The sequence below is a fragment of the Geotrypetes seraphini genome, chromosome 5, assembly GCF_902459505.1.
Source record: "Geotrypetes seraphini chromosome 5, aGeoSer1.1, whole genome shotgun sequence".
Lineage (NCBI taxonomy): Eukaryota > Metazoa > Chordata > Amphibia > Gymnophiona > Dermophiidae > Geotrypetes > Geotrypetes seraphini.
The window spans coordinates 14,509,316-14,653,494 of NC_047088.1; the positions used below are offsets into that span (position 1 = coordinate 14,509,316).

Below are 144,179 nucleotides of genomic sequence, written 5' to 3' on the forward strand. Positions count from 1 at the left end.
CGTGTGCTCCCTCTGAGCTTCCAAGCCCCGTCTTATGAGATGCAGCTTCTGGTGCCAATAGTCATTAAGTGAGATGTTGTGGCCCAACAGCTTTTGAGCCAGGCAGAGCAGGTGTCTGCGTTGATGATTGGGTCCCCTCCTCTGGGCAGGCTGGCCTCCCTCATTGCCCGCAGCCGCATCAGCAAACTCATTGAGGGGGGAGAATAGGCTTCAAAGCATCAGCATCCTCACCCTCCCTCACAACAGCTGCAGCCTCCTGAGCTTGTGTGCTGGCACACCTTTCTTGCTCTCTTGTGCATCCTGCAGGACGATGGATGGCACAGCTATATCCCCTTAGGCTTCCCAGTGGCACCGGAACACCACTGGGCTCTGTGTCTTTCCCAGAGATGAGATCTGCATAGGGAAAAAGAGCATATGTGGGCCAAAGCATACCAATGTTTGTCTTTGCCCCTCCAGGTGCCCTTCCAGTGTCTAGTTGAGGAGAGGTGCCAGTATCATGCATACCAAAGGTGTGTGTCACTACATATCCTCCTACCAGAGCAAAATGTGCAGGGAAAGTGTCTAACCCAACCACCTGGGGTGAGCAGTCATACAGAGGAAAAGTGAGAGGAAAACAGATTTGTGGTTTGGGGGAGTTATGGGGACATTGCTATTTGAATGGGGATTGAGGGAACAATTTACCTAAGAAGTGTGTTCCTGCAGAGGTGTCCTGCGTGCCCACACCATATGTGGCAGTCTGTGACACAAAGCTGAGCACCACCTGTTCAGACATATTTGCATCAGCAGCCCTGTTGCCAGCCCCGAACCTCTCTTGAGGCCCTCCACTTTTTCTTGCAGTTTTCAACATCTGTGTTATGATGATGAACTGCATTCAGGCAGCTGGCTATGGCAGCCCACACCTTGCTTTCAGAATACGCCCCTAGCTGTTCTCCTTTAGGAGAAAAGAGCCTGGATCTCCCTGATCAGCATCTCTGTTTCTGATGAAATTAGACTTGTGGGACAAAGGCTGGTCTAGTTTCTGCTGCTTTATTTGGAGCCATGGTGACAAAGATTTGAGAATATTAGTTTGCAGAAAGAGAAAGACAAGCAAAAATATCTGGAAAAGTTAAGAGAGGCTGGTTGTGTAGTCAGGAAAGCAAAGATGTAAATGGAAGAAAAAATAGCTGACACGGTAAAATGGGGAGACAAGACACTTTTTAGATATATTAGTGATAGGAAGAAGTGCAAAATGGCATTGTGAGACTCAAGGGTGAAGGGCAGGAATATGTAGAAGCTGATAAAGAAAAGGCCGAATTGCTTAACAAATATTTCTGTTATGTGTTCATGGCTGAAGCGCCGGGAATGGGACCGCAGATGACAAATGTGAATAGGGATAGAGAAGTAATAGACCCTGATCGATTTTCAGAGGGTTGTGTTCATGAGGAGCTAGCTAAAATAAAGGTAGACAAAGCAATGGGGCCGGATGTTGTACATCAGAGGGTGCTGAAGGAACTTAGGACCATGTTGGACTAGCACAAAGTGGACTTCTTTTGGGATCTGTAATTCAAGACGCTAGAACTTTTAACCCGAGTCGATGGCACCTCACACACACACATATATTCAAATGCTTTGAATGTGTAACCACAAAAAGGTAGCATACAAGTCCCATCTAATTTTATCTGCTAAAGGCCAGGGAAGCACATTTCAAGAGTTGAGGTGTATCATTCACAGAAAATATGATATTTATAGTAGAAGGGGGGTGGGAGGGTATTGGAGAGTTATTTGGAAATTAATATCAGGGAGGGAGGGAAGGGGGAGGAGGGATTATTATTTATATAAAGACATTGCTGATAAGATTTTCAAGTGATTTGTTAATTGTTGATATGTGTATTGTACACTTGTTGAAAAATGAAAAAATGAATAAAGAATTGTAAAAAAAAATAAAAATAAAAAAAAAAAGAGTTGAGGATTAGATAAATTAAGGGCATCCCTTGTTACCACAAATTTGACTGGAGTACTAGAAAGAAATACATTTACATGGATATTAAGTCTCCCAATATATATGGTTAGGGATGTCATTTATAGAACTGACCCATTCCTGAGGACATCTATAAATTAAAATGCAGTGCTTCATCATCCCTGGATCTTAGAAACAGGGTATTTGATACCCTCTACCTGGTAAGGCTACATTGTTCTGAAGGAGATGTGTCTTTATAAAATGACTGCGATGCCACCTTGTCCACCCTCCAGAGTTGGATGGTACCACATAGAACAGACAGATGGGACTGTGATACTGCAAAACACATTTGCTGAAGCCTTCTCTTTACCCACCCATCCCACTGATCCCATGTGCTGTTTCAAAAAGAGAACTTCTGCAACCCTATTACTACATGGTACATGCTTTTTGTCACCCTTCATTAAATCTCTGAACATTATCATCCACTCCATCAGCCTGTCAGGACAGCTGCTCCTTCTCTTAAAGGGAAGCTCTTATCCTGCTTTATTAAACAAGCGGCTGACAGAATCCTTGAATAACTGAATACTGCCTCTTGTCTACAATTCTGAGGAGGCTTAATCCTTCAGCATGTGAGGAGGTCAAAAACTGCACACATCAACAGGCATGCTAAGTTATTCTATCTAAACACAGCAGCCATGAAGAAGATTTAAGGACATGTTTACATTTATCCTAGGAGAGGCTTTAAAATACTTCAGTGGTAGAAATAATACACAAGTACACTATTTCAATGGAGAAGTTCCAGAACAAGATTATAGAAGGTGTAAAGGCTATAGATTTAGGAATTAACATGAGAAAATATTTATTCACGGAATGGACTCAAGGTAAATGGTGGAGGCAAACAGTAAGAGAACTCAAACAATCCTGAGAAGTGCAAAAATGCAGAAATCCCCAAACCTGCAGAATTTGCACTAAAGCTACATGTTCTCTACAAACATTTCTATAACTTGAGAATAAAGCACTGGGACTATTTTTGGGGCTTTCAAAATGACAATAGAAAGGATAAAAATTGAAAATGACGTGCAAAATAAATATTTGCCTATTTTGGCCTACTCTGGTGGTTCCCCCCCCCCCCCACCAATACACTGCCATGAGGCACCAGTGTTCTCCCTTTTCATGCTGCTGGGATAATGTCTGTCATCCTGGCTATGCTTCAAAGGAAAATGAGAAAGCAGCAGGGTTCAGAAAAGTACAGAGAAAGTCTTGGATCTAACTTTTGTTCTTAATCTTTCCTTTTCTATTTTTAATGGAGTTCTTTTCTTGATAAATGTGATTTATTTAGGCCATTATGCGGTACATAAAGTTTTTAATAAACATAAACGAACAGTTCCTAGAGTCATTCCTCAAGACCCCAAACAAGTCTGCTATGCAAAAGATCCAGGTTGTTGGCACAACTGGTTGCCTCTCTCTATTCCAAACACCTCACTTATCTTGAGATGGAGTGAGGTGGGTTTCCTTGAGGATCAGACTTTACAACTGCTGCTTTAGGGAGGGAACTACTAGAGCTAAGATGAACCAAGTTAGTGCAACAGTGCTAACACACAAAAAGCCAGCAAACAAGAGACACAATGAGGCTGTTAAAATTAAAAAGTGGAAATATTTTTCAGAGGTAATAAATGCAGCTTTACCCATCTATATCATTTTTGAACCAATAAATACATATGCACTGCATATAATAAATTTTATGTTATGGCTGATGTCATATTTAAAGCATTCTAATCAATAAATATAGATCATAAATAGCAAGAGGTGGTTATTGGCTCTATCTACCACCTTTTGGTCAGCTTTTTCTCACATATATTTGCAAAGCACAAATAAGATGCCCTGTCATCAATCTGAGTCAATAAGATTCTATCAGTAGCAAACATGTAGCAATTTTAAAAGTAGGACCTAATATCTGGGTGAAGTTAGCATCTTCCATGGCTCTGTCAATGTGGATTTGTCTGTGCAACATGCTTTATTGATGCCTCACGATCAGATATGCTCTTGCTTACTCAAATATTCTAAAATTCCACAGTAATCTCAAATTTTTAAAATATTTTTTTGTAGCATTAGTACCTGAAAATTAAACATATGACCTGAAAATACAGCAAAGTTGTAAATAAAATCACATCTGCTTTCAGTCTTGTATGACTTCACTGTATGATCATTTTGCTTTCCATCCTAGCTAGAAAAATTCTAACTTTTATCTTGGCATGATGGAACTAGGGACTCTCTCAATGCAAAAGCTAACTAAGAAGCCAACATACTGACCTTTCTCTAAGCTGCTGGTCTTCCAATTATGGTTAAAGTGTAACCTTGTTTTTTAAAACCCAAGTCATCCTCCAACCATCGAAACAACTCATGTCAAGTTATATTCAGATGCTTCGTCCTTAGAAAAATTGCTTTCTGGCAAGCAGAGGATTTTCCTCTTGTAATATATGGTTTCAACTTGTCAAAACCAAATCAAAAACCTAAAAGGAGTAAAAACCATTTGCAGAGCTGTTATTATTAGCACACTGCTCAAGAGTATCACAGCCTCCCGAGGTTGGTTGAACCTAGCAGCCATCACATTAAAGGTGAAATGTTACATTCATAGCCTGGAATATTGTGACCAAGATAAATAAAATCACTTTTTAAACACAATATGTTCCAATATTACATACAGTATTTCCAAGGATGCAATATATTTAACAGTGCAAATCCTCACGCATGAGTACAGCAGGGTAAGAATGGATAAGATCTCAGAGGAAAAACACCCGGCCATGCACACCTGCTGCAGAGATATGGAACAGGGGTGTAACGCTATTTCTGGAATTTATTCTTAATCAGACCACTCATTTTCATCAAGTTCTGAGTCATCATCTGATTCGCTATACTCTACCGCAATCCTGCGGGACAGAATAGTGGCCACATCATTGCCAACTGGTTCCTTCTTGGCTTCCTGTTCCCGCTGCTCCTGAACTTTTCGGAGCTGGATGCCTAAATTAGAACACACACAGCATATACCTTTAAGGTCAGCTATTTAGGAACTGCACTGGGCATGCTCAAAGTAGTTAAAACTATATTGATAGCATCTCAAAACGTGATCTGCTCAGAACATTTAGGGCTCCTTTTACAAAGGCGTGCTAGGGCCTTAATGTGCGGAATAGCCACGTGCGCTAGCCGCTACCACCTCCTTTTGAGTGGGCGGTAGATTTTTGGCTAGCGCACACTAATCCGGTGCGTGCGGTAAAACCTGTAGCGCACCTTTGTAAACGGAGCCCTTAGTCTCCTCTTAGAAACATAGAAATTGACGGCAGAAAAGGGCCATTGCCCATCGAGTCTGCCCATACCAATGACCCACTCCCTGACTTTTACTCCCCTATAGATCCCACTTGAATATCCCATTTTCTCTTAAAATCTGACACGCTGTTGGCCTCAATCACCTGCTGAGGCAGCTCGTTCTGATCAGGTTACAAGTACAAACTCCTGTGGTATACTAAAGTTGTGCTGCTCAACCCTTTTCTGAAGTCACATCTAGTCAGTCAGTTTTCAGGATTACCACAAATGGTGCATATAAGAAAGCATAGTAAAAAGTGTTATCCAGGGGTTCCCTGGGGGGGAGGATCCGGCAGGAGGGTTTGGGCCCCCTCCTGCTGATGTTCCTCAGGGAGCGATTGGCGTTTCATGAGGGGGGTCTGGCAGGAGGGTTTGGGCCCCCTTTTGCCGGTGATCTTCGGGGAGGGGGGGGGTTTCCAGCAGGAGGGATTGGGCATCCTCCTGCTGGCAATCTTCGGGGTGGGGGATAGGCAGTCTTCAGGCAGGAGGGGTTGGGCTCCCTCCTGCCGCAATTGTTCGGGGGGTGGGGGACTGGCTGCTGCTATACTTATCGCAGCAGGGAGATCCCTTGCCATAATAAGTATAGCGGCCGCATCTACAGTAACCCAGTTCTGTAACCGGCATCTGTAATATTGATGTCTGTTACCGAATCGGGTTTATTTTGGCTATGCGTAGGCCCGATTCTGTATAGGACCGTCCCGGGCATCCTACACAGAATCCGGGCCTGAATGTCCAATAGACAATATTTTCAATAATTGTTTTAACTCTCCACTTTATGCATTCATATCAACTGTCTTTATAAAGAGAGATTCACCTAAGATGGTGTAACATAACATTTAAGTTTAAAAACAAACAAAATGCTCATGATATCTTACCATCAAATCACAATTCAGTTTAGTTTTAACATACCTGCATACACCTCTTCCAGTGCTTCAAACGTTATTTCTGCACCAGTGTGAGGCCTTCCTGTACAGGCTCAAGAGTGCTGCCACATCCTGCCTTCTGCCTGACAGAAAATGCATCATAGGAGCTCTTGTGATGCATTCTCTGTCAGACAAGAGGGTGGAACTTTGGAGTGCACTTGACTATGGGCCTGACAACTGCATCAATACATTTGAACAATATATGACAAGTCACTCAGCCTCCAGTAATATAAGCTCTACCATAACTTAATGATATTGTAAGAAAGGCTTTCAACTTACCCCTTCGAATAGCAGCAAGCAGATCACTCCGTGCATCACTCATGGGTATAAGTGGGATCTGAGGTTTCCGTGGTTCCACAGTCATAGCTGGAGGGGAGGCAGAGTGAGCTGGGGAGGCACTAACAGTTGGGGGACCAGGCGGAGGTGGGGGAGGGGCAACAGGAGGGCCCAAGGGTCCAGTCTGAGGAGAAGCAGAATATGGACAAGGAGGGGCAGGAGGTGGGATGGGTGGATATACTGAGTGGGCCATTGAAGCTACCACACTTGGTGCCAGAGGTGGAGGTGCAGAGATTGGGCTGTCAAATGCAGTCTGAGCAGATGGTATCATTGGGGGTGGGGGTGGAGGTGCAGGTGGCACAAAATACTCTACCATGGGCATCTGCTGGGGGCTAAAAATGAAAAAGAAAAAGGAAATCAGTGAAATACATTATAGTAGAATTATGGTTTGATACTTACCCAAAGGTTTTTTTTTTGTGTTTAAATCTTTATTAATTTTCCAAAGTTAACAAAAATGCAGTACAGTATCTACACAAACAACATTATTCATATACTAGTCTTTAAGCCCGTTACATTAACGGGTGCTAGAGTAGATGTCTGTCTGTCTGGGTTTTTTGTTTTCTTTGTCTCTCTCTCCTTGTACGCTGCCTGTCTGTCATTTTTTCTGTCTATGTCTCTATGTCCTTAGTGCCCTCAGCGCCTCCTTCCTATGTCCTTAGTGCCCCTTCCTATGTCCATAGTGTCCCTAGTGCCTCCTTCCCATGTCCTTAGTACCCCTTCCTACATCCTTAGTGCCATTACCTCCTTCCTGTGTCCATAATGCCCCCAATGCCTTCTTCCCATGTCCTTAGTGCCCCCAGGGCCTCTGTACTGTGTCCTTAGTGCCCCCAGTGCCTCTGTCCTGCTTAGTGCTTTCAGTGCATCTTTCTATGTCCTTAGTGCCCCCAGTGCCTCCTTCTTATGTCCCCATCATTATCTTCCAGACTTTGTCCCATCCCCACCCCCGATGCCAACCTGCCTGCCTCCCATCTCCCTGAGCAACATGTTTCCAATTAACCCCCCTGATGCCAGTCTGCCTGCCTGTCTCCCCTGAGCAGCATGTTTCCATTAAAAAACCCCACCTCCCCCAATGCCAGCCTGCCTCCCATCCCCCTGAGCAGCATGTTTCCATTGAACCCCCCCCCCGATGCCAGCCTGCCTCCCATCCCCCTGAGCAGCATGTTTCTATTGAACACCTCCCCCACACCCCCTCCGATGCCTGCCTGCCTCCCATCCCCTTGAGCAGCATGTTTCCATGGAAAGCACCCCACCCCCCGATGCCAGCCTGCCTGCCTTCCATTGAAACCCCCCCACCCCCTCTCCAATGCCAGCCTGCCTTCCTGCCTGCCTCCCATCCTCCTTCCATTGAAACCCCCCCACCCGATGCCAGTCTGCCTGCCTGCCTCCCATCCCCCTGAGCAGCATGTTTTTAACCCCCCTGCGCTGACCCTATCCGGCACACCAGAAACCCCTATTGACCCACCCAGCCGACCCTCCCACCGCTAAACGGTCGACAAACTCGCAGCTCCAGCAGCGTCTCAGGCACAGTAAACATGCTGCTTCGGGTCTTCTACTGGCCTAATTTCCTCTGGGAAGCGGCAGAGGAAATTAGGCCAGTAGAAGAGCCGAAGCAGCGTGTTTACTGTGCCTGGGACGCTGCTGGAGCTGCGAGGTTTGTCAGCCGTGTAGCGGTGGGAGGGTCGGCTAGGAGGATCAACAGGGGTTTCTGGTGTGCCGGGTAGGGTCGGTAGGGGAGGGGGGGAGTCACGGCGTGTTAGTTGTGTGAGGGGTAGGGTCGGCGGCAGGGAGGGAGGAGGGTAGGGGGGGAGTCGCAGCGTGTTACTTGGCCGGTCCTTAGACGTGCGCATGCGCACTCTTACCGCCACAGCCCGACAGATCAGGACTCAGGGAACACGGGGTAAGAGTGCGCATGCGCGCTTAGAATTTTATTATTATAATCAATCTAAATCTCCACAGCAAAGAAACCCCCCCCACCCAACCAATACCTTGCAAGAGAATAAAACCATGACATAAATATCCCTCTCCCCCTCCCTCCCCCTGGATGTGTGTGCAATATCAACAGGATCAAAGGAAAAAACAATTACAACGCATCCATAAAAGATATCAAAGGGCCCCAGATTAACTTAAATCTCTTAGTATGACCCATTATATCTGCATTCATTTTTTCTAATCTATAAATTAAGCATAAACTTGCCCACCAAAAATTAAAGTTAAGGCAATCACCCCTTTTTTTTTTATTATATAAGGTTATAAGTAGGGTGGGATTGGGATATATGATATTTGTTTTAACTGATTTATTACTAATGGGTGGGATGGGTGGGGAGGGATTCTTTTATGTTTGATGATTATAAGTAAGAATGTCAAGTGATTTGTAAAATTTATTTTTGATTGAATATTATACACTTGTTGTAAGATATGAAAACGAATAAAGATTAAGAAAAAAAATAAAGTTAAGGCAATCCCAGTTCTTCTAGTTGTGCGTAATCATTTGTATGGCTACCCCGGTTAAGATAAGGAAAAGCCGCCTTCTATATATGTCCAATGAGGGCTTCAGATGCAACATCGTCCCACATATGACTACCTCATATGTCAATGGAATCATGTCTCATGGACTCATGTCTGGACTGTAGGGAGCATGAGGTAACAACTCTCAGCTGTATTCGTGTAGTTTTCAATGACAACATTCCCTATGTGCGGGCGAGCTTTGCCGTGAAGAATGAGTGGCCCAGCCAAGAGCAACTGAGGTCGAATTTTGTGCATTTTTTGGAAAAAAATCACAATACACTGTTGTTACATTTCTTCCACAAGGAACTTTGTCTGTGATGATGATGCCTTCATGATCATAAGCAAAAATCATCATTTTTTGACTTGTTTGTGCTTGTCGAAATTTTTTTGGTCATGGGGAAGAAGGAGCTCTCCACTCATCATTGAAAAACTATGCATATACAGCTGGGAGCCATGGACATTGTTTTGCATCTCTGGAAGAGCTTTCTTCCGCCGATACCCGAGCCATTCGTCAACTGAACAAAAAGTGTCTTGGATAGAATAATGAAGCTTCCCAGACGTTAGGACTAGAGAGCTGCATGGGAACGGGGACGACAGGAACCCCGCGGGTTCCCCCCTCGGGTCGCGGGGATCCCGTGGGGACGCCCCCTCGGGTTGCGGGGATCCCGTGGGGACGCCCCTCGCGGTCTCGGGGATCCCACGGGGTTGGAGGCAGCAAGCGAAAGGCTCCTCTTCTTTTCCTATCTGCTCGCACACATAGCTGACCGGAAGTCTAACCCCCGACGTCAGAGCAAGCGTCGGCGAGAAGGCTCCACGTCAGTCACGTGCAGGGTAGCGGGCAGATCTCTTCCTGGCTGAAGAACACGTAGTTGTCGCCTCTGGCTGCCTCGTGGAGGGCCATGCAGTCCTTCTCGTCCAAGAACCAGTAGTTGAGGTAGGTGGGAACCTTGAGCACCAGTGAGCAGTAGAAAGACTGGTCGGAGATGGCGTACTTGGGCGCTCTGTACAGCGGTGGAGCGGTGGTGGAGATGCCTTTAACTAGAAAGACACAAAGCTTATGGCAAACTGCGTTTGGGGATAGGGTGAGTTAGAAGCTCTCCTTAAAAGCTTTTCAAGGATGGGTTCTGAGTTCTTCCTCCAGGCAGATCTCAACAAAAGGACTATCGGTATGGATGGTGAGAAGCAAACAGGCAATAACTCACTCCCCGTTTGGGTATCTCCCCCTCTCTCTCAAATCCAAACCCTCAGCCTCTGTCCCACCAGCAGTTCAACAACCCCCCTGCCCCCCCCAATTCTTCCAACCTGTTCCACACAACTGTCTTTCTCCAGTCTCTCGCTCCCTCTGATGCCGTTTCTGCTGTTTCTCCGGCAGAGCAGAGGGAGAGCCAAGACGAGAAGTTTTGTTGGAGGGGGCGGGGTACTGCAGAAGAAAAACAATGGGTGATTTCAGGCATGAGTAAGAAGGTAGGATTGGAGGGGGAGTGAATGAGATTAAAGTGGCTGTGTTGGATGGCAGACTGGGAAGAGATGGTAAACCACAGGGTGAGATAGTAGACCACAGGGTGAAGAGGGGTGCTTAAAGGGTGAAGGCAGTCAAATGTGTGTGACTTGGTCTCTATGGTTGGCAATTGAAAGTGTGGGTGTCTTTGGTTGAGAGCTTTGGAGAGCAGCGCCTACCTCCCCCCCATCTTCCGAATGGATCTGCCCACTGGAAGCCGAATGCGTTCATCCCTGCCGCACCGGTTCGCAGATGGACCAGCACGGCGGGATGGCCTGCTCCAGCACCATGCACATCATGGAGCAGAGGAAAAACTTGAGCTCTGATGAGCAGTGCACCTTCACCAGCGGGTAGAACTGGTGCACCTCCAGGCCGACATCCTCCTTGTTCTTGTGGCCCAGCTGTTCCAGTTAATTATCAGGTAACAGTAACTGGAAAGTGTCGCACACCCGGTACAAGCTGGTCAGAATGGCTAACGGGACGTGCGCAAGACTCCAAAATCCAGACGTGCCTTTCTCAGGTGAAAAGCCCTGCTGGTGATTCAATGTCAGCTAATATATAAAGAAAACCAGTTAGCTGAATGTTCAATGAAAAATAGAGCTGCTTTATTTGACAGTAGCTTGGAAACCAACACTGTAGCTACTGTTCTCAAAGTCCACATTCAAAGAATAGCAAGTTCAAAACAAAACCAAAATACAGCTCAAAGAAAATGGCTAACAAGTCAGCCAAGGTCTGAGCAGCCCCTTTCTTCAGGGTATATCATTGCTGGTCTTAATTAGCCTTAGTCCCAGACCATGAAAACCATAATTGATAATTGTAAGTCCATTTGCTTCTTCCAGCATAGCCTGGAATTGTACAGGCTTTCCCCTGCCAGTTCAGGTAAGCTGGCGGGGGTGGGGAGTTGCTGAATCCACTTTACAAAAACTTGCCAGAAAAATGGCCCCACAATCCCAACCCAGGATCTTTTGTGGATTCAATCCCCTCAACTCCCATTAACCTCAATCAATAGCACAATCTTATTTTCACATGAGGAAAAACAAAATCCCCACATTCAAAAATACAGTTCACAGTCCTTCCCTAATTGAAGAGATTTCTTCAGGAGTGGAGCCTTTAACAATGCTTCCCACTCACAAGCAGTTAGCACAAGTCCCAAACAAAATGCAGTGCCAAAAACACAAAGAGAAACTTAGCTTTCCTCCATGGGAATTTCCTCAGGCTCCCAGGTAAGGTCCATAGGTTCCTCAGTCTGTAGACCATCAAGCAGAGACTCCAGGTCTCTCATCTCAACTTCATTTTCAGTTTGGAACCTGGAAGCACCTGGCCATGAGTCTCCTTCCAGAGCTGGATCCAGACTGACTTTACTCAGCCTGCTCTGCTCTATTTGGCCAGCCTTCAGAGAGCCACGCCCTACTCTGAATGGGGGTTGGGCAGCCTGGTTCTGAGCTTTCAGCTGTCTTTCTATTAGCCTAAGCAGATGGGGGCTGGGCTGGATAGGAGCTTGTCTCCTATGGGAAGTTTTAACAGGAGCAACTCTAGGTTTAGAGAACCTTATGTTCTCCTCTGGTTTCCCCTCCTCCCAGACCTCTTGTTCTAGGGCACCCTTGTCACTGACAGAGCTCTGGGAACTGTTTGTAGGAGGGCTGCTGTACTGGTCTGCTCTCCTAACAGTCAGGGGTTTTTGTCCCTTCTCTGGCACAAACCTAACTCTGGTGCTGGGTTTGTGACAAAAGGCACCAGAGAATTTTCTAGCCTGAAACCCAACCATACTTGGTTTGTTTGGGCTTTTACTGCTTTATTTTGATGATGCCAGTTATAGAAAAATGCTCAATATATAGGGCCTTGATGGTCTGGTTGTAGGCGATGTCCATGCACAGGGGGATGGAGATGGGCTGGCAGAAGCCGTGGTCCTGGATGTAGATGCCCCTTTCCCCATGGAATTGGCACGCCACCCAACATTTCAGGAAGGGCAGCAGTGGAGAGGCCAGACGGTGCCAGATGCCAGGGACAGGCAAAAAAATCACTTTAAAAAAAAACAACAACTTGGGGGGAGAAATCCTCAGTTCTGTGGCTTGTGGAGACCAAACAGATCCGCCGTGCAAAGAAAGTTTTCAGGACACAAGCTCATGGGCACTCAGTATTTCCAAATAGGCCCTGCACGTGATTGACACAAAGCCTTTCCTCTGACGTCAGCTCTAACGTCGGGAGAAGACTTCCGGTTGGCTACATGTTCATGCTGTAGGCAAGAAAAGAAGACGAGCCTCTCTACCAGAGACTTTAATTCAGTAACATAATTAAATGAAATAACTATTTCTGACGTTTATAGGGACGGGCGGGGATGGAGGGGATTCCTCACGGGGACGGGTGGGGACAGAGGGATTCCTCGCGGGGATGGGTAGGGACGGGTGGGATTCTTCACAGGGACGGGTGGGGAAGGGTGGGATTTCTGTCCCCGCGCAACTCTCTAGTTAGGACTCGGTCATTGCAAAGCAGGGAGACTATATTGAAGGATTGTAAAGGAATACAGTCAAACCTCGGTTTGCGAGTACCGCAGTTTGCGAGTGTTTTGCAAGACGAGCAAAACATTTTCGCAAATCTTGACTCGCAAACTGAGCGTTGACTCGATTTGTGAGTCCCCCTGCCTGTGAACTGCCATCGCCCCCCCACTCGCGAACGCCGCCTCCGGCATCGCCCCCCCTCACGAGCACCCGCCCGCCCAGCACGCAGCACCAACCCACAGGAGGTGCCTGTAGATCGTACATTGGTTCTAAAAATACAGCTAGCTCCTCATCAGGCTGTTCCCCCTGAAGTTCCATGGGAGTTTCTTCCTCTGGTACTGGTAGTTCTGGAGGTGTTCCAGCTTCTTCTACCTCCATGGGTGTACAGCCATTACGCCTGCTTGAGCCAGGGAGGTCCTCGGGGGAGAGAGCTCTCAGCTTCCTCCCTATCCTGCCTAACAGCTGGCTTTTCTAGGGAAAGGACACGCCCTGCTCTGCCTGAGTCATCAGGGATCTGTTCTCTCTGGCTCCCCCGGTGGTGACCTGGATACTGGTTTCTCTGTGTGCTCTTAGTTCTGCCTTTGCCCTCCTGGGTCCTAATTCTACTGTGTTTCCGAGGTGTGCGACAATTTTTCCCAACCCCCGGCCCTGAATGAATAGCAGGCTCAGAGGACTCCAAATAGGACTGCGGCATGGCTCTGAACGCTCCTTTTCCTGGTTTCCTATGTCCTTTCCTCCCAGCACTCACAGGGATCCTGGCAGGCCTGGAGTCTGCTTGGTCACAACGTGAAGTCAGATGGGCAGAGATGAGAAGACGCAGCCGGCACCTTGCGAGACACCGCCGAGTCTCCTATGGATGTCCAACAGCCTGCACTTAAACCTTTGTTTGCCAGAAAGAGAAAGATGGGGATAGCCCTGAGCTCTTGACAGGTACCACAGCTGTCAGCTGCAGTCCAAAGTCTGTGTGATCTCAATGCAGGCAGAGCTGAGTAAATGCTTAGAGCACAAGAAACCCAGAAAAAAGGATGAAAAATCACCAAATAAAATAACAAAATGTGGAGAGCAGAACAAACACACTCCTGCTGGCACACGTGCAAAAGGGAAAAACTATAAGTGGAGCTATGAAGCCCAGTTAAGTACAGCAGAGGCACAGAGAAAAAAAAATCTGGTTTGTTAAATTGTTTATTTAGGAGCTTTGCAAAACCATCAGAACAGTTGGATTAGAGCAGGGGTGTCCAATGTCGGTCCTCGAGGGCCGCAGTCCAGTCGGATTTTCAGGATTTCCCCAATGAATATACATGAGGTCTATTTGCATGCACTGCTTTCATTGTATGCTAATAGATCTCATGCATATTCATTGGGGAAATCCTGAAAACCCGACTGGATTGCGGCCCTCGAGGACCGACATTGGACACCCCTGGATTAGAGAGTAGCTCAAGGACTGCATCCCAGTTACAAAACATATGACATGACCTGTCCATGGTGCTGAACAACTCCTTTTAACAGTGCTTCATCTGTTTGAAATATTTTGACTGCTAGACTACCCTAGTGAGACAGGACATAATGTTAAATTTTAGGTCACTGAACACCACAGAAGTCATTACCTTTCTGTATTATACTTTGCAACATCTTGGCAAAGCACATTACAGTATTATGGTTTACTAATTAATCATCATGAATAATCATGATTAAAACAGTGTGTGTAACCAACACTATAATTGCAATTACTGGAAACTGATTAGGAACCTCTAAATTTTTGTCAGTATTTTATATTTTAAATTATGTATTTTATTTTCTTGTGTTATAGTTCTTACTTAGCATTCTACATATAATGAAATTAAAAACTGTCTTAGAAATCCTTTAAAATCCCCAAGTAAAATGGAAACCTCATAAAAGTCCTTATACACCAAGAAGGGGGGGGGGGGGCATTTTCAACACCCCAACCAAGGTGCAAAGTTCATGGATATCTGCTGACCTCATCATTTTTAAAGAGCAACAATGAGCATACTTTACTTGTTTTTCCCTCATTGGTGAATCTTTAAAGTACAGTTCCCATGGCCTTTCCACTTCTTTTTTTCTCTGGGTGGAAAACCTGGGTGAAAACTCTTATACTCATTTCACACGTTTTATTCATCGAACACATGCTCACAGAAATGTTGCTTATTATTATGGCTCAAGGCATTGTGAACTCAACACATGTGCAGCAGATGCTCTGCTGAAGGGAGAGGGAAATATTTTTCAGTCAGGCCAATTTAGCAGAGTTAAATGACTTTGAAAACGGTTGTTGAAATTTCTAGCCTGTAAAAAGTAGCAGATGCTCTTTGGCGTTTCTATGGGACATGAATTTGTTTGAAGCAAATTATCAGTTCACAGGGAGGACAACAGTGAAAAGAAATAACAGGTCAACAACAAAAATTTATTGGTGCCTTGGGTTTTTGACCTGTTCCTGCATTATCTGGGGCGCTGATTCAGAAAATTGCATTGGGTAGACTGCATCAGCTCTAGTTTCTTAGATATGGTTATGGGATAAATATGCCTTTGGGATAGTAGAGCCAAACATTAACATTCGGCAAAAAAAGATTGGCCTCTGAGGGAGTATATGGTGGTTGGAGGACAAAATGTAATCAATGAAACCTTTGGTAACATGAGATAGAATCATACTGCCACCACTACAAATGATGAAACAATTCGTAAAGTCTCTGAATAAAGACGGTTCATGCATTGAATACATAGCGCATATGTTACCTGGACTTACCATGGAAAATCTGAAGTAAGGCATTTTCGATGGTCCACAGATCAGACAACTTATAAATGACCCACGTTTCATAGCATCAATGAATGAAATCGAATCATGTGCATGGTCTTCATTAGTTTTTCTTGTGAAAAATTTTATTGGCAACAAGGCGGCAGACAACTATACACAATTAGTAGAGGATATGCTCTTTCATTTCAAATGGCTTGGTTGTAACATGAGTATTAAAGTCCATTATCTGTACAGGTAACATGAGTGTTAAAGTCCATTATCTGTACAGTCACTTTGATCGCTTTCCAGAGAACCTTGGTGACTTAAACAAAGAGCAAAGTGAAAGATTTCACCAAGACATAAAAACAATGGAAGACAGATACCAAGGAAGATGGGAGGCACATATGATGGAAGACTATTGGAATCTTATGCGGGACTGCCCTCACAGATCCCACTCTCAGAAGTCTTACAAAAGGAGCTTCTTGTGTGCCGAATGACTGGAAAATTTGTATCATAAACTTGTGCTTTTATTAAGAAATATGTAGATCTTCAATTCTTTTAATTTTTAATATGCTTCCTTCATGCTTAAAAGATATTAAACACTGCATTAAAATATCCTGATTTTTTTAATGGGCAAGCAGAGTAAAGAGTGGTTTATGGCACATGTTCTGTATCTCAGAAACTAGAGCTGATAGGAGAAAACTGGTGCCATTTTTGGAATCAGCAGGTCAAATATACCCAGAAACAGGTCTAACATTTGAGGCACCACAATGAGTGTTGGCCAGTGTAATCTATTGCTCTAATTCATTGGGGAAATGTTTGAGCTCCATAAATGTTTCTGATTTGATATGGTTATTTTGATGATTTGACTGTTCAATTAAAATGTTTAACATGTTTATTATACTTTCAGAGCAGAACAGACCTGTAGTTCAGGGAGTCTCCATGTACCCCCTTCTTCTTATCTGTTCCTATATATAGGGCTATCATCTGCTTTAGTACAAACTGAAGGGGGCAGCAGAGCCCTCTGGAGAAGGAGGTGGAGTTGAAAACCTGGAGTGGATTCCTTCTGCGTGTCTCACAGGCATGGGGAGAATATCCTACTGTCCAGAATGACACACCTATCTACTAGAAAATATATTAGCAATGTAAGAACTTAATTCTTCATGTTTATGTTTATTAAAAGATTTGTTATACTGCCCAATCATACTTCTAGGCACTTTACATCCAATAAAAATGAAAAATAAAATTATACAAATACAATATTACAGACATCAATACTACTGAGGTAGAAATGAAACAATTTAACATAGACTAAGCTCAAACAGTAGGAAAGGGTAAAAAAAAACTACAATAAAATTTTAAAAAAGGACAAGAGGGAGGGGAAAACACAGGGAGTCGCCGGAATGCAAGTTTAAAATGACTGTAAAACGTCCTTAAAAGGATGATCATACACCAAAGGCATCCTTAAACAAGAAATTTTTTAACATTGTTAGGAAGGGGTGTGGGTGGTTATTATTTTATTCATCTCATAATATATATGAATTTCTCAATATTTTTGCTGGATTAGGTTGGTATTTCTGCAATGGGTGGGGAGGGGATGAGAAGGTTTTCTATTTTAATATTAATTGTCTTACATATTTGATATATTACATAATATTCAAGATATTACAGAATATGATTGTAGAATGATATGTTGTATTTTAAATGTTATATTAAGGAAAATCAAGTGTGTATTTATATCATATGTTTTTTTCTGTTACATTTGTTGTAATATGTAAAAATGAATAAAAAATTAAAAAAAAAAAAAAAAAAGAATTTTTTTCATTTGGATTTGAATTTATTTAGAGATGTTTCCTCTCTCAAATGGTTTAGCACCGAATTTCAAAGTGTGGGAGCAGTGAGTGAGAAAATTTGTCCGCATAGTGTTGATATATCTTAAGGAGGGAATCTAAAGTAAATTCTGATTGACAGATCTGAGGGATCATTGAAACACAGGATTAAAAGCAAATAACATACAATTGGAAAAATTATGACAGGTTAAATTACAACTTTTGGTGGAATTCTGTATGTCATATATACAAAATGGAACGTACAATAGCAACACAAAAAGGTTATTTTGGTAAATTTCAGAAGATTTGGGAACCATTAACAGATTTTTGTAATGAATGATAAATTTTTCCCAAAGTAAGATATTTGATTAGAGGGGAATTGGGTGGGTTTTATTTTTTAATATATGAATATATCAATAGTTTCATTGTAATGGTACTTGTATGTAATACTGTAATGGGAGGGGATGGGATGGGAGGATTTTCTATTTAATAAGAAAGATCAATAGCGGTACAGAATGGAAATTATAAAAATTTTATTAAAATATGGGAGCCATTAACATCTTTCTGTCATGATTAGATGCCTTTCTATTAATTATACACCATTTAGTATTGGGTGGGGGGAGGGTTTCAAATATATGATCTTATAACGAATAGAGGGATTTGAGGGAGGGAGGGGTGAGGATTACATTTCTACTTATAAGTTATAATGATAAGATGTTCAAGTGCTCAGACTAATTGTGTTTATTATGAATATTTGTACACTTGATGAAAGTTTTAAAATGAATAAAGAGGAGGTCACGTGATGCCGTCTTGGTGAGCCGACGTGTGTGAAGGGAGCTCCCGAGCCCGCTCGCTTTTGCTGTGCTCTGCCGGCGTTGATATCGGCGCGGTTTGCTTTCCCCGACTTCCGGTTTTGGAGGGGACGTCCCGGCAGCGTTTAGCGCTCTGTTTGGGGAGCTATGGCGGCTAAAGTGACCCGCAAAGATCGGGAGAAGCCTCGGGTTGCTGATTCCAAGATGCCGGAACCGGCCCTCGTGTCTCCTTCTTCGCCACGCTCTGAGTGGGTGGCGGATATTATTACGGAGGTGCGGGCAGCGATTCAAGACACCCTTACCTCCCAGCTCCAAAAGCTCTCTGATAAACTGGATGGATTGGATGATTCTGTAAGCCATCTAAGAGCGGAGTTTGGCTCCTTTCAGCAAAGGGTGTCTGATTTGGAGGATTCGGCTGGGCAGTTTCGAGAGGCACAGACAGCGGCAGACTCAAAAATACGCCAGCTGGAACTTAAGGTGGAGGATCTGGAGAATCGCTCCAGGCGCAGCAATTTGCGACTTGTTGGCGTTCCCTAGTCGGTGTTGGATGGGCAGCTGCATTCCTTTCTGGAATCCTGGTTGGTGCAGTCTCTTCAGCTTCCTTCGACTGCGGGGCCCCTGCGGATTGAAAGAGCGCATCGCCTGGGAGTTTGCCGCCAGGATGCTACCCGTCCTAGGGTGGTAATCTTCAAGGTGTTGAATTATGTCCACAAGGTGGAGATCCTGCGGGCTATTCGGGCAAAGGGCCCCCTCACCTATGAAAATCAGAAGATTTTGTGTTTCCAGGACTTCTCAGTTCAATTGGCTGCCCGGAGAAAGGAGTTTGCCGCTGTTTGCCGTCAACTCCATGAGCTGCACATCCAGTTCGCGCTTCTCTATCCTGCACGTCTCAAAGTTCAACATGAGGGTCGCTCTCACTTTTTTGAATCCGCGGCCGCTGCCTTGGCTTTTGTGCAACGCCTAGCGGGAGCAGCACATAGCCCTTGACCTTTCTCTTCTTCCTAGTTCCTGGTTCCTGGACTGTACTAGGCTGGCTTTCTTGCTGTTTTGCTGATGCTAGCGTGCAGCCTCGGGACTTTGCCATGGGCTTCCAGTGGAGCGGCGTTGCTGGAGTTTTGGGGGATGCTGACATCTTCTCCGCCTGACCCATGAGCGCGGACTCCAGCCCTTTGGTTATGTTTCTGCTGTCGTTGTTTGACTGTGTGTTGGATTTCATGGCACTGATCCTCCGTTGTGGATAGACTGTTTTCCTGCCATGGTGTTCCTTTTGCTTTTGACATAGCTTCTCGTTCTGTTTTCTCTCAGCATAATGCGTGTTATTTTATTTTCTGCTTTGCTGTCTTCTTAGGATTTGTATTGGGAGAGTTTTCCCCCACATAGCTGCCTGTTCCTCCTCAGTAATTATTTTATTCTTATTTTATTTGTTGAGTTATTCTTTTAGTTCTATTTTTCCTGTAATTCCTCTTTGTGGGCTGGTGTTTAGTTGATCTGGAAGTTGGGGGGTGGGCTCGGGAGGGCTTTTCAGCGTGACTTGTATCTGGGTTATCCCAGATCCGTACATGGGACTTTGGGGGTTGGAGATTGGGAGGTTGCTGGGTGGGTGGGGGGGGGTTAAGTGGGCTGGGGTTGGGCTAGGGGGGGGGTTTGTATGTGTGGAGTGTTTGGATGGGTGTACTTGGGTGTGAATGGAGGTGGCTGTGAGACCCGGGGTGCTGGAGTTTGGTTTTGCTTGTTTTTTTGGACTATGGGTGATCTTTTATTCCGGGAAGGAGCCGCTGGCTGGGATGGTTCCCCCGGATGTTTATTCAGCTATCTTTCTTTTTACCTTAGCTTTTCTTACTCATGGTAATTAAGTTTATCTCCTGGAATGTCCATGGTATCACATCTCCTGTTAAACGCCAAAAAATTCTTAGTGCGTTGAATCGACAAAAGGCGGATGTGGCATTTTTGCAGGAGACCCACCTCTCTTCTGCGGAACATGTTAAACTCTGCCGTTGGTGGGTGGGCGAGGTTTTGGAGTCTCCGGGTCTGCACCGGAAGGCAGGAGTGGTCATTTTATGTCGCAAGGGTCTGCATCTGACTACCCATAAGGTATGGTCTGACCCGAAGGGGCGTTATCTGATAGCTAAAGTCACACTTAATAGGCAGGATTTGCTCTTGTGTAATATATATGCTCCTAACACTTGGGATGGGCCCTTCATGCATTCCCTCACCAGACTCCTTCATCAGGATCTCCCAGTGGTGTTGGGGGGGGGATTTTAATCAAGTTTTTGATCCCACTATTGACAAGTCTACTCCCCTTCCTCATGACAGGTATGCCCCGACTAGAGGCCTTCCCTTATTTGCTTCTTCTATGTCTTTGATTGATGTGTGGCAGGTGTTACACCCTAGAGACCGCGACTACACTCATACATCTAGCGCCCATGCAACGCAGTCCCGTATTGATTATTGGTTGCTCACGGACTCCCTGTTTTCGCAGGTGAGCTCGGCGGAGATTGGGGGATATGATGTTTCGGATCATGCTATGATTGTTCCTACTTTGGAGTTTCCTGGAGATGCCCCTGGGGGCTTTCACTGGCGGTTTCCTCTCTCGCTATATTCTGACCAGGAGTTTCATACTTTTTTGGTAGACAAATGGAAGGACTATGCTTTTCATAATGCGTCTCATAGAGGTGACTCACTTTTTTACTGGGAAGCTGCTAAAGTGGTGTTGCGGGGTGAGATCATTGCTTACTCAAGCCGGAAGAAAAAACGGCGCGACCGTCAGGTGCTCCGGTTGGAGCGCCAGGTTCAGGATGACCGTCGCCGCTATGGGGCTCATCCCACCAGAATCAATAGAGCGTTATTGTTGGCCTTGCAGTTGTCATTGCGGGAACTTTTACATGATCGGGCTATGAAATCTTTGGCATATTATAAATTTCAACTGTATTTGCATGCTAATAAGAGCGGTAAGCTTTTGGCCAACTTAATTCGGCGTGCTAAGGGGTTTTCCCCAATTCTACATCTTCGCCGGGAAGACGGTGGTCTGGTCCACAGGGATGAGGATATGGCGGCGGTGTTTCACCATTATTTCCAGGAGTTGTATGCTGCTCCACTGATTCCTTCATTGGCGGGGGATCTTTATTTGGATCAGGTCTCTCACCCGGTGGTGACTGACGCTCAGAATGCGCGACTGCAGGCTCCTTTTACAGTCGAAGAGCTATCGTTGGTTCTTGGTAGTTCTCCGTTGCAAAAGGCGGCGGGGCCCGATGGCTTTCGCAACGAATTTTATAGACTTCTACTTGCGGACGTGGCTCCGGTTCTGGTTGATGTGTTTAACAGTGCGGTCCGCGATGGGGCTCTCCCGCCTTCTCTTCAGATTGCTCAGATTGTGGTTTTGCTTAAGCCTGGGAAGGACCCGTTAAGGGCCTCCTCGTATCGCCCCATTTCCCTGTTGAATGCTGAAGCTAAATTCTTTGCTAAATTGTTGGCCAACCGGTTGGCGGGGATCTTACCCTCACTGGTGGCGGATCCTCAAGTTGGGTTCGTCCAGGGTTGGTCGTCCACTCGCAATTTACGTACTATTCTTGCTTCTCTGGAATGGGTGGAGCGGGAGAAGGTTTCTTCTTTGTTGGTCAGTTTTGATGCCCATAAGGCCTTTGATAGGGTGTTGTGGGACTTTTTGCTTTGTACTCTTCAACATTATGGTATGGGTGGTTTCTTCAGTGATGCGGTGGCTGCGTTGTATCATAATCCGCAGGCCAGAGTGCTGGTTAATGGAGTTTCTTCGGCGGTGTTTCCAATTCAGCGGGGTACTAGACAGGGTTGCCCCTTGTCTCCTCTTCTTTTCGTGCTTACCTTAGATCCTTTAATTCGCGAGATTTCTGCTAATCCGGCGGTTCAGGGTGTTCATCTCGGCAGCCGAGAGTTTAAGATTTCGGCATTTGCGGACGATTTGTTGGTTCATTTGACCTCCCCGTGGGCTTCCTTTCCTGCTCTTATGTCGCTTTTTAAGGAGTATGGTGATTTTTCTGGCTTTCAACTGAATTATGATAAATCGTTGGCATTAGCTACTGCCGACGCGGTGCGATTGGAGTGGCCGGGGCAGTTTCCTTTACGGTGGGCGGATGGTGTGTTCAAATATTTGGGAGTGCAACTCACGAGCTGTGTGGGTCGGATATATCGTGCTAATGTAGATGCTTTGCTGGCCGCTACGGAGGGTTGTTTTCCACAGTGGATGTCTCTGCCTCTTTCTTTTTACGGTAGGGTTCACTTGTATAAGATGGTTATTTTTCCCCGCTGGTTGTATGTACTCCAGCTGCTGCCTCTTTGTCTTCGCCGTCGCGATCTTCAACGGCTTCATAGGCAGCTGACCCGGTTCCTCTGGCAAGGCAAGAAGTCTCAGATATCGATCGCTTATTTGTTCGGCTCAGGGAGGATCGGCGGTTTGGGACTCCCGGATATGAGCCTATATAATCTGGCTTGCTTGCTGCGCTTCTTGGGTGACTGGTGCCTACGGAGTGATGACTATCTTTTTCGGGACTTTGAAACGGCTCTTTTCTCTCCTTGGCACTTGTTTTCGTTGTCTCAGTTGCCTGTTCGTCTCTTGCCCCCCGCGATCCGATCCAGTTTTCTTCTTCGGTCGTGGCGCTTTTGCTGGAAGGCCTTGGTCGGGTTGCTGGGGGGGGACCATCAGGTTTCGGATCAGTTGTCTATACGGGGGAATCCACAGTTCCTGCCTGGCTTCGATAACCCTGTCTTTGTGCGATGGACTGGAGAGGGGTTGCTTCTTCTTGAGCATTTATTGGACGCGGAGGGTGCTATAAGACCTTGGGTAGATTTTCCCATGCTTCATTCCTTGGGTGTGGGAGGTCTGTTTGCGTATCAGCAAATTCATCATTATGTGAGGTCCTTGGCTCGCCCGGGCTTACGGTTTCGATTGGGTGACCAATTTCGTCTCTTTTTTGCCCAATTTTATGCTAGTGGCTTGACGGTGTCTGCGTTGCATGGGGCTTTGCGTAGTCTTACTCCTCCGAAGTCTTATGCGGCTTTGGAGTGCCACTGGGGGAGAGATTTGGGCATACCTGGTACATCCTTGAACTTTCCTTCCCTTATTAGTCATATCTCTTCTATTTCTATTAGTGCAGAACTGAGGGAATGCCAATTTCGAGTGGTATATCGAGCATATTTTTCCCAGGAGCGAGTCTACAAGGTTGGGGGCATTTCTTCTCCAATCTGCCCTAAGTGTACGTTGGGTTGCAACTCCTTTTTTCATGCATTTTGGGGATGCCCTCAAGTGAAAGTTTTTTGGAGAGCCGTACTCCGCTTCTTGGAGCGGCTTGTGGGTCACTCTATTCCGATGTCTCCGGTAGGCTTGCTTTTGGATAAATATGAATCTTTGCAAGTGCCTGCTCGGGGACATCGGTTGCTGATCCGGAAAGGTGCTGTTATAGGAAAGAAGATCATTCTTAGCGTTTGGACGCAAGCCATCGCACCTGCTTACTGGGCTTGGAGGAATCGATTTCATAATTTGATGCTCTTGGAGCAGCGCCATGCTCGTTTATCCGTCAGGCGGACGAAGATTTTCCTGCAGACCTGGGACCCCTATATTTCCTCACTTTCCCCTAGGGCCAGAAGTCTGGTATTAAACTCATTTCGATGATGATACCCTACGCTCTCTGCTGTTTCCCCGGGATGGTTGGTGGGAGTTTGGTTGAGTGTGACTGGAGGGTATGACTGGTTGGATGTCTGTGGAGTTAGTTGGATGGGAGGGGATTTCATTCTGTGGGTGGGTGGATGGGAATTGGTTGTCTGGTTTGCTGTGTGCTGAGCGGCATAAGAAAACAGCTTGCTCAGCATACTCCTTTCTTGCTGGTTTAGGTAATGGGCTGGGTATCATGGTGTGGGTTGGGGTGGGGGTTTGGGCTTAGGAGTGGGGAGGATTGGGGGGATTCATTGGGGGGTGAAAAATTGTTTGGTTGTACGTTTGGTATCTCGACCTTGTTGTACTGTTGTGTTGTATTATGTATTTACTGATAGTGCACCAATAAAACATGATTTATACTAAAATGAATAAAGAATTTATAAAAAAAGAATAGTTTAAATATTAGGTGTATTACATAATATTCAAAATATTATAGAATATGAATTTGTAATGAAATGTTGTATTTAAAGTGTTATATGAGAGTTAATCAAGTGTGTGTTTATCAGTTCATATGATTTTTATCTACTACACTTGTTGTACTATGCAAAAATGAATAAAGAATTCAAAAACAAAACAAAATGCTTATTGATAAACTCAGGTTGACCGGAAGTTTAGGTTTTGAATGTTAACAGTAGGATTTTCTATATGATTCCATGCTCTACTGGTAACCAACGTGCGTTGATCAGCAATGGGGTTACATGATCGTATTTTCTTGTATCTATAATAATAAAACCCTAGAGCGCGCATGCACTCTTGAAACTTCGTGATACCTGGCGCCATGCCTCCGTGCCGAATTCGATTTTCGAACACGGAGGCAGGCCAGAACACGGAGCAACTCCCCCCTCGCCGTCACTCACCTCCAGAGTGCCACCTCACTGCTGCCGCTGATTCGGAGGGAGGGGGCACAGATGCACCTGCCAGCATCTTCTTCTCACCCTCCTCCCTCTTGCCTGCTCACCCGCCCACTGTTGCTCCTCTCTCGAATGGGCCGGGGACCACGGGCAGGCGGCCCGCACACAGGAGGCTGCTGAAACGCACAAACCTTCCCCGGGGTGGGGGGGGGTGGAAGAATGGCAAGCGACGGCGCGGCGGTTTCAGGCGGATGTCGGTGGAGGGCAGAGTTGTCAGTGTCGGCTTCAGGCGGATGTTGGCGGAGGTAAGGGTTGCTGCTGGACATGGGAAGAGGTGCTGATGGACGGGGGGGGGGGGCAAAAAAAAGGAAGGGAGGCCTACTGCTGGATAGTGGGAGTAGAAAAGAGGTGCTGCTGGATAGGGGGAGCAGGAAAAGGAAGGGAGGCCTACTGCTGGACAGGGGGAACAGAAAAGAGGTACTGCTGGACAGGGGAAGAGGTGCTGATGGACGGGGGAGGGGTGGGGGGCAAAAAAAGGAAGGGAGGCCTACTGCTGGACAGGGAGAGTAGAAAAGAGGTGCTGATGGACAGGGGGGGGCAGAAAAAGGAAGGGAGGCCTACTGCTGGACAAGAGGAGCAGGAAAGAGGTGCTGCTGTACAGGGGGGAGTTAAAACAAAGGGAGAAGGGTTGCTGCTGGATAAGGGGAGCAGTGAAGGGGTGGTGGTGGACAGCCGAGGAAAAAGAAAGACAAAAAGAAAGAAATACAGAAATAGGCTAAGGAGAGAGAGAGAAAGAAATAAATACAGACACACACACACACACATATTCTAGCACCCATTAATGTAACGGGCTTAAAGACTAGTTAGTTATAATTTTAATAGAGGTATTCTGTACAATTTGTAAACGTTGTATTTCTTTTTGGGTAATTCCTTTATATAATGCGTTACAGTAATCAAGACATGAGATAACCAGTGAGTAGATTAGAATGTTTAGGGAAGATGAGTTTATTTTTTTTTTTAATTCTTTATTCATTTTAAATCATAAACAAGATGAGTTTAATAGTTTGGCGAGCGAACGAATCATACTTAAATGGTAGAAATACTTTTTTATGAGTGAGCTGATTTGATCATGATAAAGTTTACCGTTAAAGTTAACCCCCAATAGTTTAATAGTTGGTACTGTTTCTATTGGGGTAGAATTGAGTTTGATTGGACTGAACAATAATAACCCATCTTTAATGAGGAAGAGCATAGTTTTAGATTTACTATTATTTAAAGCTAACATATTAGTACTAAGCCAATTGCTAATTTTATCTAACTTCTGATTGATGATAATCTCATTAGGATTATCAAGATCAATGGGATGGATTAATTGTATGTCATCAGCAAAAGTGAACATAGTAAAACCAATGGACTGTCCTAATCTCAGTAATGGTGCCAAGAATATATTGAATAATAAAGGTAAAAGAATAGAACCTTGAGGGATGTCTTATTTGATAGGAAAGGTGTCAGATGTAGTGTTGTTAAATATAACTTTGGATGATCGATCTTTAAAAAAGGAGAAAAACCAGTCCAATACTTGATCTGTAATTCCAATTTCTTGAAGATGATGTAATAGAAGGTTTTGATCAATTGTATCAAATGCGGCTGATAAATCCAAAGAAATGAGAAGAACTGATTGGTAGTGATCGAGGTGATAAATGATATTTGTAGTCAGACCTATCAGTGAAAGCTCCGTTGAGTAGTGTTTAGGAAAGCCAGTTTGGTTAGGGTGGAGCACATTGGTTTTTTCAAAAAATTCTGAGATTTGGGTAAAAAATTACTTTTTCAGTGAGTTTGGCTAGGAATGGAATGTTACATATCGGTCAGTAATTGGATTTTTCTGATGTGCTAATTTTATGATCCTTGACTATGGGGTAAATTACTGCTTCTTTCCAGGATTTTGATTGAGACAGAAGGCATGCCGAGAAATAACTGGCAGGGTGGGATTCCAGAATCCAATCCAATCCTTAAATTTATATAACGAGTCATCCTCAAATTTGGGGTTCGACTCGGTTCACATTATATTATAAAAGGACAATAATAGGACATAGAAGAATCAGATCTATTTGCTCGCCATTATACTAGTTAAGATCAGTTTCATATTCATCTAAGGCTTGTTGGAAGAAATAGGTTTTCACTGATTTCCTGAATAGATGAAGAGAGACAAAAGATCTAATTTCGCAAGGGAATACATTCCAAATAGTCGCAAAGATATATGCAAAGGATCTCGAAATATATCCTATAGTTTTAACACCCTTAACAGAAAGGAAAAAAAGCTTAAGCATTTGGGACTGTCTTGATGTTACAGGTCATGAAGAATTCAGAGAAATAGTTACCAGTGGTGTGAAATCCCATGTATAATTTAAAATTATACTAGTGCGTTTGAATTTAATTCTGAAATGAACCGGCAACCAGTGGAGTGCTTTCAATATAGGGGAAAAGTGTTCAAATTTCTTCTTTCCAAACATCAATCTTGCCGCCGTGTTTTGGATTAATTGTAATCTCTTTAAATTACCCTTACTCAAATAGGCTTATAAAAAGAGTTGCAATAATCCAGTTGTGCCAATATTATCGCCTGCACAAATGTAGCAAAATAATGTTGGTAAAAGAAATGTTGAACCCTTCTCAACATATGAAGATTGAAGAAACATTTTTAAACTAAATTATTAACTTGAGTTTGTAGTGAAAGTGAAGAATCGAACATAAAGCCCAATATTTTAGAAGAAAATTCAATTGTCAATTGATCTCCAGACAACAGGGGTTTATGACCGAGCCACAGTAATTTAGCCTTTGCAGCATTAAGCTTCATCTGAACGGAGGTAGCCCAGTCTTGAAGTCTTAAAATACATGAATTAACATTAGATGTTAAATTAGTCAGTGCTGGGTCTACCTCCAGTAAGATGAAGATATCATCTGCATATGTGTAAATTGTTTCAAAGCTTGTTAACTTAAGTTTTTTTTAAAGTAGTCATATATATGTTAAAAAGAAGAGGGGGGACAAAGGGGATCTCTGCAGCACACCACAAATTGATTTCCATACAAAAGAAAAATTACCCTCAACATGAACCCTATAAGGTCTCATAGTTAGGAAATCTATAAACCAACTCAATACTTCATGGGCTAAGCCATGATAGCAGTTGTATCAAAATATCGTGATGAACTACATCAAAGGCTACTAAAAGGTCAAATTGTAGAAGTATTGCATGATTCTGTGAGAATATGCTTTGGATATTAGAAATTAAGGAAATCAATAAGGTTTCAGTGCTAAAGTTAGAATGAAATCCGTGTTGGTAAGACAATAGAATTAAAAATTTATCTAGATATGTTGAGTTGTTTGGCAACAATAGATTCAACTATCTTTGTATGTTTGCTATAGGTCGACAATGTGATGTAACAGTAGGGCCCAAATCTGGTCCTTTCAACAAAGGGATTAAGACACCTATCTACTGGAAAAGATATTAGCAAGGTAAGGACCTAATCTCTTTTTCTAGCGCAACAGCTGCATCATTCTGGACAGTAAGGATGTACAAAAGCAGTCCCAGAAATCTACGGCGGGACTTCTGAGCCAGCTCATAACATTGAGGACCCAAAGACGGTGTCCTCTTATGATGCCACGTCCACTCTGTAGAACTTGGAGAATGTGTGCAGAGTGGACCAGACCATTGCCTTACAAATCCCTCTGTGTGCAATCGCCCGAGTTTCCACCCACAAAAAGGCTACGATTCTTGTGGAATGCACTTTCAAGGAGACTTGAAAAAGCACAGTTACTTACCGTAACGGGTGTTATCCAGGGACAGCAGGCAGATATTCTTGACTGATGGATGACGGCACCGACGGAGCCCCGGTACGGACAATTTTAGAGTGATTGCACTCTAAGAACTTGGAAAGTTCTAGCAGGCCGCACGCGCGAGTGCCTTCCCGCCCGACGGAGGCGCGCGGTCCCCAGTTAGGATAAGCCAGATAAGAAGCCAATCCGGGGAGGTGGGAGGGACGCAAGAATATCTGCCTGCTGTCCCTGGATAACACCTGTTACGGTAAGTAACTGTGCTTTATCCCAGGACAAGCAGGCAGCATATTCTTGACTGATGGGTGACCTCCAAGCTAACAAAAAGAGGGATGGAGGGAAGGTTGGCCATTAGGAAAATAAATTTTGTAAAACAGATTGGCTGAAGTGTCCATCCCGTCTGGAGAATGCATCCAGACAATAGTGAGATGTAAAAGTATGAACTGAGGACCAAGTAGCAGCCTTGCAGATTTCCTCAATAGGAGTGGAACGGAGGAAAGCTACAGATGCTGCCATAGCTCGAACTCTATGGGCCGTGACAGAACCTTCCAGTGTCAGTCCGGACTGAGCATAACAGAATGAAATGCACGCTGCGAGCCAATTTGACAGCATACGCTTAGAAACAGGACGCCCCAATTTATTCGGATCAAAGGACAGAAGGAGTTGGGGTGATGATCTGTGGGGCTTAGTACGGTCTAAATAGTAAGCTAAAGCCCGCTTACAGTCCAAAGTATGTAGAGCCTGTTCTCCAGAATGAGAGTGAGGTTTCGGAAAGAAGACAGGCAGAACAATAGATTGGTTGAGATGGAATTCAGAGACAACCTTAGGGAGAAACTTTGGATGTGTACGCAGAACTACCTTGTCATGATGAAAGACTGTAAAAGGTGGATCAGCTACTAGTGCATGGAGCTCACTGACCCTCCTGGCAGAGGTGAGAGCAATAAGGAAGAGTATCTTCCAAGTGAGAAACTTGAAAGGAGCCGTAGCCAAAGGTTCAAATGGAGGCTTCATTAAGGCGGAAAGAACCAAATTGAGATCCCAGATCACAGGAGGGGGCTTAAGAGGTGGTTTCACATTGAAAAGACCCCGCATGAATCTGGACACCAAAGGATGAGCTGAGAGAAGTTTCCCATGAACTGGCTCATGAAAAGCAGCAATAGCACTGAGGTGAACTCTGATGGAAGTAGACTTGAGACCAGAGTCAGACAAAGAAAGAAGATAATCTAACAAGGTCTCCACTGCAAGGGAAGTGGGATCATGATGATGCAGAAGACACCAAGAAGAAAATCGTGTCCACTTCTGATGGTAACATTGCAGAGTGGCCGGTTTCCTGGAGGCATCCAGAATGGAACGAACGGGTTGAGACAAAAGAGTATCATGAGATGTCAGCCCGAGAGAAACCAAGCTGTCAGGTGCAGAGACTGAAGGTTGGGATGCAGAAGGGTCTCCTGATGTTGTGTAAGCAGAGAAGGAAACAGTGGAAGAAGAAAAGGCTCCCTGGAACTGAGTTGAAGTAGAAGGGAGAACCAATGTTGCCGGGGCCACCGTGGGGCAATCAGAATCATGGTGGCTTGTTCCCTCTTGAGCTTGAACAAGGTTCGTAACATGAGAGGTAGAGGAGGAAAAGCGTACAGGAACAGATTGGACCAATCAAGGAGAAATGCATCCGCTGCCAGACGGTGAGGAGAGTAGAGTCTGGAGCAGAATAGGGGCAGCTGATGATTGTGAGGAGCTGCAAAGAGGTCTATCTGAGGAGTGCCCCACTGAGCGAAGATGGACTGCAGAGTTAAAGGATCAAGTGTCCACTCGTGAGGCTGGAGAATTCTGCTGAGTTTGTCCGCTAAGGAATTCTGTTCTCCCTGAATGTAGATAGCTTTCAGGAACAATTGGTGAGCTGTGGCCCAATTCCAAATCCTCTGGGCTTCTTGGCATAAGAGGCATGAGCCTGTTCCACCCTGCTTGTTGATGTAGTACATCGCAACTTGATTGTCTGTGCATAGCAGGAGGACTTGAGGAAAGAGAAGATGTTGGAAGGCCTTGAGGGCATAAAACATCGCTCTGAGTTCCAGGAAATTGATGTGATGCTTCATTTCCTGGGCTGTCCAAAGGCCTTGAGTTTGGAACTCATTCAAATGAGCTCCCCATGCATAAGGAGAGGCGTCGGTGGTGATGACTAGTTGATGAGGAGGTTGATGGGTGTGACATAGAGATTGTAGAGTTTGAAGACGGTTGGACGGCAGGAACGCTCTCATGAGGACTGTGTCCAGCACCGCTCCAATGAATTGAAGTCTCTGAGTGGGGATGAGATGAGATTTGGGTAGATTGATCTCGAACCCCAAAAGTTGCAGAAACAGGATGGTCTGATTGGTGGCAAGGAGCACTGTCTGAGGGGAAGTGGCCTTGATTAACCAGTCGTCCAGGTAAGGAAAAACCTGAAGGTGGTGAGAGCGTAGAAAGGCAGCCACCACAATCAGACATTTGGTGAACACTCTTGGAGAGGAGGCAAGCCCGAAGGGCAGCACCTTGTATTGGTAATGACAGTGATTGATCATGAAGCGGAGGTACTGTCTGGAGGCCAGATTGACCGGTATGTGAGTGTATGCCTCTTTGAGATCGAGGGAGCATAGCCAGTCGCCTTGATTGAGAAGAGGGTAAAGAGTGGCCAGAGAAAGCATTCTGAATTTCTCTTTGACCAAGCATTTGTTGAGATCGCGAAGATCCAGAATGGGTCTGAGATCTCCTGTTTTTTTGGGAACTAGAAAGTAATGGGAGTAGAATCCCTGCCCCTTTTGATCTAGAGGAACTTCCTCTATGGCGTTCAGAAGGAGGAGGGATTGAACCTCCTGAAGAAGGAGGGAAGACTGAGGAGTGTTCAAAGCAGACTCTCTTGGCAGACTTTGGGCAGGAAGTGTCTGAAAGTTGAGAGAGTAGCCGTGGTGGATGATGTTGAGGACCCATTGATCCGAGGTGATGATCTCCCAACGGCTGAGGAAAAAAGAAAGACGGCCACCTATAGGTTGAGGTAGGTGGGCAGATGGTAGGTAGCTGGCTATGCCCTGGAGAACTAAGTCAAAAGGGCTGTGTGGATTTTTGCTGTGGAGGTGGCTTCGCAGGTTGCTGCTGTGGTGGCCTAGGGGTCTGTCGTTGTTGCTGACGTTGACGCCTAGGTTGTTGGGGAGCTGATGGCAAGGGACGAGCCACATAACGGCGTTGATAGGCCGACTGTTGTCTGAAAGGCCAAGCCGGTGGAGTCTTCTTCTTTGTTTTTAGCAGAGTATCCCATCGAGTCTCATGGGCGGAGAGCTTTTGGGTGGTAGAGTCCATGGATTCCCCAAAGAGTTCATCCCCCAGGCATGGTGCATTAGCCAACCGATCTTGATGGTTGACATCAAGCTCCGACACTCTGAGCCAAGCAAGGCGACACATAGCCACAGACATGGCCGTTGCTCTGGTGGTAAGTTCAAATGTGTCATAAATTGATCGAACCATAAACTTACGGAGTTGGAAGAGAGAGGACGAGCAGTGGTGAAAAGCCTGTCGTTTTCGTTCAGGAAGGTACTTTTCAAAGGAAGCCATGGTGGTAAGAAGATGCTTGAGATAGAAAGAGAAATGGAAAGCATAATTACCAGATCTGTTAGCTAGCATTGCATTCTGGTATAACCGTTTACCAAACTTGTCCATGGCTTTACCTTCCCTGCCAGGAGGGACAGAAGCGTATACACTAGCTCCGGCAGACTTTTTAAGCGTAGATTCCACAAGAAGAGATTCATGTGGAAGCTGCGGCTTATCAAATCCAGGGATAGGAATCACTTTATACAAAGAATCCAATTTACGAGGAGCTCCTGGGATGGTCAAAGGAGTCTCCAGATTCTTATAAAAGGTTTCCCTCAAGATATCATGGAGGGGAAGTTGGAGAAATTCCTTTGGAGGCTGGTCAAAATCCAGTGCATCAAGGAAGGCTTTGGATTTTTTAGACTCAGCCTCCAAAGGAATAGAAAGAGATTCACACATGTCTTTCAGAAAGGAAGTGAAAGATGTAGAATCTTGTTTGGAGGATGGATCAGGGGCAGCAGGATCATCCTCATCCGAGGAACACTCACCCTCAGAAAGAAAAGGCTCTTCGGAGTCACCCCACAGATCAGGGTCAAGTTTCAAGTTTCAAGTTTCAAGTTTATTATTTATTTGTTTAATCGCCTTTTCAATATTCAAGGTGATTTACACATTAATAAAGTTACAAAATAAAATAAATTTAAAATAATTAAAAACTCACAAGACTAGACGATAACTAAACAAACTGGAAACAAAAGGAAGGTAGGGGAAGAAGTTACAATATAATTGAGTAAAGTGGGGAACCAAATAAGGAAAACACAGAAAGGATGGGATAAGAATAGTTGAATATGTGAAGATAAAAGAAATAGAAACAAATAAAATTGGATGATGTTAAAAAGAAAACTATAAATCAGATAATATATGCATCGTTAAATAAAAAAGTTTTCAGTTTGATTTTAAATTTGTCTAAATTAAGTTCTTCACGTAAATAGATGGGAAGAGAATTCCAAGTTTGGGGAGCCGTTACTGAGAAAATATACTGACGGCGCGTGTTTATTATTTTTAATGATGGAATCATTAATAAGTGCTGTTGGTCTGATCTTAGGGTTCTGTTGGAGGAATAAGGAATTAATAGTTTATGAATGAAGGCCGGAGTTTTAAACAGAAGAGATTTAAATGTGAGCAGACAAAGTTTGTAAGTTATTCTGTGAGCTACTGGAAGCCAGTGAGCTTCCTTAAGAAGAGGAGTTATATGGTCGAATTTTTTAGCTTTTGTGATAAGTCGGATGGCTGTATTCTGAATAATCTGAAGACGTCTGATTTCTTTTTGTGTTATACCAATAAATAAAGCGTTGCAGTAATCTAATTTTGAAATTACAAGAGAGTGGATAAGAATTTTCAAAGAGTCATTATTAAATAGCTGGGAGATAGAGCGTATCTGTCTCAGTCTAAAAAAAGAAGACTTAATAACACTGCTGATATGATCGTGAAAAGTAAGTTTATGGTCCAGAATTACACCAAGAATTTTGATATGGGAGCTACGGTCTCGAGACTCCGGAGTGGAGGGTTCCAGGTGTCGGGATTTGCGTGCCGACTTACCCGACCTCATAGACACAGTACCAGGAGATGTTACAGGCTGCATCGGTGCCGAAGTCTGAACAGCTTGGTGTTGAGCTCTCGGTTCCGGTGCGAGGACTGGCATAGAGACCGATGAAGCGGAGTGGACCGGTACCGACAAAGTGGACGCAGACAATAGAGGCTGCTCCACTGCCGGTACCGGTGGCTCAGACCGGACCGGGACTGGAAGGCTCGGTGCCAAGAGAGCAGGAAGGAGCTGTTGTAACTGCTCCTTGAGCTGCACCTGCAGGACAGCTGCAATGCGCTCGTCCAGGGAAGGCACCGGTACCGCCTTTTTCTTCTGCGGTACCTGCGGTGCCGCTCGACGCCCCGAGAATGAGGAGCCCGAGGTCGAGGGACTCACCTCAATAGGGGCGGAGCGCTTCCGCGGGCGCCTCGCGGTCGGCAGGACTGGGCTCGCTGCTATCGAGACCGGAGGACGCTCCAGCAGGGACGGCTTCTTAGCCGGCTTACCTGGGTGTTGCGACGCCGGCGCGGTGTCGAGGAAGTGGGTGCCGACTGAGGTGGGGCTGATGCCGTTGTCGATGTCGCAGGGTCAGACATATCGGCACCGAAAAGCAACCGTTGTTGAATTTGACGGTTTTTTAATGTACGTTTTTTCAAAGTGGCACAGCGGGTGCAGGTGGAAGCCTGATGCTCTGGACCCAGGCACTGTAAGCACCAGTTGTGCGGGTCTGTAAGAGATATAGGCCGTGCACACCGCTGGCACTTTTTAAACCCTGGCTGGGGGGGCATGAAAGTAAAAACGGCTTCTGCCAAATCGAAGGCCGAGGCCTCGATGGTGGCAGCAGGCCCCGCCGGGGCAAAACCGACGAAGAAAAGAAAAAAGAAAGAAACTCTTTTTTTTTTTTTAATAAGAAAATAATAAAAGAAAAAGAGGAAATACAATTTCCGAAAAGATTTCGCGAGCGGGAAGGCGTCAGGAAAAAATCTTTTCAACAGCCGTTGAAAAGTGCGTCTTCTTAGCTCTGCGGAAACTAAGAAACTGGGGACCGCGCGCCTCCGTCGGGCGGGAAGGCACTCGCGCGTGCGCGGTGCGGCCTGCTAGAACTTTCCAAGTTCTTAGAGTGCAATCACTCTAAAATTGTCCATACCGGGGCTCCGTCGGTGCCGTCACCCATCAGTCAAGAATATGCTGCCTGCTTGTCCTGGGATAAGGTAAATTTAGATATCGGTCTACTGCACTAATAGTAGCATAGTGGTTAGGAGTTACAGCCTCAGCACCCTGAGGTTGTGGGTTCAAATCCTGCGCTACTCCTTGTGACCCTGGGCAAGTCATTCAATCGTCCATTGCCCCAGGTACATTAGAAAGACTGTTAACCCACCGGGAAAGATAGGGAAAATTATTGAGTACCTGATTGTAAACTGTCTAAAAATCTTCTTTTTTTTTTTTTTTAAATAAATCTTTATTCATTTTTATCTCTTACAACAAGTGTATCAATAAATTGACAATTGAAATTTAAATACATCACTTGAACTTGTCTAAAAAATCTTGATAGGCAGTATATAAATACCTAAATCTAGCCTGACTGGTGAGCACAAATATCATGTTTCCCTCAAAATAAGACCTACCTCGAAAATAAGCCCTAGCGTGATTTTCGGGGTAGGTCTTATTATAAGCTCTACCCCCCAAATAAGCCCAAATTATATCGATCCCAGAAGCCTAACCCAAATGTTCCTGGATTCACCGGCAGCAGCACTTTCCCCCGCCGCACAGCTGAACCCCCGCCGATCCTCCCATCTTTCCATCTCTCCCTCCCATCCAAACCCCGCCAACCCTCCCACCGCAGAGACCGTAATACCTCCTAACACCCAAATGTTTCTAGATTCGCCAGCAGCAGCAGCACTTCCCCCCACCCCTGCCGTGCAGCTGAACCCCTGCTGACTCTCCCATCTTTCCATCTCTCCCTCCCATCCGAACCCCGCCGACCCTCCCACCGTAGAGACCGACACACCTCCTAACAGCAGCATCGGCAGCATTTTAAACAGGCTGCATCGCGGTCTTCTCTCACTGGGTCCTACCCTCTGCCGCATCACTGATGATGTCATCAGCGACATGGCACAGGGAAGGCCCCAGTAGAAGAAAGCCGCGAAGCAGCCTGTTTAAAATGTTGTCGATGCTCCTTTATAAATATGCTCCGATCAGATTCCCCTTTTGTGGTTACATTTACGTGCACTGCTATAGAACTGCCCTCATAATGCACAAATCTTGTAAACTAGTGGTTCTTAAATCTGTTCTGAGGGACCCCCAGCAAGTTGAGTTTTCAAGATATCCTTAATGAATATGTATGAGCAAGATTTGCATGCCTACTACTTATTTTATAGGCACATCTCGCTCATGCATATTCATTAGAGATATCTTGAAAACCCAACTGGCTGGAGTCCCCCAGAACAAAACAGGACAGGTTTAAGAACCACTGTTGTAAGTAATTTTCAAAAAGTAGTTATAAGAGACAGTGGGACAGAAAAGTATATACATACAACAGCACAGGCTATGCAGGATAACCTCAATATTTTTGGCTCTCCTCAACCTATCCATTCAGGATAGTTCTTTATTTTAAAACCCTGTCTGGAGACAAAAGTTTCAATCAAGATATGGCACCAGTTGAACTAAAAGAAGTACTTACATAATGAAGCACCTGTAATTGAAGGGATTAAGGCTCTTGTTATTAGGTAATTCTCATTACGCAAAAGCAGTTTGAAATTCTTACCCATATTCCTTCAGGATCTGAGGTCTTGGCCCATTCATGACGGCCTCTGGAGGATGTGGTATATGTTGCTGCTGCATTCTGTTAAGACTATTTTGACGACTTCCTGCACCTGGGAGTCGGTAACCATGTTCCTGCATCTGGGTAGCCATTATTAAGTCCTTGTTTTCTGCTAAATGTGGGACTGGAGCAATCATCTGTTGGGCAGGGTGATTGGGGCTGCCAGGATACGAGTGATCTCCTATATCTGACACATAAGACCTGTCACATAAAGAAAACAAATATTGGCAGATCATACAAAAAATTTACTGAAGATCTGACTAGAGAATGACACAGAGACAAAATTTTCTTCATCCCCACGGGAACTCATTTTCCCGTCACTGCCCCATTCCTGCAGGCTCCATCCTCAACTGCACAAGCCTCAAACACTTTAAAATCATAAGTGTTCAAGGCTTGTGCGGTTAAGAGCTTACAGGAATGGGGCAGAGAAAGGGACAGCGACAAAACTTGCGGGGACAGGACAGGAAAATTGAATTCCTGCGGGGACGGAGACAAATTTGTCCCCGTGTCATTCTTTAGATCTGACTGATAAATTGAGTTATCATATGATCAGTGAAAAATGTTTAATGAAATTCATTCATAAACCAATACCCAGGTTCTTTTTCAAATCTGTAAAAGGTGAGAACCAGAGCACTGGCATGCTTAATGCTTTCTATGTTGCTTGAATGCACTTTGAATATATTTCATTTTGAAAGAACAAATTTACAAACACAAGATATCCCCCCGCCAAATCAGTGCATTTGGTTTTGAATTGGATACATAGCTCAAGGATATGTAGAATCTAAATAAGCCTCCTTGAGCTATAAAAATAAAGTCTGCTGAGAGTATCAGTTCATAGTCTACCTGTTGAACATCACTCTTTCCTCATGTACCTCAATTTAACTCCGGACCTGATCATTCACAAAATGAAATAGAAATGGAACCCTTCCCTCCCCAAATTCATGAAGCCCACAAATCCCGCTGGAGGATGCATGGATTCTCAAGCCCCAGACATCTTCCGTAGAAACAGTTAAAAATGATCTTGATCTATGTTCCTGCTCAGAAACTAAGAACGAGTGGAAGACATGCAAAAGGAACCCTGCATAGTTAGGAAGGGATACTTTTCAGACTTCAGCAGCAGTTGGCAGGCAGATAGACGTATCAAGGAATGGCAACTTGAAAGCCTTCAAAGATAATATAAATAATCTATGCGCTCCTGTGCTGCAGGCCAGCAGTAGAGTACCCTGCAGCAGGAGGTCTTAATTAGTGGTAATGCAGTGAACAGTCATTGTTACTGTTAATTTAGAGAAAGAATACAGTAAAAAGTTACACTGACACTATCCGATTGCAAAAGAACAGTACTCTGCACTATTACCACCATATTTCATGTAACTTTAAAAAGTGTACCTTGCACTTAATATCATAATATGCTAGCTAGGCAAATTACATATTATAAAAACTAACAGTGAATTAGGCCATAAAGATGAAGACTGTACAAAAACCTGCCTATTGTCTGGGGACAGAGATCCCTCGGATGAGGCCCCATGATATGGAGATGGTGAGAACCTGTTATCTGGCCTGAATTCCTTATCATAGGCCATCATGTTCCACTCCAGCCGCCGGTTTCGTGCCTTCCTTACTTTCTTCACTTCACGAGTCGCATCTTCCACCAGTCTCTGCTCCTAAAGATAGACCACCCAAAGGGTATACATCTTTAACACCACATACAAGGACAGCTGACAAACTAGAGCCTTTCCAGAAAATTATGTGCACCATAATATGCTCTTATAGCAGGGTTTCCTCCACAAGGTCTGATAAGGAAGAATGAAGAGGTAACAACTCTGAACTGCTGCTTTTTATGCCACCACCTAACAACCAAACTTTGTTCAGAGCAGCTTTCTGCTCAGGAAAATCTGAAGATCTTCCATTTAAACCACCTCAACCTTTCGTTCCTCTTTCATTGCTCTACCCCATCTTGTGCTTCTTTACCTTTTGCCTCCGTTTTTCCTTTCTCTTATCTTCAGTTGCCTGCAGCATCTTCTCTTTCCATAGACTGAAGAAATATGAAGGATCTGTGTAGAATTTCAGGCCATCTTTCCTGTCATCTCTATAAAGATAGAAACAGTGCAACATATTTTCACAAAAAATATCCACGAAATGAAGTTTACAGCCATCTCATAATCCAAAGGCACAGACCACCCACACAATCAAATATTTAGAAACAGCAACACTGATGACACAAAAAAAAATTGTATAAACTGGAATAACTGGGCATACTTTAAAGACAGGAGTGTCAAATTCAATCACATAAGGGGCTGAAATCTAAAACACAGGCTAAGTCATGGGCCAAATTTTTTATTAAGATACTTAATCTTGGTAGAAGTATAGATCCTTCCTCACCCTTACATTTGCCTTCTGGTTTTATATTTGCGGTATACTAAATAAATTGAACTCGAACCCTGAGACACCATTCCAGCAATCCACCAGGTTATTTTCACCTCATAGATGTTATAATACTTAATCCCAACTTTATTCAAATAGTCATTCAGGGCATAGGCAGAGAACGCTTTTTTATTTGGGGGTGGGAGAGGCGAAAGCTCCGCCCCAGACTCTGCCTCCATAATAGTACTAATTGTAATACCATTTTTTCCATTCATTTTTCATACATACACACAATATAATCTTATTAACAACACATAATAGTTAACCACATAATAGTTAACCACAAAATTAAACTACACAAAGCACACTGTATGCTTCTCAACATTCATGCTTACCAGAACATAGATAACCCCTATGTAAATATGGGACCACAAACAAAAGTACTAATATATACAAACAAATCTCTAAGATGCAAGACTCTGCATGCAGTACAACCCCAGAGAAATAGAAACAAATGCATTTCTTCCTGAACAGTGGAAAATAGCAGATATAAATTCTCAAAACTGAAACAATTCAATCACTAAATTGAAAATAAAATCATTTCCTCTACAAATTCAAGTTAAATTTATTTAATATACCGCAAATATAAAACCAGAAGGCAAATCTATGAGGTTTACAATAAAAAGTTAAAATTAAAAAAAAAAAAAAAAAAAAAAAATTGTCTGGTGATTTTGTTTTTCAAACCATCTTTTCCCAGCCTCTGGCAGTACTTCCTTCTGTCTGTGCTCTTAACTGTGTATCCAAGGCCACCTTATCCATTTGCTGTCTTTCTCTCCTTCACTTTTGCTACTCTCACATATTTCCTGGTTGTGGCGTTTAAGACAGAATGCCAACTGTATCTAGCTTATATTAATAGTGTATCTAATGAACTGGGAAAAAATATATAATTCCATTGAATTACAAGTTAGAATTCATAATATTGTGGTATACCTTGAGTATACCTATGTTTTTATTCTAAACAGTGTGATTTTGTGTTGAATCTGCTAAAGTGGAACTAGGATTCTGTATGTGTAAGTGCTTGAGAATTCTGGGAATTGTAGTGCAGTATTTCTTTAACAAGAAATTGCTTGAAGATATATTTCTCTTTTATTATTTAAGTCTCAATAATAAAATAACTGGAATAGATTTAATGTAGTCATTATGATTTTCTTCTTTCCCAAATAGTAATAATAAATGTTTTGTGAAGGACAATTCAATGTGCCACGTTCCGAAATGAAAGTAACCTGCTTTCACTTCCTCTTTCTTCTGGCGCAGATAAAAATTAATACCCTAGCTGAATATGCTTCCTTGAATGTTTTGAAGAGAGAGCAGTGACATACTACACTGTTAACCCATAGTATGCTGTTAGTTTCTTATCAGAGCTTGTCTGTGCCAGCCTATTTTAATCAACAGGCATTAGTCCGTTTTGCTTTCATTTAAGGGAGTAAAGTGTGTTTTATAAAAAAAATAACAATTAAACAATCCTGAAAGCTCTCTCAACATATCACCTCTACTGACACCCTTGTTTTATGCTATGCTATGATCCCCATGGGACATTAGATAGATTATAAGCCCCTCAGGACAGACAGGGAAAAGATTGAGAAGCCAAATAAATATAATCTGTCCCGAGTCTCCTTAGGAAATCGGTATAGAAAATGAGACAGCTTAGATTAGTAAAGTTATGTTTTAAAAACATTATATTTGTTATCTTTAGTACACTTGTCACTGTAGCACCAACTTGCTTAGGTTTTAGAGAAAAAACAAATTACTCAGCCAATATATTAGAGCGTAGCCTATTTAAATTTCAGCATACAAGATTACCTTTTATGTTCTCTCCTTGCATTTTCAATAATATACATATTCTGTTACCGATGTTACTTAATGTATTTACTGCTGAAACAAATTAAATAACAGTTACAAATGTCCCCTCTTTATTGGTTAAGGATTGCTCCTTAAAGACATCTGTAGCATTAAACAAAACTGTTTGCTAAATGCAACTAATTTCAAAGCTTTAGGTGTTATTTCCAGTTTTATAGCTATATTGCTATTAACAATTTACCTGCACAGTTATGGACTGAAGCTAATTACTAGAAGTCTTATTCGAGGAATCATCTGTTTAATTTTTATTTTTTTTCTAAATTTTCACATTATTTAACAAGCATATCATCTTGTACAGAAAGTGCAATTAAGAAAACATAATACAGTACAACCTTGGATTGCGAGTAACTTGGTTTGCAAGTGTTTTGCAAGACAAGCAAAACATTTGATTAAATTTTAATTTGAAATACAAGCAATGTCTTGCAATATAAGTACATGCAGTATACACGTGCCACATCATCACAACTGAGCCGATGGTTCTTTTCTCTCTGACACTGCTGGAGTGTAGTGACTGTTTTAAATGAGCGAGGTCTTGCAATACAAGTACCTATAGTATTTTGTATTAAAGTTTTGGGGTTGTGGAACGAATCGTCTGAGTTTCCATTATTTCCTAAGGGGAAATTTGCTTTGATGTATGAGTGCTTTGGATTACAAGCATGCTTCTGGAACAAATTATGCTTGCACACCAAGGTTTTACTGTATTACTTTTAATCCTGAAAATAAACCCAAACTTAAAAGAAATATATTCCTCAACTTAATCGCATACTAGTCCTCAAAAATGGATCCAAGGCTTAAGAATTAGGAGCGAATAATAATACAATTTAAAAATTAAATCAAATCACATTATCTGTTGCAAAAGAGAGATTAAATTATTACTTAGATGCAGATATTTCTTCTTTTTCAAGGCGCTTCATAGAAAGGAAAGCTGTCAAGTGAGCCGGTTCAAAAAAAGATATATTTTAATTTAATTTAATTTTATTTTATTTCTTATATACCACTATACCTTTAGGTTCGAAGCAGTTTACAGAAAATATACATTAAGTATACAATAAAAATAAGATAAGTAAAGATAGGTACTTAGAAATTCCCTTACTGTCCCGAAGGCTCACAATCTAGCTAAAGTACCTTGGAAAAACAATTAATGAATAGTAAAGATGTAAAAATAAAGACAGAGATAAAAACAAGATTTGAAACATCCCAACAAGAATACATTGATCTCTCTAAGGCCACACTCTTTTTAAAGCAAAATGTATATCCCAACAATAATATAGTGGATAAACTAAATTAAATTAAAATTTTTTGAATTAGAAATAAAATATGGAAATATAAAAGAAAATATATGGACTTTGGAAGTGTGGAAAAAGGTATAGAGAGGGAATATGAATAGAAGGAGAAACCGTTAAACAATGGAATTCTAAGGAAATTTGAATGAAGAAATAAAACAAATAGGTAAAAAAACAATATGATAAAAGATATGGTAAACATGATGGTATAAGAAACAGGAGGGTCTCAATTTTGCTTCAGTCAGATCATCATTACCACCATCCTTAGCACATTAGCCGTTTCAGCTGAGCAACCGCCATCATCATCCTCTGCACACCAACCACAGGTCACCTCCCCCGATGCAAAAAGAAACATCCTTCGATCTCCAGGTCACCGGCCATTGCGCTGAACAGCTCAGCTTCTTCACAGTTCCTGCCGACTCCATTCCTCCGCTCCTTGGTCCGGATTGTACATCTTTCTGCCAGCCCTCGCTCTTGCTGACACCGCCCCTCACAACACCACTCCCATGATGGTGAGATATTGGACATGGCGAGACTTCAGACATGACGAAATTACTCTGCGGACCTCCCATCCTGCCAATGCCACTCTACCATCAGGAAATCTGGAGCTGTATCCTTGCCGGTATTGGTGTTCACGCTGAGTACCTCAAATATGGCGCCTCCAGGACTCGATAGCCACCGCATCCCGATGTCTCAGCCACCCTCCACCGACATCAGCGCCGCTCCCCTCCTGACTCTTCACCACCAGTTTCACTTGCTATGGCTCAGCCGCCAGGCACAGCTCAGACCTGCCAGAGGTGCAAGGAACATCAGGTAGGAAGGAGGCCTTTCGACTATCTGATTGTTCCAATAAGGCTGTAACATCCAGAGAACTTTCCTGTGGTTTCCCGTCATTATTTTTCTTTTGAGAATCCTGATTCTTTGCAGGTTAATAATACACTCTTGACAATGGTGGTAAAGAGTTCTCAGGTATTTTAAGAATTTCTGGAAAGTAACGATTTATCATGTCTCTTGGAGAAACTGATGAAACCTTTGGGAAATTAATTAAACGCAAATTGTTAATACGACTTATTTTCAAGTGTTTCCAATTTTCTCCTTATAATTAGATTATTTTTTACAAGTAGGTCTTGGTTACTTTTAGTCATTTTTAAATCCTTTCTTCCTGAATTTCAGTCTTCATTAATACAATGTCTTGTTTCAAAATATTAATTTCTTCTTTCTGTATTTTTAATTCCTTCTCTAAGATCTTTATTTGGGGATTAAGGGAATTTCCCAAAGTAGAAACTAGATCCCAAAGCGAATCTAGAGTGACTTCTGGGGGTTTAACAGGAGCAAATGAAATTATTAGTGCAACACTAGATTGCTCAGTTGAACTGTTTACCATCGGCAGATGTTGTTGTGAAGGAAACGGCCTCATGATTTCAACCCAACCACTTTTCTGATCCAGAGGTGGAGGTTTCTGAATTGAAGGATGCTAAGTGGAACATGAGACCATGACATGAGCTGAAAATCTGGAGTTAACCACATCTGCACTGATCCCAGCTTTCTTGGGAGGGCATGGCAACATTCTAGCTTGAAGTGAAGAATTTTGTTAACTTATCCCCTTAGGTACGGTAAGCTCATGATAGTATGAAGCCATAAAGTATTTTCAATGTACAAAAGTATAAGAATAAGGTTCACGAGGATAGGATGTTTTGATTAAATAACTATTTTACCATTCAAATATAATTAGATATTATATCTATTTTTCCCATGCGATTTACGATTGCAGAATTGAGGCCTTGCCCACTTATGATATTTTGCTTTATTAACGTATGCTATAATTTTGATCTAAATTATTTTATGCTTATAATGTGATGTCATTACCAGACTAGGACAATGATAGATAGTAACTATGCAACTATAGCCAATTAATTAATCAATTATGATGTCAAGATACCTGCCAATCATATTAGCTTAGCAACATTTTAATGAATTTGTAAAGGATAAAATTGCTTGTAAAAGAGGAACTTAGTTAGAGCAGACTCAGAGCTCTCAGACAAGAATGCATCTGAGGGTGTTGTTTCAGCTCCCACAATTGCTATGTATTTTTTTATGCATTTCATATAAGCTGCCTTTGTTTTATTATTCATTAAACTTAAATAATTATATGAAACAGCAACTGTGTTGGCATCGAGGTCATTTCGTGAAGGGCTAAGCAGCCGGCCTTTGTTATTATTCATTAAACTTAAATAATTATATGAAACAGCAACTGTGTTGGCGTCGCAGTCATTTCGTAAAGGGCTAAGCAGCCAGCCTTTCACTTCTCCCCTATTCTCATCTATCCATAAGAAAATTTCTTATCTCTTCCCTGCCTCACCCATTTGCTGTGCACCATCTCCTCCCTTTGTTTCCCTTCCCCTCCCCATCTCTGTGCACCATCTCCTCTCTCTCCCATGGTCAAACAACTCTGTCTTCCCCCTTCATATGGTCTGGCATCTTTCTCCTCTCTTTCCCATAGCCTTGAATCTATCTCCTCTCCCATGGTCTGGCATCACTCTTTCCTTCTCTCCCTCTTCCCGAGGTCTAACTTCTCTCTCCTTCTCTCCTCTCTGTGGTCTGGCCTCTCTCTTGCTCCCCTCATTTCCCTTCCATTCCGTGGTCTGACATCTCTCTCTTCCCTCCTTCTAACACCCTTCTCCGGAATCCCAGTGTAACATTTCTCCATCCCTCTTCTCCACCACTATTATGTTCAACAATTCTCCCACTTTCTGCTATTCCAAAAGCAAAAATACCAACCATGTAGATCCTCCTTCACTTATCGGTAATAGGCCTTAACTGGATTTTGCTCCATTAATAATAAGTGTGACTAATGCAGACAAATGATTGGATTCACCCTTAATAAAAACATGCTCTAGAAAAAAGCAATTCTATTCTTAAATAAAGAGGTGCTCCTTGGATGCAGCATCCTCGCAGTCTGCCATTTCCTTCCAGCCCTGAGACTGTGGCCAATAGCAGTTGTTCACCAGGTTATCTTTCCAATGCCTTTGCATGGGAGAATTGCTGTTGGCAACCAGAGCTTCTATGTGACTCACCTGTATGGTGTTAGGATGTTAAGCGGAGGTGGTTTGTCACAGCGCTGGTACATTTCCATCACAGGATTTGGGATAGAATTTCGGGAAACCACCTGCTGATTCTGGATAGTTGAACTCTTGAAGGCTTTCCTCATGTTGATATCCTGCAGGGAAACTATCAGCACAGAAGAGAAACATTGAACAACAATGGATCAGAGTCTGCTGACATTCTAACGGCATATACAAAATTTAATATGGAAATTTATATACTTTACCCACCAAGCAGTTCAAGATGGATTACAAAAAAAATCTCACACACATACACACTTCAAAAATCATCAGTTAAAGCTAAAATTGCTAAATTAATATAAGAGGGTGAATTAAAAATGAAAGGCAATTGTTAAATTACATGAAAACCGGAATAGAGCTAGCGAAATGCAACATATGTACTTATACATTGCCTGTTGGAAAGTTCGTCCACGCTCAGTGAAATGCTCGGCCTCAGTCATGTGGCAGCCACAAGGTCAGAAACATGGACACTCCATTGCAAGATTGTACCATCAAAGAACATCGTGCAGTAGTGCACTCTCTTTGGACAGAGGGAGTGAAGACTGTGGAAATTCACCATCAGATATTGATTCAGTATGGATATAGTACCATGAATCAATAAAAGGTTTATGAGTGAAAAAAAGGTTTAAAGCAGGAAGAACAGGTGTAACTAATGAAGGTCGTTCTGGTTGCCCATTAACCATGCACACAGAGCACATTGGCAGGGCGGATGCCTTGATTAGAGAAGACCGACGGATAACGATGTCTCAAGTGGCTACAAATTGGGATATCAGCTATGGATCTGCATTTGCCATAATGCATGACGACTTGGGACACAGGAAAGTCTGCACATGATGGGTTCCCAAACAGCTTACTGCATACGCAACAGCCTGTAGAGGTTGTGACCCAATTCCTGAGACGGTATGAAGAAGATCCGAGTACTCTGGAGAGAACTGTCACCGGCGGCAAGACATGGGTGCATCATTGCAATTTGGAGAGTAAAAGAGAAAGCATGAAAAAGTAAAGGAAACGGTGCTCACCTGGTTTCAGGAGCAGCCGACAAACTACTTCTCTGCAGGAATGCAGAAGCTAGTTGAACGATACAATAAATGTATCATCTTGCATGGGAACTCTGTGGAAAAGTGATATGTTCAATTGCTCACAGTTACGTCTATTAAAGCCGTTAAATGTATTTTGCCTTTACTTTTTGATTTACTCTCGTAATTAAGACAGGTATTCAATATTAATATAGGAACCTGACTAGTTAATATAAAAAAAATTGTTCTTATGTGCTCAGCCATATAGATATTTCCTAAAAGGATAAAGATGTTGATTTTCATAAGTATTTCAGGGGATTATTCTAAAAAAGGGACAGCATATTAGCAAAGAAGCTTACCTGTAACAGGGGTTCTCTGTATACAGCAGGAGAATGCAGCCACACTTGCTGGTGAAGTCCTCTGACTGAGCCTGAGTTACAGTGCTCTCCCCTAGCTATAGTAAGCTTTTGAGCTTACTGGACAAGTACAGGAATCCTGCCTTCAGAGTTCCTCTCCATGCCTTGTCAGTTTTGTCTGTAGCAAAGAAAGGAGTCTTGTTCTGTGGGGAAGGCAAATGGGCAAGTGTGGTTGCATTCCCCTGCCATCTATGGAGAGCCTCCATTACAGGTAAGCAACTTTGCTTTCTCTGGAGATAGGCAAGGGAGATGCAGGCCCACTTGCCTGTGAGTCTCTCTCTCTCTCTCTTTCATCATTTCTATAGCGCTACTAGACTTTACACATTCTTTGCCGTTACTTCTGACCCTGGTGGGCTCACATTTTAATTTTTATGCCTGGGCCATGGAAAGTATGTGACTTGCCCAAGGTAGCAAAGAGCCGTAGAGGGACTTACTATTACTAATAATCATTTCTATAGCACTACTAGACATATGCAGCGCTGTACATCAAAACACAGAAGAATCCTTGCTCAAAAGAGCTTACAGTCTAGTCAACACAGACAGACTGGACAAGAAGAAAGTGAAGATACTGGAGATGATACTCCAGTTTGAAAGGTATCCTTAAGAAAATGCATTGAAAAAGTGTGCATGGTTTCAACTCTTTTTTAAATTGGGGAGGGGGGGAAGAGTGCAAAAACGAATGTAGCCCAGAAGCTTGCTCCAAATTATTGGTCCAACTATAGAAAATGCACATGCAGATGTTTCAACATTCAGATCTGGGTCAGACACATATTTACTGAGTTATACAAGTAAATAGAGAAATATTAAATTATTCTTTTAAACTATAATCAAGCAGAAATCCAGAAAGTTATACATCCAGGAAACTCATACATGTGATGTGCAAACTGAATGGGCTGAATCAAGATTTTGCTTTCATTTATCCTAACAAAGTCATCTATTTATGTCTGAAAATATGAACTGCATTATAACCTACCCGACCCCATAACATATTCCACATTAATTAACCCATCTCAGGCACAATGTTCACTGTAATGCAGTACTCAATCCATTTGTCTACCCCTTAAATTTCAAGCAGCCGTATAGACGTACTGCCATTGAAAAACACATCAAAACCAGATTACGTACTCGAGCAATATCTACATCTCAACAAGGTAACTGAGAAACTCAAAAGTACTCCAAATAAATGTTTCCTGCACTTCGGAGCACACGCTTCACATGACCTACTTTGAAAATATGATTTCTTTCTAATGTCTGTTTATACAGTATAGTTTCTTGCTGTGCTGATTTATTTTCATTTGTCTGTATCTGAATGTATAATCATGGCAAAGAGCCCGAGAATGGCCACATTAAAAGCTATTCCAGTCAGCTGCTAACTTCTTTAAGTTTCTCAAAGACATCAGAGGTTTTACTGCACACCCACTAGTGGTAACAGGATCTTTTGTATATCAGTGAGGTGCCGCCATCCATACTGAGATAAGAACCTGTGAGTGGCTGAATCTGTGGGGTTTGTGCACAGGTGTATTAATATTGTTTCTATGGGTCAGCCTCTAATACTGTACTAGTCCCTCATGCACAAACAAGTTGGTTTCCTTACCCAGACTCCTTCAGAGGACACTTTCCTTTCTACTTTCTCCAGCTGTGCGTGCTGCTGAAAAGATAGAAGCACTCAAGCACTGAAGTATAGAAGCACTAATGCACTAAAGCACTTTATATAAAACATAACGGTCTGAGGAGGAGACTAGTGCCACATAGTATTTGGCCACTCAAACCAATTGGCTAATACTGGCACTTCTGAAGACCAATGAATGAATATGTTATGAAGTACTGTTTGTGAAGAACACGAGTGATAGCATAACAGTACAAAGGACTGCTATACACATTACTTATTCAGTATACAACTTCAGCGAAAAATTCATAGAAATATACAATAATGACAGAATTTGTGGGCTACACCGATGAGCAGGTCCAGAAATGGTTACAAAAACCTGCTCTTCTGGATGAAGGTGGTGAATCAGGAATAAAAAATCTCTGGGAGGATTGGGAAAATACTCATAAGAGAATGATAAGGGCCGAACTCCATGGGAGCACCCTGATCCAATACTTAAGAAAGGCAATGATACCATGAGGCCTGCGAATGCTCAAGGAACCACGAATGTTCACTACAGATAAAGTAGTCTTAGAAAAATGGACGGCAATCCTCAATCGCTGTAGCCGCGATTTGATGGTTTTAATAGTAGAAACTACCAATGCCGTTGAGGATGAACTGAGAATAAAATTGGCTAGTATGGAAGTTGAACTTAAAAATAACTTTCAATCTGACAAATATGATAAACAGATGAAGGACTTCCAACAGACACTTACATCATTTAAGGACTCTTTGCGACAGACTAAAATTAAAAAATTTAGGAGACGAATATGATTATCAGAATGATAGAGTATATAACTGGGGTAAAAGTAATGTTAAATCAAATAAACAGCAACCTAAAAAAAAACCTAGCCTTTGATAACTCTACAGGAGAATCAGAATACTCTAGTGATGGTGGGAATGAAAATACTAACAACAAGAGTACTACAAAGCCTTTTTAGGCACCTCAAACCGCGGCAAGAATCGGGGCAGCAAACAGGGCCGGAGTGTGAGCATGAGAGGAACAGGGGGCCCGATAACTCGCAATTATAAACTTAACCACACGGACTTTGACTATCCCTCAAGTAGAGGTTTTACAGTTAGGGTTAAATTTTATTCCAACCACATCTTATGATCCTTTTCGGATCAGAGCAGCATTTTTTAAATTCATTCGCAAGCTACAACTGAGAGTGTTTTTCCAACATAACCCTCCCAGTGTTGACATCTCTATAAAAAAACCTGTGAGTAGTTGGCTACCCCCGGGTAATACTCACCCTGCCATTATAGTGCTAGGGGACCTTAAGAGGGATGAAGAGGAGGTCCTTACCAGACACACTCATGGAAATTTAAATAAAGAACAACGGGAGGTTTTGCAACAACTTATTGAATGGAAGGATACTGTAATTCTTAAAGCTGATAAAGGAGGAACCATTGTCCTGCAATCAAGGGAGCAATATAATAAAGAAGCTCTTCGGCAACTAACAGACCAACAAGCCTACCAAAAATTAGAAGGAGACCCAAAAACCCAGCTACAGACTGAAATTAAATCACTGGTTGAGGATACATTGAAAAATTTGATGTTAACAAAAAAAGAAGCTGCTTTCCTAATGGAAAAACACCCCAGTACTCCGAAGATTTATTTTGTACCTAAGGTACATAAGGACATTAAGACCCCTCTGGGGAGACCTATAGTCTCTACTAAACGGTCTGTATTGGAACCCCTTTCCCAGTTTGTTGATTGCTTCCTCCAACCGATAACATCTAAAATTCCTTCTTTTATTAGGGACTCAGCCCATCTTATTACCATTCTACAGGAACTGGAAATACCGTGTGAACCTATCATCCTGGCTACTTTAGATGTTACCTCTCTTTATACCATGATACCCCAACAGGCAGCACTGGACATTATTAAATATCATCTGAATAGTAGAGAAGGTGAGACACGAATAAAAACTGAATTCTTACTTAGCCTAGGAGAACTGGTGATTCGTTCAAACTACTTTTGGTTTTCTGGAACTTACTACATCCAAACACAGGGGGTGGCTATGGGAGCGACCCTGGCACCCTCAGTGGCAATACTTTATTTGGCAAAAATGGAGGAGACTAGATGACATCTTTTTTATATGGAAAGACACTGAGGTTTCTTTGAAGGATTTTGTGCAGGAGTTGAATACCTTGGACCCTCAAATAAAGTTTACTCTTACATATAATAATCATAGTGTACACTTTTTAGACCTCACCATCATTCGGACACATGACTGTTTAAAAACTACACTGTATCGAAAACCAGTTGAGAGGAACACGCTGTTACAATTCCACAGCCATCCTTATAGACTTAAATTCAATCTACCAGTGGGGCAATTCTTGAGACTGAGAAGAATTTGCACAGATGAAGAAGCGTTTGTGAAACAATCAAGAATTTTGGAGACACGCATTCGCCAGAGGGGGTACCCCAGGAAAGCAATACGGAAAGCTTTCCCGAGGGCAAAATATGCCAATCGGGATTTACTGTTAGCCCAAAAGACACAACTCCAAGTAGAACAGCCTCAGATAGAACAACACACCCAAGAGGATAATAGACTGGTCTGTGTGTTACCATTTTATGATGGGTCGTACAACTTGGTGTCTAATATGAGAAAACACAGGCATGTGTTACAAATTATCCCTGAGCTTTTTGTGGATTTCCCCACGACTGCATATAGTAGAGCTAGCAATCTGGGAGAACAACTAGCTAAACACAGGTATGATGGAGGTGATATGATACAAGAGCAAGATCAGGATGTGGTACACGCGAAATGTGGAAACTGCCAGTGGTGCACTAATACAATTGAAGGTGGGGAATGGAACCCTCCGGGAAGGGAGATTATAATCCGTTCAAGAAGTAGGACAACATGTAAATCTTGTAATGTAGTATATAGCATTATATGTCCATGCGGTCTGATATACATTGGAAGAACTAAAAGACCAGTCCATATTAGACTAAATGAGCATAAATCTCACATTATGAACAATGTCCTGGAAGCACTGTTTGTACAACACTGGCAGGATAAACAGCATACTTTACAAGACATCCAATGGCGAGTGATAGATCATGTCAAAGAAGGGTGGGAGGGAGGCAACTATGAACGCAAACTAAATTACTGTGAACAGAACTGGATTTTTAGGTTGAATACGGTATACCCGGGAGGTCTAAACCAGAAAATAGAATGAATGTCTCTTATCTGATTCCTGATTCGCTACTGCTGCCCCTGATATCAGAGAAGAGGGAGGTTAAAAAGAGGAGCAAAAAATGCCGCGGCCATCTTTGTCACAAAATTTCAAATGATCGGGATGGTGTGGAGCTAAAGCAAAAGGGGTAACTATTCAACTACTAAAGGATTTGCTGGATGGGAAGAACCCCTTTCTTTAAAGATGTTTTTAGAGATGTTTGATCAAGAGAAGTTTCGTCAACAGGAAGCCTGAGGTCATGATGCCATTGTATAGAGCCATGGTGAGACCTCATCTAGAATACTGTGTGCAATTTTGGAGGCCACATTACCGTAAAGATGTGCTCAGAATTGAGTCGGTTCAGCGGATGGCCACCAGGATGGTCTCGGGGTTAAAGGGTCTCTCGTACGAAGAAAGACTGAACAAATTGCAGCTCTATACTCTCGAGGAGTGTAGGGAGAGGGGAGACATGATTGAGACATTTAAGTACATCACGGGACGGGTCGAGGTGGAAGATGATATCTTTCTTCTCAAAGGACCCTCGAACACAAGAGGACATCCGCTCAAACTCAGGGGAGGGAAGTTTCGTGGAGACGTCAGGAAGTACTTCTTCACGGAACGAGTGATAGAGCATTGGAACAAGCTTCCAGTACAGGTGATCGAGGCCCGCAGTATCCCAGACTTCAAGAATAAATGGGATACCTATGTGGGATCACTGCGAGGGTCATACCAATGAATAGGGTCGCTAGGATATAGACTTAGCAGGTCAGTAGAGTTAAGGGGGCCAGTAGACTTAAAAGGGGGTCAATGGTATGGGCAGACTTGATGGGCTGTAGCCCTTATCTGCCGTCATCTTTCTATGTTTCTAGCAGAAAGGTCTTTTAATTAAATTGATATCTTATACTGAGTTTAATGAATACATTTTATTGCAGGGGACTTTTTCTTGATACAGCCTTCGGGCAAAACATGTCGGAATGACAGGTCCCTTCCCGATAACTATTGACAAAGGGAAAACTCAGAAAATGCAGAAAAAAAGATAAGTTGAAAGATTATTTATTTATTTACTCAAGCACTGAAGTATAGAAGCACTAATGCACTAAAGCACTTTATATAAAACATAACAGTCTGATGAGGAGGCTAGTGCCACATAGTATTTGGCCACTCAAACCAACTGGCTAATACTGGCACTTCTGAAGACCAATGAATAAGTAAAAATTATAAATGAATATGTTATGAAGTACTGTTTGTGGAGAACACAGCTGAAAAGATAGAAACATAAAAACATGATGGCAGAAAAAGCCCAAATGGCCCATCCAGTCTGCCCATCCACAGTAACCATTATTTCTTCCTCTCTCTAAGAGATTCTAAGGGGCTATTTCCCATGCCTTCTTGAATTCAGACACAGTCTCCATCTCCACCACCTCTTCCAAGAGACTGTTCCACGCATCTACCACCCTTTCTGTAAAGAAGTATTTCCTTAGATTACTCCTGAGCCTATCACCTCTTAACTTCTTCATATGCCCTCTCACTCCAGAGCTTCCTTTCAAATGAAAGACACTTGACTCATGCGCATTTACATCACGTAGGTATTTAAACCTATCATATCTTCCCTCTCCTGCCTTTCCTCCAAAGTATACAGAATGAGATCTTTAAGTCAGCCCCCATATACCTTATGACGAAGACCATGTACCATTCTAGTAGCCTTCCTCTAGACTGACTCCGTTCTTTTTATATCTTTTTGAAGGTGCAGTCCGGTCTCCAGAACTGTACACAATATTTTAAATGAAGTCTCACCAAAGTCTTAAACAGGGGCATCAATACCTCCTTTTTCTTACTGGACATACCCCTCCCTATGCATCCTAGTATCCTTCTAGCTTTTGCCATCACCTTTTCAGCCTGTTTGGCCACCTTAAGATCATCACATACAATCACACCCAAGTCCCGCACTTCTGTCATGCACATAAGTTCTTCACCCCCTAAACCAGGGGCATGCGGCCCCATGAAATATTTTTTGCGGCCCCGGTCGAGGGCGAAGCAGTGTTTTCCTCTGCTTCCCCCGGGTGTTTACCGTCTTGCTGGCTCCCTCCTCTGTCTTGCTGCAGCCCCAGAAACATTTTTTTTTGGCCAATGCGGCCCAGGGAAGCCAAAAGGTTGGACTCCCCTGCCCTAAACTGTACCGTACCCTCAGGTTTTTGCAGCCCAAATGCATGACCTTGCATTTCTTAGCATTAAATTTTAGCTGCCAACTTTCAGACCATTTTTGAAGCTTCGCCAAATCTTTCTTCATGTTATTCACCTCATCCAGGGTGTCTACTCTATTGCAGATTTTGGTATCATCCGCAAAGAGGCAAATCTTACCCAACAGCACTTCAGCAATATCGTTTATAAAAATGTTAAAAAGAGCAAGCCCAAGAACAGAACCTTGAGGCACACCACTGGTAACATCCCTTTCCTCAGAGCGATCTCTATTGATCACTACCCTTTGTCGCCTTCCACTCAACCAGTTCTTGACCCAGCCCGTCACTTTGGGCACCATCCTGAGAGCACTCCATTTATTAGACGTCTGTGTGGAACACTGTCAAATTCTTTGCTAAAATCTAAATACACCACATCTAGCGCACTCCATCCAATTCTCTGGTCACCCACTCAAAGAAATTGATCAGATTTGTCTGACAAGACCTACCTCTAGTGAATCCATGCTGCCTCCGGTTCTGTTATCTACAGGATTCCAGAAACTTCACCATTCTCTGTTTTAAAAGCATTGCCATTAATTTGCTTACCACAGAAGTCAGACTTACCGGCTCCTAAAGCCACTTCATCCCACAGCTTTGGAACCAACTCTCCCCTCAAATTAGATCACAGAACAAATTGATGACCTTCCGAAGAGCAGTGAAGGCCTCTTTCTTCAACTAAAGGGTCAACTGCAACACCTCTGATCTCTCTCCCACTAACAACCACCAGCTGGCGACCCCCTGGTCCAATCTTCTGTAATGCTCCTCCAGGAATTCCCTAAGAATGTCCTCAAGTTACTGTACTACCCAGCCTTACCCTTTTGTGACTGTATTGTATCATCAAATGTACTCTCTAATGTAACTTCTGTGAATGTTGGCTTGTAACCTATTCTGAGTTCCCGGGAGGACAGGATAGAAATAGAATCAAATAAATAAATAAAATATTTCTTCCTTACTTCCACTTTTGTGGAGAGGGACCACATCCGCCCTTCTCCAGTCCTCCGGTACCACTCCTGATTCTAGAGATTCATTAAAAAGGTCAGTCAGCGAAGCCACCAGAACTTCCCTAAGTTCCTTCAGCTTTACTTTTAGCTAGCTCCTCACGAACACAACCCTCTGAAAATTGATCTGAGTCTACCCTCCTCCATCCCTATTCAGGTTTGTCTTCTGTGGTCCTGCTCCCGGCTCTTCAGCCATGACCACAGAACAGAAATATTTGTTAAGCAATTCAGCCTTTTCTTCATCAGCTTCTACATATTTCTCTCCTTCGCCTTTGAGTCTCACAATGCCACTTTTACACTTTACTACTATCACTAATGATCTAAAAAATGTCTTAATTCCCCGTTTTACTGTGTCAGCTATTTTTTCTTCCATTTGCATATTTGCTTTCCTGACTACACGACCAGCCTCTTTTAACTTTTCCAGATATTTTTGCCTGTTTCTCTTTCTGTGATATTTTGTAGTTTATGAAAGCTAACCTCTTATTCCTTACCTTCTCAGATACTTCTTTTGAAAAATCAAAGCGGCCTTCTTTTCCTCTTACTTTTACTTACTTGCCTCACAAAAAGGTTTGTTGCCCTTACACAGTGGGTACTCACTGCCAAACTGCAGGTGATTCTATAGAATTTGATTACGTAAACGGGACACTTGTGTGATAACTTTAAAATGACCAGTTAAGTAGGCTTTCCATAAAAGGCTGACAAAGTCTGAAAGCCTTGCACTGGAAGCCCTGATGACCCCAGACTGGGGAATTAGGCTCTCCTCCGCCACCACACACTTGCGTTTCACCTTCCTAATTACTTGCGGTCTCTGAGTGGGCCCTCTTCCCCACAGACCAGGTTTTTTGGGATTCCAACATCTTGGAGGATTGATTAGAGGCTGAGCCCTAAGCTCCCACGGCATGTGGAAACTTAGCCGATAATTCTGCACAATAAAACACAGGAATTAGGACTAGTCTGACCTAGGGAATCCATAACAGATGAGCCCCAGGCAAAATAAGAGGTTTTAAGGCAGAAAATAAGACTCTAGGAAAAAAAATTGCTAAAAATACAAAATAGTCACTGCCAGAAAATTGCGCCAAAATCAACTTGAAGCCAAACGGAAAAATAAATAGTGAATTATGGATTTTGGAGGTGGGGGAACCTAATCCTAATCTCAGAAATTCTCAAAACCTAATCCCAGAAATCCCCCCCCCCACTCCACCCCCATTTTTCTCCATAGGGAATAATGGGAGTACTTAACTGCGACTTCTGGTGCCTGTCAGCTTAAATCAGCCTGTCTCCAGAGAAAGGATTTCTGCCTTAGAAATTAGCCAGCAAAAATCCGCCGATAGAAATCTTCTGACTGCCAGTCGGATAGACCTCAACCACTGACTCTAACCCTCAAAGTCTTTGCGACGTGCCAGAGGGAAAATCTTTGCAGCCAGCTCCCTGATACCCAGAGGGTTCTTACACAGGGGCCTCATGGCCTGCGCTCAAGCCTCTGATGAACCAGGAAGCGAGCAGCTCCTATGGGAAAGAAAGTAACAGCTATTGTACAAATCCTACGTCTTTGCTACTGAATGTGTTTTTATGTGATTGCGGCATTTATATACTTGTGCGAGTTACTCCTTTGTAAGCTGCTTAGTTGTAGGCAGGTTATAAAGTTTATAAATAAATATATATTGTCGTCTTTATCCCATATTCACATCCTGCATCACATCATCTCACCATACAAGGAACTTGCAGACAGCCTGAGGAAGATACCCTTCCTCATGTCAAATGCATTCATTTTTAAATGCTCATTAGCCTTACAGGCAGCAAGTTTGCTTGCTTATATTGCAAACAATTTGAATTAATGTATGTGTTGCATCATTACAAAGGAAATCACTCACGAAGTATCCTTTCGAAAATCACTACATTCAAAATATTCACTGTAAAAGCTCAACCAAACCTTAACACACCAAGGTTTCGCTTGTTCTATCACAACCTGAACTCAGAGTTTATTCTAACTTTGAACAAACAAGTGATTGCTTGCGTTACCTTCCTCCACAGTGGAGTCCAACTGTGTGACTTTGATGACCAGGAGGTCCACCCTCTCCTGTAGGGAGTTCATCCTTACGTAGAAACTGTTGGCTTCATTGAACAATTCTCCAAATACGTCCTCAGCATGTCTGCCTAAACAGCCAGAAGATCAGGTCATAAAAGACACTCTCTCTCTTAGCATTCATCACATGCAAAAACTAAAAATTCTTCTGCAGATTTGTGACCCCATGCTGAAAACATGTTGGCCTTAGTGTAATTTTGTGGCAATCATTGGCCAGCTCTGTCTTCACTCTGCAGATTCTTGTTCTCTCCACCTACACCCCATTTTTCAAGCAAGCTATCCTTATGACTGACCTTCTCCTCTATAACCAACTCTTGACCTCACATGTTACACTTTGCTACATCTGAAACAGCCTTCTGACTTGGTGCAATATAGTCCCTCCTCTGTCATATTCAAGCCCTGCTTAAAATGTAGTCATACTCACAGGTGATAATTTTTCAGTCTGTCTTTGGATTTCCCCCCAGATTTGGGGACATTTTTTCCTGTTCTCGTCAGATATTCAATTTATGAATGTTACACAGACATCTGTTTAATGCATGCATATCAACTGTGCATGTCTTAATTTGTAGGTAGGTTCATGCACATTAAATCAATTCTGCAAGTACTGAATTTAAGGTGCACCAACCAAATGCCTGTAATTAAATCCTGCCTTTTTGAGATTGCTTCCAGTCTTGAAATCTGGCTCTCCCTGATAATATTCTTACTCATTTTGTCAGTGCCTATTTTTGTTTTATCTGTGTGTTAACAAGATTGCAATCCCCATAGAGTACAGACGTGTATGAGCACAGAGCTATGTATTATCTAGCAGTGCCACAGAAAAAAAAGCAGCAGTTAACCACTTGTTAAGAGAGAAGACAATTTTTAGTGATTATGCACAATTCTTACCAATAACAACAGACACAAAACATACACTGCCTTCTACTTGCATATCTCAGCTCCCTTTCTAGATGAAGAATCAGTTTTCACAATCCCTCTCTAGAGTGCTTTGTTATTACCATTAAAAAGCTGCACTGCCATCATGAGTTCTACTTTTCAACTGAATTAAAAAGAGCTTGTCTAGAGTTGATTTGCTCAAGAACTATCCAGCTAACAGCTATCTCCTGCTTTAACTTCGTCATTGCTGCCTCCATTCTCAATACTGGTTAAAGCTATGCACCAAGTGATGCTGTTTTCAGAGCTATTAAGATATCTGAAAGCTGCTACCACTCTCTATACAGAGGAATTATAAATGTAAAGAGAGAGCAGAAGGATACAGGAGGGCTTCTATAGGGAAAGTAAGTGTGTAATGTTGCAGGGGGGAGGCTGTGTGTCTGGGTGGGGCTATTTGTGAATGTATCAGTGTGTCTATGAGTTTGATTGAATGTGTATCTGTGCAAATGTACATCTGCTGGCAAGAACTGGATTTCTAAAGGATGTGTGAAAGAAGAGAGAAGACACTCAGCAGAAGGGAAAAACTGTAGGCGACAGTAGAGTTCTCATTGAAGTAGGAGGGATGCAGAAAAAAATTCAGAGTGGATTCCTTCTGCAAAGGCTCACAACCATGGGGAGATAACCCACTTGTCCAGAATGACACCTATTGCACTGGAAAAATTTATGACTAGAGTTTTAATTCCACGCTTTCAGATTTTAGTCAAGAGATGCCAGTAGATAAGACTGCTTATTCTACTGAGAACCAGGGAAGCCAATGTTCAGCCTTAACCCTGATGTTCTTTATGGCTTCAAGTAGAGCCCAACTGAACCCAGAATCTTCGGTTTCTATCCAAACCAAATCTGAGATTGAAATTGGCCACTTGGTTTCGATAGAAACTGAATCCACAACCAAAACCAACAAGGACCAGGCCCAGGCCCCACCCTCATCACTATCACACAGAGCCTCCCTTCTAAACTGCTTCTGCCTATATCGGCTCCAGTCCCAAAATGGCCGTCAAGACTTTCAAACAGTGGCCATTTTGGTGGCAGAGATGACTGGGGCAAGAGCAACTGGATCACTTTTGCCCCAGTTAGACCATTAGACCACCAGGATGACTGAGGTAACATAACAAAGTGCTTGTATACCGCATGACCCTTCAGTTCTATGCGGTTCACAGATTGAAAAGACTGAACAAATTCAGGGAATTACAATATTTAGTCCTTCAGGAATTTATCAAATAAATAAGTTTTCAATAGTTTCCTAAAACGATAAGATGAAGTACCAGCAATTAAGTGACTAAACTCCTTATCTGTTATTGCTGCATGGAAGGAAAGTAATCGATTAAAATGATTTTTTGTATTGACAATCCCTAACTGGAGGAAAGGCAAAAAATGCAAGGGACCGAGGAGAGCGTCTAGTATTAACTAATGTAAAATGATCCAACATTTAGTCTGCAGTAAGACCACGTAACACCTTACATCAGAATAATCTGAATTTGATTACTACTCTGGCTTCAAATGGTAGCCAGTGAACCATTCAATAGTAAGATGTAACATGGGCTGATTTCTTTAAATTAAAAATTAGTCTTACAGCAGTATTTTGAATCATTTGTTACAGATTATGAATGATTCAAAATACTGCTGTAAAACTAATCTCTATAGAGATTTTTTTTTTAAAGACCTGCGTAATAAATGATATTGCAGTAGTCCAAAGTACTGAGAATCAGAGATTGCACTAATAATCTGAAGGAAGAAATACTAAAATATGCTCTAACAAAGTAATTTTCACAATATGTGGAAACTTTTCGAACCAGATAGTCAGTGTGAGTTTTCATTGATAAAATCTTGATCTCAAATAATCCCTAGAATCTTGATTGTGGATCTGAGTATAGAATTCCCCCTAGTTCTAAACTCTGTTCCACCTGCTTTTTACCTGGTGTAGCCAAGAAAAATTTTGCTTTATCGGTATTAATTTTCAGTTTGTACTCTTCCATCCATTGTTCTATTATAGAAATTACTATCGATATTAACTATGTTGCTTGTGTTAAAGATGAAATAGGAATTACAACACTTATATCTTCTGCTTAACTATAGAATTTGATGTCCAATTTAGACAGTCTAGTTCCCAATAAGATCAAATAAATGTTGAAAAGCAAAGGGGAGAGAGAAGAACCCTGGGGAACATCACAGGTGTTACTCCTTTCTCCAGAGAGTGTATTATTAAAACAGACCTGTACATACGTGAAGTAAAAAACACTCTGGAAACCATCTATTGCAGCGGTTCCCAAACTCTAAGCCACAGCTCCAGAGGAGGAGCTGTGACTAATGTACAGGGGAGCCGCAGATTATTCTTCTATTAGACATCTTTAACAACCTTAAGAAATGAAAATGAACCGTATTTTTTGCTCTATTAGACAAACCTGACCATAAGACGCACCTACATTAGAGGAAAATCCAAGAAAAAATATTTTTGAACCAAATTGTGTATCCTGCCCCACCACCCTGCCCTGTACCCTGTCCCCCCTCTGGTGGTCTAGTGGTAGGCAGGGACAGGGCAGGCAGGCCTAGTTGCAGGCAGATAGGGCTCCCCCACCCCAAGGCAAGCAAGCAGGCAGGCAGGCCCCCGTATCTTTTTAAAACTTCTGCCATCCAGTGCTTCTGCCCTTCCCTCCGCTGACTCCCGAACTCTCATGGCAGCGTCAGAGGTAAGCACTTTTTAAAATCCTGAGCTTTCAGCGCTCCTGCCCTTCCCTCAGCTGACTCCAAAACTCTAGCGACAGCGTCAGAATGGAGCACGAGGCAGGCGTAAGCTTTTCGCGTTCCTGCCTGGTCCCGCTCCACTCCATGAATGGCTGCTGTCAGTCCTGCGAGAACTGGCAGCAGCCATTCACAGAGCGGAGCAGGACCAGGCAGGAACGCGAAAAGTTCGCGCCTGCCTCGTGCTCTGCTCTGAGGCTAGAGTTTTGGAGTCAGCTGAGGTAAGGCAGGAGCGCTGAAAGCTCCTGCCATACAGCGCTGGACAGCAGGATTTTTTAAAAAGTACGGGGGTACAGGGGGGTATTCGCTCCATAAGACGCACCCTTATTTCCATTCACTTTTTTGGGGGAAAAAAGTGCGTCTTATGGAGCGAAAAATACGGTATATAGAAATAAAAATGCAACAGCTGAATCTTCAGGTTATTTATTAGTTACTGTATTGATATTTATGGATAATAGAACAGTTTGCTTTCTGTTATCATTTGAATGTAATCACCATGGGGGAAAGACTATACATATGACTAGTGCGCATGCCTAGTGGCTTTGTGCGTGGCTAGTGACCTCTATTTGAATGTAAATAATCAGTGGATTGTTGGAGCAAACTCAGCTGTTATACTCGTATTTATCAAACTTTACTGGTAAAATAATAATACTAATGTAAGTAATTTACTCATATAGTATCGCTGAGTAAGCGTCTTTTTGTGTAAGTATCAAGTTCTGATCAACATAACTTTTAAAATTTGTTGTTTCAGAACCCTAAAAATGGACAAATTTTTATTGCATTTTAATAAGCATATGACAGCACAAAATGAAGAGCATGCGCCACAAATGAGTATGAGTAGCAGGTGTGCCAAAAAGAGGAAGTATTGTAAACATGATGATAATTATTTGGACTCTGGCTTCACATCAAGAAATGTTAATGGAGAAGAAAGACCACAATGTGTAGTATGTTTGAAAATTCTATGCTCCAGACTCTATGCTTCAAGTAAACTGAAGCGTCATTTAGAAACTAATCATTCACACTCGATTAATAAACTCATGACTTCTTTACCAGAAAATTTAAAGAATTAAAAGGAAAGCAAGGTACATTTTCTCGGCATTTGTCAATACCAAACAATGCTCTGCTAGCCTCATAAGAAGTTGTATATGGAGTTGTTAAGTGTAAAAGAAACCATACCGTTGCAACAGATATGATGAACATTATGATCGGTGAATCTGCGGGGAAAGTACTTTCAAATGTATCTTTATCTAATGATACTATCAGTCGGAGAATTCAACATATGTCAGAAGACCTCAATGACCAATTGATTGAAAACTGAAAAGAAAGGAAATTTGGCTTGCAGTTGGATGAGACCATAGATAAGAATAAGGATGCACATTTGATTTGTTATGTACGTTTTGTAGATGGAAATGCCATTGTGGAAAAAGAACTTTTTTGTAAAAAAAAAATGGCTGCAAGTGCAAAGGCTCAGGATTTGTTTGAGATCCTAAATATACTTATGACTGAAAATAATTTAGAGTGAACAAAGTGTATTGGGGTCTGTACGGATGGTGGTTGTTTGATGTCGGGCCACTATGAAGGATTACAAGCCCTTATTCAAAAGAAAGCTCCGGCTGCAATGTGGACCCATTGCATAATACATAGAGAAGTACTCGCATCAAAGCATTTGAATTCTACATTGAATTTGGTCCTAGAACACGTGGTGGATGTGATAAACTTTATAAAAATTCACCCAGTAAAAGCAAGATTTTTCAAAAAATTGTGTGAAGATATGGGAGCTGAACACACATCTTTGTTATACTACTGCCACTCATGCCGGCTTTTTTGTGGCAATATATTGGCCCACATATTTCAATTATGACAAGAACTCTACATTTTTCTCGAAGAAGACAGGTTTTTTTATGAAACTGGCTTACTTGTGTGATATTTTTGAAAAGTTAAATAGGCTGAATCTCTCCTTGCAAAGAGACATATGCACATTTTGAAATTGATCAAGATTTCAGCATTAAAAAAAAAAAAATTACAATTATGGTGGAGAAAAATGCATGAAAACAGTGGCAAAGATTGTTTTTCCCCTTTTGCAGCAGGTCAAAATCTCCAATGAAGTTGCTTTGTCTGACAATCTAATCTAATCTTTGGTTTATATACCGGGTCATCTCCCAGTGGAGCTTGACAAGGTTCACATGTAATTAAGACTAGAATACATAGCAGAAAACATAGGAGAAGGAAGAACTAATTAAAAACTAAAGTACATCTATCACAAAGTATCAAATGGTTTGAAAAATATTTTCAAGAAGATAATCCCACAAAATTCACCGGGATTCAGGATCCCTTCAGAGTCAAACGTCCATCTCACTTTACTTCTGAAGAAAAAGAAAATCTCACTGAGCAGTCTTGCAACAATTCGCTCAAGACACGATTTAACAGCATGGATATTACTGAATTTTGGTGTTCAGTAAGAGATGAATATCTGCTGTTAAGCAGCAGAGCACAGAGAATCTTAATTCTGTTTGTGACTTCCTATTTATGCGAGGTTGGGTTTTCGGTGCTCGCTGTGATAAAAAGCAAATACCGAGCGAAAATCAATGTGGAACAAGAAATGAGATTGGCGATATCCAATATGGTTCCCAGATTTGAGAAGATTTGTAATGAACAGCAAGCTCATCCATCTCACTAGTTCTATCAATATTTTTTGTGATTATTATTTTTTATATTCGTTGTTGATTTTTTTTCAAATAAATAATTCAAGATTGTGATAACCTTTATGATAAGTTATTTTAATTTTTTATGATATCCTTTTTCATGGTACTGTGATACATATAAACTGTTATCTTTATCATATCGTAATTTTTTGCCGTATTTTCTAAAACATGCGGCTTATTCCAAACAGGTCCTCTCGGACATTACCTACCAAACTGTATATCTTATACTCTTGCTCAGCAAATTGTATTTCTATATTCTTGCTTTCTTGAAGTCTCTGCTCTCTGTATTTCCTCTGACTATCTGCATATTGTAATTCGCTGAATGTCCAGCTCTCTTGATTGTAAACCACCCAGAAGTCGCAAGATTGTGGCGGTATAGAAGAATAAAGTTATTATTATTATTATTATTTTAGGTATGTTTCTTTTACTAACATTAACTATATGTATGCATATAATTGGCATCCACCCCTGAAGCAGTCATGGGTAGCCGTCGGGCTCTTCTTAAATTAAGTAGTTCACCACATAAGATAAGTTAAAAAGAAATTTTGCCTGTTTTGGATAAATATATTCAAGATAAGACCGATGATGAATATCTAATCCCAGTAAAGGCACGAAAAATTACACTAGTAGTGCCTCGGGTGTTTGAGGTCTTAGGTTGAAATTGAATTATATATGTGATTGTTCATAGTAAGTATGACATGTCATTTAAGACCCATATTAAAGCTGTGATTTCCAGTGAGTTTTTTCAAACTGCAGTTATTGAGGAGGTTGCGTGATTATCTATCGGATGACAACTTTCAAACAGTCATGTTATTGATAACACCGCTGTTTGATTATTGTTATATATTTAGGGCTGCCTAAATGTGTTTTGCGTGCTTTGCAGTTGGCACTGAATGCTGCCACCTGCCATATTTTGAAATTTGATCATATCACTCCGATATTACTCACGCTTCATTGGTTGCCTATTGGGATGCGGGTAGAATTTAAGATTCTGTGTTTGATGTTTAAGGTGCTTCAAAGTAATTGTCCTTCAGTTGTTCGTTCGTTTTTCCAATGCCATTCTCCTTCCCGTGAGTTACAGTCTGCTGACAGCTTGAGATTGGAAATTCCATCTTTGATAACTGTGAAATTTTCTAGCAGTCGTAAATCTATGCTGTCTGTCCAGGGCCCGGTATTGTGGAATGCCCTGTCAGTTTCAGTGCGTCAATTGACCATGCTTTGTCAATTTAGAAAATAAGTAAAAATGTTATTTGAATGCGCTTTTGGTAGCAGCTGTGTGTGTGTACATGAATCTCTGCTTCTTTGTGTTAGTCTGTGGGCTTCTTGCACTGACCTGTCTTTTTGAAGAAATATTTTGTGATTGTGCATAGATGCTTTTATTACATTTTTGATGTGTTTTGCCATTGTTTGTCATTTGCTGATTTTGCATGTTTGTATTGTTCCTCGCCTAGATTTGAAGATAGGCAGGTTACAAATAATTTTAAATAAATAAATGTTGGGCAGCCTTGTTTAGATCTGGGAGTTAAGAGAGGCAAAGACTTTTCCTTATTGTCTTCTATTCTCCATATTGTATATCATGGATCATTTATTTTATTGTTTTCTCAAGTTTCTTACTCTACCATTGCCTTAGGCATAAACTTATATTTTAAGCCTTCTAGAGTCATTAAATACAAAGTGCCTTGAATAACTACTGAAAAAAAATGTGAGCTAAAAAAGATAAGTTTAAAACAAATTAAAATCATATTTTTCCATAAGCAGAGATTGGGAAGAGTTCCTCTCTTGATAAGCCCCCACATCTCCTTAGTTGCTATCATGCATATTAAACATTTACAACTAATTTAGGCTAAAGTATTACATAATTTTTCCAATGTAATAAGTCTAATTATTCACCAGTCCAGAAGGTAAGATCGTGCTTGAGCTATGGACCCTGTCTCTTCCCAACAGGATCCAGAAATTCTACACAAGTTTACAAATGGAGTCTCCTCTGCCCTCCCTCATCAATAGGGTGCAACTTACTAAGACTCCCAAGCTGTTTGATGATGGCGGCCAGGGTACTATTAGTGACACATTCCAACTCACTGGTGACCACATCAGGGACTGTCCCACGGCACAGGTGGCGTGGCTCAATGCTCCTCTTTACCAGCGGCATCTTATTGGCAACACCTTACATCTAAAAAGACACAACAAGAAAAATAAAGTTTAAGAATGGCATATAAAAGGCAAAGAGAGGAATACAGACATCAAGAGATAGAAAAAAAAAGCAATAAAGGAAAATCTAAGATGGAAAACAAAAAGAGACCAGCAGAAAGATAAAGAAAAACAGTCAAAAGTAGAGAGAGAATAGCAAAGAGGAAGAAAAAGGTCAAGAAAGCCCCAGAAACATAGCTAAAAGGAGTAGCCTAGTGATTCAGCAATGCAAGGAAGCCTGGGTTCAAACCCTACTTCTCCCACTGATGCTCCTTGTGACCTTGGGCAAGTCACTTTACCCTCCATTGCTTCAGGTACAGCTTAGCCATGTGGGCAAAAACAAAAGACTCAGTACATCACCTAGGACTCAGATTTGGCAAGACAAGTAATTACATCTCAAAATCCAAATTCAGTAGCAAAAGCAGGCATTTCCAAACTTAAACAACCAGAAAAAAAGCACAAAGGGCCTCAATGAAAAGGAGACAAATCTTTATTGACCCAACACAAGCCATGTTTCAGCACTCAGTGCTTGCAACACAGGTCTTGTGAATGATTCAACCAGAAGATATGATATTATAACATAAAACGATCCACATGCTGAAGTGCTCAGTTGCCAACAGAAAAAAATGCAGTGTTCCAAGATAGACCGTGGTGAGTTGCGCTGATATTTGTGTGTGAAGTAGAGGAGTAATCTAATAGGGCAGTGACCTGAGAATCAGGTGAACCAAATTCAATTCCCAATGAGCTCCTTGTGACTCTGGATAAGTCCTCCATTGCCCCATTGTAAATTGTTTTGATTGAAATCACATAAAGATGGTCATCAAATCCCATCCCTTTTCCTTTATTGGGCTATGGATTTGAGGATTATGACTTCACTACAGAAAACCTGTCACAGGACTATGCTTTGCAATTTGTGATTATACATGTCATAATATGATGTTTATGTTTGTATGTATTTTTTAATTTGTTTTACTGTTAACCATTTTGATGCTACATCAAAAATTGGTATACCACATTTTAATAAAACTAAATTAAATAGAGGTCAAGAAAGAGGGAGAGAAGGGGCAAAGGGGAAAGCAAGATAGCTATTAGACAGAAAACCTGAGGTAAATACAGAAGTAGAGAAGAAAAGAGAGAATGGTGGTTCTGCATGTCAGAAACAAAGGGGAGTGGTTGTTATGCTCGTAATTTCTTTTTCATCCTAGTCTAATCAGTCCAGAAAGTGTAGCAGGCAGAACCATAAGTGCTTGGTTGCCTATAAAGCATGGTACAGCATGGAAGCTGGTCAATATTTGTTTCCATCAAAAAGAGGACATTAAATGGGGCATAAAAAAAAGAGAGTAAAGCTGCAGCAGGAGGGGCCATTTGGACTGTTCTGTCCATTGAATGTCAGGCCCTGACAACATGAGAAGAGAGCAGTCAATAGGGCTTTTCTCCCTCTCAAAGATCCTGGGAAGACAGCTGCAAGTGGTTTCCCTAGAGGCTGTCCCAACTGTCCCACGGAAACAACCCCAAAATATTATACCTTAAGGGCTCTTTGATCCAGCTCCCATAGCAAGGGTCCGCCAAAACCCATGCCAACTCTGTTGCAACTTGGTCCCTTGGATGTTTTTGGTTTCTTGCCTGCATCAAGGCTCCTCCCCCCCCCCCACATGCTTCTAGCAGTAACTCCACCAAAGAAAACCTCAAGAGAAGAGAAGGCAGACATTACAAAAGGAGTGAAGCACTTTGAATCAGAGCAGCTCAGAAAAACTGAGAAAAACCAGGTACAGTATTCTGGATCCATGGAGGGAGAAGTGTGCTGAATAGAATCGATTTTATCTGAATTTGAATTCAATTGAATTACAAGAGATTATTTTATTTATATTTATATACCATTTATAGCTTAAGCGGTTTACATTCAGGTATTCAAGTATTTCTCCCTATTTGACCTGATGGGCTCACAATCTAACGTAACTGGGGCAATGAAGTGTTAAGTAATATAATACTGCGTTAAAATTGAAGTCCATTGAAAAACTAAGGTAAGAAGTACAGAGAGAGAGGACACAGATACTCTTTTTATGGTAAGCAGTGGAAGATTCATTCTGCCTCCAGTGAGTCATCTTCATGCCCACAAATTGTAGATACTTACCAGACAATATTCAAATCAATTAAAGCAGGTAAGAGAGGCTCCTCCTACCCACTTAAATCACTCGTCTGTAGCTAAACTGCTGATATTTAGTAGCTCTTTATCAGTTAAAGCCTGTGCCAAAACCGGCTAAAGTTGGCACTTATTTGGTTAATTGCTGATATTTAGTCCTTGCCCACAAAAAATAACTGCTTAAAAAGCAGTCCTGTCTTTAAGCAGCTCAGCTTATGCAGTCAAGGGCTAAATATTGCACTAAACTGTATAAGCTTTAGTGGTCAACTTAAAACTGGCTATTCAATGCAAGTGTCTGGACATGGCCCAGCAATGAATATCTGGGAATACAGCCAGCAGTGGATATAAAAATGCTGACCACTGCTAGCCATATATCAGCTGGTTAATGTCTGGCACCAGCTCAATTTCAGGGTTTTAAGGGACGGATCCAAGACAGGCAGAGGAAAGCCTTAAAAATGAGCGTGCTGAAGGAGAGGAGGGGGAGCCCTCTCCCACATCAGCGAGATTAATGGAACAAGTGGAAGGAGAAGCATCCTTAAGAATGTACTAGGAGATTCCTCACTATTTCTCTTCCAAGTTTATATAGATGTTTAAACACCAGGAAGGGACAGAACTAGGTGCGACACTAAATAGCAAAAAGACTAGAGGGTCATAAGAACATAAGAATTGCCACTGCTGAGTCAGACCAGTGGACCATCATGCCCAGCAGTCCGCTCATGCGGTGGCCCTCTGGTCCAAGACCAGCAACCTAACTGAGAGTAGCCCCACCAGCGCACGTTCCTGTTCAGCAGAAACTTGTCTAACTTTGTCTTGAATCCTTGGAGGGTGTTTTCCCCTATAACAGCCTCTGGAAGAGCATTCCAGCTTTCTACCACTCTCTGGGTGAAGAATAACTTCCTTACGTTTGTACGGAATCTATTCAACTTTAGAGAGTGCCCTCTCATTCTCCCTACCTTGGAGAGGGTGAACAACCTGTCCTTATCTACTAAGTCTATCCTCTTTAGTACCTTGAATGTTTCGATCATATCCCCTCTCAATCTCCTCTGTTCGAGGATATAAGGAGGCCACTATAGTCCTTTGGGGGTCCAGATCTCAAGTTCAGCTTGGACAGGGCTCCGATGAGCCAATCATCCAGATAGGGGTTACTTGGACTTGGACCCCCATTTTGCAGAGATGAACAGCCACTACCACCATTACTTTGGTGAAAGTGCAGGGAGCCAATGCCAATCTGAAGGGAAGGGCTACAAATTAGAAATGCTGCTGGAGAACATGAACACTCAAATATTTCCTGTGTCCCAGGAAGATAGGCTTCTGTTAAATCCAGAGATGCCAGGAATTCTTCTGGAGTTACCGCCACAACGATTTATCGGGCTGTTTCCATGTGGAAATGTGAAATTTTCAAAAAGGTATTGACCACCTTGAGATCCAGAATGGACCTCCAATCCTCTGTGCCTTTCTTGGGCACAATGAAGAATAATGAATATCTGCAGGAGTCCAATTCAGTACTCCAGTGTGAATGTTTTCGAGCCACTGAAACGTTGCTCAGACCATGGCCTCTTTTTCTGGCCTCGCAACTGGAGAATCTAGAAACAAATCCAGAGGATGACAAAATAATTCTATCTTGTGTCCCTCTTGTATAAAGGAAAACAAGAGAATTGACCAAATGATCTTCACAGACAAATCCAAGAAGAAACAAAAAACAATGTGGAGAAATGATGTTCCTGAGATGGACTTTATTAATATAAAATAATATTAAAACTTAGCAAATCACGTAAAAACCTCTAGGATGCAGTCCGCTGAAAAGCTTTGGACCCTGGATATTTCTGTGTAGCATTCTGTAATAATTTGGCTTGTTTAATTTTCTTGATAGTAGAAGGGATATATGTGAAGGGGAGGGGAGACAGGGGTTTTATTGATCCTTGCTCTGTATTATTTGTATTTATAAAATGACAATTGTACAGAATATTCTTTCTTTTTCTACTTTAATAAAATACATTCAATATAAAATCATAACTGAGGCTTGTATGGATGGGATCAGATGATTTGCGGAGACCGAGCTCGCAGAGATGGGGCGGAAACGGGATTTTAAAATTTTAGTCCTAGTAGTTTGCCGGTCCACAAAATAATTCTTTTATTTCTGCCGGTCCATGGGTGTAAAAAGGTTGAAAAACACTGGTCTAGTCGGCACTTATACGTTTTGACTTAGACCAAGTCAAAGCAGGTATAAGTGCCAAAAAAGGGGCCGCTGAGCTGATCACGGCTGCCCCCCCTCCCCCCGAGACACAGGAAAAAAGGCAACACCAGGATATTAACACCTTCCCTCAGCCGGCCTGTTCCTGATGGGGCAGTGGCAGCCTTTCCCCGGCAGCGGTGGCATGGGGGAGGGCAGGGAGAAAGAAAGAAAGAAGGGAGCAGGGTGAAACAAAGAAAGAAATGGGGCATGAAGAGAGAGAGAGAGAGAAAGACAGATATACAGAAAGAAAGGGGGCATGGAGAGAAAAAGAAAGAAGGGGCAGGTTGAAAGAAAGAAAAAGTTGGGGGAGGGAATGAGGTCTGGAGGAGAGGACGCATACAGGAGGCTGAAAGAAGGGAAGAAATATTGGATGCACAGTCAGAAGAATAAAGTGCAACCAGTGACTGATGAAATTACCAAACAAAGGTAGGAAAAATGATTTTATTTTCAATTTAGTGATTAAAATGTGTCCGTTTTCAGAATTTATATATGCTGTCTAAATTTTGCACTATGGCCCTCTTTTACTAAACCGCAATAGCAGTTTTTAGCACAGGGAGCCTATGAGCGTCGAGAGCAGCATGGGGCATTCAGCGCAGCTCCCTGCACTAAAAAACGCTATCGCGGTTTAGTAAAAAGGGAGAGGTATATTTGTCTATTTTTGTATAGTTGTTACTGAGGTGACATTGCATAAAGTCATCTGCCTTGACATCTTTGAAAACCCGCAGAATATAAATGATAATTAACATTTTCTCTGCGCAGTGTGCTTTGTGTTTTTAAAATTTTATTGTTGGCAGATCATTTTGACTTGGCCACGAAGGTAAGGGGGAGGGAGGGAGGGGAGCTGCTGAAAGACATCTAGTAATCCTTGCAGGCTTGACTGTGCAGGGAATTATTTTTTGTAAAATCATGTTTTGTTATGTGACTGCCATTATTTAAACTTTAATTTCTATGAATGAATAGAATGAAAATGATATAAAATTACTTGCTTGTTTTTTTATGTGTGTGCGCTGAAGGAAAGTGGAGAGAGAGTGGGCTGAGGACGCTGAAAGGAAATGGAGAAGAGAGAGTGGGGAGAAGACGCTGATTTATAAATTGACAACTGTATAGAATATTGTTTCTTTTTATACTTTAAAATAATAAGTTCAATATAAAACAATTCAAGGCTTGTGTGGATGGAAAAAGGTGGTTTGCGGGGATGGGGACCGAGCTTACGGGGATTAGTCCAATAAAATTGTATTTTATTATTTCTCATTATTTGTTTTATTTTTATTTGTTAATTTGTAAAGTGGTGATTGTTATGTATCAGTTTTTTCAAATTTACATCTACTGTCTTTATATTTTGCACAGTATTAGAGGACATGTATTACTGTTTTTGTGGTGCTGTGGTGTTGCATTGTATGCAGAGTCTGGTTTCTTGGTAGTTCACTTTAACTTTTGTCTACATATTTCTATTTTTAGTTTGTGATTATTCCATATTGGGCAAGGGTATATCTGTCTGTGTGTATGAAAGGGACATGACTTTCTGATAGCATCGACTTTACAGCATCAATTGACTGTGCAGGATCTGGCTTGTTCAGTTTTACAATGTATGTGTTGGTGTTCTAGTGCTCACTGCAGTGTTTAAGATGCTGCCTTTTCCTAGGTACACTCTTGTGCGATATGTGGATTGTTACTAAAAATCATATTTTTCATATAGATGGGGGGTGTCAAAAAATGATGGGCCCCGGGTGTCACATATGCTAGGTACGCCACTGCCTGTTCCACCCCACTTGTGATTTTACAAACCTCTACATTTCCTCTCTGCTCAGCTGAGTCCTAATCTATATAGTTTTTCATCATAAGAAACATGATCCATCCCCTTTATTATTTGTCACCCTTCTTTGTATCTTTGTTGAGATGGTGTGACCACAACAGCACATAGTACTCAAAATGTAGTCAAACTATGGACCACAGAAAATTATGATATTTCTAGTTTTATTCTCCATTTCTGTCAGAAAAATTTTACTGCCACCATGCAGAATTGAAGAGTTCAACACACAGCCCACACGATAACTCTAAGACCTTCTTCTGGGCTATAATTCCTAGTAATGATATCAGCATTCTGTACCTGTCAGAAGGATTATTTTTCCCTATGTGCATCACTTTGCAGTTGTTCACATTAAAATTTTATCTGCCATATCAACTAGGGCTGTAACAAATATTCACTTCTGATTCGGCCCCAAATAAATTATTCATATTTGGCTGAATAGTGATTTAAATTTGAATACAAATAATCTGTGTCTGTACTGTGCCAAATCCTATTGAAATAAATACTTTCTCTCTGATTTCATGTTGCTTCTTTTAGTCTTTGTTATGTTAAAGCTCAATGCCTATTATTATTTGATATTTGTACTCAGCTTTAATTTTAACACCCATCTCTCTAGTCTGGCAAGTTCCTACGATTCCTCAGTCTTGTGTTTTAGCTACTCTTAATATTTTTGCATCATCTGAAAATCTGTCATCACTCATCAGGCATTTTGTCACGTATGCTTTCTAACAGCAGACATTCAGACCCGCAGTGGCTGCCTGCACCAGCCTTGCAGTATTAGTATTGACTTAAGTTAATAGGCACACATATTAAACAGACACATTAGGTGGAAAGGGTGATAAAACAGTAAAATTTGTAAATGACAGCAGTGCCATATCATATCAAATGTGCTTCTCGCATACTACTCGACATGGGCAATTTTCTTTTAGTACTGTTTAGGAACCAAAGATCCTTAGCCAACAGATAATCAGGAATGTCATAAAAATTCCAATCAGAAACCAGGGAGAAGATTTCAGTGGATTAATCTTGATAACAAGAGCTAAACAGAACTGTGACTATTTACTTCAATTCTTCGGCAGATACCATGTTGCCCTCCTAACATTTCCTCCTTCATGTCAGAGTCTGGCTGCCTTTAATAAGGTATACGGCAATAATACAGTTCAGCTGTGCAATTCAAGGAACCCCTGGTTGATGCTGAGGTAGAAGTGAACTTAACTGTATCACTGCAGTGACAAGAAGCAAGGAAAGCATGGATTGAAATATAGTGAGAGCTCATTTCCAGATGCCGTCACGGTAATTAAGCTCTGCTGGTGTCTCACATTAATAAAATGTAAAAATGTCCCTCTCTCCACCCCCTCCAAATTCCCAGGACCAAGAACCTCAGGCTGGTTTATTTTGCTGCTGAAGTGCTGATTTAGGGTAAAAAGCAATTTAAATCAGCAGTGGCTACACATTTCTAACACAATATGTCACACTACTATTACTACAACGCTACCAGACGTACACAGTGCTGCACAGTCACGAAGAAGATATTGTGTACTTTGGATTTTCAAAAGGCAAAGGTTAAAAATTGGTTGAAAGACAGAAAACAGAGGAAGCTTAAATGATCAATATTCTCAATAGAAAAGGGTAAATAGTGGGGTTCTCCAAAATATATACAGGAATGAGAGAGAACAAAATATTCACTCTCATATCATTTCATACATATAAATTAGCTTAGAATTGTGAAGAATCCTCTTCTTTTCATTGATTGCTCAAATTACCATATTTTTCGCTCCACAAGACACACTTTTTCCATCCCAAAAAGGGGGTGCGTCTTATGGAGCAAATACACCTCCGCCCCTCTCCTAGTGTTCTGCTGCTGCTGGTGGGCCACCCACCCCCTCCCCCCAGCCGATGCTCACTGCCCTTTTACCCGCTTGCCTCCGCAGGAAAGGAAGAGAAGGGCCGGTGGTGTGCAATCGGGCCCACAAGCGTTCCCCCAAGGTCAATTCTGATGTCAGAGAGGTCGCCCGGATGTCAGAATTGACATCAGGGGAAGGCTTGTGGGCCCGATTGAACACCACTGGCCCTTCCCTTCGTGGAGTCACGGCAACAGTGGGCGAGAGGTGGACCAGGGAGGAAGAATCAGCACGGCAGGGAGGAAAGCAGGCTTCGTGGAGTTGCAGCAGAAGGGCGAGCGGCGGACCTGGGAGGAGGAGGAGGAATTGGCGCGGCAGGGAGGAAAGCAGGCTTCGTGGAGTTGCAGCAGCAGTGGGCAAGTGGCGGACCAGGGAGGAGGAATCGGCACAGCAGGGAGGGAGGAAGGCAGGGAGGCTTCAGTGCGGGAGGGAGGAAGGCAGGCAGGCTTCGGTGCGGGAGGGAGGAAGGACAAAGGCTGGAAGGAAGTGAGGGGGAGGGGGCAAGAACCCGGGACATAGGAAGGAAGGAAGGAGGGAGGGAATAGAAAGAGACAATTGTTGGGCCTGAGGAAGGAAGGAAAGAAAGAACTATCTAGTGCAACCAGAAATCACCAAAGGTAGGATTTCAATTTAGTGATCAAAATCTGTCTGCTGCAGTATATTTGTCTATTTTTCTAGGGGGCTGGGTTCAGAGGCACAATTTGGTTCAGAATACTTTTTTCTTGGTTTTTCCTCCTCTAAATCTAGGGCGCGTTTTATGGTCAGGTGCATCTTATGAAGCGAAAAATATGGTAATTACAGTTTCTTGTTAATGGGGGGAAAAAGTCTCAGATCCCCATGTGCTGCGAGTACAAAACTGAACAGACACACTAGAAAGGGTAACTACCTCATTGATTCAAACAAAACCTGTCCAATGTATGTATAATTCATTATGTCTGCTCCAAAGATTCTCATTTACTCTTTCAAAGCGCTATGAAAAATAAAGTGCAAATACTTAGCTTGGTCAGGGCTCAGATATTAAGCGAAGATGTTATGCTTTCCTGCTGAGTGCTCTCTTTGCCCGTTAGCTAGCTGGTGTTTCACTGTATAGCTGCGTCAGGGCAATGGACCGTTTCCTTGAAAAGAAGCAAAATAAAATCTCAGCACTTAAAGAAATAAAAAAGACATAGAGAAGAAAACTTTTCAACTCTTCTCAAGCTTACTTCCGGTGTTAATTCTCCACGCTCAAAAATGGCAAAGATGGCGTCAGTCTCTGTCAGAAGGGACAGGCAAAGACAGCACTCAGCAGGAAAGCATAACATCTGAGCCCCGACCAAGCTAAGTATTTGTACTTTATTTTGCATAGCACTTTGAAAGAGTAAATGAGAATCTTTGGAGCAGACATATTGAATTATACATAAACTGGACGGGTATTTTTGAGCCAGTGAGGTAGTTATCCTTTCTAGTGTGTCTGTTCAGTTTTGTACTTGCAGCACACAAGAATCTGAGGCTTTTGCCCCATTTAGAAGAAACTGTAATTAATTTGAGACAATCAATGAAGAGAAGAGGATTCTTCACAATTCTAAGCTAATTTATATGTATGAAGTGATACGAGAGGGGTATTTGTAGTAAATAGTGGGGTTCCCCAGGGGTCTGTCCTGGAACTCCCGCTTTTTAACATATTTATTAATGATCTAGAGATGGGAATATCTAATGCGATAATTAAATTTGCTGATGACACAAAGCTGTTCAAAGTTGTTAAATCACAAGAGGTTTGTGAAAAATTGCAAGAGGACCTTGTGAGACGAAGACTGGGCATCAAAATGACAGATGCACTAAAGTCAGCGATCATCGATGATCGTTTTTACTGACCCGATGCACAAAATGGCTCACCACATGTTTTTCCCTTGATCACCCATTTTCCGATCCAGCCATGCAAATTAGCTATCGGAAAAAAACGACTGGTTTATTTTCATTTTTTTTTTTTCAATTGCACTGATATTTTGCATGTGTTAAACACGCAAAAAATCTGTCCCATTAAAAAAAATGTACTCAACCACTATATTAGGCAAAAAAGTCCTCGTATGAAAAACAAATCCAACCAACACATAGGAGGACTAAAACAGAGATCAATCCTTGCTGATTATAATACCGCTCTCAGAAACCTGTGCTGTCCTCACACTACAGTGTTCGGAACCATATTCACAGGTAAATGGTGTCTTTCATTGAGTCGGTAATTTCTTGTGCAAAAACCACAATCATGCAAGCTCGTGTAAAGTGCTGAGTGCAACAAATAAATAACTTTAAAAATAGATATCAAAAAACTTTTTGCACAACTTCTTTTGCACTTATCTTATAAAGAGCTGGCTTGTAGTTCTCAGTTATTCGTTACATGGCTAAACGCCCTACGGGACCCATTTCACCGCAAATAAAGGGCTTCTTCAGCGCCATTTTGTGTTAATGATAATACTGTAGCACATTTCTAATTAAAATATAAGACCCCTGAAGAAGCCCTTTATTTGCGGTGAAACGGGTCCCGTAGGGCGTTTAGCCATGTAACGAATAACTGAGAACTACAAGCCAGCTCTTTATAAGATAAGTGCAAAAAGTTTTTTGATATCTATTTTTAAAGTTATTTATTTGTTGCACTCAGCACTTTACACGAGCTTGCATGATTGTGGTTTTTGCACAAGAAATTACCGACTCAATGAAAGACAAAAACACTGTAGTGTGAGGACAGCACAGGTTTCTGAGAGTGGTATTATAACCAGCAAGGATTGATCTCCATTAAAAAAAATGCAAAAAAGTCCCCCACTGCCAACAACGGACCTCCCCAATGACCCCCAACAAGCCCTAGCTGCTTCAGCCTTTCCTCCTAGGGAAGGTGTCCCAAACCTTTTATCATTTTTGTTGCCCTTTTCTGTACCTTTTAATAAATCTGCTATATCTTTTTTGAGATATGGCGACCAGAACGACACACAGTGTTGAGTTGCAGCTGTACCACAGAGCGTTACAAGGGCATTATAACACTTTCATCTTCGTTTTCCATTCCTTTCCTGATAATTCCTAATGTTCTATTTGCTTTCTTAGCAGTTGCCGCAAATTGATTGATTTATTCCATTTTCTATACCGTTCTCCCAGGAGAGCTCAGAAGAGTTTACATGAGTTTATTCAGGTCCTGAAGCATTTTCCCCTGTCTGTCACGGCGGGCTCACAATCTATCTAATGTGCCTGGGGTAATGGTAGTAGGACTTGCCCAGGGTCACAAGGAGAAGCGTGGGTTTCAACCCTCAACCCCAGAGTGCTGAGGCTGTAGCTTTAACCACTGCGCCACACTCGTATGCTCAACAATGACACCCAGATCCTTTTCCTGAGCAGTGGCTCCTAACATAGAATCCAGCATCATGTAGCTATAGTTCGGGTTCCACTTTCCCACATGCATTACTTTGCACTTGCTCACATTAAGGGCTAGATGCACTAGTCAGCCAGTAATACCAATTGGATTGCTGTTGGACGATTCTCTGTCTGATTGTGGAAGAGCGATCGATGCCTCCACCTGGTCCTGGACCCCCCACGCCACCATCCCCAACCCAACCATCCCCTCCCCTCCCTCCTGAAAAAAAAAAAAAAAAAAAAAAGCAGGCGAGATGCCCACTCCCTCCTGCCACCAGATGCTCCCCCGAACCCCATATACCTTTACTAGACTTTGGGAGCTGGAGGGAAGCATGTCCCTCCAGCTCGAAGCCCCACCTGTGGAAAATGGCAGGCCTTCCCCTCCCCAGTGCACCTTGTGATGCACAGAAAGGAGCCTAAGACCTTGACTGGCTCAGACGCCAAAGGCCCCTCCCCTTGATGCACAGGGAGGAGCCTAAGGTTCAGATTGGCTCAGACACCTTGGGAGGGGGCCTTAGGCTCCTCCCTCTGTAACCCATGTGATGCATAGGAGGGGCCTAAGGTCTGAGCAAATCAGGGCCTTAGGCTCCTCCCTGTGAATTACATCGTGCACCAGGGAGGGGAAGGCCCGTCATTTTCCATGGAAGGGGCTTGGAGCTGGAAGGACATGTTTCCCTCCAGCTCCCAATGTCTAGCAAAGGTATGTGGTGGGGGGTTTCAGGGAGCATCTGATAGCAGGAGGGAGTGGGTATCCATCCTGCCTTTTTTTGGGAGGGAAGAAGGGGAGGGGGTCTCTGTTGGTGGGAAGGAGCATCCCTCCTGCCAATCTTCTCTCATGGGGGGGGTGGAGACGGCATGGCAGGAGGGAGTTGGCATCCTTCATGCCAATTTTCTTTCGTTGGGGGGGGGGGAAGGGGGATTCCTGGTGCTGCATTCATTGGGAATAATTGGGGAGGACCGTCATCAGCAGTGAGGGGACTTTTTTTTCTTATGGGACAGATATTTTTCACGAGTAACAGAACCAACATTTCTCAGCAGAAAGAAATTAAAAGCTAGTCTCTCAACTTTTTCCCTGAGTTGCGAATGCTATACCTAATCAAAACATTCTGCAATTCCAAGAGGCTGCAATTTGAATCCAATCCAGGCCCACTTGATTGGAAGATATAGTCAATATTTGCATAATTGTAACATTTTTAAGCTCATTCAAAAAAAAAAAAAAAAAAAAAGACTTTATAGTGTGGAGGACAGAAACAGCTAGGGATAAGGCTAAGAACTACAAAAGCACCCCAATTACAAGGTTTAGACTACCATAACAGCATAAGCACTAAAAACTTAATAAGGAATTCCATTCATAGCAACCCACTACCACAATAAAACAACCTTCTAAGACTTATTGAAGCCCCCTCACAAGCCTACAAAAGGCCACCACAGCCAGGGCAACCTTTTTGGTGTCACCTGCTGGTCTCATGCGACAAACTGAAAAGTGTCCTGACCCCATAAAGTGATATCAAGTCCTGCCTCCTAGCTTTTTGCTATGAGGAATTTAGACTACAAGGCCTAGATTCTCAAACCAACGCCAACATCAGCGGCCGATCATGTGTCAATCACGCATCGGCACTTGTTTTGTAATTGCACTGATGCGAAACATAGGTGCCAGAAACGTAGGCCCATGTTTTCTGGGCTTATATTTCCGGCACCTATCTTTGCGTGAATCACACCTACGTAGACACTTTAGGCTGCCTAATGTCACTTCCAGTGTTGGCCACGCCTATTTTGGCATTCAGCAGCCTAAAAGGGCCTACATAGGCACGTTTCTAAAATCGATTTGCACCTCAAATCTCAGTTAAAAATGTCATTTGGATGGTGTTTTTAATAATAATAATAATAACAGCTTATATACCGCAATACCGTGAAGTTCTATGCTGTTTACAAAAGATTAAGCAAAGGTACAAATTGACTGACTTCAAGAGGGGAAGAAGAAAGAGAAGTAATTAGACAGGAAATTCATTGTTGAGGAGAAAAGTGATCAAAAGGACAGTAGGTCGCTATTGAGAGGAAAGAGATAAGTGGATCAGTTGTCAAGATGTTTTAAGAACAGGTGTGTTTTCAGACGTTTCCTAAATTCCTCATAAGTAGTGGGCGAAAGCAATTGTTCTAGGTCTTTACCCCATGATGCTGCTTGGTGTGAGAGAAGGAATTCATGGTGTTTTTTCAGTTTGCAACCTCTCACTGGGGGGGAAACGAAGTTGGAATGTGAACTTCTCTTGTCTCTGTTGGTTGAGAAGGAGAAAAGGTCTGTAATGTATTTGGGGGCAAGTCCGTGTAATGCTTTAAAGCAGAAACAGGCAAATTTGAACTTTACGCGTGCCTTCATCGGCAGCCAATGTAGCTGCCAGTAGTAGGGTGTCACGTGGTCACATTTTTTTAGTCCAAAGATTAGTCTGACTGCCGCATTCTGCAACAGTTGTAGGCGTCGCATATTTTTTGGGGAAATTGCCAAATAGGCGATGTTACAGTAGTCAAGCAGGCTTAGTACGAGGGATTGGACTAGGATTCTAAAAACCGATGTAACAAAATAAGCTTTAAGGGATCTGAGTTTCCAGAGAGTGAAAAATCCCTTTCTGATTAAGGAATCTACTTGGTCTTTCATGGTTAGGCATTGATCCAGAGTTACACCTAGTATCTTTATGGAGGGCTGGATAAGGTAACTAAGGTTATTGATACAGAGGGGTGATTTAATGTCAAGTGGATGTGGTGACGCAATGAAAAAAGTCATTTTATCTGAATTAAGTTTGAGCCTAAAATTTGTCATCCATTGTTCCATCATGTTTATAGCTTCTGAAGCTTTGGGAATAGTTTCGGAGACAGAATTGGTGAATGGGATGATAATTGTAAAATCAGAGGTGTGGGTTCCTACCAGCCCTCATTCAAGAATCCAGGCCCCAGTGACTATATGGATGGTGGAAAAGGCAGTAAGATGACCGTCCTTGGGCCCTAGCAGGTGAGTCCTTCATCCAGGCTAGCATTGATCACAGAGGTTAGACTAAAAGTGGCCTAACACAAAAGGGATGTCATATAGATCTAAAACCAGACTATTTTTTGAGTTCTAAAATGCATTTGGCTTTGTATATATAGGAATTTTCTGATAGAATACTACATCCTACTAGAGCTTTATGCTCTTTTGATACATCTTCTGGAAGTACCTTCATTTCAACAAGTTAGACTTGATAAATACTGTGGGGCTCCTTTTACAGAAGCCACAGTGATGTGGAATGCTTTACAACATTTATATTCAGTGACATCCAATCAGGAACGAATAGGTCCATAGCATCGATACCATTTGCTGTTAAGTTAATGGAAGGATTGGTAACCTATCAAGTTGTGGATTTTCTGAATAAGTTTGATATTTTGCACGATTCGCAATCAGGATTTAGGGTGATGTTTAGCAATGAAACTAATGGACTTTGATAAATGATACTTGATCTTTGTTTTGTGTGGGAAAACAGGTACTTTTGCTCCAATTCAACCTTTTGAGTTAGTAGACCATACTCTTTTATTGTCCATTTTTGATGGAATTGGAATTACATGCCAAGTTTATAATTGATTGAAAAGTTTTCTGTCTGGTCGATGAATTTTTCCTCAAGTTGGAGCAACTCTTGTGGAGTATCTCAGGGATCACCACTATCTCCTGTAACATTTAATATATTTTATATTCCTTTGGATTTGTACTACTATTTATTATTCCTATAGTGCTACCAGATGCATGCAGCACTGTACATTAAACATGCAAGACACAGCCCCTTTTCGAAAAAGCTTACAATCTGATTATGATAGACACACAGAACATAGAGTGGATCAATGTATATATATATACTGTTCATGAAGGGAGATACAAAGGAATGAAAAGATAAGAGAGGGCAGGGGCTGCAGAGGGAATGAGAAACAGATATAGTATATTAGAAGTTGGAAGTGATTAAGACCTAAATGCAGCTTCAAAAAAGTAACCTTTGAGCCTGGATCTGAATATCACCAGAGATGGAGCCTGGCGTACTGACTCAGGCAGGTTGTTCTAGAACATAAGAACATAAGCATTGCCGCTGCTGGGATATATATATATATATATATATATACACACAGATGATATTTCTTTTCTACTTCCATTAAATAATTTAGCAGAAGGTTATTGAAAATCCAACAAGGAACACAGTAGAATCTCAAATGTGTGAACAAAATCTGAAATTGAATTCTGGTAAAACAAAATGTATGTATTTTAAGATACCATTTTTGTGATCCCCACTCATTAATCTGTTAATAAGCTGGAATCATCTATTAAGATATTAATTTTTTATTAGAGAATGGCACAGGGACAAATTTTTTCCCATTCCTGTGGGAACTTTATTTTACCATCCCGGCAAGTTCTTTTTCTGTCCCTCCCTGCATGCTCTGTCCTCATCTGCACATGCCTCAAACACTTTAAAATCATAAGTGTTTAAAGCTTATGCAGTTAAGGCAGAGCTTACAGGAATGGGGCAGGGACAGCGATAGTGACAAAACTTGCAGGGTTGGGACAGGGAAATTGAGTTTCTGCAGGGACGGAGCAAAATTTGTCCCCGTGTCATTCTCTAGTTTTTACTTAGATAGCATATTATCCTTGAAGCCTCAGTTGCACTTAAAATACAATGTTTTTTTCTTCTTAGAAATGTAGTATTTGTAAATACTTTGATCTGATCTCAATTTAAAGTCTTGGTGTAATCGATTACTATTATGTTGCATATCTGGGATGCTCTCTTATAATTAACAAAACATTACAGACACTTTTAGTCATCTTTCAGTTTGCAATACCTTATACCAAGGAATTACCCCAAAAGAACTCAGAAGATTACAAATAATTTGGAACATTGCTGAAAAACTTTTATTCAAAGCAAAAAAATTCAATCATGTAACCCCCCTTCTAATCAAAGAGCACTCCTGGAAATGTCCCAGTTCTTTAGATATATTGTGAGCGGTTCTGAACTGTTAAGGGATGGGAGGATTATAAACACAGTTTATTATTATTATTAAAGAGAAATAAAAGGGGAGAGAGAGAGGAGGTGGATAGGTAAGAGGGAGAGGAAGGGGAGAGAAAAAGAGTTTTACTACTTGGGATCTAGCTAGGTACTTACTTAGGACCTGGGTTGGCCACTGTTGGAAACAGGATTCTGGGCTTGATGGACCTTCGGTCTGTCTCAGTATGGCAATGCTTATGTTTTCTCTACAGGCTAATGTTTATTATTTTATTGTAACTAGCACAGCAGTTAGGGCTCCTTTTACTAAGGTGTGCTAGCGTTTTTAGCACGTGCTACATTGCCGTGCGCGCTAACCCCACGCTACGCACCAAAAACTAATGTCAGCTCAATGGTGGCGTTAGCGTCTAGCGTGGGCGCTAAAACCATTAGCACAGCTTAGTAAAAGCAGCCCTTAATTTTAACTATTATTTTAATAATTTTGAATTCTTATGGTTTTATTACATCTGCTTATGCTATATAATTCTGGATTGTGTATGTTATGATGTTAACCGTTTAAATTTGTAGATGAGCAAGATTAAGATATCATAAATAGTGCAAATACATAGGTATATATTCAAATGCACACACACATTTATATTGACCATAACTTTCAAACAGCTGATGAGCAGGCTTCTGAATGTCACAATGTAGCTGATTTCTAGCTGAAGGTCACAAGTGACCTATAAATACACTAAAGGATAGCTTATTGATGGCTTCATGAACAATTAAAATAAAGGAGAGAGAGAGAGCATAAAACTATTATGCTTAACAGTCAAATTCCTTGTGTTTCTCTCCTGCAGGACTACAAAATGATAGTAAGATAATGCAAAACAGCTATGCGACCTATGTTATTACTAGGGCTTTGTAGTTTGTACATAAATAAAGCCTTTGACTCCGACTCCTTTATTTATATATCTATCTAGGTGTACTACAATTCAAGGTTTGGCTTGTTGGGATTTTGGTTTATGTTTTATTATTTTTAGTCAGTTATTATCGATTTGGCATTTCTGTTAGAATGATTTTTCTATATACCATTTTGAAGTAATCTGGCTTGTTCAGTTGTCTCGACAGGGAAGGGGATATTTGTGAGGTGGGTGGGAAGACAGGAGTTTTGTTTATCCTCTATCTGTGTTTGTGATTTATAAAATGACAGCTGTACAGAATATTGTTGCTTTTTATACTTTAATAAAATGATTTCAATTAAAAATCATAACTACTCAAGGCTTGTGAAGATGGGATCAGAGTTCATAGAGACAGAGTTCATATGAACAAACTTTGTCCCTGTGTCATTGTCTAGGGGCTCCTTTTATGAAGGTGTGCTAGGGTTTTTAGCGCATGCACAAAATTACCGTGCGCTAAAAAGGAGGCGGTAGTGGCTAGCGCACTTGGGAATTTAACGCGCGCTATATTCATCAATATAAATATATTACATTTTGTAATCATCACGGAACTTGATCTCAAAATATATTCTAAAAGTAAAACATATCCTACAAAAAATTAGTTAATCTGTGAAAAAAGAAATTATTAATATTTGCATGACATACAAAAATGTAACTGTATTAGGAGTCTGAATTGGAATCGGCACATTTTCACCAACTCTGGTAACCCAGAAATTGCTTCCAACCCCGACTCCACAGCCCTGGTTATTACATCTATAGCAGTGGTCTCCAACTCAAACCCTTTGGAGGGCCATATTTTGGTTTTGTAGATACTTGGAGGGCCTCAGAAAAAATAGTTAATGTCTTATTAAAGAAATGACAATTTTGCATGAGGTAAAACTCTTTACAGTTTATAAATCTTTCCTTTTGGCTAAATCTTAATAATAATATTGTCATTTATAGCTAAAGAGACATATGATCGAGAAACTGTTTTATTTTACTTTTGTGATTATGATAAACATACCGAGGGCCTCAAAATAGACCTGGTGGGCCGCAAGTTTGAGACCACTGATCTATAGCAACAGATGATCATAGTGCCCAAAAAGGGGAAGGGGTAAAACACGGACCTGACGGACCTTGCGGATCTAAACCCGAACCTTAAAAATCTGAGGTCCATGCCACTTGTAGTTAGTTTCTGGCTCCGACAGACCTCGGTGACAATTTAGCTCTGACGGATCCGTCTCAGCATAGGGAGGGAAAAGTATTAGGATCCGTCAGTGCTAAATTGTCACCGAGCTCTGTCAGAGCCAGAGACGAGTGCTGGAGCGGCTCTAAAACGAATCCTTTAAACCGGTTTCCCCAGTAAATTTAAAAATCTGACAGACCTCGATGACATTGTAGCGCTGATGGATCCTAATACTATTCCCTCCCTATGCTGAGATGGATCCGTCAGCGCTAAATTGTCACCGAGGTCCGTCGGAGCCAGAAACTAACTACAAGTGGCATGGACCTCAGATTTTTAAGGATGTGCGGGTTTAGATCTGTGAGGTCCATCAGGTCCGCGTTTTACCCCTTCCCTCCCCAAAAGCACCTTATGCCTGGCCTTGTGTAGACCCCAATTAAACACCATAAGTTTTCTGTGGGATATGATCATTTAATATACTGTCTTCCACCACTGTTTCAAGGTAATTTACAATAAAACAACTGTTGCAAATATATAAGAACAAAAAAAAAAATCAGACCCCCGCTCATCTTTTTTTATTCTCCTCCCTTACGTTTATTTTTATTGTGGTTGAACGGACACGTATCAGAACTTTAGTAAGTGTCCTTAGGCATATGTTGTTTAAAGATGCAAAGGTAGGCCCTGTTTATCTTTCCCTTCTTTGAAGATGGTATAAGGACATCTATGTTTGTCTTTCTTTCTTTGACATGAATGTTTAAACAGAGTTGTAGTGAAGTGAATTCAATTGTTTTGTTAAGCCGTATTTACAGACAGCTTTAGTTAAGAAGCTCTGCTGGTCAAGGCTTTTTCTTACCTTTTGGACTTCAATCTCTAGCTAGGAAAAATGCTGATGTGTTTAAAGTTTCATGTGACCTTCCATATATGGTTTGTATTTACGTCACATGCCATCACATGCTGACAAACCTGATTCGTATAAAAGATGTGAAACTCATAATAAAAGACGGACATATTTGAAAGATGGTTTCTGGTCTTTAAGATGTGTCCCCAGGTACCTGACTTACATATGACAGAGACAGAGAAAGTATGGGGCAGGAATTGGGACCTGAATCCTTTTCAGTTGGGGGCTTGTCCGCGATGGGCAGATGATATCACCGGTATTTTGTGAGTATTTCTGAATTTTTTCTGTTCTTTAATACTCACTGGGTAGTGGTGACCTGTACCCAACCCTTTATTTTAAGTTCAAGCTTTGGGTTCTATTATGGAGTTTTTTTGGGAAAAATCTCGGGGTACTTTCGGTAAGCGCCCCTCATGAATATATACGCAGCTGCCATTCTTTCGGAAAGAATGAAATTATTTATAGAACCCCCCTGCCCACTCTGTCATTTGTAAGGTTAAAAACTTTTATAGAGTTTAAGATTTTATTGTCTCTTATTACTGTACCTCGCTTATAAGGTAAGATAAGCGAATATTTTTGCATTGTTATATTGGGTTTTGTAATGAGTCATAAAGGCACTTACTCTTAGACAAATGAGACTTGTACGGATGTGTGTGTGTATGACATTTTTTCCTTCAGCTCCCATCTTTCTGTGTCACCAATGTTTAATACTGAGGTAGCAACCCACACAAAAGCAGAAGGTCAAAACAGTTTTCACTTCTTTTGTTAGAGCATTAGCTCTTAACTCATGGACCTCAGTAGTGCCATTCCATGCTATTAAACTTTAAGCATGCAAGACCCCTGATCGTCATTGGTCCCATGTAATTATAATCATTTTTTATATATAGTAGTTTTTTTTATATATATACTTTCAATTTATAATATATTTAGAAAGACGTAGACTACGTTTCGCCCTTTCGGGCTGTATCAAGGAATCCCCCTGCAGAATGTTAAGAATAATATCATTATAATGCCATTTTGTTATATTATATTGCACTTAGTAATATTTAACATAGCTCTAAGTTACCTCAAATATTCCAGCTCATGCTCCCCGCGTCTGATTTACAAACAGGAAACATGGCCGCGGCGTTCACAGCTTTAAATCTCCTAACTACTCCCTAAACGTGATGACAACAGACTTAACGTAAAAACGCCCCCCTGTTCTTATTTAGCCTCATATTAAAGTCGCCCATTCTATTTCGGCATTCAAACCAGCGGGAATTACTGAATTTAAAGAAAAAATCCATTTTTGTTCCCTATAGTTTAATTTGCTTTTAGAGTCGCCCCCTTCCCATCCCACATGAACCTGATCTATAACTGATGATGGGTCATAGTAAAAGATAAATGAGGGTTAAGGGAATTAAGCCAACTCAAAAATACTTGCAACTCGAATTCAGATCCGTCCCAAAAAATCAGAATGTCGTCTAGATATCTTTTCCACAGAAGGACGTGTTTAAAATTTTGAGCAGGATATACTTGCTGTTGTTCAAATTTTTCAACATAGAGACTTGCCACAGAGGGTGCCAGAGTCGCTCCCATCGCGACACCCTGTATCTGATTGTAGAATTCTCCCTTATACCAGAAATAATTCTGGTTTATCACCAGGCGAGCAAGTTTCATCAGCCAGTCCTTATTAAAACGGCCCAAGTCTTTCCTTGCAAGAACCTCCTGTATAACTTCCAAAGCGGCATCCTGGGGGATACAGGTATAAAGAGAAGAAACATCTAAAGTCACAAAAAATGTGACCTTCCTAGTATCCCTCATTTCATCCAGGATCCGTAACAAATGAGCTGAATCTCTTATATATGAAGCGATGTTCAAAACTTCAGGTCTCAGGAAGTAGTCTATAAATTTTGACAGGGGCTCCAACACTGAAAATTTAGTGGAAACAATTGGGCGGCCTGGAGGGGACTGGAGCCTTTTGTGCACCTTAGGAAGCATATAGATTTTAGGAGTTACTGGGCAAGTCTCAATGAGAAAAGCAGATTCCTTCTGGGTAATAAATTTATTCTGAAGACCTTCTTTGACAAGTTGTTCAATGTCAGATTTCAAAACTTCCGTCGGATCCTTAGATAGCTTCTGATAGGCTTTCTCGTCTGCTAATTGTCGGCAGACCTCCACATCATAGGATTCTCTGTCCTGTATGGTGATTGCTCCACCCTTATCAGCTCTCATGATCATAATATTGGTATTATCTTGGAGTTCTTTCAGCGCTATCCCCAAATTCTTAGAAAGATTATATTTCCTTCTTTGAGAGTAATGTTGTCGTTCCAAAATTTCGAGATCCTGCAATACAAGATCTCTAAACGTAAGGAGAAAAGGTTTAGGGGCTTCACTCGGACACCATTTAGACGGTCTCTTCAGAATCGACATATCCATATTACAAGGATATTCCTCAAAAAATACCTTCAATTGAAGCTTTCTAAAGAACCTAAAGAAGGCTATTCTCATTTTGAAAGGGTTATAATCAACTGTAGGGACAAATCCCAATCCGAATTGTAGCACCTGCGTTTGAATGTCCGAAAGAGAAACAGATGAAAGATTAATAATTAATAATTAATATATAAGAGATTCAGCTCATTTGTTACGGATCCTGGATGAAATGAGGGATACTAGGAAGGTCACATTTTTTGTGACTTTAGATGTTTCTTCTCTTTATACCTGTATCCCCCAGGATGCCGCTTTGGAAGTTATACAGGAGGTTCTTGCAAGGAAAGACTTGGGCCGTTTTAATAAGGACTGGCTGATGAAACTTGCTCGCCTGGTGATAAACCAGAATTATTTCTGGTATAAGGGAGAATTCTACAATCAGATACAGGGTGTCGCGATGGGAGCGACTCTGGCACCCTCTGTGGCAAGTCTCTATGTTGAAAAATTTGAACAACAGCAAGTATATCCTGCTCAAAATTTTAAACACGTCCTTCTGTGGAAAAGATATCTAGACGACATTCTGATTTTTTGGGACGGATCTGAATTCGAGTTGCAAGTATTTTTGAGTTGGCTTAATTCCCTTAACCCTCATTTATCTTTTACTATGACCCATCATCAGTTATAGATCAGGTTCATGTGGGATGGGAAGGGGGCGACTCTAAAAGCAAATTAAACTATAGGGAACAAAAATGGATTTTTTCTTTAAATTCAGTAATTCCCGCTGGTTTGAATGCCGAAATAGAATGGGCGACTTTAATATGAGGCTAAATAAGAACAGGGGGGCGTTTTTACGTTAAGTCTGTTGTCATCACGTTTAGGGAGTAGTTAGGAGATTTAAAGCTGTGAACGCCGCGGCCATGTTTCCTGTTTGTAAATCAGACGCGGGGAGCATGAGCTGGAATATTTGAGGTAACTTAGAGCTATGTTAAATATTACTAAGTGCAATATAATATAACAAAATGGCATTATAATGATATTATTCTTAACATTCTGCAGGGGGATTCCTTGATACAGCCCGAAAGGGCGAAACGTAGTCTACGTCTTTCTAAATATATTATAAATTGAAAGTATATATATAAAAAAAACTACTATATATAAAAAATGATTATAATTACATGGGACCAATGACGATCAGGGGTCTTGCATGCTTAAAGTTTAATAGCATGGAATGGCACTACTGAGGTCCATGAGTTAAGAGCTAATGCTCTAACAAAAGAAGTGAAAACTGTTTTGACCTTCTGCTTTTGTGTGGGTTGTTATAATTGATTTCGGAAGGCTTTAAGAACACTATAGCCACAGCGAAATTGTTTAATACTGAGGTAGGACATGCTGTTATGTGGAATGAATTGAAAGCGCTGTTTGAATCAGTCTAAGATCTTTCCCTTGTAGTTTGTACACAAGCCCTAATTTTGTGCGTTTTTTCTACCGGCTGCTTTCTTTGTGTTCTGTGCTGGATCATAAAAAAAAAAAAAAAAAAAGAGAAACAAGAAAAAGAAAAAATTCCGTTTTAAAGGTTTTCTTTCTTGTGCAGAGCAAAGCTAATCTGTTCTTTGCTTTCATTATCAGGGTCTGTGCATGAATGTTTTTGTCCCTTCCCCCAGACTTCTCTGTTTGGGCTTCCACTGACCCCCTATAGTGCTTCTTTGAAGTTACTCATTCTTGGTTTTATAAAGCAGTAAGGTGAGATTCCACTGCTTGTCTCTTGACTTTTCTCCGGCATTATCAAAACCACCATCTCTTCTTATAATACGCCCGTCGCTCTTGTTGCCAAAGCTGATGGCATTCCCTGTTTCGTCCTAGATTTAGGGCTGTTAATGTTTTGGTAATTCTCATTGCACTTATGTTTCTTCCACCATTCCATCGGCAGCCAATGATTTTTTTCTGTCATTTTCCTAAAGAATGTTTTATTTTTAGTCCCTTTGGTGAGGCTTTTCAGCTCTTTTTTTGCCTTCACCTTTAAGCAACAGTATACCTAGTGTGGAATGTCCTTCGGGCTATTCTACAAAGTCATGCACTGCCCCTCATGGTCCTATTCTCATTTTGTACAACTTTTTGTGTTCCATAATTCAGGAGACCTGTCAGGCTGATAGTTTGTATCTTTTATAATGGTTGTCTGTGTGTGGTCACAAGGTGTCACGAAATAAACTGCACTGGTGTACATCTGAAGTGAAATACCTGGGTTTTGTCCTGTCTCATGGTCAAAGGAAAATCTGCACTTTCTGCATTGCTGCTGTTCTGCCCCGCCCAGCTAACAAGAAAGACATGCTTACTTTTCTTGCTATGATTGGTCACTGCCGCCAATGGATCTCTGCTTGTTCCTTCTATGACCAGATTTTGAGACAGACCCTGGTTTCTGAAATGACTGCTCTTATCAGATGGACTTATGAAATGTTGGACATTTAAAATGTGCTTTGGTTTCTAGCTCAAGTTTGGGTTTTCCTGCTTATGCCCACATGTTTTATCTCTTTGTTTGGGACTATTGTAACACCATGAAGGGAGAACATGGCGGTAAATTACGCTCTGTTGCCTTTTTTTATAGTCACTCCTGTTCAAGTTCCCTGGCTGCTTGTGCTATGGTGGTAGAGATGGTTACTTTTCTGATCCTAGGTCACCCCATTACCCTTCATACTTTTCACGATGTCCAAGCCCTTCTTTTAAATAGGCTTCTGGGTCTCAAGGGTGAACAGGATTCTCTTCCTCTCTTTTTTCACAGCTTCCTCTGAATTTGTTGCCTGGCGTTTGGCAGGTGCCCAAAGCCGCCCTTTTGGACGGACTTTGGTGCAAAGAGGGGAAACCCTGGATACCAGCTGCTAGCTCTCCCTTATTCATTGCCCAATATCATGGTATTGGTTATCGTAGTGCTCGCTCGACATTTTAACTTCTTGCTAGTGATATTTTCATTCTTGACCTTTTGCTCCTTGATACAGAGATATATAGCTCGATAATTACAACTGGCATGGTTGTGAATTGAAAATAAATTGGAAAATACAATTCCTTTCTATTGTTTTAGCTGAAATTAGGATGTCGCTAATTTAAAATGTTTTTTCCGGATTTATACATAGCCATCCCAGATCCATTTTGGCACAGATATTTCTAATGTTTTCCACGGGTCCTCTTTATCACTGCAGAGATAGAGACGCTCCAAAGAGACATTAGCTTTATGCCTTTTTTCAAATATGAGATGGTTATGATATACATTATTTGTTGTTTTGGTTTTTTTATATCAATGTGTTTATTTGCAGTTAAATTCAGCCCTGCACACTTGACAGATGGAGTAATAGCTCCACGCTTAAAACTTTATGTTTTGTCTGTGTCATGTTTACTTGTTTTAGTTTAGTGGGTACCCCAGGATACATAATATTGGCCATTTTTAGAGCTCTTTTTCCACTTCTTACTAGCCTAACTGCGCAATGTTCTTTTACTTTTAGCTTTTATATTCTGAATATAGTTTAGTTAGGGGTTATAAGAAAAAGTTTTACTTTATGCAGCGTTTATTTCGTGGTGTTCCCTACATATGATCCATTCAATATACATTTCTGAATACATTCAGTACATCAGTATGGTCTCTCTGAAGTGCATAATAGTTATATGAAGCACGAAAAAACATATCCTTTTGGATTGTTCAATTAAGAACCTTAAGTAACTGAGTATTGTCTCTCTTTTGCCATGGCTATGCTAAGTGAATGAATTGGTATTGTGCATGTTGCCACATTCAGTACAGGCAACATGGTTTCTCTTGTTTTCTATCTCTTATTTGGATCACATTGGAGTACAGCTGCTGAATGATATTTGGAATGCTTTTCAAGCATTTCTTTTCAAGTATCTCTTTCTGTATGTACAGACATCTGGCTGCTCTCCCTTTGAGATTCTCACGGGATGACCTTTCCCCGCCCCATGGGTAGATTTTCCCTTGATACAGGAGGAATACGTCCAAAAGCTAATTGAAATATTAGGGCTTGTTCAAAGAAACGTGTCTTGCACTTCTCCTTTCTCTCCACAGATTCCTACCCATTTTTTCCAGCCTGGTGATTATCCAGCAGCTTTCCAAGGTTCGGAAGCAGACGGATTTCCCCTTTGGCCTTCCCACTACTGTGATCGCTGTGACCAGGCCCGCTGCACTCACTGAGGAGTTTCCTGTTTGGATCCACGCAAGTCGCTTGAAGAGGGTTAACCTAAAACCCCAGAAGCAAGTCTTCCCTGCGCAGATTTCACCTCCTCCAGTGGAACAACATAATGATCTCATTGCAGCATTCTACCAACTTTATCATTCTCTTACTGGCACTGCTGCTGCTAGTTTTTCTCCCTGTATGAATCCTTTTCACTGGGTCTACAGGGATGATGTGTTCTGGGTCCACGACACTTTCTGCCCATACCCATCTGTAAATGACATTCCTGCTGTAAACAGCACCCCCGACACCTCTTTGCGAACACGACGTCAAGCTGGACTACTCCCTCGCAAAGGCTGTCCTTCAATTGGAATCCAGAAAAGACCGATAGTATGCTACCCTTTGGTATAATTCCAGCAGTGTGCAAGTTGCCACCTTCTCCTTTGAGTATTGTGACATTGTGGACTGTTCATCAATTGATATCCCAAAGCTGTGCCATTGGTCCTCAGAGATTCCTAAAACTAAGGACATATATGTATATGTTACTGACTTACGTTGGGGGGATAAGTGTGCATTCTGGGGAGTGGTAGGGTGGAATATTGATACTGACTGGGCTTATAAACTAGAAAATACCCTGAAAAACAGTGGACCAAAATGGTAAATCACTGCTTACTTGTATGACCCTTCATAAGGTTGGACACTGTTATAGGAAAAGTGTTCCTGCACAAATTATTAAGCTTTCTCTTACTATTGACAACCCTAGACCTACTGATGAAGGTATGTACATTATGGACATGTGGTTTAAGGGTGGGTCTAGCTATCATCAGTTTTCTTACGGGATCTATCTACCTCCACTCATCCTCTCCCGCCATTTTGTGGGGGCCCCAAAAAATACTAACCCACTGGCCCCTACATTCAATAAACTTACTGACATGATGGCTATTGCTAATCCCACTTTTGAAGATATTGTGGCTGTTGAGGTAGGGTTTTCAGAACGTAACCTTTGGTTAGAATGGATGAAATTCACTGCTGATCAACATAATAAGAGTAATTGTTACATATGTGCTCAAGCTAGACCCCATCTAGGAACCGTACCTCTGGACCTCCCTCCTGGTATCCAACCATGCCTTTTTGGGTTATTTACCTATCCTCTTTGTGCACTGTAGTGTTCTAAATACCCTTTGTTGCCAGGACAGCAAAAGCTTGATATTGCCATTACCATCTATAAGGGCAATTACACATGTCATGTTTCTAATCTGACACAGGGTAGTTTTGTAGGTAATTTACCCCCAGGTTATTGTTCTGTCTTGGCTCATAGGTATGCCCCATTGTTGCTGCATCAGATTTGATATTTACTGGCTTTATGGAGACTTTTGGCTCCCTGTTAAGCTACCCAGCCAGTGGATAGGCCAGTGCACTTTAGTTAAGGTTACCATGCTCCTGCATATTCTTTCTGAAAGGCATCCTTCCTATTCACATGGTTTTTCCTTTTATTTGTCTTGATATAAATCTGATCACATGTATACATAGATGCTATAGGGGTCCCAAGAGGGGTCCCAGATGAATTTAAGGCCCGAGCTCAGGTTAAGGCTGGGTTTGAGTTCCTTATTCCCTTTATTACTATTAATAAGAATGTTGATCGGATTAGTTAAAATTATTATAATCAGCAACGCTTTGTGAACTATTCTAGGAACGCCTTGCAAAGTATTACTGATCAATTAGGCTCCACTTCTCAGATGGTTCTCAAAATCATATGGCCCTAGATATGATTTTAGCTGAGAATTCTGTTAAATTCTCCTCAGTATTTTATGCTGTTGTACTTTTCTTTCTGACAATATAGGTCCTCCTATGGACATTCAGAAATTAGCAGACCTCTTTGCTGAGTTCAAATGTAACTCTGATTTATCTAATTCTTGGGATCAGCACTTTAGTTGAATGCATAATCTCTTATTATTTGCACTCTTGTCTTGACTGCTCATGTACTGTGTTATTCGTATTACAGCTCCTAAAAAACCCCTCCTTGAGAGACATACCTAGAGTATCACTCCCTTCCAGCTCATGCTGTGTATTTGTGACGTCATTTACATGACGTAAGAGGGGAATTGAACGGACACGTATCAGAACTTTAGTAAGTGTCCTTAGGCATATGTTGTTTAAAGATGCAAAGGTAGGCCCTGTTTATCTTTCCCTTCTTTGAAGATGGTATAAGGACATCTATGTTTGTCTTTCTTTCTTTGACATGAATGTTTAAACAGAGTTGTAGTGAAGTGAATTCAATTGTTTTGTTAAGCCGTATTTACAGACAGCTTTAGTTAAGAAGCTCTGCTGGTCAAGGCTTTTTCTTACCTTTTGGACTTCAATCTCTAGCTAGGAAAAATGCTGATGTGTTTAAAGTTTCATGTGACCTTCCATATATGGTTTGTATTTACGTCACATGCCATCACATGCTGACAAACCTGATTCGTATAAAAGATGTGAAACTCATAATAAAAGACGGACATATTTGAAAGATGGTTTCTGGTCTTTAAGATGTGTCCCCAGGTACCTGACTTACATATGACAGAGACAGAGAAAGTATGGGGCAGGAATTGGGACCTGAATCCTTTTCAGTGGTCTGCTGGAAGAACTTGTATTTCATTCATGTATTTTCCTTTTGATCTGATGCATTCTTGGAAAAGTAAGCCCTGCGTTTAACTTATCATTATTGCTAATGTAATAATAATTTTTAAAAAGCCATCGGATCCCCGAGTCCTTGGTAGCCTGAGCCAGAGCCAATGCAGCAACCCAGAAGACATGGCATCCTTGAAAAGTCTCTGGCCCAGCCCGAGGGCTCCACCGTGGATCAGGCATCGAGAGACCATCCCCCCCCCCCCCCTCCCATTCGCGTTCCCGTTACCTGAGCCGCTGCTGGTCCCCTTTCAGCGAAAGCCACGCCGTCCATCACCTCACGCAGCGCGAGCAGAGGGGGTGGGGGGAAGGTCCCTCGCGGCGCTGGGGTGGGCGGGGCTGCGCGCGCGCTGGCCGCGGCGGTTAAAGGCTCGCGCTGACCGCGGCCGTTGCTCGGGGCGCCTGGAATTCCCGCGCGGAACGAAGAGCTTCAGGAGGACGCTGGCTCAAGGGAAACCGTGGGTGAGTGGGAGGCGGCGCTGCCTGCCCCCCCTTGAGGAGGTAAGCCCGGCCATCCCCGCTATCGGGCGCCCGGCACGCTTCACAGTCGCTGCAGAGGTGGTTCCCTTCGCGGGGGCGGGGCGAACGCCGACCAGAGCACGCAACGCGTCGACGGTGGCCTGACGTCACATCTGTAAAAAACCACGGGGCGGGCGGTGATGCCATTGGGCCGTCAAGTGGGCAGGGCTGTGACGTCGTTACGGCCGGCAGGCACGTGCACATTGCTAGTGCTGCGGCCGGGGTTCCGAGGGTTTGTATGAAAGGGGATTAGGGTCCACTGATGAAAGAACTGCTTACTATGCCTTTTTTTTTTGGGGGGGGGAGGGGAGTTTAGTGCACGTGCTTTCCAGGTGTGACTTTCGTTCAGGTATATTGTAACATACATAGTAACATACATAGTAGATGACGGCAGATAAAGACCCGAATGGTCCATCCAGTCTGCCCAACCTGATTCAATTTAAATTTTTTTTTTTTTTTCTTAGCTATTTCTGGGCGAGAATCCAAAGCTTTACCCGGTACTGTGCTTGGGTTCCAACTGCCGAAATCTCTGTTAAGACTTACTCCAGCCCATCTACACCCTCCCAGCCATTGAAGTCCTCCCCTGCCCATCCTCCTCCAAATGGCCATACACAGACCGTACAAGTCTGCCCAGTAACTGGCCTAGTTCAATCTTTAATATTTTTCTGATTCTAAATCTTCTGTGTTCATCCAATGCTTCTTTGAACTCAGTCACAGTTTTACTCTCCACCACCTCTCTCGGGAGCGCATTCCAGGCATCCACCACCCTCTCCGTAAAGTAGAATTTCCTAACATTGCCCCTGAATCTACCACCCCTGGCTCTGGAGTGGAGGTGTGCATTGCTCCTCATCTCTCAGCCCTAACCCATCCCGTGTTCTCCAAAGGCTCTCATATCCCCACCAGACCCCACCCTTTATTTCAGGGGTAAGCAATTCCGGTCCTCCCAGGAGCCAGGTCAGGTTTTCAGGATCTCCACCATGAGATGGATTTGCATGCACTGCCTCCTTGAGATGCAAATCTATCTCGTGCATATTTATTGTGGATTTCCTGAAAACCTGATCTGGCTCCGGCTCTCGAGGACCGGAATTGCCTACCCCTGCTTTATTTGAGCGATCTTGTAAGTCCAAGGCAAACGTTCTTATTAACATTTCATGGTAAGTTAAAAACAAACTTAAGCAAACAAGTAACACTATTAGCTGCTTTCTTAACAGGACAATGAGTCTTCATGGTGCAATATTTAATACACATTATGATAACAACTTCTATTTAAAGACGTCTCAAAAAATTTTAAAACGAGATTTTTTTTAAAAAAAAATTAGAAAATGTAATGTGTTTTGAATTCTGGCTTATTAAGGAATTGTTTTAAAACGTTAACCATGTGGGTTCTGTTTCGTGTTTGCTCCACTCTTCAAATTAACCACTTATTGAAAATTGCTGCCAGCTGCTGAACCAGGTTTTCTATACTAACGTTTATGTGAAAGCTTAAAAATCGTTTGTCCCTACAAAAATTATGACCAATTAAAAAAAAAAAATAAAATCTGGAAAGTATAACTAGAGCAGGTCACTTGATAAAGTAACATGATCAGCACAAGTAATTCGCAAATATTCCAGGATTTTAGTAAACTAAAGCAAATTATTTGTCTTTTAACTTGCAAGTAAAACCTGGATTAAAAATAATTATTTATGCAAGTAAATTACTTCTTATGACTTGGAGATTTTTTTAGAAATAGAGAATAATATTTATATATAACATAAAAGAAAAATAAAGGCATCTTCGTCATCTAGATGATATTCTGTGGAGGGAGGGATAATATTGCTAATACAATTGAATAGATGACATTTAACTGAAACAAAAAAGAATTATGGCATAATTCTGATATTAAAATTCAAGGGGCACTGCTAAGGTCAATTGGGTTGACTCGACTGGCAAGATAAGGTCACTTGAGAAACTGAGTAGGGAATATGGTTTGGATATGTGTCATGTATATTAATATTAGACCCTAGTATGTTTCAAGTTAGGATAAAAACTTCTATTGTAAACTTGTACTGAAATTATATATGTTTAACCTGCAACCCATTCTGAGCTATTTTGAGGCGGACTTGGATATCATTGCTATCACAGTGACATGGTTCACTGATTTCCATGGATGCGACGCCAACATACCAGACTATAATCTTTTTAGGAAGGACAGAGATGGTCAAAGAGGTGGTGGAGAAGCTCTCTATGTAAAGACAGATATCCAAGTGACTGAAATTCAGGAGACCTGGGGAAAGGAAGAAGCAATATGAATTGTCTTGAAAAGAGAAGATGGAACTTTTATCCACTTAAGTGTTGTCTACAGACCTCCCACTCAATCGCAGCAAATTGACAAAGATCTGATTACGGATATACAAAAGTTAGGAAAGTTGCTGGGTGATTTCAACCTGCCAGATGCAGACTGGAAAGTTCCATCTGTGGAATAAGAAAGAAGTAGAGAGATCATGGATGCCTTTCAAGGGGCTCTGCTCAGACAAATAGTGACAGAGCCCACAAAGGAAAAAGCAATACTGGATCTGGTGCTCACAAATGGTGAAAGTGTCTCTAATGTCTGAGTGGGGGCCCACCTGGGAAGTCGTGATCATCATACAGTTTGGTTCAATATAATGGCCAAAGAGGAGGATGGTTGCACAAAATTCAAAAAGTCCTGGATTTCAAACGTACAGATTTTAGTAGCAAGGGAGAGTACCTGAAGAAAGAGCTGACTGGATGAGAAGATGTAAAAGAAGTTGAAAGGTGCAATAAAAAGAGCTACTGACCTTTATGTGAAGAAAATAAATAAAAACAAGAGAAAAAGGAAACCAATGTGGTTCTCCAACCTAGTGGTGGAAAAAATAAAGGCAAAAGATTTGGCGTTCATGAAATATTAAAAACTCAAGAGAAAAGGAATATCGGATGAAAATGAAAGGAGTCAAGAGAGAGATACGTCTGGCGAAAGCGGAAGAGCAAATGGCTATAAATATAAGAAAGGGTGACAAAAAATTTTTTTCAGGTATATTAGTGAAAAGAGGACAAAAAATGGAATTACGAGACTGAAAGAAGGTATGAACTGCTATGTGGAGAGTGATGAGGCAAAAGCAAATATGCTAAACAAATACTTCTGTTCAGTGTTCACAGAAGAAAAACCTGGAGAAGGACCGCAATTGGTCAGCAAAGATACACCTGAGAATAGAAACATAGAAGATGAAGGCAGAAAAGGGCTACAGCCCATCAAGTCTGCCCACTCTGCTTACCCACCCCCTGTCTATGCCTAATGACCCAATTTCCTTATCTTGACCCTCGTAGGGATCCCACATGGGTATCCCATTTATTCTTAAAGTCTGGCACGCTGTCTGCCTCGATCACCTGCACTGGAAGCTTGTTCCAATGATCAACCACTCTCTCTGTGAAGAAATACTTTCTGGTGTCGCCATGAAATTTTCCGCCCCTGAGTTTGAGCGGGTGCCCTCTTGTGGCCGAGGGTCCCTTGAGAAAGAAAATATCATCTTCCACTTCGACACGTCCCGTGAGGTACTTAAATGTTTCGATCATGTCTCCCCTCTCCCTACGTTCCTCAAGAGTGTAGAGCTGCAATTTGTTCAGTCTCTCTTCGTACGAGAGACCCTTGAGCCCCGAGATCATCCTGGTGGCTGTCCGTTGAACCGATTCAATTCTGCGCACATCTTTACTGTAATGTGGCCTCCAGAATTGCACACAGTACTCCAGATGAGGTCTCACCATGGCCCTGTACAACGGCATTATGACTTCAGGCTTTCGGCTGACGAAACTTCTATTGATACAACCCAATATCTGCCTTGCCTTAGATGAAGCCTTCTCCACTTGATTGGCAATTTTCATGTCTGCACTGATGATTACTCCTAAATCTCGTTCTGCTGAAGTCCTAGTTAAAGTTTCTCTGTTCAAGAAGTACGTCCTGCATGGATTTCCGCATGACCTTACATTTCTTAGCATTGAAGCCTAGCTGCCAGGTTGAGGACCAACTTTCCAATGTAAGCAGGCCCTGCGCCATATAATTCTGTAAACTGCATTCACTTACTATATTATATAGTTTGGCGTCATCAGCGAATAGTGTTATTTTACCTTGAAGCCCTTGAGTCAGATCCTGAGTAGTGGCTCGTGGCCAGCAGGGGGTGCTGTTTATGGGACGATATTGAGGTCAGAAGCATGATAGTGCAGTATTTTTGTAGCGCCAGTTTTTCGTATGATTCTGGGTAATTCTAGTTAGACAAACATCTGTGTTAGTTAAGGACCGCGCCCAAATAGAAGCGTACGGAAAAATAGGTGAATAAAACATTTAAATATAATGTAGCTAAGGCCAGAAGGAGAAAAATATACTAAGGATTAATATAAGGGAAAGCATAATAATATCTGTGTATGTACTTTGCTGTTGAGCCAAATCATGGTGGAAATCAGGATTACATGGAATCCATTTTGGGTTCTTTGTGTTTACCAGTGACTAGTTTCTGTCTTCTTTGTCCTCTCTGAATTTTTCCCGCTCCCAGCAGCGTGGTGTTAAGTAATACCACATGTACTGTAGACTGGCTAGGAAGATCACGTGTCCTAAACTAAGATATAAAATGTATGAAGTATGAATGGCCAAGATATGAATGAAATTATGAATGTTTGGGGCCCCTGAATGTAATATGTGGTGATATGATTGTGGATATATAAATGGTTTTATAAGCAGAAACATTAAGAAAAAATCTTGAGCACAACATCTGGAAGTGATTAGAGTCAGTCTCAAGAATAGGGAAAAGGGGGGCATTGGAAGCCCATGCTTCAGGAAGAGGAGAGGGGGATTTAACCCCCCCTTTTTCTCCTAAGATTTCTGTGTAAGGCTGTGCAATTTGAATCTGTCAGCTTAGGAGTTTTTTTCCTTTAAGGCTCAGAACTTGTCAGCATGGAAGGACTGAGAATTTACCATGTTAATAATTGTGAATTCTTTTGAATGTTAATGTTAATTCAGAAATCATCTGAAACTTTGACTAACTTTTAAACATGGAGAAATGTTTCTTTGTCTAAACTTTGAGACCACCCATAGAAATGTTATTGGTCGTCAAACTTGATGATGTCACTAAACCAAAAGTTATATAATAGACTGTAATGAGATAGAAAGACGAGACCATTGTGAGAAGGCCAGTCTTTGGCCACGATGATGATCTCCCATGAGCGCAACGTAAGCAATTATGCTGTTCTTTTGATCTAATAATGGGAAAATAGAACCAATAATTCAATAAATCCTGGTTATAATTTTAAAACCTTGCGCTGGTGTCATTTTGCATGTAGAATTATTTTCAAACCTGAAGCTTTCACAAATGGCGTCAATGCCCCATGCTCAATTGGTGCCGAAACCCGGGAACTAATTTGACGCCTTGAAAAAGCTTATAGGTTATTCATGGAAACTCTAGGAACTTTAGAGATTTCGCATGGTTGTGTAACTAAAGGTAGTCACAGGTTGACTGGCTGCGCAGGAATATGGCGGAAATTAGAGATAAAACGGGACCGGAAAACTGGAAAATTGTGAGTATTACGCCTGTTTAAAGAAAAAAAAAATTAAAAATTATAAAAAAAAAAAAAAAAAATTAATTAAAAATAATAATAAAAAAAAATTATTTGAGCATGCTGCTTGTATATATCTGTACATAATTGTATAAAGTTAGTGGAAATTACTTGTTAATGGAAAAAGAAAAAAAAATTAGAAATAAAAGTAACACAGAAAGAATGTTGTGAAAAGAAAGAAAATCCCTTGCAGTGCTGGCATTTTTCCATCTGGCTTTTAAACTGAGCAGTGCCCGTCTGAAAGAAGAAAAAAGTAAGGCCCAGTAGAGAGCAGGTCTCCTCTGTGAACGTAAGTTTTTGCTTGTCTGATAACAGAAGTTACTGAGTTTGAGAAAAAATATATATTCTCCGGCTGTGTGTCTAAGTTTTGTCTCTGAACTAACTCTTTCTCTCTGTGAAAAAGAAAACTGTCTGTTTTAATCTGACTTTGAAAAGTTTCCCTCACCCGTCTCTTTGTTTGAAAAAACGGGCTGAGGGCACCCCCCCCTTCTTTGTCTCCCTCTGTGCATTTTCAGTGCCTATCTGAAGTAACTACTTTGAAAAGAAAAAAAGAAATTGTGTTTCTCAGCTTTGTCTTTCTAAACTCCAGTTCTGTCTCTCTCTGTCTTTTTTGCTCTGCCCTAACTGTTTCTCTTGTCTCTGGAAAAAGAAAAGAAAAGTTAATGGTATCTTACAAGAAGCCCTATCGTTCTATGCTGTTCTTTTGTTTGAAAGAGCGGGCTGCAAATGGGGGATTTTCACCCCCACCTTTTTCCTCCATGCCTTCCACAGAGCTATCACGTGAGGAAAGAGGGGGAGGGAATAGCAGCAATGGAGTCCTTTGTCTCAGGGCTACAGATTTTCCAACAGGTATTTGCTTATATACTAGTCAGTTAACGAATTTGATTCTTCTTTTTTGAGAAGTCTCGGAGCAAGTCTGTTTTGCATATTAAAAGGGTTTATTGAGAACTGGTAGTTTAGCAAGACATGAGAATCCTATGTATCCGTGGCTTAAATTTGTTTCCGATGTAGTAGAAAAAAGAAAAGCTTATGTAGTGTGAATGTCTGGATTCAATGTGGTCTCTCTCCGATAAAACTTTAACAGGGAAATGCATGTAGGTTGGAGTTCCGATCAGCCGGGTAATTGTTTAGTAAGGCACTTGAAGTTAATTCAAAGTTGTTTTGATGTTCAGGAAAACAAGAAAGTTTTTGGGAGAGCAGAGTTAACATAGCTGAATGATCCCTGCGGTGTTAAGAACAATGGAGGTACTTTGGTAGAGTTTCAGAAGCTGTTTGTAGCCTAAGGGCTCTGTACAAGATGCATTCTAGAAAAAAAAAAAAAGACGTTATGTAGCTTGAATTTTTCCCTTGTTCCTTTATTTTTTAAAAGGGTTATAAGAGTGTTGCAAGAAAAGAAATGTTGGGTCAGAATGTGATATTTAAACAAGGTGGATTTTGCCATAAGTGAAAAGGAAAAGAAAGTTTGAATAGCTAGATCGTTTAAATGTCTGGCGGTTTCAAAGCAGGGAGATAGTCTGTAGAACGAACGTACAAGAATGTGGAAGAAAGTTTTGTGAGACGTGTTAAGGAAGGATGTGCTATGAATTATGACCTGATTGTAAGGGATCTGCTATGGAGAAGTTCGATAGGGAAGATGAGAGAAGAGAAAAGAATTCTGCTGGACTTGGGAATGTATTCAACAGTGAAAGGATAATTTTGTGGAAAAGAAAAAGATTTATTCCAAAACACAGATACCATGCTTAAAAGCAGGCAAGTGTGCATAAGGGAAAAATAAAATCCCTGCCTTTATATTTTTATCTCAGGGTTCAAATTAGTTTTGAATATGAATTTTTGTGCCCCTGCATGGTTTATAAAGTATTTTTAAACTTGTGCATTGTCCAAAATGTATGATTAGGGAGTAATTAAATTTAAATACATTTTAAAATTAAATTGGGAAGTTTAAAATAAAAAGATTAACAAAAGTAGAGGTTAAGTACCTATATATTTTTTTGAAAATCGAAATAAATGTGAAACAAAGGGCTTGCTAACTTGGTTACCGGAAATGAACAATTATAATAAACTTTTATGTAAGTGGATGAATTCGGAATTGAAATTTTGCTTACTTTTTACAAGTAAGCTCTTCAGGATAGGAACCTAATAAAGAATATGGAATTGAGAATAATTCCCTGATGTTAGAAAAAAAGAAAGTCTAATTTTACCATGTAGAGAATGTGTCTGCATGTTTAAATTTTCCTGTGGCCATATTTTGGTACTACAGGACCCTGAAAAAAGTCTATTTAATCTGTATGTTTTGTGTTTCAGTTAAGAACCTTCTTTGAATCCTTTCAACAATTCAACACAGGGAATGTGGCTCTGCAATACAAGAATTAGTACAGTTTGCAGAGGGGATAACGTGATAAAGTACCATGTGTTTCTCTTTTCTTTGTTCTTTTGTTAATGAACATGTGCTTTCCTTCCAGGATTTACACTGATCAGCAGTACCACATTCCACCACTAGAGCTGTGGAGAACACAGAGAAAAATTCCGATGCTGAATTTTCGGCGGGAATTTCAGTGTTCCTTTGTCTTCAACTAATGAGCTGTGCTTACCTTTCAGTTGTACCAGTAAAGAAAAGCAGTTCCATAGTTACAGAAAAGCCAAGCTTGAATTATGAAAATGTTGCAGCATGAACTTTTTAAAGCCATGATTTAAATTTCACTGAAATTAATTTAGAGACTCCGACCTTACAAGTTGCTAAAACTATTTGCAAAAGACATTTCTGAACTCATATAAAAAATTTTGAACGAAAAAACAGACTTTATCTTAAACCACGTTACTTTAAATCATTTCATTTGAATTAGGCTTCTGAACTTTAATTATGCTTTTGCATAATTTCATAGACTTATTCTGATATTGTATTAATAACTGTATTTTCTTTATCATTGTCTTCATGCATTGTTCTCAGAAAATATTTTGTCCTGTATTTTAAATTTTATTTCATATGACTGTATTTCTATACACAGTGGCAGCTTCTAAGCTGTAACACAGTGCCACAATATTGTTTAATTGGGTTTAACAGCTGATATCATCAGTCCTTTTAATGATTTTAATTTAAATTTGAGAAATGAGTTCCTGCAACACACACAGAAAAAGAAAACTTATATCTGATGTGCATGCATTATCTGCACATGAGTACATTTCCATATTAAGCATATATTTGGGTTTTCTTAACACTGTGCATTATTTTACACTTTATTGATATAATTCCAAGATTTTATAACATAACACTTTTGAGCATAGGGACTAATTAAATTAGGTAATACTGAGGTTCTCTTTATCTTAGGGAAATCTAGGGTTCTATTTTTCTTTAGCTATATTTTCTCTAAATTTTCTGACTTTTAAACTTTAAAAGTACTGGAGTTTCATGAATACCTCTATGAATAAAACAACAGACGTTTCTGCTCTAGGACTGTACTTGCACCTAGAACAGACACTGACTGTCTAGCTACCACTGGAATGGTAAGTTTCCTATATGATATGGTTTAGACAGCAACTTACATAAATGTACACTTAGATGGGTTTTATCTAGAATAGTGGATGGGATTTGCTTGCATTCTCACTAGAGAATTCAAGTAAGCTTTGGGTAAGATCTTCTAGGCACCTGCCATTGCAGGCCTAGGTAGTACATTTTTCTGGCTTTTGCTATCTAATTGGCATTTAAAAGAATATACTTGCACAGACACACTGATCCATAAGAAGAACCGTACCCTGAGTAAACCCCAGCGCCACAGATAAGACCACGAGCTCAATTCTGAATATTACTTCATAAATTCAGAAATATTCAAGAGGGGATTGAGTAGTGGCTCGTGGCCAGCAGGGGGTGCTGTTTATGGGACGATATTGAGGTCAGAAGCATGATAGTGCAGTATTTTTGTAGCGCCAGTTTTTCGTATGATTCTGGGTAATTCTAGTTAGACAAACATCTGTGTTAGTTAAGGACCGCGCCCAAATAGAAGCGTACGGAAAAATAGGTGAATAAAACATTTAAATATAATGTAGCTAAGGCCAGAAGGAGAAAAATATACTAAGGATTAATATAAGGGAAAGCATAATAATATCTGTGTATGTACTTTGCTGTTGAGCCAAATCATGGTGGAAATCAGGATTACATGGAATCCATTTTGGGTTCTTTGTGTTTACCAGTGACTAGTTTCTGTCTTCTTTGTCCTCTCTGAATTTTTCCCGCTCCCAGCAGCGTGGTGTTAAGTAATACCACATGTACTGTAGACTGGCTAGGAAGATCACGTGTCCTAAACTAAGATATAAAATGTATGAAGTATGAATGGCCAAGATATGAATGAAATTATGAATGTTTGGGGCCCCTGAATGTAATATGTGGTGATATGATTGTGGATATATAAATGGTTTTATAAGCAGAAACATTAAGAAAAAATCTTGAGCACAACATCTGGAAGTGATTAGAGTCAGTCTCAAGAATAGGGAAAAGGGGGGCATTGGAAGCCCATGCTTCAGGAAGAGGAGAGGGGGATTTAACCCCCCCTTTTTCTCCTAAGATTTCTGTGTAAGGCTGTGCAATTTGAATCTGTCAGCTTAGGAGTTTTTTTCCTTTAAGGCTCAGAACTTGTCAGCATGGAAGGACTGAGAATTTACCATGTTAATAATTGTGAATTCTTTTGAATGTTAATGTTAATTCAGAAATCATCTGAAACTTTGACTAACTTTTAAACATGGAGAAATGTTTCTTTGTCTAAACTTTGAGACCACCCATAGAAATGTTATTGGTCGTCAAACTTGATGATGTCACTAAACCAAAAGTTATATAATAGACTGTAATGAGATAGAAAGACGAGACCATTGTGAGAAGGCCAGTCTTTGGCCACGATGATGATCTCCCATGAGCGCAACGTAAGCAATTATGCTGTTCTTTTGATCTAATAATGGGAAAATAGAACCAATAATTCAATAAATCCTGGTTATAATTTTAAAACCTTGCGCTGGTGTCATTTTGCATGTAGAATTATTTTCAAACCTGAAGCTTTCACAAATGGCGTCAATGCCCCATGCTCAATCCCCTATGAATATGTTGAAAAGGAGTGGACCCAGGACCGAGCCCTGCGGCACTCCACTGGTCACCTCCGATGTTTTAGAGAGGGTACCATTAACCACCACCCTCTGAAGTTTGCCACTCAGCCAATCATTGACCCATGCAGTTAGTGTCTCTCCTAACCCCATCGATTCCATCTTGCTTAGCAGCCTGCGGTGTGGGACACTGTCAAAAGCTTTACTGAAGTCCAGGTGCACGACGTCCAAAGACTCTCTCAAGTCCAACTTTCTTGTTACCTAGTCAAAGAAGCTGATGAGATTGGATTGGCAGGACCTACCCTTGGTGAATCCATGCTGACTGGGATCCCGAAGATTCCCTTCATTCAAGATCGTGTCCAATTTGCTTTTAATTAGTGTTTCCATGAGTTTGCACACTATTGATGTGAGACTCACCGGTCTATAATTCGCAGCCTCTGCCCTGCAACCCTTTTTATGCAGAGGAATGACATTAGCTAATTTCCAGTCCAGGGGAACTTTCCCCTTACTTAGGGAGAGATTGAATAGCTCAGCCAACAGTTTCGCCAGGACATCGCTCAATTCTCTGAGCACTCTTGGGTGCAAATTGTCTGGTCCCATGGCTTTATTCACCTTGAGTCTTGCCAGTTCACTGTAAACTTCACCTGGTGTGAACTCAAAATTCTGAAACGGGTCTTCTGTGCTTTGTGTTGCCTTCAACTGCGGACCGTGTCCCGGTGCCTCACAGGTGAAGACTGAGCAGAAGTATTCATTCAGTAGTTCGGCTTTATCGGAATCTGCTTCCACGTAACTTCCGTCCGGTCTTCTAAGGCGTACTATCCCGCCTGTGTTCCTTTTTCTGTCACTAATATACCTGAAGAAGGATTTGTCCTCCTTTTTAATGTTTTTTGCCAGAATTTCTTCCACTCGAAGTTTTGCCTCCCTAACTGCCATTTTGACCGCTGTAGACCTGGTCCTATATTCTACTTTTGCCTCTCTTTTCTCCGTGCGCTTGTAGGAGAGAAACGCTTTTTTCTTCTCCTTAATGAGGTGTGAGAGCATTGGGGTTTATTGTTTCTTTGTCGTTTATTTACTGATTTTATGAAGCGGCTAGTTGCTTCATGTATGGTTGATTTCAGTGTTAACCACTTAGCTTCTACATCATCGGTCTCCGCTTGGTCCTGCAGCGTCCGATGGACGAAATCTCCCATGCGTGCGAAGTCTGTGCCCCGGAAATTGAGTACCTTTGTTTTCATGTTTGATCTAGGGAAGCCTTTCCTAAGGTTGAACCATACTATGTTGTGGTCGCTGGAGGCTAGCGTATCTCCTACTGAGACCTCTGAGACGCTTTCCCCGTTGCTGAGTACCAGGTCGAGGATCGCCTGGGCCCTAGTGGGCTCCGTTAACATTTGTTTGAGACGTGCTCCCTTTATGGAGGTTAAGAGCCTCCTGCTACCGCTGATTGTCCTGAAAATGAGTTCCAGTCTGCATCAGGCATATTGAAGTCCCCTAGCAGTACAGCTTCTCCTCGTAGAGTGATATTCTCTATGTCTTCAATTAATTCTGCATCCATGTCTTCCAGTTGTCTTGGGGGTCTGTATACCACACCTAGATACAGGCATTTTTCTCTGCCTCTTGCCAGGTTTACCCAGAGGGACTCCCCGGTGTACTTGACATCTGTGATCCTGGTGGTTTTGATGTCCTCTTTAATGTATAGAGCTACCCCCCCTCCTAACCTGCCCTCTCTGTCCTGACGAAGTAGATTGTAGCCCGGTATAGCCATATCCCACCCATGTGAGTCCGTGAACCAAGTTTCAGATATTGCCACCACATCTAGGTCGGCATTCCTTATTTCAGCCTCCAATTCTAGAATTTTGTTACCTAAACTGTGTGCATTGACATACATGGCCCTCCATATCTTGTGTTTGCTAAGTCCCTGTGAGGCGTATCCTACCCGAGTCGGTGTGACTCCCAAAGAACTGTTTGCAATGTGGGTACTTACCTTAGACATGGAAGCGGAGTTTCGACTCACCTCATCAGGATAATTCCTTTCTGCACTAATATGTGAATGGGTACCCTCCCCCGACTTACCTAGTTTAAAGCCCTATGAAGCAGGCGGGCTAGTCGGTGTCCGAAGACGTTCTTACCCCTACTGGTCAGATGGAGTCCGTCTGATCCCTGAAGTCCTTGTAGCGCTTCCCCATGGTTTAGGAATCCGAAGTTCATATCCCGGCACCATCCCTGTAGCCACTCGTTCGTCCTCAGGATACGTTCATCTCTGGCTCTTCCCTTGCCTCTAACTGGGAGGATCGATGAGAAAACCACCTGCGCTCCTGTCCGCTTCAGCCTCTCACCCAGTGCTTCAAAGTCTCTGGTGATGGTCTCCGGTGTGTTCCTAGCAGTGTCGTTGGTTCCTATGTGGACAAGAAGCATAGGAATGTGGTCTCGGGGCGTGAGTAGTCTATCCAGACTGGCGGTGACATCTCGTATCCTGGCTCCAGGCAGACAGCAGACCTCCCTAGATTGCATATCCGGTCTGCAAATTGGTCCCTCGGTGCCCCTCAGCATGGAATCCCCGATGACTATTACTCTGCGCTTCTTTGGGGGGAGCCGGTCAGTTGTTCCTGGAGATGGAGCTGTGTGTTGGGCCTGCTCCTGTTCCTGCTCCTGTTCCTCATCGGCAGTTCCTTCCTGAAGAATCTGGAATCTGTTCCACAGGGCGAGTTGAGGGGTTGATGTATAGCTGCCCTGTTTGTAAGAAGAAGGAGAAGATGAAGAGATTGAAAAAGAGGGGGGGGTCTTCCATGTTTGCCTGTGGAGGAGGTCACCAGCTGCCAGGAGTCAGTGCCGCTAGCCATTTCCTGTATCCCAATTGTTGCTTTCAAAGCTGATGATTTGGGTGTCTCGAGGATGGACTTGTCATGGGCCTGCTCGGTGATTTGGGACAGCTCCTGGACGACTCCGTCGATGTAGGCCTCGTCCTCTCGGATGCTTCTCAGGCGTATCACCTCCTCCCTGAGGCTCCTTAGTTCCTGCATGAATGGATACTGCAATGTTCACGAAAGAAAGTGTTTATGAACAACTTGAAAAATTGAAGGTGGACAAAACTATGGGACCGGACAGGATCCATCCCAGGATATTGAGGGAGTTTCGAGAAACTGGCCATCCTGAATGAGCATGCGCGCGACTTCTCCTCTCCTAAGTCAGCTGCTGCCCCAACAACACGCTCACCACGTACAAGCATGCAGTTTGTTTTTTTTTAAATACCTTCTTACTTCTCATTTATAATCTTAATGTATATTTTCTTCAAACCGCTTAGAACCTAACGGATGTAGCGGTATATAAGAAATAAATTACATTACATTACATTACCCTGGAAATTACTGGGAGCCAATGGAGTTTTAGCAAGAGCAGTGAACATGGTCAAATTTGTTCTTTGCAAAGATCAGCCTAACTGCAGTATTCTGGATCTGCTGAAGTCTTTGAAGACTTTTCTTGGTCAGACTTAAATAGACTAAGTTGCAGTAGTCCAGCCTCGAAAGAATGATTGATTGAACAAGGACAGCAAAATGTTGTTGGTGGAAACAGGATCTCACTTTCCTCAACATAAGGAGGCTAAAAAAGCATTTTTTTACTAGACAGTTAAGATGATCAGTAAATGAAAGTGTTGAGTCTGTAATGACGCCCAAAACTTTGCTTGAAAATTCAATCTGCAGTGAAGGTCCACAAGGCAGTGGAATGAAAAGAGGTAGCTGATCTAACTTTGGGCCAAGCCAAAGTAGTTTTGTTTTGGATTCATTTAGCTTTATTTGTACAGTAAGGGCCCAAGATTGAAGTTTCATTATGCATTCTATAATATTATTGGTGAGGTTAGTAAGATTCAAATCTATCTCAAGAAGGATGAAGATGTCATCTGCATAAGTATACTGTGTTTCAAAGGGGGAGAGATGGAAAAGCTTCAAAGTGGACATATAGAAATTAAAAAGAATAGGGGACACAGGTGATCCCTGCGGGACTCCACATAACGGCTTCCAGGGTGATGATCTGGTGCCATTCATATTAACAATGTATGAGCAAGATCATAAGAATTTTGAGAACCAGTCTAAGACAGTAGAATCAATACCTATCTCAGAAAGTTGGTAGATCAGAATGTCGTGGTGAATGAAGTCAAAGGCCGCAGATAGGTCAAATTGTAATAGAACAGCAAACTTATTACAAGAGTGTAGTTGCTGAACCTTTGAGATTAGTGAGACCAATGGAGATTCGGTACTGAAGTTAGGTCTGAAACCATTTTGGCAAGGTAACAGCATGGAAAATCTCTCTAAATATGATGAAAGTTGAGCAGATATGATAGACTCTAACATTTTGGTCAGGAGGGGAATGTTCACTATGGGTCAGTAGCTAGATGGTGAAGAAAGGTCTAGGTCAACTTTTTTCAGTAGGGGATCAGAGCAATGTGGCCCATCTCTTCAGAAAATAGACCTGACAGTAAGGCTGAATTTATAAATCTGGTGAGCTATCAGATAGCTTGAGTGGGAATTTTCTCATATAGGTATGAGGGAAATAGATCCAAGACACAATTACAAGATCTTAATTTGTGACACAGTTTTGAAACCTGAGCCTCAGATACATACTCGAAGGTAGTCTAGGATCTGTCTACTGGGGTAGAAATGGTGTCGCTGGCACCAGAGAGTTGTAAGAACCCAATGATGGAAAAGAGTTTCTTATAGTAGCAGACCTACCCCAAAAATCATGCTAGGGCTTATTTTCGGCATAGGTCTTATTTGGGGGGAAACACAGGTAGTTGCTTTGCACTGAAGTCTTTTAGGCTCCTTTTTTGACATTTGATGATATAAGGCTCTTTCTGACATAGTAGCAATTATTAAACGAATAGCATGGTTTGTTAATTCTATAATTACTCTTCAAATACATATGCTAATGGGCTAATTTAATTTCCCGATTTCTATCTGTCAACATAGTTTTGTACTTCACTGTTACTTTTCACATTGCAATGAGATGCTAAGTGGATTCACAATGATATTCTTGTACCTGGAACGATATGTGCACATTTTATCAGTGGTAGGTTTAGTGTATAGAGTTGCAGTCTTCAATGCCTAATTTGTCTGCCTTTGTTTCCTTAAATATTTTTGTACGGAGATGCTTCTGCTGTGATTGAAGAAATGGGAGTGTTGAAACCAGGGTCTTTTGGTAGTGTATCAAAATGCAGAATGTTCTCAGAGAGAGAATTATTATGCCCGCAGAGAGGAACATGCTGGAACCTGGAACAGACCATCCTGTAAGACAAATGTGCTATCAGAGGGATTTATGTCCCTGTGCAGGAGAGACCAGGATATTGAGAAGGTGTTCTTAATCGAATGTTCTGCTGTTAGACTATAACTAAGACTACTAGGAAAAGGTTGGAGAGAGTAAATGTTAAGAATTGTTTATTTATACAAAACAGTACAATGATTTGGTACCGTATCTTTAAAGGCAAATCATCATATCATGCTATTCATGGAAACAGGGAGGAATGCATCCATCAACTAATGTAATTTATTTCATTTAAACCATGCTTTTTTCCTGCAGCTAGGAAAAGTTTTGGATGACAGATTTTGTGTTGGCTCTGTTTACGTCTGACCTGGAAGAGAGAGGGACTGGATAGTTTGAATGGAATATTATCCAAATGTGCATTGGCTTGGAAAAGAATAAAAAATGAAACCAAGATATCTTCTTTTTCAAGGGTCCCACAGCAACAAGGGGCATCCGTGGAAAATCAGGGGCGGGAAACTGCACGGGGACACCAGGAAGTTATTTTTCACTGAAAGGGTGGTTGATCGCTGGAATACTCTTCCACTTCAGGTCATTGAGGCCAGCAGCGTGCCTGATTTTAAGGCCAAATGGGATAGACACGTGGGATCTATTCACAGAGAAAGGTAAGAAAAAAAAAAAAACCCATAGAAAAATGACGGTAGATAATGGCCATAGCCCATCAAGTCTGCCCACTTCACAGACCCACCCCCCTGAGTCTGCTCTCCTGGAGATCCCTCTCCTAATGACCCATCCTTAACTCCACCCTCTTAAGGATCCCACATGGGCATCCCATTTACCCTTAAAATCTGGCACGCTGTTGGCCTCAATTACCTGTATTGGAAGCTTGTTCCAATGATCAACCACTCTTTCGGTGAAGAAATACTTTCTGGTGTCCCCATGAAATTTCCCACCCCTGAGTTTAAGGTAGGGGAGGGTCATTGGGTGGGCAGACTAGATGGGCCGTGGCCCTTATCTGCCATCTATTTCTATGTTTCTAAGTGTGATCATATAACTAACCATTAGGGGCCATATTCTGTAAATGGCGCCATAAGTTTGGCACCTTGCTCACGCCTAACTTAATTGCATTAATTGGCGTGGTAATTGACCTCATCATTTAAACCCAATTTTTAAAAAGTAGACACTACATGGCAGTGGTGCAGATGACCTTGCGTGCCACTAGGCCGGGATTCTCAAAAAACTATAGGCGCCGGTAATGTAAAACCCTGGTCCACATTACCAGCACCTAAGTTTTTCCCTAGGCGCCGGGAGCTGCAATTCTGTTAATATTGCCTAAGTATGATTGACACACAATCAGCATAATTTTTTAAGGCACCTGCCAAATTAGGTGTCATTAACAGAATCCGGGCCTAGATGTCACTTTTGACAGATTCAAAGGATGAGTTTTACAGTTTAAATATCAAGGTGCAAATGTCCCATAACAACATGGGTCATGGATATCCTATATAATAAAACCCTAGCCGCGCATGCGCACTTACCTGCGTGCTTCCGTGATCTCTGATCTGTGATCAGTAGGTCCGTGGCAAGCAGGAGTGCGAATACAGCGGCCAGACAACTCGGAGAAATAGCACAGCCGCTGACTCCCCCCTCCCGCCCTCACTCACTGCCCAAACCACCACCGCCAAAGCCTCCTCCTTCTGGCCGGCTCACCCGCCTTTAAATTAAGAGAAAAGCACTGCATTGCGCTAACGCTGGCCTCGCCGTCTTCTGGCCACTGTGGCCCGCCCTCTCTGACTACTTCCTGTTTCCGCTAGGGTTGGCCACTGTGGATAGAAGATGCCGAAGCCAGTGGTAGCGCGGTGAAGCACTTTTCTATTAATTTCAACGTGGCGGCTGGGAAGGGGGCGGCGGAAAATGCCAATGCTGCACAGGGAAGGCCGGGAAATACAGCTGCTTCACAGGCAAGTGTGTGTGTGGAGGGGAAATGCTGATGCTGCACAGGGAAGGCCGGGAAATGCTGCTGCTGCACAGGGTACAGTGTGTGTGTGGGGGGCGGGACTGCGGGAAGGGAAGGGGGTAAGGAAATGCTACTGCTGCACAGGGAAGTGGTGTGGGGGGAGGGAATGCTGCTGCTGTGGCTGCTGCACAGGGAAGTGGGGGGGATCGAAATGCTGCTGTACAGGGAAGTAAGGTGGGGGAAATGCTGCTGCACAGGGACATGGAGGGGGAGGGAATGCTGCTGTGGCTGCTGCACAGGGAAGTGGGGGGGGGAAAGAAAGACAGACAGCTAGCACCCATTAATGTAACGGGCTAACATACTAGTATATATATATATATATATGTGTGTGTGTGTTTTGTTATTTGATATACATACTGCCATTCTAAGGAACAATCAAAGTAGGTTACTTTCTCTGTTCCTGACAGAAATCCAAATAGTAGCAACATTCTTTGCTACCAATCCCAGGGCAAGAAGTGGCACCTACCAGGTCTGTCTCAAAGCAGATTATGAACTCTTCCTCCAGGAACTTGTCCAAACCTTTTTAAAACACTAACCACTGTTACCATATCCTCTGGCAGAGCTTAACTATTCTCTGAGTGAAAAAATATGTCCTCCTATTGGTTTTAAAAGTATTTCACTGTAATTTCATCGAGTGTTCCTTAGTCTATGTAATTTTTGATGGAGTGAAAATTTGATTCACTGGTACCTATTCTACACCAATATCAGGGCCTATATCGCAAGAGAAAGCCCTGGTTTTTCAAAAGGAATTCAAAGGAGGTGATTCTGATTTCATTGCTTGTATCAGGTGACTTGATCTTTGGAAGAAAATATCTGAAATAAAGCAGCTTTACATTGCTGAGGAAAAGCTGAAGGAGTTGCCGTACAGCGAGAGATTAGAGAAACTGGGCCTCTTCTCCCTCGAAAAGAGGAGATTGAGAGGGGACATGATTGAAACACTCAAGGTACTGAAGGGGATAGACTTAGTAGATAAGGACAGGTTGTTCACCCTCTCCAAGGTAGGGAGAACGAGAGGGCACTCTCTAAAGTTGAAAGGGGATAGATTCCGTGCAAACGTAAGGAAGTTCTTCTTAGAAACATAGAAACATAGAAGATGACGGCAGATAAGGGCCAGAGCCCATCAGGTCTGCCCACTCTACTGACCCACCCCCAAGTCTACTATCCTAGGGATCCCACTCCTGGTGACAAGTTCCTTTGGCTTAACCCTCTAAGGGATCCCACATGGGCATCCCATTTGCTCTTAAATTCTTGCACGCTGTTTGCCTCGATCACCTGCACCGGGAGCTCGTTCCAAGGATTAACCACTCTCCTGGTGTCGCCATGAAATTTCCCGCCCCTGAGTTTGAGCAGATGCCCTCTTGTGGCTGAGGGTCCTTTGAGAAAGAGAATCTCTTCTTCCATCTCGATACGGCCGGTAATACACTTAAACGTCTCGATCATGTCTCCTCTATCCCTACGTTCCTCGAGTGAGTACAGCCGCAAATTTTTCAGCCTTTTCTCGTACGATAGAGAGTGGTAGAAAACTGGAACGCTCTTCCGGAGTCTGTCATAGGGGAAAACACCCTCCAGGGATTCAAGACAAAGTTAGACAAGTTCCTGCTGAACCAGAACGTACGCAGGTAGGGCTAGTCTCAGTTAGGGCGCTGGTCTTTGACCTAAGGACTGCCACGGGAGCGGACTGCTGGGCCCGATGGACCACTGGTCTGACCCAGCAGTGGCAATTCTTTTTTTTTTTTTTAATTCTTTATTCATTTTACATCTTACAACAAGTGTATCATAAAATAACATTTAAACTTAAACAATATCACTTGATTCTCTATCAATTTAACTTAAATCATAATATTTAAACCCTCCCTCCCAATCCTACTAATTCATATGTAGTACATATATCATATAATATATATTACTTTAATATCAAATCAGAAATCCCCCCCATACTTTGCAATTATACCTATTAGGGAAAAATGATAGTCCAATAACTACTCATTACAATATTCTATTAACGGCCTCCAAACCTCCTGAAAGTTATTAAAATTGCCTTTCTGCAAGGCTAACATTCTTTCCATCTTGTATATATGACATAGTGAATTCCACCAAAAACTATAATTTAATCTATTCCAATTTTTCCAATTAAATGCAATCTGCTGAATGGCAACTCCTGTCAGCGGCAATTCTTATGTTCTTATTCAAATTGAAATTTCAGTGTCTTATTTAAAAAGGAAGGCAGATCAAGAGACCAGGTTAAATTTTAGAATGTTGTCATGAAGAACTCTCCCAATTTACTTACGAAAGGAGCAGGATTTAGGAAAATTTAAAAGTAATCTAAAAACATTTCTTTTTAATGATGCTTTTAATATTTAATTCAACAATTTTAAGGCCAATGATTTTATTATTTTATGTTTTATTGTTATTTGTTTCCCTATTGTACTTTTCCTTTGTTTTACTCTTCTTTAATCAATTGTATTTCAAACCTCTATCTTACCTTGTGTAATGAGAATAATGTATTAGTCATTTACCCAATGTTATTATTTAAAGTTTGTATTGTTTTGTCTTTTATTGAATGTATTTTAAATTGTTCATCGCTTAGAATTTGATTAAGCGATTAATCAAGAGAAATAATAAACTTAAAACTTGATAGTCGGAGCTGGATAAATTCCTCTTATATCCTCAATACTTGAAGGGACAGCCAATGATGAGGCACCACATAATTCTTTCCGCAGTTACAAGATAATACAGCGGTGGAGTGGTGGGGCTGAGGCTTCCTATAAAATCAAGTAATATTGAGGATATAAGAGGAATTTATCCAGCCCCGACTATATTTGATTATTATACTGAACATACGGTGACTGGAAGAGCATTCACTGTTGCCATAGATTGGTATGCCATGAAGAACTCATGCATCATCATGGTGAAAGCCTTGGCACCATGGGAGATGAAAGAGAAGGGTGGTGTTTTCCAACCTAGTCATGAAGGTTCATCTAGCCAGGTAGCTTTTCAAGATAGCCAGAATGAATATACGTGCGACTGCTTTGCATACAGTGGAACGCCAATATATGCAGATCTTTCTGATACATATTCATTATGGATATCCTGAACAACTCTAGGGCAGGTTGGAAAGCGCTAAGGAGAGCCGTGCTGTCTGCTTATTAGAAAGCATATGGGCTGGAATTCCCATCTATGCTTGCATAGGGAGGCCTTGGAGCCATTTCCATTTGTGCTTGGAAGACCTAGGGGAAAATGGAAGCAGCTTGAAGATTTCAACACTCCATGTTGCCATAGCAACTCATGCCTGTGGTATCTGAAAGATGTACAAAAACACCCTGGCAGCAGTCTTGTCTGGTGAAGCAGTCACTGGGCAGAGCATTGCTAGGGCTGGCTGGATGTAGGCTGCAATTCCAAGCTGTTCTTTGTCACTCCAGGTGTTCTGTCACTCTTGCTGGGATCTGTCAAGAAGAGAGAGATGGGAACAGGAAGAAAGGCTTGGGTGGAGAGATGGGTAAAAGGAAGAGAAAGGGGAGGAAGTGGGAAGGCTGTCGGGTGTAGAGGTAAGTGCTCAGTTTTCACTGACGGCAGATTTACAGTGGCGTAGCCATGGGGGGGGCTTGGGGACCTGTGCCCCCCTTTGAGCTCAGGCTACCTTTAAACTTGTAACACCTCCTTAAATGGCTGGCAGAGATGCTGAAGCCCTGCCAACCAAAGCAATGTAGTGCCCGAGGCGCTTCCCTCCTCCATGCACTGCTTCTGTAATGAAGAAGCCCATAGCATGCACTGAACAAGACCCTTATGGTCCATCCAGTTTGCCCAACAAGGTGACCAGAGCCTTGCCCATCATTCAATGGGTGACCCGTGCCTACAGAGAGTGGTGGACAAGGCTCTGGTCATCCTGTTGGGCAGACTGGACGGACCATAAAGTCTTTTGCTGCCATCATTGACTGGTGCTGCACAGTCTGCTCGGTCTGCGCAAGAAGTAGAACAAGGAAGAGGGGAGCAGGCTTCCCTCCAGCCAGCCATCATAAACAAGGTAAGAGGGGGTGGGGGGGTCATCGGAGGCATGGTGGTATCGGGGGGGTTGTGTGGCAGCAGGAGGGAGTGGGCATCTCTCCTATTGATGGGGAGTTTCGGGGGTGTTGCTTGGTGATGGGTTGAAGTGGGCATCTCTCCTGCTGCTGGGGAGATATTGGGGAGCATTGCTTGATGGTGGAAGGGAGTGGGCATCTCTTCTGCTGCGGAGGGGGGTAGCAGTATCGGGTGATTGGGTGATGAGGCAGGAGAGAGTGGGCATCTCTCCAGCCGATCTTCAATTTGGAGTTTGTTTTTTTATTATACTTTGGGGGGGGCGTCTGAGCTGTCAAACTTTACTTTCCTGCCGAAAACCCTGGCCTAGATCCAAGATGGCGACTGAATAGGTTGTCTGTGTGTTTGCTCCTGACAACCTCCTTAAAGTTTGTGACTTTACTAGTGCTTCTTAAGAATTACCTGTTGAGCATGCCGAAGCGGAGAGGGAGAAGCGTCGCTGGGGCCTCGCGGTGCTCCGGGACTCCCGCCGCGGTTGGTGGCATAGAGGAGCTTATTCGGCGCATGCAGGGCATGTCGGCAGAAATAGGGTGGTTATCCCCACTGGAGACGCTGCAAGGGAACGGCACGCAGCAGATCTCCTTGGGGCTCAAGACAACTTTCAGCCCTGAAGCAAGAGCACCGCCTCCGAATCCTCAAACGACCAGTTCCCCGAGGGAGGGGGAGCTTCCGGGTGTCGGAGTGCTCCCTCCTCCAGAGGCAGCAGAGTTCGACCCGAGGAATGGAGACTCAGGCTCCCAGCCTTTGCTTGGGAACCTGAGCATGGAGTTTGAGGCATTAACATCCGTAGGAGTAGGTTTAGCACAGCAGCTGGAAGACTTGCCAGTGGGTGAGCATAAAACTTTACATTTACAATTTCCTCAACTTGTTAAACCCCAGGTGGTAACGTTGGATGCCCTGTGGGACTTGGTAGCTACTATTCCAAAAACTATAGCTTCTCAATTTAACCAAGTGGAAGAAAAATTTAAAGAACATGATAAGGAAATCATAGGATTGCAGAAAATTACTACTGATATTAAATCACAGATTGAAACCCAACAACAAAATAATAAATCCTTTAAAGCAATACAGGACGCATTGATTAAGGACAATACCAACTTAAGAAGAAAGCTTGAATCACTTGAGAATTTCTCAAAAAGCAATAATCTTAGATTAATTAATTTTCCTAAAATTCCCACAGCAACTCCTAGAGATATGCTCAAACGTTACTTAGTAGAAATACTTGAAATTCCTGAATCTTCTATTCCACCGTCCACACAGGCTTATTATTTGCCTGTTAAAGACACTAATGATCAAAAGAACTCTCAGGAAGCGAACCAAGAAGTGATTCAAGAACCTTTGGATATATCAGCCTTAATAGAGTCCTCAGACAGGGAAGTAGCCATTCCGGCTACTTTACTTCTTTCAGTTGCTCTTACATTGGATAAAACATGGCTATTGAAGTTATATTTTAAAAATAAACATAAGGAATTTTTGGGATTAAAAGTTCAAATGTTTCCTGATCTGGCCAGGGACACACAGAGGCGTAGAAAGGAATTTTTATTGTTAAGACCAGCAATTACTGACCTGGGAGCTACCTTTTTTCTCCGATACCCTTGCAAATGTATCGTTCATTATAAGTCACATAAATTTGTTTTCTTTGAACCCTCACAACTGACAACATTCCTGTCTCTGTCAAGACTGGAGAAAGTTCATGATGTATGATGTATAGATGACTGCCTTACTACAGTTCTACCTATTACTGTTTCTTTCTTCTTCTGTACCTGATTACTTTAAATTCCGTTTGATTTAATCTTGGATCCTATATGAGGACTTAAGCGTGATTTAAGACAGAATTTATTTTTCTTTTGAAATTTAATATGTTGGATGTTCTTTCTTTATTGAATCTTGCTTTCTGTACAAGTTTAAACTTGATTGATTATAATTGAAAATTTATAAATATAAATTTTAAAAAAACACAAAACTTTATTTTCCTGCCAGTGCCTGAGCCAATCAGCGCTCAGGCACTGATCAAAAAGTAAGGCAACGACAGCTCAGACCTGTCAGTAAATTTTGGATGCAAATGTAGCACAACCAGGTTAGGGAATCACTCAGCGATCAATGACCTCGTTGTATTACATTTGCATGGCAATATCAGAGAGTGCTGGAAAACTCAGAAAAGACCACGGTAAGCCGTTTTAATAAGCTTCCACTAAAATACATGCACGCTAAACTAACTGGAACCAGTTTAATGCAAGTATTTTAAAGGCACATTTTAGTTTTGAGAATCTGCCCACCAGTCAATGAAATTAATCAGATTTTGTCTAACAAAACCTTTCTATAAGTCACTTGTTGTTTTCAAGGCTCTGCACAAGTATGCACCCAGGGCAGAGCAGCGCATACAGAGAAGGAAAATATCTGCCCAATTTAAAAAAAAAAAAGGAAAAAAAGCCCCCCTCCCCATAGATGACGACCTTCCCCTACTACCCCAATGAACATGGCACCGGGAATGCCCCTCATCGAAACATATCAGCACAACGAGGACTACAATTTTCTATGTTAGCACCCCCTCTCTTTGGAACAGTATCCCAAATTACTTATGCGAAAAAACAACTGTTGCCAATTTTAAGGTGAAGTTAAAGACATTTCTCTTCCTTGATGCTTTTGCAACTTAAACTGTCCTTTTAAGGACGACCTAGATTCAAGAAAGGTTTTACCTTCTGTTCCCCTCCCTTTGTCATTCTTTCCCTTATGTGTTCTCTTTCTCTCTATCAATTGTAGTTCTAACCCTTCTTTCCTTTTGTTCCCGTTCATCAATGTCTTTAAATATTGTCATTTCCCCGGGTCTGTTTCTGTTTAAATTGTATTTTATTTGGCGCATTATTTTGACATTTTTGTACACCGCCTAGAAGGCTTGATTGGGCGGTATAAGAAATTTTAAATAAACTTGAAACTTGATTTACCCTTACCTGATAATTTTCTTTCCTTCAGTGCTGCTAGACATAGAAATTGTACACAGAGTCAAATTCTGCAACAAACCATCAGTTACAGTAGTATTTGTCAAAAACAAGTTCATCAGACTGACAAACTTGTTATAAATAAATATTGATGAGCCATGTAAAATCCAGAGCTCACATAGCAATAAGGAATTACTTTACTGGAGGCAAGGAAACTAGTTTGCATGCCAACTGAATTCACCTACTGTAATTCTGAATGAGACTGTGTGCAATGTAGTCAGAGTTTCCACAATCAATAATGGATCTATGCTAGCCAGATTGGAGATTTAATGAAATTTGTGTGTATGCTGACAAAGATATCTCATAGTCCCCCTATTTGGATATCCCAACATGATGAAAGGCAAGGGCTTCATGGAAAAAAATAGCCAGAGCTCTACTACTTCTTTGTATACCTATGGTTGACTTGACATTCAACAAAAAGCTAGGAGGCAAGGCAGAGGTTGAAAATTGCAACAACCGTTTCAGTGAACCTCAAGCAGTTATGTAGAAAATGTCCAGCCCCAGCTCGGCAACAGAAAGTTTGTGGTCACCAGGGAGATTGGCAAATAAAATTCTTTCAAGATAATTCCAGAGAGAAGGCAACATCTCACAATATAAAAATGAAGTAGACTTAACCCTTCATTTGGCATTGTTGCTCAGAAGCAACATGTGTCTTCTATGGTTCTTATGGGAGATCTGCATTTCCAAATGCCTGTTGCTCTCTTTCAACATCAACTTACACAAAGCAGCCGTTTCACCATCTGCCAATTAAAGGGTTAAAGATATTATACAATCTTCTGCCAGAAACAAGATTCAAGTTTATTAAGGACTATCTATCCCACCCAATGGACTAACCACCTAGGTGACTTACAATCTAATTGTAGGATTGGGAAAGGTAGAGAGTCGGACAACACAAAACAGTTGAACAAAAAAAATTCACAGTACTCGGATGAATACAGGAAATGGTGTAAAAAAAGGTTTATTATAAAGTCCAAGAAGCACTCCCTCTCTATTTTGACTATTGTATAAGTCCAAACATAACATAAATAAAATATTAAAAAATCCAGTAATAATTGTAAGCAATGTGTAAGAAAATAGGACCCAACATGGTCCATGTTTCAACACTATTAGCCTTCCTCCGGAGTCCACATATCCTAAAAACACATCACCTGGGGCAATGAAGGGTTAAGTGACGTGCCCAGGGTCAGAAGGAGCTGCAGTGAGAATCGCACCTGATTCTCAAGCTGCTGCACTAACCATTAGGCTCCTCCTCCTCTCCTGGCTGTGAATGCCAGTTCTGCCCCCCGCCTGGAGGATGTGATAACTGCTTCTGTAGCAGTCTTCTTGGAGAAGTGGTTTATCCATGCAAGAAATCAATTAATCATTCTCTGGTTGGTTCACAGAGCAGAATCAAGGTCTGTCAATTGAACTCGTAAGCCCCTACACAGCATTATGACGCTACTCAGCTACTGGACTGGCTCCAGCGATTACGGGGCTCATTTTCAAAGCCCTTAGATACACAAAGTATCATAGGTTGCCATGGTAAGTTTGTGCATTTAAGTTATTTGAAAATGAGCCTCTACATGTCATAAGAAAGGACTTTTCTTGTACTCTAAGGCCATTTTTACTGCAGAAGTAAAATGATCGATTTTCTATTTTTTTGTATTAATGGCCACAAGCTAGTGTATGGCCATTACTGTGTGAACACTTAGGCCCATAGCGCTCGTAGACACCCTACCGGCACCTGACTTAAGTGTTAAACGCTAGAGAATGACACGGTGACAAAATTCATCACCGTTCCCGTCCCCACGGATAACCGCGGGAAATAATCCCATGTCATTTTCTAGTGTCTATTTCAACCTCAGTCCTTCTACACCAGCATTCTTCAAAGCAAAGCTTGCGGGTCAGTGGTTGTGGCCATTCATACTCTGATTCTTATGTGAGCCAAGGATAATAAAGCCATTGTGACATCACTGATGTGATTGGCTCTTAGGCACTGGTGGAATGAGGCATTATGACATCACAATATCTGCTCTGGATACCAGAGACTGTCATTCTGTAGTGTCTGTTTCAACCTCAGTCCTTCTACACCAGCATTCTTCAAAGCAAAGCTTGCGGGTCAGTGGTTGTGGCCATTCATACTCTGATTCTTATGTGAGCCAAGGATAATGAAGCCATTGTGACATCACTGATGTGATTGGCTCTTAGGCACTGGTGGAATGAGGCATTATGACATCACAATATCTGCTCTGGATACCAGAGACTGTCATTCTGTAGTGTCTGTTTCATCCTCTGTCCTTCTACACCAGCATTCTTCAAAGCAAAGCTTGAGGGTCAGTGGTTGTGGCCATTCATACTCTGATTCTTATGTGAGCCAAGGATAATGAAGCCATTGTGACATCACTGATGTGATTGGCTCTTAGGCACTGGTGGAATGAGGCATTATGACATCACAATATCTGCTCTGGATACCAGAGACTGTCATTCTGTAGTGTCTGTTTCAACCTCAGTCCTTCTACACCAGCATTCTTCAAAGCAAAGCTTGAGGGTCAGTGATTGTGCCCAATTATACTCTGATTCTTCCCTCTCTCCTTAAAGAATGACATGAAGATGGTTTCCCGCGGTTATCCGCGGGGACGGGAATGGTGATGAATTTTGTCACCGTGTCATTCTCTATTAAACGCCATTTAAAAATGAGCAATAGTGGGTAGGGTTTTTTTTAATGTAGGTTCCTACTTGCGCGTAAAAAACAAGGCACCTGCATCGCAGCTACAGAAGCGCTTTACGCCACCTAGTGCTATTGTAGATGTGGCTAATGCCGGAAGTAGCGTTAAAAAGGCGTCTTAAAAACCCTAGCCTATATTTCCAGTGCCTTCCTTCCCTTCACGAAGTTGTGATTCTATAAACATAGGGTTCCCAGATTTTTGTCCGGAGAAACCCCCAGACACATGGCTCCACCCCTAGCCACACCCCATTCCACCTCTACCCACGCCCTGTCCCGCTTCTAGCCCTACCCCCGCATAGCCTCGTCTCTGCGTTTGAGCTCCGGCCTGCAACTGAAGGCTCTCTGAGCATGTGTGGATTCATGTGATGTCATCTGCGCATGCTCAGAGGCCCTCCAGACGCGACCAGGAGTTCGGAGCTTTCCAAAACCCGGACAAACTACCAGGGCAGGGAAGGATCGGGGAAGGAGCAGGAGGCGGAGGCAACATAAGCACGTCACATCGCTGAGCGCATCTGAACACAGCACAAGCCTCGCAACTGAAAGCAATATAAGCGTGACAAGCACACAGAACATACACGCATGGCTGAGTGCATCTGAACACAGCACAACCATAACAACTGAGAACAGTGTAAGTGCGACACAAGCACACACAATAGTACAGTATTCTGAATGACAGTTTTTGCATTGTTTCCTATGGGGACATTCGCTTTGCTATACGAGTGCTATACAAGCATGCTTCCGGAACGAATTATGCTCGCAAACTAAGGTGTTACTGTATTCTGCTTTAGCATCTCGGTCACTATAATCAAAGTCCTGGAGGAATGGCCATTGTCATTCCACAGCTGTCTTCACTGCTGGTTGTCTGTGGTGAAAATCTGCATTAGCTCAGGTGCTGAAGGATGATAATGCCCTGAGCCGTAAGGCTTGCATTATTGCTTCATAACGGTGGAATGGCAAAGCCTCCACCAATTAGAATTCAGCCATCATCTGTGATGATTAACTGGCACCTGCTAAATTGTTTCTAATGCAGATCTCATTGCTGAATAGAGATTGTTCATTTTCCATTTGACCCTCACTTTACAAATTCTGTGTGTGTGGACCTATAATCGGTAGCTGCAAGCACTAACTGCCACTGCTAAGCACAGAGCAATGGGAGAGGATGTGTTCTTGAGAAGCGCTGTATCCATTTTCGGGCTGCATGTGGATAATCAGGAATTTGTGTGGGAGGGCAGGGAAAGGATTATTTAATTTATCTTGTAACAGGACGGGATATATTTCCTGCATTCTATTCCAAAGAAAGGCGATTGAGAGAAAAAGGAATTCTGGGATCCGTGTAACTATTCACAGGCTCTTTTTTTTTTTTTTTGGTTTTACTAATATCCCTTTCTGAAGTGTGCTGTGATATAAGCAGGGTTTGTAGTCCTGCTTATATCAAATGTAGACTCGTGTACCCCAGAATCACTGAGCCTGGCCTTCTGGTGCAGACCAGGCTCTGCCAGAAGCAGTATACTAGGGAGGGTTATGTGCGTGGACACTCATTTATTATTAGGATTTGATATACCGCCTATCAAGGTTATCTAAGCGGTTTTACAATCGGGTACTCAAGCATTTTTCCCTCTCTGTCCCGGTGGGCTCACAATCTATCTAACGTACCTGGGGCTATTGAGGATTAAGTGACTTGCCCAGGGTCACAAGGAGCAGCGCGGGGTTTGAACCCACAACCCCAGGGTGCTGAGGCTGTAGATCCAACCACTGCGCCACACACTCCTCATAATGGGAGGGAGGGGGCGCTATAAACACTTCCCTTCTAAACCTACAAATTTGAGGTTATTACTACCACAGCCAATCAGATAAATGTCTCTGGTCAGCTGACCTCTGCGGAAAGGAGAAGGTCTAGGTTTAACCTGCTTAGTCTGCAGAGATAATGTTGGATATATTTGGGAGGGTGTGGTGCAGTGGTTAGAGCTACAGCCTCAGCACCCTGAGGTTGTGGGTTCAAATCTCATGCTGCTCCTTGTGTGACCTTGGGCAAGTCACTTAATCCCCCATTGCCCCAGGTACATTGGATAGAGTGTGAGCCCGCCAGGACAGACAGGGAAAAATGCTTGAGCCTAAATGTAACACAACAAAGCGAAAAGGAAGACTCAGTGTTCCACAGTAAAAACTACCCAAAGATAAAAACAAAAGACTGTGAATGTGGATGTTCTGGAAGATGATTTATCATTTGCTCTTCACAATAAAAATACAAATAAAAGTCTGAATTTGTAATACACGTATGATTGTCCTGCCCTACACGGCCCGTGTTTCGGCGAGACCGCCGTCCTCAGGGGTCCAGATGTAGGGCAGTGGTTCCCAACCCTGTCCTGGAGGACCATCAGGCCAGTCGGGTTTTCAAGACAGCCCTAATGAATATGCATGAGAGAGATTTGCATATAATGGAGTTGACAGGCATGCAAATCTGCTCCATGCATATTCATTAGGGCTATCCCGAAAACCCGACTGGCCTGATGGTCCTCCAGGACAGGATTGGGAATCATTGCCCTACATCTGGACCCCTGAGGAAGACGGTCTCGCCGAAACATGGACCGGGTAGGACAGGACAATCGTACGTGTATTACAAATTCAGACTTTTATTTGTATTTTTATTGTGAAGAGCAAATGATAAATCATCTTCCAGAACATCCACATCCACAGTCTTTTGTTTGTAGCTAAATGTAAACCACTTAGACTGCAAGTGGTATATAAATACTACAAATAAAATAAATAAATTATTCTGATAGCAGTGGGTGGGATAGAGACTGTTCATGGAAAGTGGAGGAGGGGTGTCTCTAACCAGTGCAGGGGGAGCAGGAAGGGTTTGTGGGATTGGTGGGATGAGGACATTCAGTAGAAAGCAAATAAAGACCATATGACTTATCTAGTCTGCCTGTCTAATGCCATCTACTATCCCCTCCTCTCCCTTATAGATCCAATGTATTTGGGTCTCGGGGGACAATTTAACTGAATGACAGAAGGCTTGCACCAGCCCTTCCACAGCTAGACGGGGGGAAAGAAGCTGGGGGAGGAGAGAAACTAAGGAAGGAGGTGAGCCTGGAATAGGGTTACCAGATTTGTTCACGGAAAAACGAGCTCTATCACTGATCACCTTAAATTGATAATAATAGAATTACACTATCAAACTGACTTCAAAAAGTGCTATTACGTGAACGCTCAGACCCACAACCTGAACTCTAGTGATTTTTCACAGAGCCAGTTGCAAATGAGACCATCATAGTATGTTCACTGTCTCTGCCACCTGCTTCCCATTGCACCTAAAAACTCTACATAGCTGTCTGTTAGCTGGGTGGAAGAGTCCTGGTACCCGTGTCCCCTCCTGAAGAAGCCAACTGTGAAACCTAGGTTGGGGTGTCAGAAAGAGTATGACAGCAGTTTAGAATTTAAGAATGTACCCGGAGCAGTTGCAGAGCTGAATTTTTGCCATCATGCAATACAGATAAGTATCAACCTTCTTATCTATGTAGAGTTTGTAGGTGGCAGAGACAGTGAACATGCTATGATGGTCTCATTTGCAAGTGGCTCCGTGAAAAATCACTAGAGTTCAGGTTGTGGGTCTGAGGGTTCACTTAATAGCACTTTTTGAAGCCAGTTTGATAGTGTAATTTTACTATATATATATATCTATATATATCATATTTATTATTATCTATTTAAGGTGATCAGTGATAGAGCTGTTAGTTTATCACCATTGGGTAATTTGAATCTCCCTAGTATATACAGTACATAGAAACATAGAAATAGACGGCAGATAAGGGCCACGGCCCATCTAGTCTGCCCACCCCAATGACCCTCCCCTACCTTTCTCTGTGAATAGATCCCACGTGTCTATCCCATTTGGCCTTAAAATCAAGCACGCTGCTGGCCTCAATAACCTGAAGTGGAAGACTATTCCAGCGATCAACCACCCTTTCAGTGAAAAATAATTTCCTGGTGTCCCCATGCAGTTTCCCGCCCCTGATTTTCCACAGAAGCCCCCTTGTTGCCGCGGGACCCTTTAAAAAGAAGATATCTTCTTCCACCTCGATGCGGCCTGTGAGATACTTGAATGTCTCGATCATGTCACCCCTCTCTCTGCGTTCCTCGAGTGAGTACAGCTGCAACTTATCCAGCTGTTCCTCGTACGGGAGATTCTTGAGTTCCGACACCATCCGGGTGGCCATTCTCTGGACCGACTCCAGTCTCAGCACATCCTTACGGTAATGCGGCCTCCAGAACTGCACACAGTATTCCAGGTGGGGCCTCACCATGGATCTATACAATGGCATAATGACTTCAGGCTTACGGCTGACGAAACTCCTGCGTATAGTGTAGTTTACAAGAAAAAAAGAGGACACGTGGTCCCACCATGTTCGGACTCCACCCCAGCCCCACACAAACCTTGTCTCTTCTTCTTTCCCAAGTCCGGGCTATATCTGGAGGGTCTCCAAGCATGTGCGAATGTGATGCGATGAAGTCACACACATCCGCACATGCTTGGGGCCTTCCAAAACCTGGACAAACTGCTGGGTTTTGAAAACCCATCCGGATGCCCGGTAACCCTAGCCTTCAGGAAAGGGATTAAAAGAGAAATGATCAGGAGGAAAAGTGATGGAATAGGGAAAAGAAATAAAGAAGAAAACCTCTGGGGAGAGGGGAGACGAGAAGTTTCTGTGCAGGAAGTGATTGGGCTGAAGGATTAGCGATGCCTTGCACAGAATGAATCCAAGAGCAGAGAGCAAAGGCCATCAATCCCTTTCCTGGACTCGCAGTCAGACAACAGTGAGAGCAGGCAAAATAACAAAACAAAAACATCTGCAATGTCACAAATTTCCACTTGTTGGTCATTCAACTATAAAGCGTGCAGCTTGACTTTGCAGCTGATGCTCCTTGCCCTGTCACGGTCAGCCTGTTTCCCAAAAGCTAGCTCATAAGATAGAGTTAAAAGTTCCCACATGTCTCTTGCCGATTCTTTTCAACCTCCCTGGCCATGCTACAGGTCTACGTTTTTAATAAGGTGCTATCTCCCATGAAAAATCTGGTTTTACATAAATAGAGAACCATAACAGGCAACAGCTGGGCTTGAATAAAAGGCAGATGTGGGGGAATTTTTTTTTTTTTTTTTAAGTATTCAAACTCTCTTGCTCAGAGGAGGCTTGGGAGAGTGCACCCTGAGGTTGTAGGTTCAAACCCACAACCCTGGACAAGTCGATCCCTCTCCGCCCCCCCCCCCCCCCCCATTACCCCAGGGACCACAGTTTGATTGTGAGCCTGCTGGAACAGATAGTCTTTGCATGACATATGTGTGAAAGAGAAACTATAAACATATCTCAGAAGCCAGCTAAAGTTGTTGAGGGAGAGTGTGGCACATTGGTTAAAGCACAACAAAGAAAAATGGGGAGACCCGATGATCCACAGTGAAAACAATCCACTGATGAAAACAAAAACAAAAAACTGTGGATACAGATGTTCTGGAGATAATTTATTAAACACTGGCATATAAAACCATGAAAATACAATGATAAAAAATACAGTGGTAAAAATCCAACCGGACCCTACACGGTCTGTGTTTCGGCGAACACGCCTTCCTCAGGGGTCCAATAGTTTGCAAACTCACATATAAAGAATTGGACTGAAAACAGTCTATTGTCTTTAAACATGTGAGCAAAGAACACCGCAGACAAGCTGAAGGAGCAAAAAAAAATGCCCATCTGCAGTAACCATTATCTCTCTCCTTATTGGCTAGGGCTCTTAACATTTGCATCTCCTCTTCCTATAGGCTAAGGCTCTTTACACCTGCATTGTGAGGTCATAGGGCTTTATGGTTATAGAAACATGATGGCAGATAAAGGCCAAATGGCTCATCTAGTCTGCCCAACAAAGGTAAATGAGGAGACCCGATGATCCACCGATGAAAACAAAAACTGTGGATACAGATGTTCTGGAGATAATTTATTAAACACTGACATGTAAAACCATGAAAATACAAAGATAAAAAATACAGTGGTAAAAATTTAACCGGACCCTACACGGTCCGTGTTTCGGTGAACACACCTTCCTCAGGGGTCACATATAAAGAATTGAACTGAAAACAGTCTATTGTCTTTAAACATGTGAGTAAAGAACACTGCAGACAAGCAGAAGTAGCCCTACTTATATTTGATGCATGCAGTAAAAAAGTAAAAGTGGACTGTAGATGTAAATGACAATTCCTCAGTAAACCAAATGAAACTATTGCAAAGCTCATCGTGTAAAGTAAACAGTGGATCGTTTCATCTGAAATGTTGCTGTCTAAGACCAGTGGTGGTGCCTGTATTTGAACTGCTTAGATGAGTTGGGTCACTTTAAGATCAAATCTGTTTTGTTGTATCTCAAAATACAAAGAAGCAAAAACCAACAATATCAATAGCCATAAACAACAAAGTCTAAAGAACAATATTCCCCCATCGCACCCAACCCCAACACCCCCCCCAATCCCCAGAACCTCATATATCTCCCCACCCCAAGAGAGAAAAAAAAATGGGGGGGAAGAAGTAATAACAGAGACGAAAGCGACCAATAGGTCTCAAACTCCAAGGACCCGTGCTCTTGTGGCCCCTGGGACCTCAAAATTCCCTCCCTCCTAAAACACAACCAAATTCTATAATTCTGAAATACCATATAATGTGCAGTGTCCAATCCCATGCAATGCGCTGTGAGTTGGGTCACTTTAAAGTGGAGATGAAGCTGAAGCTGGTAATAATTCTTGGAGAGTAGACATTGTAGTTGCGGGACTTTTTACTCAAAAAGTATTTTTTTAGGCACTTAGGGCTCCTTTTACTAAACAGCGGAAAGGTAAATCCTCCAACACTCCTATGAATTCTAAAAGTGTTGGAGCATTTAACTCACTGACCCGCAATAGAAACTTCTACCACTGTTTAGTAAAACCCAGTGTTACTTTTTTTTACTTGTATTTGAGTAAATCTTTACTTTGGTTTTCATTATACTTTTACTTAAGTACTTTGACCTAGTACAGGGGTAGGCAATTCCGGTCCTTGAGAGCCAGAGCCAGGTCAGGTTTTCAGGATCTCCATAATGAATATGTATGAGATGGATTTGCATGCACTGCCTCCTTGAGATGTAAATCTATCTCATGCATATTTATTGTGGATAGCCTGAAAACCTGACCTGACTCCGGCTCTTGAGGACCGGAATTGCCTACCCCTGACCTAGTACATTAAACAATACTGACCAGAGATCGTGGATAACATGAACAGATGTACAAGTCCATGCATATTTTTATAAAATATTTGTGTAATTGTAATCGCAAAAATACAATGAAGGGTGTTCAAATAAATAGTTAACATCCATAACACACCCAATAGAATCATGCACCCAAAAGGGTTTTACTTGATAATGAAAGTGGGCCTCAGAGACCTGAATGTCAGGCAATAGACTGCTAGATGAATTTGCAGGTCTGTGTGTCAATCATTGGCCCAAACCAAGTCATTTTTATATTTTTACCATTTTAACTTTTTTATATAGATATATATTTTATAAATATTTGCATATTAAATCATTCATAGATAGTGCCTATATTTTAGAAAAGCACTTATTTTAATGAACGCTGTTGTGAAAAGTTTCAGCTCTGCTTTATGGAACCTGACGGGGCGTCCGTTTCACCTCAATAGGCTTCGTCAGGGGAAAATATTTTAGCAGTACCTAAATATTAGAAATACGGCAGTTTTAGCTTACAATAACATACTTGTTTATCTTAAACTTTTGAAAAGTGGTGCTGAATAGACATAACAATTACTTCCGGAGCACAGCTTGACTCAAAGATTCATTCAAAATGGCGCCGTCGACTGAAAACGCTGACATTTAAATATCCAATCGCATTTGAATTATTTTAACGAACCAATGAGAGTAAATTTCAACTGGATTTTGAGTATAACTAATATTGTGTGAAAGAATTTCATAAAATTTACTCAATAGAAGGCAGACCAATCGATCTTATCATTTAGCCCATATGGAGCTAGTGATTTTAAAGCGAAAATCCAGTGGTATTCCTTGCGCCTTAATGTTAAAGCACGATCACCTCCTCTTCCATGCTTTCCTATCACATCAATAACAAGACTTTTAAGATTGTCAAATGTGTGGGAAGAATCAAGACAATGTTGTACCAGGGGTTCGTTGACCACAGCCCTTTTGATATTAGATTTATATTCTGCAAGATGTGTCTTGAATGGTCTTGTCGTCATTCCAACATAAATTTTTGGATATGGACAAATGATTATGTAAACGACATAATCAGGTTTACATGTACTGAAATTGTTAAGTTTATATGTCATAAGAACATAAGCAATGCCTCCGTTGGGTCAGACCTGGGGGTCCATCGTGCCCAGCAGCCTGCTCACGCAGCGGCCCAACAGGTCCAGGACCTGTGCAGTAATCCGCTATCTATACCCTTCTATCCCCTTTTCCAGCAGGAAATTGTCCAGTCCTTTCTTAAACCCTAATACCGTACTCTGCCCTATTACATCCTCTGGAAGTGCATTCCAGGTGTCCACCATACGTTGGGTAAAGAAGAACTTCCTAACATTCGTTTTGAATCTGTCCCCTTTCAACTTTTCCGAATGCCCTCTTGTTCTTTTATTATTCGAAAGTTTGAAGAATCTGTCCCTCTCTACTCTCTCTATGCCCTTCATGATCTTGTAAGTCTCTATCATATCCCCTCTAAGTCTCCTCTTCTCCAGGGAAAAGAGACCCAGTTTCTCCAATCTCTCAGTTTATGACAGGTTTTCCATCCCTTTAATCAGACGTGTTGCTCTCCTCTGAACTCTCTCGAGTAACGCCATATCGTTCTTAATGTACGGCGACTAGTATTGGACGCAGTACTCAAGATGCGGACGCACCATTGCCTGATACAGCGGCAGGATAACTTCTTTCGTTCTGGTTGTAATACCCCTCTTGATTATGCCTTGGTAACAAAATTGGTAAATTCCTTAGTTTGAAGAGAAAAATCACAGAAAGAACAATTTCCACATTTAAAATGACCTGCTGGAAGAACATTAATTTTAATTTTATCAATGGGCTGTTGTCTAAAAATTCTTTCAAATTTTTCCCCCTAGAAAAAGCAAATCTCAAACCAACTTGGACATCTTGACTTAGGAAGACATCCAAATGCCGTCTTTTGGATGCCTGTCTTCTTTGAAAATGAGCCCCATAGCGTAGAACCAGATTGGTTCCCAAATCATAACTAGTACCAATTAAGTATTGGTGAACTCCAATAATTAAATCTTTGGAGCCCTTTAATTAATTATTTTGGGTGTTAATCGTGGATCCATAAGATAAAATCTGGCAGCAATAATGCTGAAATGAATCATCTGACAGTAGCCCGAATCACAAACCACCTGCTGGAAAAGTGTTTTCCCTGACCAGAGCTTTACTTGAATCATCCAGTTCCATGTGGTCAAATTCCCATTCCCTCTATTTGGCTGCAAGTTTTATTAAAATTTTGATGTATCGCAATATCATTCATTCAAAGCGATTTACAATTTTAAAAACAGGGTCAGAAACACACGAACATGACGTACCGATACATAAGTCGTAGGGAAGCAGTAAAGGACACATGAAAGGAAAGTACAAAAGGAGGGTTAAAAAAAATGGAAAAGAAAATGAAGAACTTTTTTTAAAAATTAAATTTCTCAGAGCCACAGACAGAGGACATGTGAGTTGATGCAGAGAATGGGATCAAAAGAGACTCCGATGATGAGGTCTCAAAAGCTTCCTTGTTACAACCAGCATTTTAACAGTCCAATTTGTTTTACCAACCCTAAGTTGACTGTATTTTATTTTATTTATTCCATTTTCTATACTGTTCTCCCAGGAGAGCTCAGAACGGTTTACATGAATTTATTTATTCAGGTACTCCAGCATTTTCCCCTCTCTGTCCCGGTGGGCTCACAATCGATCTAACATACCTGGGGCAATGGGCGGATTAAGTGACTTGCCCAGGGTCACAAGGAGCAGCATGGGTTTGAACCCACAACCTCAGAGTGCTGAGGCTGGAGCTTTAACCACTGCACCACACTCTCCCCTGCTTAGCACCGGCAGCGTTATCAGTAGTCAGTGTTATCTTTATATTCAAACTACTGTAAACTGTGTACCATAGGGGCAGGAAAGCTTTATCTCAACTGGTTGTTTCTATACAGTTCAGCCTGATATTTTTTTTTATTTTTTTTTTATTTCAAATTTTCTTTTTATTAAGAAAAGAAGTATACAAAGAAGTAAACCACAATCCGAATACAAAGAACCAGGAACAAAATAAAACACCAGACTAGAGGGTCTACCGCGTGGTTTCTGCGCGGAGACAAAAGATACTCAGCAAAAGCCAAGAAGAACCCACCCCCCAAATCCCCCCCCAACCCCACCCCACACCCCCCAAGCACTCCAGTGTCAGAAATTCAGAAGGGCACTTCGAGCACCCGGAGACAAATTGTCCCAAACCGGAGCCCAAACCGCTCGGAATTTCCTCCATTGACCAGGGCCACTCTTTTTAGTATCCAAATATTCATACTTCAGCAAAGTAAACAGTTCATTTTTCCACATTGTGAGGGTAGGCACCTCGGCCTGCCTCCATAACAAGAGGATACATTTACGAGATAACAAAAAAGCCTTCTTCAGCAACAGGGAGCCTGATATTTTTTTAAAAACCCTCTTTAACTAAGCCACAGTACAGGTTTCTGCTGCAGCCCAGAATGCTAAATGCTCCGAGGCTCGTAGGAATTCTACGAGCTTAAGAGCATTTAGCGCTCCAGGCTGCGGTAGAAACTGCTACCATGGCTTAGTTAAAGGGGAGGGGGGTTAGACTCAAAAATGTGTCTGGACCAGGGGTGTCAAAGTCCCTCCTCGAGGGCCGCAATCCAGTCGGGTTTTCAGGATTTCCCTAATGAATATGCATGAGATCTATTAGCATACAATGAAAGCAGTGCATGCCAATAGATCTCATGCATATTCATTGGGGAAATCCTGAAAACCCGACTAGATTGCGGCCCTCGAGGAGGAACTTTGACCCCCCTGGTCTAGACAGATGGGTTATTTCCCCATAGCCGCATGCTGCTGCTGCTGAAGGAATCCAGTCCAGATTTTTCACTCTGCCTCTGCTGTATTTTACTGGGTTCTCTAGCTCCACATACAGTACTTTCCTTCTGCGCACGTGGAGGATGAGGATGAGATAGAAAACGAATTAAATAAATAAATAAATAGGCCAAAGCCAAATTATGTAGAAGGAAAGGGACGATAAAAGTCAGTTATAAATAAAATGTTTTCCTCTAAATACATGTTTGTTCAAATCCAATCAACATAACAGACAAATAAAAAGAAGAGTTTAATATTAAACTAAAACAAAGAAAACATGAATTTGTGTGACTATAGGCCCTTTTACTGTTGCATTAAATACCTAGCTCTAACAGTAGAGGGCAGCAGAGCTGCACCCACCTGCAGTCATTTCTCACTTGCCACAGCTGTGTACAGCCAAAGTTCAGCCCAGCTGCTTTGACGGCCGCTTCTGTGCCAAAATATCTAGTACAACAAAAAGCACCAGAGGCAGAGAATTGGCAAACTCTGGCCATGCAAGGATGAGGAAACGTTTTAAGGCTTGAAGGGGAAATCTAGACCTTCGAGGTGAAAAGGCCACCGGAATGGTCCAGAATCTGTGGAGTGTGGAAGGCCAGGGGGTTACAAGTATGGGAGATTTAGAGTTTCCTTCAGTCTTCTGCTTCTTACTTTAATGCAGTGAATTGCAAACTGTGTGCCACGGTGACGTTTGAAGCGTGTGGCGAGATGCTGAGGAGGAGAGTTGCCAGCGCCGGCTGACTGCCTAAAGTATGTGCCTCTTCTGGAGAGAGGCATGTCCTATAGGACAGTCAGCCGGCACCTGCGATTCTCCTCCTCCCCAGCGCCTCTCCTTCTTTCTGTACCTCTCCTGGTGACCCCCCTGCCCCCGTCGGCTCATGCTCCATCTGCAGAGCCTTCGCGCATGCGCAGACGTCAACGTGATGTCAATGTCCATGTACTTCCAGGTGCCCTCAAGCCGCAGCCACCTATTTCGTATGCCACAGCTGGAAATAGTTTGCGAGACACTGCTTTAATGTAAAGTCTGTCTAACCTACATATATAGAGGGACTCCGTTTTTTAAAAGTAGTGCCAGCAGCATACTGAGCAACACGCAAAGGAAACCCCTCTCGTGGATCAGTGCGCCTTAAAGAAAAAACAAAAAAATGAGCACCTGAGCCATTGGGAGAATGATTAATAGGATGTACAAAAATCTCAAAATAAAGGGAAGAGGGGACAGAAACAAATTTCTGAGGAAATTTTACCCATAACACTTTTTAACCCTGCCATTTCCTACTGCTACTATTTATTATTTCTATAACGCTACCAGCTGTATGTGCAGCACTGTACATTAATGCGTATTTGTGAATTGCTCTGCTTTACTTGGAATGAAAGTGAAGGATAATATTGAAGATTCCCCAGGTTGCACTTTTTGTTAAGTTGTGTTGAATTATTGTATAATGGTATGTGTATGCTGTTATGTTTTATGTATGTTATCTTGGAAACCGCTGAGACTCCAGGCGGTATAGAAATTTTTTTAAAAATCTAGACAAAACTCATTACAATTACACAATATAAACATGCAGTATAAAATATCATTTATAATACAGTGTTCCCCTGGTCGTTGGCGGTCGGCGGTTCGCGGTCCTGGTCATTCACAGTATTTTCAGACCGCGAACCGCCGACAAGGAGAGGGCAGTGGGAAAGGCAGGAGAGAGCAGCCGGAGCGCCGCAAGTGCAGGAAACCACTCGCGGTGCGCTCTGACCGCCTCTTCCTGCACTAAGTTGGGCCTTATCCAATCAGGAGCTGCTTTGACACTTGATGGACCATTGGTGTGAACCAGTAAGACTATTCTTAAGTTCTTAAGTCTACACCAGATGGTAGCTGACATCTTGCAGATTCGACAAAACTATTTCCACAAGAGAGTTAGAGCTGTTGGTGATACTACAGCCAGAAAGGCTCGATGATCCGTGTCCGGTGGGGTGGTGTCCACGTTGCTGTTCCATGGGAACAGATATGCAAGTTAGTTCAGGAAATAACTGAGGTTCAGCTGGAATGGGACCCAAAAATATTTCTGTTCTATACTCCCACTGTTGAGGTATCCAAGATAAAGGACACAGTCATTGTGTAGCTTTTACTGGCAGCCAGTGCGAAATTATTTTGGCATGGAAGAGTGCTGATCCATTGGGTAGGGAGATATTAATGGAGCATATACGGAATGTGGCTTTTATGGAAAAATTAACCGCAGAGATAAGTCTGCTTCTTTTCCTGCTCTTTGGAAGCTGTTTGAAAGCTGCTATGTATTACATGGTCGTTGATCTTTCGGTGCAAGGCTAGCAGTGGGGGAGAAATGAGGTGAAGAACGAAGTTTGCCCTCGGTCTGTCATACCTGCAACAACTAGTTTGAAATGTGGAATGCAGATTGTTCCTTTTCTTCTTGGTTAAATAAATAAATAGGCCCTTTTCTCCAGCTTGTGGGGTTAGTAGAGCAAGTGTCCTGGCGAACGGCTTCTGATGATAAGAGGGCAGAGACCTGTGGCTTCTTCAGGCTGCGGGTGTGCCAGAGTGCCTCCAGGAAGCGTTTGGTGACGGAGGAATGACGTCTTCCCGGCTGCTGGAGCCCAGCATTTTCAAGCTGCTCCTGAGAATGGTGCCAGCCTGAGGTTTGACGCCTCTGATTAGCACACTCCGCACGCATCCAATTTGGCAACCTCTGCCACTGTGTGCTGCATGGCATGTTCTGACAGCCCTGCTCTACTACCCGGGCGTTGCGTGACTGGCTGTTGGCTCCTAGGAATTCAATGCCAGGTTTTCTTTGAGGGCAGGTTGGCAGAGAGCATTACGTTTTGATATTTAAGAAGGGAGCAAAGCTGTCTGGCTCCAGGAGTCTGGAAAGGACAACCACAAGTATTAACAAGAATTAAAACATACAGACTGTATCCTAAAGGTGGCTGATATCTTTCAGCTTTCCTCTAACCAGGCACCAGAGCAAGATCTTGATACATCCTGGGACAGTTGGTCTGCCATAGATAACGAGACCATTCCACAAGCTCCAGCCAAATCTATAGTTGTACAACCAACCTGCTTTACATTTGTTATATGTAGATATTATCTCTGTCCCTGCTGGGCTCATAATCCATGTTATATACAGTGGCGCAATGAGGGTGAGAGGCGCCGGGGCGATGGCGCCCCTCGCCCACCCTCTCACCCTCATCTGCTCCTTCCCCACCCCCTCCTGCCATGTGCACACCCCTTCCCTCCCCTCTTTAACGTTCCTGGCATCAGCAGCAACCCCGGCCTGTGGTTCGCGCCAGCTTCTGCTCTTCCTCTGACGTCACTTCCTAGACGCGGGTCCAGGAAGTGACGTCGGAGAAAGAGCAGACGCTGGCGTGAGCAGAAGGTTTGGCGTTGCTGCTCATGCTGGGGGGCATTAAAGAGGTGCAGAGTATGGGAAAGGAGTGTGTGGTAGTGGGGGGGGGGCGGAGAGGAGGATGGTTGCCAGCACCCCCACCACGACGGCGCCTGAGATCTACTGCTCCCCCCTTACTACGCCACTGGTTATGTACGTAGGGAAATTGAGGTTTAAGTGACTTGCCCAAAATCACAAAGAACCACAGTGGGAATTGATCCCTTTCCCAAGTTTCCAAATCTCTTTATTTTTGATATACCGTTTATCATACAGGTATCTAAATGGTTAACAATAAAAAGTAAAATCGTGTCTAAGTTAAAAAGACGGGAGCATTTATGCACTAACATACACGATACGAGAGGGGAAATGGGGTTATTAAATACATCGAGATGGAAAATAAAAGAAGGTAAGTGGAAAAGGGAAATACATTTGGGTAGGGGTCGCTTCGAAAGAAGCGTTTTGATTGTTAGAGAGGTTCTGCAAAAGAGGTTGATTGGTCGAAGAAATCAGGGGTTAAAGGGTATAGGCACATCTTTAAAAAACAAAGGTTTTAAGTTTGATTTTGAATTCATCTAAAGAGTTTTCTAATCGAAGGTCGGTAGGAAGGGCATTCCACAGGGTGGGAGATGTAACAGAGAAAATGGATTCGCGGGTCGTGTCGTAGAAGAGTTGTTGCGTCGAAGGGATGGTGAACAGGTTGTGGTTAGTAGATCGAAGAGCCCTACAAGATGCATACGGAATTAGAAGTTTATCAATGAAAGTTGGTCGGTGGGAGTTTCCCCAGATTCTCATCCCACTGCATTAACCATCAGACTACTCTTGCTTCAAAGGGGCTTCCTCTTACTCATTTGGTTCGCAACCAGGGCTTGGTGGTGCCATCACTTGTTGCCAGACTTGGTTTTGTCCCGGATGCCTGTTCAACAAAGCACGAGGAGGCCCTGAGTCGAGCTGCCAGTTTCTTGACCAGCTTTGGCCCGCTCTGTGATCCTTTCTGAGACACTCCCAGGTCAATCTGTAGATGCCCAGTGGCATTATCCATATAAGTGCCAGCTTTAAAAATCCATGTATAACATTCCTTGGCCAGTTATAATCTAAAGTTACCCGTTGGCACTCAGATGAATAACTAATTTGTTCCATTGCTGAATTTTGCCTCTCAGTGACATCCATCCTCACTAGCCTACGTCTTTCTGAAAAGCACACCTATACCAAGCCTTACACCACAACTCTCTGCCAAACCTTCCCCACCCCGTACCTGTGTACCACGAGTCTCTCTACCTCAAATTCCTTGTCTGACTCACTCTCAATCCCCAACTTGTAATAAAAACACGGCAACAGAATAAAAATCTTCACATAACAACATGTGGTAGCTGACAAAAAAGAACTACAAAATAATTGATACTTGAAAATATTTAAAAAGTTTCTGTATTACCAAAAATCTCTGCAGTTTCTATGATAATATACATAAAAACACGAAACTACACACATACACTAAAGCATGACAGTGCAAAATCATCACACATAAAGCATAAAAATGCCCTTTACAATATTTGCAACAAACACTCATCTTCCTTAATTTCAGGGAAAGGGAGACATTTTCAGAAAAAAAAAAAATCATGTCATATTAGCAATAAGCGTCAACAAATAGCTTAGTCTTAAGCATTTTTTTAAAGGTAGAGTATTCCGCACATAATCGTATTTGACCGGATAACTTATTCCATAAAGACATCCCAGCAAGCATAAACATTTTCATAACTATCCGGTTAAGAAATAGGAAGTGATGTCACTGAATGTGGGATGCAGAAGAGGGAAGCCTGCAGGACTGGCGTGCGTTGCCTATGAGAATCACCACCAGTGACAGCTCTGAGGGAGACCACGGAGAGGTGTTTCAGAGAAAGATGGGCAGATGCCAAGAAGCAGACCCCCCCCCCCCGCACCTGGAGGCGCATGGGCAGAGAAGAGAAATGAGACACCACCACTGAGATGCCTTGGGGCCCTCATGGGTGGGCTTGTGCCTGCCCAAGCCAACCCACGGCTACGCCACTGGATTCTAAAAGTTTTCATCAGCGGCATCAATTCTGGATATTTTTCTTCCACTTTAGCCATCTTTCTGACTTCCAAATGTTAATCCAAAAATATATACAGTCCTGAAAAAAATCAATATAGTTGGCAACCCTAGCCTATGACAGGAACTCCCCTCCCCCAAACATATGGCTCCTAGGCATGCGCCTAGTTTGCTTTGCAGTAGTCTAGCCCTGGGAACAGTGTTTATGTGTGATATCTCTTGTTACTACCCCTCCCAAGAAGATGGCTCAATCGCTCCAAATGTCCTACTGGTAATGCTCCCAGAAGGCCTATTAACTTATTAGAAAGAACATACTTACTTCACTTCTATAAACATTTTGCAATAATTAGGTTTACAAAATTATTGTGTGGGGGGGAGGGGGGGAAACCAAACTATTCCCATCACACACTCTGATACTCTGCCAGAAAGTGAAATCGGAGATGTGTGCGTGTATGTCAGAGGTTGTTTAAGCCAGGTAAATACCTCATTCAACCAATTGCCAACACTCTCCCTTCTCACCTTATTGAACAAATGAATACAAAATACATGACAACAGTTCAGTTTTTCCAACAACTTCAGTCCTACTTCTTTCCTCCAGAACCAATCAACACTCAGAAGCTGAAGGACTTGGACTCATATAAGAACATAAGAATAGGCGCCGCTGGGTCAGACCAGTGGTCCATCGTGCCCAGCAGTCCACTCACACGGCGGCCCTTAGGTCAAAGACCAGCATCCTAAATGAGACTAGCCCTACCTGCATACATTCCGGTTCAGCAGGAGCTTGTCTAACTTGTCTTGAATCCCTGAAGGGTGTTTCCCCTATAACAGCCTCCGGAAGAGCATTCCAGTTTTCCACCACTCTCTGGGTGAAGAAAACTTCCTTATGTTCGTACGGAATCTATCTCCCTTCAACCTTAGAGAATGCCCTCTCATTCTCCCTACCTTGGAGAGGGTGAACAACCTGTCCTTATCTACTAAGTCTATTCCCGTCAGTATTTTGAACGTTTCGATCAAGTCCCCTCTCAGTCTCCTCTTTTCAAGGGAGAAGAGGCCCAGTTTCTCTAATCTCTCACTGTACGGCAACTCCTCCAGCCCCTTAACCATCTTAGTCGCTCTTCTCTGGATCCTTTCGAGTAGTACCGTCTCCTTCTTCATGTACGGTGACCAGTGCTGGACGCAGTACTCTAGGTTATAACCCTCCAGACTGCAAACAATATTTTAATCCGATATCCCTCTCCCACCCTTTATCCGTAATTGACTTATTTTATTAATACTTCACCACAATGTAAAGTAGGATTTAAATAGAGCACTAAAAAAAAAAAAAGAGAGAAAAAAATCTCAAACGACATGAGTGGAGAGCAGATATTTCACTATCACAAGCTTATAACAAATTGAGAACCAAACTATGAGTTCTCGGTGATGAGGAATAAATATATATTTCTCCTCTATCCAAACACAGTTTTGTTTTCTTTTTTTTGGGAAGCTCCCACAGAACATCTCTCCAACATCATCATAGTATGGACATGATTACACCAGCCCCCTCCTACCCCATCAGACCCCCCAGTGCTTTCTAATTCAGTGGTTCTCAACCCTGTCCTGGGGGACCACCAGCCAGTCAGGTTTTCAAGATATCCCTAATGAAGGAGAATTTCTTGTCACTGATTCAAAAATTTTGATGATCTCATTACAACATTGTTTTCCACATTACTCTCTACATGTGATATATTGGACATCCCGGACCCCTGAGGAAGGAGTGTTTCTCCGAAACACGGTCCGTGTTGGGTCTGTACTCCATGTATATGAGAACCATTTTTGTATGGTTTTTTAATACAGACTCCTGTACCTTGTACATTCCATTCTGCAGTCTTTTCTTTGTTTTTGGTTTTCGCCTTTTACTATGACATCATCACGTCAACATCCAGCACACTAAACGTGGTGGCCTTGGCTTGAGGCATCTGGAAGTGCAGGGATGTCGACACTATGACATCATCACATCAACATCCGGCACACTAAGCATGGTGGCCCTGGCTCAAGGCATCTGGAAGTGCGCAGATGTCGACACTATGACATCATCACATCAACGTTTGGCACACTAAACATGGTGGCCCTGGCTCGAGGCATCTGGAAGTGTGGGGATGTCAACACTATGACATCATCACGTCAACATCCGTCACACTAAACGTGGTGACCCTGGCTCGAAGCATCTGGAAGTGCACAGATGTCGACACTATGACATCACACGCATGCATGACATCATCATGTCAACATCCACGCATGCACGAATGCCCTCCAGATGGGCCCTGAGCCACCAGTGGGGGGTGCTGGAAGGGAAGACGTGCAGAGTGAAGATAGAGGTGCTAGCACTGGCTGACTGCCTACAGGATGTGTCTCTCGCGGTGAGTGGCACGTCCTGTAGGCAGTCAGCCGGCACCTCTCCTCTTCCCCGGCGTCTTGTGGCACATCTGGAATCTCGGGCGGCACACTGGTGCAATACACTGTTCTAAAGGCATAGAAGCACCTGTGTATAAAGCAGATCCCTCTCTGGACTGTTTTGCATAGATTCCCCATTATAAAATTAGCCCCAGAAGACCTTATCGAAATATGAGAATCAGCACATTTGTCCTCTTTGGATGTCAGAATGTATGTGATTCTCAGGTGAAAAGTAGGTCACGCTACCCAGAAGTCCCTCTCTAAAGCTTTAAAACCATCTATAAAGGTCTTGTCATGTATATCATTAGCATATTATTGGCTATTTGGCAATGGAGGTTTTAGAAAGCCAAAGAGTCCTTAAGGGACCTCAGTCATTTCCATTATATATGAGAGAGATTCCAAGCCTCACATACGCAGGGTAGTATAGTGGTGTGAGATTATGGGATAGGGTTTGTCGCTGATTAGGCTTGGAATTGGGTTTGGGGGGGGTGGAGATGTTCCGCTGTGGGGTGTGGAGGCAGGATCGTTGATCATAACTATTTTTTTTTATTGCAGTGAGTATTTTGGTTTACGCAGCATGCCAAGTTGAAAAATAAGGGCAAGAGAGATCTTGGTTTCTTCATGATCTCGGACTTTGAGAGTTCTCAAAGGGTCTCCAGACTAGAGCAGGGGACAGATAAGCAGCTTAATGTAGTACACTAGACTCTCTGTTAACCGAACCTCAATTAACCAGAACTCTCAAGCAACCAGGGAGAAAAATATCTAATAATACTGTAATACTTTAAATAATAAAAATGACTGAAAATAAATGAAATCAATTTCTGGTATCCCCACACTTTGCCTACCACATGTCCAGTAGTATGGGGTATAGTCTATTTTTAATAGTAACTCTCAGGCAACCAGAAACTACACTTATCCGGCATCTATCAATCCCCATGGGTGCTGGTTAACTGAGAGTCAGAGGGAGATTATCTCTCCTATCCAAGCACTCTATAATATAAATTTCACTACAGAATCTGATAAGGAAGTGCATTCAGGGCCGGATTCTCTAATATCGCCAGTAAAATCCGACGGGCCACTTTCGCAGCTGTAAATGTAACGATTTCAAAGAAGACAAGTCATCCTCAAAGGACCGCGCATGCAAATGAGGTTCACGGAAGGTTGTCAAACTGACATGAAATGAGTCGCTGGTGACAGCAATCGGCACCTGCGCAAAATAGTCCACAGAAAGAGACCTAAATGTGTGCGTGTGCCAGGAAAAAGCTACACCGTAGGCACGCATATTGTGAGCATGCCTTATTGGAGCGCAATATATGCACATGTCATAGGCGCTATTGGATGGAGGGGAGGTGCAAGCGTCAGCTTTCAACAAATGCGCATAAGAAACGCCTTTAGTACACATGCCTGAGATGCGTGCTTTTGAGATTTTTTTTTTCCCCTGAAATTATTATGCAACTATACTACTATAATTTATGTGAATGGTGTATTAAAAAAAAAAATTTATCATAAGCCAGAAACACACACCTGAGACTCATTTTTCACAGTACTGGCACCTCCGGACCAGCCGGTAATTTTTGGTCATCAAAATCCGGCGCTGCACTTGAAGAATCACCTGGCGATGATGGAGAATTGCCTGGAGTGCTCATTTAAATATTAATGAGTCCATTTTGCTACCATTTTAATTGTTGTTGTAATACATTTGCATGGCAGAGTCGGAGGCTGCTAGGAAGCTCAGAAAAGACCACGGTGAGCCATTCTGATAATCACGTGGTAAAATACTGCCACGTTAATCTGGCTGGAACCGGTTTAGCGACCATCATAACAGACACAGTAAGTTTTGAGAATCCAGCTCTCAGTTCCTGGTCATTTAAATCACATGCGCAGGTCTAGCCAGAGATATTTAGCATTACTTAACCGGATACTGCTGCTAAATATCCCCTCTAACAACCTATGCTGACACCAGCTAGTTTGAGTACTGTTCCCTCTGAGTGGGAGGCCTCCACCTATATTCCTGCCAGTAGAGGGTGCTGTTTCACTATCACAGTTTCAATACTGAGAGACAGGCAAGTTCTGCAGGACTGCTAGGGACCTGCCTGTTCCTAGAGATGAAAGACATAATACTGAAGCACTGCCCCCCGCTGGCAGCAATTCAGTTTGAGGACTCCTGCCCAGCTTAGAGGGAACAGCGCTCATGGGCAGTCCAAGAGTGGAGTTAGGACAGAGCGGAAACTTAGCGAGTTTTGGTCTGCTAACTGGTTAAGTACGAACATAAAATTTGGACTGCTGTCCCAACTGTTTTGAATATCAGCCAGTGCCTGATTAACTTCTGTGTCAGTGGTCATACCAGGATATTCAATGCCAGGAGCCACTTATGCCCCAGCATTTAATATCTGCAGTTAGTTCAGATTAGGGTTACCATATTTTGAGCGCATGCCTCCACCCTATTCCGCCTCCAGTTCCGCCCCATTCTGCTCCAAGCCCTGCCCCCACAAAGCCTCCTCTCGTCTTCCCTGAAAGCTCCAGCCATATCCGGAGGGCCTGGAGCATGTGTGGATATGCGTGACGTCATCTGTGCATGCTCAGAGGCCCTCCAGATGTGGCTGGAGCTCGGGGCTTTCCAAAACCTGGACAAACTGCCAGGTTTTGGAAAGTCAGTA

The 144,179-nt window shown here is 42.2% G+C and overlaps 1 protein-coding gene across 4 annotated transcripts; it reads right to left on the reverse strand.

Moving 5' to 3' along the window:
* Window positions 1–4,435: 4,435 nt before the first annotated feature.
* Window positions 4,436–94,875, reverse strand: LOC117360252 (wiskott-Aldrich syndrome protein family member 3-like). Of its 4 annotated transcripts, XM_033943902.1 has the most exons (9): window positions 94,491–94,874; window positions 65,395–65,548; window positions 56,947–57,081; window positions 45,385–45,538; window positions 38,718–38,835; window positions 38,235–38,410; window positions 36,693–36,950; window positions 6,496–6,884; window positions 4,436–4,954 (listed from the first exon to the last, which is right to left on the reverse strand). In XM_033943902.1, the coding sequence occupies exons 2-9, from the start codon at window positions 65,525–65,527 to the stop codon at window positions 4,797–4,799; spliced, it is 1,521 nt and encodes a 506-aa protein (XP_033799793.1). In that variant the 5' UTR covers window positions 65,528–65,548; window positions 94,491–94,874; the 3' UTR covers window positions 4,436–4,796. The 4 variants fall into 4 exon arrangements, with proteins under 4 accessions (XP_033799793.1, XP_033799796.1, XP_033799794.1 ...); XM_033943905.1 differs by lacking the exon at window positions 65,395–65,548 and having other exon boundaries at window positions 94,491–94,875; XM_033943903.1 differs by lacking the exon at window positions 56,947–57,081 and having other exon boundaries at window positions 94,491–94,875.
* Between the last annotated feature and the right edge of the window lie 49,304 nt (window positions 94,876–144,179).

Excerpts from the sequence above, each read along its gene's own strand:
- LOC117360252 (XM_033943902.1), bottom strand. The coding sequence starts at position 65,527 with ATGCCGCTGGTAAAGAGGAGCATTGAGCCACGCCACCTGTGCCGTGGG. Across the intron at positions 45,539-56,946 it reads GGACTCCACTGTGGAGGAAG|TTTCCCTGCAGGATATCAAC; the intron begins GTAACGCAAGCA and ends CTGTGCTGATAG. Across the intron at positions 4,955-6,495 it reads GCTTGCTGCTATTCGAAGGG|GCATCCAGCTCCGAAAAGTT; the intron begins GTAAGTTGAAAG and ends GTTCTAATTTAG.